General features: G+C 39.2%; 4 protein-coding genes and 1 long non-coding RNA gene across 8 annotated transcripts; 1 reads left to right on the top strand and 4 right to left on the bottom strand.

Moving 5' to 3' along the window:
• Positions 1-212: 212 nt before the first annotated feature.
• On the bottom strand, positions 213-5,571 carry LOC124269634 (NFX1-type zinc finger-containing protein 1-like). Of its 2 annotated transcripts, XM_046704670.1 has the most exons (4): positions 3,872-4,878; positions 2,195-3,712; positions 884-1,468; positions 213-382 (listed from the first exon to the last, which is right to left on the bottom strand). In XM_046704670.1, exons 1-2 carry the CDS (start codon positions 4,737-4,739, stop codon positions 2,568-2,570), a joined length of 2,013 nt encoding a protein of 670 aa, XP_046560626.1. In that variant the 5' UTR covers positions 4,740-4,878; the 3' UTR covers positions 213-382; positions 884-1,468; positions 2,195-2,567. The 2 variants fall into 2 exon arrangements, with proteins under 2 accessions (XP_046560626.1, XP_046560627.1); XM_046704671.1 differs by having other exon boundaries at positions 2,195-5,571.
• On the bottom strand, positions 5,035-12,647 carry LOC124269633 (NFX1-type zinc finger-containing protein 1-like). The gene is made up of 3 exons (XM_046704669.1): positions 12,554-12,647; positions 8,956-9,021; positions 5,035-8,490 (listed from the first exon to the last, which is right to left on the bottom strand). The coding sequence occupies exon 3, from the start codon at positions 7,972-7,974 to the stop codon at positions 5,614-5,616; it is 2,361 nt and encodes a 786-aa protein (XP_046560625.1). The 5' UTR covers positions 7,975-8,490; positions 8,956-9,021; positions 12,554-12,647; the 3' UTR covers positions 5,035-5,613.
• A 4,168-nt stretch (positions 12,648-16,815) lies between these two features.
• On the bottom strand, positions 16,816-25,848 carry LOC124269632. The gene is made up of 3 exons (XR_006896556.1): positions 25,836-25,848; positions 25,049-25,050; positions 16,816-17,364 (listed from the first exon to the last, which is right to left on the bottom strand). It is a non-coding gene; the product is annotated as an uncharacterized LOC124269632 (long non-coding RNA).
• On the bottom strand, positions 16,816-28,376 carry LOC124269631 (NFX1-type zinc finger-containing protein 1-like). Of its 2 annotated transcripts, none has more exons than XM_046704667.1 (4): positions 28,172-28,376; positions 23,325-23,390; positions 17,570-23,067; positions 16,816-17,313 (listed from the first exon to the last, which is right to left on the bottom strand). In XM_046704667.1, the coding sequence occupies exons 2-3, from the start codon at positions 23,366-23,368 to the stop codon at positions 19,158-19,160; spliced, it is 3,954 nt and encodes a 1,317-aa protein (XP_046560623.1). In that variant the 5' UTR covers positions 23,369-23,390; positions 28,172-28,376; the 3' UTR covers positions 16,816-17,313; positions 17,570-19,157. The 2 variants fall into 2 exon arrangements, with proteins under 2 accessions (XP_046560623.1, XP_046560622.1); XM_046704666.1 differs by having other exon boundaries at positions 28,215-28,376.
• A 6,391-nt stretch (positions 28,377-34,767) lies between these two features.
• Positions 34,768-99,601, top strand: LOC124269629 (LHFPL tetraspan subfamily member 6 protein-like). Of its 2 annotated transcripts, none has more exons than XM_046704664.1 (3): positions 34,768-35,793; positions 96,785-96,883; positions 98,231-99,601. In XM_046704664.1, the coding sequence occupies exons 1-3, from the start codon at positions 35,403-35,405 to the stop codon at positions 98,356-98,358; spliced, it is 618 nt and encodes a 205-aa protein (XP_046560620.1). In that variant the 5' UTR covers positions 34,768-35,402; the 3' UTR covers positions 98,359-99,601. The 2 variants fall into 2 exon arrangements, with proteins under 2 accessions (XP_046560620.1, XP_046560621.1); XM_046704665.1 differs by lacking the exon at positions 96,785-96,883 and adding an exon at positions 92,926-93,024.
• Positions 99,602-121,896: the final 22,295 nt, after the last annotated feature.

Below are 121,896 nucleotides of genomic sequence, written 5' to 3'. Positions count from 1 at the left end.
AATGTGGAATGATTTGTACAAATATAATGAATTTGAATTACAGATTTGTATGACATCAAATACCCAATTTAAAATACTGGACATAAACTAAGATACTCTGACATGTATGTCTACGAAAAACAACGAAAGTATGTTGTATGAAGAATCAGTGTCCTAATCAAACATGACTTTCCCCAAATATTTACAAGGTTAGAGATTCCAATTACATTCCCTCATACACGGGCTTTATACCGCTCATGTTCCCTAGAGAGGTTGCTCAGGAACATCAAGGTTTCACAATCCTTGCTGTAAACCGTCCTTATGTGCTTATAAAGATACCAGTGGGTGAACTGTATGTTAAAAAACATACAGATTATGTAAGTTCGGATCACATTCCCATGGACTTCCTCCGAGCTTACATAATATGTATGTTTGAGCCGAACTTCTTAAAGCGTCATCTTCGTCATACTCCAACATGGCTGATGGTGGCCTAATTTGTTTGAGTATGACGTAGATATATATTAACATTTATCTTACCTTCATGTAAAAGACTTTAGTTTCATTGGTCAATGACGCTTTAACAAGTTTCCGTGCCACCCTTCCCAGGAGGATGACATATTATGCACCCCTCCCAGGAGGGTGACAACTGGAAAAAAATATTACCCGCTGCCACGGTAACCGCCAGATTTCCTCCGAGAAGCTGTGTTATTCTAATACATCTGGCAATCGTATGACGTCATAATATGACGCATGCAGTGTCCCGAGTTCGAAAACCGTTCGATTAGATGTTTGTGAGTTCACTATGTACAGATTATTTGACCGACTTTCACTGCTTTATTTAAACTATTATATACATTGAATCGCTTGCACACTCAACTTAAACATAATTAACCATTTTTTATACAGTCAGATTCAGGTCGTAGACATTTACCACATTTACCGCAAATTTCGGCACATCTAGAGGACTAAACTCTGCTCAGTGATTTGGCCACCATTGCCATGTTGGATTATGACGTAGATATATATTTACATGTATATACAATTACACATACAAATACACAGAGGACAATAGATTCGTGACTGGATATTCAGATGAAAGTATAACTGGGTGAACAATATTGATAAATCTCGCCCTCTGAGCAAACTAACTACATGCACATTTAAGAAAAGGAGCTTATATGAACAATAAGGTTTGCACCTACAGCTTGGGTACCTTTCCATCTCTAATCTCCCGTCAATACTCGCAACATCACAAAGAAACTGACATATGCAAGTGAAGTAGAAAACTGTTCCATATTCACAACACGTGTCGTTGATATGAACTTTACACAACCCTCTTCATTTCAAGTCACATTATGTCGAAACAGTCACTTTGTCTTCAGAATCTTTTGTGGTGTCTTCTGACCCACTCTGCTGAGACATCGGGGGCAGTCACGAATATGACGAATATTGGAGCCATACCGACATTCTCCTCTTGAATAGACATGCCCTGTAAATGCAAGAGTAGTCACTCAATAATTAAATGTGAGTCCAATCATACGATTGCATGAAAACATCTCCCTTTGTAGAACAGCGGCAACACAGTGGCATTTAAGAAACAATATATCCAATAGAAAGCCTTTCGTCCTGAGAAGCTATGTGACCTAGTTGATGTTTCCCGAACAACTTCATGATATCAGACATGAATGTTCAATTTTCATCGGCCTTACATCATTAGCTTGAATACTATTGTTTGTGGTTTTCCAAACGAAGAAACAAGAACTTATTTAAACTATGATTGGTGGACACCAAAGACTGACTGACTGAGTTTGGTTTTACGCCGCTTTTAGCAATATTCCAGCAACATCACGGCGGGGGACACCAGAAATAGGCTTCACACATAGTACCCATGTGGGGATTCGAATGGGTCGGCGTCATACCTTTAACATCTTTCGCCCCGGACAGGCTCAGGGTGACCCATCTTTGTAGATCTATACAATAAAGACCAAACATCATCCATGTTCTTAAACTCATCTGTTCAAAATGCAGATGTTCAGGCACATAATAAAAGCTGGGTATGCAACCTAATCTCGTATGTAATAACGCAAATTAAATTAAATGTACGGATAAGTGTTTACAGAAGTATCAGGGTTTAATTAACAGAAAATCAGCCGTTATTAATTAAACCAAGTAATGTTAATCATCTCGTTTTTAAAGTCTCAAACAACATATTTACCATGGCGACAGGACAACCAGTGACCAGATGCAATTCCAGTTGTTGGTGTAATCATCACCTTTGCATTGTCAATCTCCTCTGAGAACTTGATGTTGAGAGTACCCCAAAGTCTGTCAAATATTCTTTCAACCCTGATTTGTTTTTCAGCTGAGTAAGATTTGCCAGAAACAAGGATGTCTTTCAGAACCAGCATGTAACCCTGTATGTCACTTTCTTTAGATTTGGCGCCAGAAGAAATTCTAAGTCCAGCATGTGAATAATCATTTTGTGTCTAAGCAGTTCATTCTGAGCGTCTGATTCGTCTTGTCTGCTGAAGGCTTGTCTTCGTATCATCAGCCATGTGCGGAATAGTTTTGTTTCTTTAGTGGCCAAATCAATATGTCGAGCGATGCCTTCTATACCAACAAAACGGGTCATATTCATCGGTAATCTTTGAAAGCTCATCCAGGAGGGTAAACTGGTTCTGTAGTGCTGTGAGACCTGCCACAGTGTTGGTAAATCCTTGGCGCAGCATCATTTCTTTTGTATTTCCCTCGCATTCATCATCCTCCATCACTTCAATCATCATCCTTTCTTCTGTGTCCAGAACCGTCTCTGCCTGTTCATTGCACTGCTTCCTTACAACTTCCAGTTTTCTGAGAATGGATTTGATCACATTTCCATACCTCATGTTGTATCTGATTATTGTTTTACAGTGTGGACATTTCTTCAGTTGGATTTCGTCTGATTTGGATGCCATGTGCCTATCGAGGCTTGTAACCTCCACAATATGCCCACAGTCTTCCAGGAAAACGAATCTTGCATTCGGCTTTCCACTCACATTACTTACTAGAGCAGCGTTGCAAAACCTGCACTGCATTGGGCATGGTTCGCCACACAAGCCAATACATTGATGTTCACAGGGCAGTTTCTTCTTGCATGGTTCATTGCAGGGTGGTCTGTCACAAGGCTCATCGCAGAGCAAAGTGCATTTAAAATGTTCACATTTCCATTCACAAGGTGCTATGCATGGGTCACAAATTTCACCACAAAATTTAGTGCACCTTTCGTGGGGACAGCGGTTTTCACATGCCATCCTACAGGGAGGACAATGTGAACACTTGGCGCCACACTCATGGCCACAGATCAGTATTTCCTTGCACATCTTCTGGCATGGTACATGAAGCCTTCCTTCGTGACACCTGTTGCAGTTACCATCACAAATGTGTCCACAGTCAAGCTTCTCGCCGCATCTGACCCAACACTCTACCGTGTCTTTGTTAATGCACAAGACCTCTTCCACATGTCCACATCTGAATGTCTTCTTAATTGTTGCTCTGCATTGATGTGCTTTCCCACATGCTTCTCCACATCTGTGCCCACAGTCAAGATCCGTTTCGCAATTGCCCCGACATGAGAAGTCGTGTGGATCCTGGAAACATGGAACGATCTGTTCATGGCCACAAGACGGAATAATCTTTTGAACAGGCACGACACATGGTCCACACTTTTCGTGACACGGTTGTGGACATGGATGACCTTTGTTGCAAAGTTTCTCACAATCATTCTTACACGAGAATGTCTCCGGATCCTGGAAACATGGGACGATCTGTTCATGGCCACAAGACGGAATGATCTTTTCAACAGGCACGACACATGGTCCACACTTCTCGTGACACGGTTGTTGACATGGATGACCATTTCTACATGTTTTCTCACAATTATTCTTACACGAGAACGTGATCGGATCCTGGGAACATGGGACCATCTGCTCATGGCCACAAGACGGGATGATCTTTAGAACAGGCTCGGCACAAGGTTCACAATTTTCGTGGCACGGTCGAGGACATGTATGACCTTTGCTGCAAAGTTTCTCACAATCATTCATACAGGAGAATGTCTTCGGATTCTGGAAACATGGGACGATCTGCTCATGGCCACAAGACGGGATGATCTTTTGAACAGGCACGACACATGGTCCACATTTCTCGTGACACAGTCGTGGACATGGATGACCTTTACTGCAAAGTATCTGAGTGCAAGACCTCATACAAAGGTATTCCTTGTGTTCAGGGTCATAGGGATGGCAATATTTGGAACAAACATGGCCACATTTGAGTTTGAATGCACACGGTTTTAGACAACCTCCATCAGGAGCCTTTTCAAAATCATTTGGACTTTCAATGTTGATTCCGGTTCCACTCTGATGGTTTTGACAATACAAATGCAAGGTGGGTCCTACCTGCTTCTTTTTCTTCAAATCTTCCAGGATATCTCTCCAGAGTAAGCTCTGCATAGCGAGAAGCTCAAAGTTACCTATAACAAAGAGCCCAATTTTTGCGCGTGACAAAGCTACACATATGCGGTTTTCGATTTTCAAAAATCCCACACTTCCTTCAGGATTGCTTCTGACAAGAGACAACAGGACTATATCATTTTCTTCACCTTGGTAGTTGTCAACAACTGTGAGTTTCACATCTGGGAAATTACCCTGCCTCATTAACTTCCTTATTTTGTGCTGTTGTCCTGCATATGTTGTGAGCACAGTGATTTTTTGAATGGTCATATCCTTGCTTTAACAGGTAACTACACAAAGCAACAATGTAGACTGCTTCATACTCATTGGAATGGCTAACCATCTGTTCATCAGTTTCCTCTTGATTTCTGTGTTGTATGAAGAACATGTTGGTAGAAATCCCCTTCACGTTTTCGTAATCAAACACAGATGGGTGATCCTCAAGGTTAGGATAAATATGGCGCAACAAAGACGATATCTCTGGCCTCATTCTATGCTGAAGAGTCAGAGTGTCACAGTGAATCCCATTTGTCACCATCCTCTCGAACAAGGACAAATCAAGGTGGTACCGTTTTGCCAAGTTGTAAACGGTTGGGTTTGGCTTCAGTTGTTTGTGGTCCCCGATGAGTATCAGGTGTTCGCACTTCTTGGTTAAAGTACTGATGATGTGTCCTTCAAGAACCTCAGCGGCTTCCTCTATCATGATGATGCTAGGCCCAATCTCGGCTAGCATTTGTCGATGCCGAGCTGCTGCTGTCGTTGTCATGCCAATCACTGTAGCATTTCCCAATAATATCCTGTCCTCGGTCTCTTGTAATCTCTTTAAGTCTGTCGAAACTTCGTTGTACAATTCTTCGTAGAGCCTTATTTTTCTTTCCAGCTGTTCGCGATGTTTGAAAATCCAGTATCTGTACAGCCGCCATCTGTCATGCATAGACAGACTCCATGGCTCACAAATTTGTTCTGCTTCATCTTCTGTCATTCGATCAGATGACCTAAGTTGTTCCAGCATGCGTCGTTTCACACTTTTTCTTTGCCATTTGGGAAACTGGAAGCCATAGAAATTCTCATTCTGGGCAGACGTATTTTGAGGTGTTGACATACCCAAAGTAACATTGTTGTCTTCTTCTTTTCTTCCCCAAACTCATATGTCTGAAAATACGCCTTGAGGCAAATATCCAGTGGCTTCAAGTTTTCCCACTCCAAGCCATTCTTGGCTGACACATCGAGGAAATTCCACCTCATGGCCAAGATGAAGCTCAAGCTCTGCAAGTTTGGTCTTCATCCCTTTCAGCAACTTGTCATAAGACATATGCATGTATGGACAAAGAGTGTCTTCATGTAATATTGTCTCTCTTGCATTCTCCAGTGTCACATGTGCGTCCTCCAGCATTTCTTGAAACCATTCAATGGCTTCTCTGTGTTCCCATCTGATATGCTTCATGAGTTTGCTTCGATTTCTCCACCTTAGAACGTTTAGTGAGTAGCCTTCAAGGCATTCTTTTGAAATCCTACTGCCAACTCTGATGACACCTTTGCTGTGAAAGCTAATGATTCCCTCAAGAAATTGATCCAAAGCATGATTTGTGTAACACACAATCAACATAGGCTTCTTCCATTGATGACTATTATGGAGCAGAGCTTTAGCAATCTTCAGACCGATAAACGTTTTGCCTGTTCCTGGTGGACCTTGTATGATTGAAAACTCTTTTGTCAAGGCGTTCCTCAAAGATTCGTACTGTGACGGATTCAAACCGAGAGTAGCTGCTGTAGGCCAATCTTCATCTTCCAAAATATTCACTGCTACAGTAGATTCATAAGCAAGGTCGTCCATATGTTCAGGCAAAGCTTTTTCTGTCAGTGATTGCAAGTCATAAACTGATGATCCGGAATATCTTGTTAGGTATCTTGGAGAGTCCTGACTGGTTTCACAGTGAATGATGTACTTTTCAAAAGGAAGTTCCCCTTCGTGAATCTCTTGCAAAGCTCTGAGCACATGGCGATAGGCTTCGAAGAAAGCTGTTGTTTCAATCATGGTATATTTCATGTCAGATCCTATTTCAAACTGACCAAATTCAATCGATACATCTACGATGCCTGATCTGAGACGTTTGGGGTCTCTGTCAGTGATCGTGGCCAGGATAAATGTGTCAAAGCCATCTGGCAGCAGGCACACTAACGAACCATAGATGAGACTCTTGGACTCCTCCCACACCATCTCCTGCAGACCACTTACATCAAAGTGCAGTCTGTGCAATATTCCACTGGTTGAACAAACTTTCCTACCGATTTGTACACCATGATATGCTCGGACGTAATTTATCCTCTGTCCTTGTTTCAACTTGGTGTTTTCAGCAACAGCTCCAATACCATCCCTCAATGGACCAACAAAATCTTCTTTGAGGAGTCGAAACTGGACATCTAGATAATGGTCAAGATTCTTGTAACCACCGATGGTTTTATTCTTTCTCAGGAATATGATCTCTTTACCATAGATATCACTGGCATTTGGCAGTATGGATAAAGCTCTAAAGTCATCAGGAGGTTCACCTTCTCTGTCCTCCTCTTTAACTGTCACTGATTTCTGAAGAACTGAATATTTCAGTTTTTGGAGTTCACTCAAATTAGAAACAATTTCGTCATCAACGATATTGGATTTTCTTTGCAGCTTTTGGGTTACCAATGTCAACTGTTCCTCCAAGCCAAGTACCTTTACTTTCATAAAGGCATGTGGCAGTCGAATGTACAATTCACAAAGAATGGTTATCAGATCCTTTAGGAAACATCGAGTCTTGTCTTCTTCTGTCAGATTTGTATCAAGTAACACCAAAATATGTGAAACATGTTCATAGAAGTTAGACTCTTGTACAGCTAGTAGCATTTTGCTGACATTGCTGGACTCAGTTTTGCATTGGATGCCCTGTGCTATGAGACTTACAAATGTATACACAGCATTGGGTGGAAGAGTATGTTGATCCATCAAACTATGTATTCTTGAATTCAGTGTGAACAGAATAGTAGAAGGATCCTTATTTTTCAGTTCTTCGAGCTGGGACAAAACCAGGCCACGGGAGTTTTCATATCTTTGTGTACCTGTTCCTTTCACAATTCTTCCATGCTGTCCTGTTTCTCTATCTGTGTGAACTTCCCGTTTGATATCTGCTCCCTCAGAACATCGATCTCTCCAGTTGCCTGTTCTTGTAGAATCAGTTGTGTATTGTCTTGCTTGTCCACCTGAGTGTACTTCTCGTGTTTTGAATCCTACATGCTGCTTGATATTTGGTCCCTCAGGACACCGATCACGCCAATTACTTGTTCTCGACGAATCAACTGAGCATTGTTGGCTGGTTCCATCTGAATTTACTTCTCGCGCTTTCAAGCATATATGCTGCTTGTTATTTGGTCCCTCAGAACCCCGATCTCTCCAGTTGCCTGTTCTTGTAGAATCAACTTGGCATTGTTGGCTGTTTCCATCTGAGTTTTTTCCGGGCTTTAAAGCCAACATGCTGCTTGATATCTGTTCCCTCAGGACACCGATCCCTCCAGTTGCCTGTTTTTGTAGAATCAGCTGGGCCTTGGTTTCGATCTGTGAGCCTGTCAAACTTTTTGAAACCTACATCTTGTTTAATATGGGAGGCCTGGGCGCCCGAACTCTCCAATTGTCTGTCCTGAAGGAATCGACTCCCTCTTGGCCTGTGTTTCTGTCTGAAGGAGCTTCCTTGAAACCTTCATTCTGATTGCTGTCTATACTACGAGAATCTCTGTCTCTCCAATTGCTCAGCCTCTTGTATACTATTCTCTCCACGCCTGTGTATTCATCTCCGTGCAATTTCAAGTCTTTGAAATCAGCATGACGTTGGATATCTGCTTCACCAGAACGCCGATCTTTCCAAATGTCTGTTCTGTCAAACTCTCTGATTCTTCCGTTCAAATCGCCTGCTTCTCTTCTGACACTTTGATCACGATCGTTTTTCTTTTCAATTGTTTCGCCGCCTTCTGTATCTGGTTGTGCGCGACACATCTAATTGTTAAAAAATAGAAAAATTGTGTAATGTATTTCAGCTATATTAGGACGGACTTAATTTTGACCAACAATCGACGGGTGTGAAGCGAAGTCACAGAGCTCAGAGCCCAAGGAATTTTTACGCTGCTTTTAGCAATATCCCAGCAATACCATGACGTGGGACACCAGAAAAGGGCTTCACACATCGTGCCCAAGTGGGGAATCGAACCTGGGCCTTCAGCATGACGCACGAACGTTTAAACCATTCCACAACTGGGTGTTTGATGCATGTTATAACACATTTTTCATGTGTTTTCGCACATTCAGCACAGGTATTCATTGCATGAAATCCAAACGCCCCAGTTGAGCTAAAATACCTATTTATACGTAAATACACGCATGACAACAGGTTTTACTTTTCAAATTGATGTCTGCAATACACAAATTCAGAACTGCTTTACAGGAGGCATTTTTTTATATTACCTTCCACAAAATGTAATATCCTCAGCCGTCCTTCCGTCTCCATCACCTCCCGTTCCTCCTGTGAACCTACAATACAAAATGATGTATAGTTGTATCACATAGTAATAAAACATGTATGTCATATTATACAAAGACAAATCGAGAAAACAAAGAATGACAACTATAAAACGAAACCACCTATTTTCCACATTTCAAACTATTAACTATACAACAAATCATAAACCTATCTTATCAATCAAGTTTTTAGCATCGACATCAGTTGAGCAGGACTCGACGACCTGTCCTTGCTTGCCCATTAATGCCGAGCGCCAGGATAAATAACATAAAGAAGATAACACTGCGATACACAGCGTCACACATTGACACGTGCTTGTCTAAATAGCATACATGTTGCATTGCTGTAAGTTTAGTATCGGGGTGACAACTTTACAAATACAAGTATGACATACTGGTATATGGTTATAATTTGAAATACAGTCCTGGTTACGAAATTGTTTCCTTTCTATTTCATACATTTTTAAACGAAACGAAATTTTTACAATTCGAAACAGAGGACAACAACAGCTTTGGCCGCCAAATCTGAAATACAGCTGATGATTTTAGAGCTTTATCCATAATGCCAAATACCAATGACATATATGCTAAAGGGCATATTCCTGAGAAAGAATAAAACCATCGGTGGTTACCAGAATCTTGACCATTATCTTGATGTCCAGTTTCGACCCCTCAAAGAAGAGGACAACAACAGCTTCGACCACCATCATTTACTTAAGTAAGCAAGTGTTTAGAAGTTCCTTTGCCCTGTACCCGTGAAGATCCGGGTTAGGATTGATCTTCAGCAACCCATGCATGTCGTTAAATGCGACTATCAGAATCGGGTGGTCAGGCTCGCTGACTTGGTAGACACATATCATAGCATCCCATTTGCGTAGATCGATACTCGTGATGTTAATCCCTGGATTATTTGCAAACCACCGACATATAGGTAGAATATTGTTGAGTGTGGCGTTAAACGACAAACAAACAAAACGCGTTTCCTGCTAACAGGATCCTGTCAGTTGATCAGTTAGTGATAAGGAAACCTGACAAAATCTGACATAAGTCAAAGTTCAGAAAATGGAAACTCAAACCACGCAAAACTTATGTCCAACTCTCTGTGGGAGACATTATTTTATATCAAATCAAGTTATTAGATTTAGTCGAGATATCTGACTAAATCAAACAGATATTACATCGCTGTAATAATGACTTTTGGTCTCTGAAACTGGTCTATACGGAGGAAATCACTTGAGTGTCACAGAAAGAAACACGATGAAATTATATTTATTTTACATCATTCACAAAGATCTATTATTCACCAACTAGCCTACATACATATGATTCATATACTAGCCACATAAAGAAACTGTGCATTGTCAAAATATTATCCCAGTTGATTGGTACGATAACCATGTCAAAGTTACATATAAACTTTAATGGAGGGATCATGAGACTATAACAAGTCGGGAGATTTTCAATTGAAAAGTCAATCACAAAGACGTCACGAGTCCACAAGCGGGACAGGGGTCAAACGACAATGTCACAAGCTCAATAACGGGTATGTCTACTATCGGCATTGAGAACAGCAGTGCATCGACGACGCATAGAGCCTATCAAACGTGCAAGGAAGGCTTGTGGGATGTAACGCCAGATTCTCTCAGGTTCTGTTGCAAGGTCAAGGACGTTATCTGGCGGATTAGGAAGACGGCGTAGACGCTGATCCATCTCGTCCCAAACATGCTCTGTCGGGGAGAGATCCGGTGAATTTGCAGGCCAAGGCAGTAAGTCAACGTTGTGGTGTTGCAAGAAATCCATAGCAACCCTTGCCGTATGAGGGCGGGCATTGTCCTGTTGGAATGTTAACCCAGGGCCATGACGTTGCAGAAAAGGAATTGCCACAGGTCGAAGAATCTGATCCCTGTAGCCCACACCAGTTAAGATGCCCTGAACAATCACCAAAGGAGTTCTTTGGCGTGCTGTTATTCCACCCCTAATCATCACGGAACCACCACTAAAGCGATTCCTCTCCAAGACACAGGCCTGTGCATAACGTTCTCCTACGCGTATATAGGCACTTTGACGTCCATCACTATGGGAAATGTTCAACCTGGACTCATCTGTAAAAACAACATTTCTCCACCAAAACAAGGGTCTGCGGACATGATTTCGGCACCACATTCGGCGAGCTTGTCGATGACGTTGTGTCAGGATAGGCTGTATGGCGGGACGTCGTGGTCTGATCCCATGATGACGTAAACGTTGTCGAACTGTGTTGGGGTGGATACGGCGAAGTCCTGGGATGGTTCGGGCAGTCATCACTGCAATCTGAAACCTGTGGCGCCGATGGGTCACTCTTATCCATCTGTCCTGTCTTGGCGTTGTTACACGTGGACGTCCAGAACGTGGCCGATCGATGACGTCATTTGTGTTCTGCGTCTCACCAGTGCAGAAATGGTGTTCCGGTGGCAGTGGAAATGTGCAGCCACTTGTCGTTGAGACATTCCCCCACGGACCATCCCAATGGCCTCATGACGTTGTGCAGACGTGAGCCTTGGCATGCTATGCGTTTCAATAGCCGTTTAAGTTGTTGAACGATCGCAAGGGCAGGGGTTGAGCTTTCCAAAGTGACAGTATTGTGTGGCATTCATTTGCTCTGTTTCTCTTTCCCGGAATGCACGTGCAACAACGTATTGCACGTCTCCAGGACGAACCCACTGACGTCACGGAACGTTGCACGTGCCTGCATGTTGGATACATGTCACTAATCTCTGAGTTTAAATCCTTATGTGTCTACACAGGTTTGATAAATTTAGATTTTAATTTTTTGTATGCACAGTTTCTTTATGTGCCTAGTACATTTTGATCAATACAATGCACCGTTCACGCAACCCATACATAATTTACAATGCTCTCACTATGGCGACGTTATCAAAGGACATACCCTATTCATGGCAAAGTAATCGACACCATGACACTGTGGGTTGTTTTTCAGTTAAATACCGTTGTGTCGAGCTTCGATATGCCGAACTGAATTGCGAACGATTTGTTCCCTTCCTATGCATTCTATATTCATAGTTTAGGTTATGTCGAACCGTGGATAAATCGACGTAGTTACGTTGTTCGTGGCGGGGGCTGACTGTAGTAGCAACTGCACTATTCCAAAGATTCAAAATAATGTAGTTACTCGACGTATTTGCGTAGCTCCTTATGATGTTTGGCTGTAGTAGTGAGTGAGTATGGTTTTACGCCGCTTTTAGCAATATTCCAGCAATATCACGGCGGGGGACACCAGAAATGGGCGTCACATATTGTACCTATCTGGGGAATCGAACCCGGGTCTTCAGCGTGACGAGCGGACGCTTTAACCACTAGGCTACCCACCTACGATTTGGCTGTAGTAGCAAATACACTAGTTCATAGATTCAAAATCAGACATGCTCGTACTGATTAACTGTTTATATTAAATGTCACTTGCAGTGACACAAGCCTTGTTATTTAGAAACTAGCACTTGCAAATACAAGTGACATACATAGTTTAGCGTGCAACCAGTCTACATACCTGCAGCACGAAATGTTCCAGTCTGTTGCTCATATCAACTCACATCTGGTCATATGTAAGGTTTGGTGAGTCTTTGTTATCGGGAGTAAATTTCCCGGAATTCGTCTGACGTCATCCCACTATCCAGGAATTACAGCTACTTTCTGTTTCAGTTCAGCAATCTGTCTATCTTTCATAATGCATGGTGCTTCCAAAAATAGGAACAGAAACTGCAGCCTGTTTCATAGTACTTCATGTGAGTGTCGCGCGAGACAAAAGTGGATCAAAATAGCCGATTATATCCATCATCTTTCTGCCTATAATTATGTGTGAAATGGTGTGAAGGGAACAGGTTACTTGCTTATACTAATACTGAGTGAGTGAGTGAGTGAGTGAGTGAGTGAGTGAGTGAGTGAGTGAGTGAGTGAGTGAGTGAGTGAGTGAGTGAGTGAGTGAGTGAGTGAGTGAGTGAGTGAGTGAGTGAGTGAGTGAGTGAGTGAGTGAGTGAGTGAGTGAGTGAGTGAGTGAAGTTTCCACCGTGTTGGCCATATAGCGATTCACGGACATAGCGAGAGTAACGGTGCCATTGAAAGATAAATGATAAGCATCATCCAAAGTAATTCATTTAAATTTTCAGCAACATCCAATGTCTTTGTCGAAAGTGAGTGAGTTTAGTTTTACGCCGCTTTTTATCTATATTCCAGCAATATCACGGAGGGGGGAATCAGAAATGGGTTTCGTACATTGTACCCATGTGGGGAATCGAACCCGCGTCTTCAGCGTGACGAGCGAGTGATTTAACCAATAGGTGATCCTGCCGTCTCCTTTGTAATAAAAGATACAGCTCAAACAGTGAGTGGATTTTGGTTTTACGCTGTTTTAGCAATATTCACGCAACATCACGGCGGGGGACACCAAAAATGGGCTTTACGCATTGTACCCATGTGGAGGATAGAACTCGTGGCTATTGCCTGACGAGCGAGCGCTTTACCCACTAGGATACCCCACCGCCTCTACAGCTAAACAGCTTCAAAGGAGAAGATGATAGTGGTGCCAACTGATTCTGAAGTCATGGCACCCGACAACGGTACAATGTGAATGGATTCACTGTAAGCCGAACAGTTACCTGTGATCATGAGCCATATAAGCAAAGACAGCCTGCTTTCATGCCCTATGTGATTCAATCGTAGCCAGGTAATACAATAAATACGTATTGAAGATATCTAAGAGTGGGACTGAAATCGAATCGAATGTGAATCAAGATCAAGTCTGACTTTATTTCGGTATTTTCATTTGGGTAATTATACTAGGTTAGTGAGTGGTTTCATTTTACGGATCTTCGAAAAAAATTTCTGTATAAGAATCTTCAATTACAACGACAAATATTTACATAATAAAAAAATGGGAATGAACAGTTATTTCGATTGACACGTGTGTAACATACAACTGTCACTTCAAATTGTTTCTTCAGTTACAATAAAACAAATAAAATAAAACGCTTTGAGGAAGTAGGCCCCAGAACATATAAAACTCGGAATTATCCCATACCGAATATAGTTTAGTTTGCTTTTTACTGACCAGTAAAACCGCCTCTAACCCGTTATATAATTATTCGATAAACAACCACCAGTCCTTTTAGACACTATGGTTAAATATCAACATTCTGTTTGTCTCGAAATACGGATAAATCGACACATTCCGACGATTTCTATTATTAATAGTGTGACTGTACACAGAAGTTAAGTTTTTGCACATGTACATGTATGCTACTAATCGGATGTGTTTTATAAGTTTTTTAATCGGAATAAACGTTTAACTTCGGGGTTAAAAAAGTTGTACCTAATATACCTATGAAATCATTTGTTTAAAAACATAAGTAAATTTCCATATCTTTTACAAGAAGTGAAAGGGTTGTATCAAATGAATTGTCGCCACAAGTATTTATAGTTATGTAATATTTTCTGTCTTTCACTCGCTCGCCTCTCTCTCTGTCGTACTCTCTCTGTCTCTCTCTCTCCTCTCTCTCTCTCTCTCTCTCTCTACTCTACTATACAAGCAGACACGTCTAGCATACAATATGTCAGTTAAATTCAAATGTATATTTACAAGACAGTAACAGGCAAATATTTCCTAAGAGGAAGGATTATAACCTTATCGTCATTCCCTATTATATACCGCTTCCACTGTGTTGACGCGGCAGATAGGTGTTTATGTTGTCCTCAAGTCCCCTTGTAGAAACAATCGCCTACATAGGCATACAAGTGGCTTACTGGTGGTTAAAGGCGTTAGCATAGCAGTTGTACATAGTCATATCATTTGAAATTCTGACAACAGTACATAATTACATGACCACAAAATCTCCCCCTCCCCCCCTCTCTCTCTCTCTCTCTCTCTCTCTCTCTCTCTCTCTCTCTCTCTCTCTCTCTCTCTCTCTCTCTCTCTCTCTCTCTCTCTCTCTCTCTCTCTCTCTCTCTCTCTCTCTCCTCTCTCTCTCCCTCTCCCTCTCCCTCTACTCTGCTCTATACAAGTAGACACGTCTTCTATACAAGAAGACACGTCTAGCATAACAGACAATATGTCAGTGAAGTTCAAATTATTAACATGTTCATTGTCAAGTACACATTTTATGGTGAACCTAAATTTTAAAAATGCTTAAGACCACACCATTCAATGCATGTTTATCATCACCGGGGTTTTAATCGTAGAAATCGTGTTGTTTTAAGTTTGGCTAAATTTGCTGATAAGGGATGATGTAAATCCACCTAGGGTCCATGCAGGTAGCAAAGGTACTGTCAGTCCCCATGATCCCTAGTATGGCGATCTATAGCCTGGTTCTATTTGCACTGTTACATATGATGATATATTTTATGGTTACATAATACTTTTAAAACAACATCTGTGATACTCTAGTTATTTGACAGTCCTTTGATGACTGGATGTTATAATAGCATTATGTATTTACTGCATATGCAAAACGTTTGAAGTTACGATATTGCTGAAATACTGCCGCTGTGACTCTCACTCAAATTTGATACAAAGATATGTATGGAAGCGTATTAGTACCATAGATTATTCTTTCATCTACACAGCAGAAACGTTCAATACAAAACCCGTACACACCAATTTGGATTAAACAATTTGAACCGTTCGTAAAGGTGTGTCATCTCTATGAAAGTGATCTGGTTTGGTATAACCAACCACTAAAAAGGACATCAGCAGGACACATATGCAGCACAAGGTAATGGCACGAGTCTTCACAAAAATAGGTGACCATGATGGTAAGTTCACTTGATTTATTTGCAACTAATCTGATGATTACAGATTGATAAAAGCACATAAATATTTCAAACTAACAATTGACGAACTGTCGACCATTCACAAAGTACAGTTTCTCACAAACTCGTAACTACGTCTGTAAACAGAATGAATCAGAAAGGGTTAAACAGGAGACATCTTGGGACAGGAAGAAAAAAACTCGTTAAATTTGTTTCTCTTGACAAAAGTATTCTAAAAGTCAAAACATGTTTATCATCTTGGTTTTGATGTGTGTAAAATTGACTTGATTACTACCATTACACAGAGCTGTATTAAACAACACTGCTGTCCATACATGGGTTTTTCCTGTGAGTAGGTTTTCATTTGTGTAGGTTTCCCAAGTCGTAGAAAAAACAAACATCGTTACTATGCCTATCAATGTAATGGTTAAATGCTACTTTAGGCAAAACTAACACGACAGTCTTTCTTCAACCTGTTTTCTAAGTCATTACAACAATACTGAGGATCTTTTAAACACAGCCAAGTATATCAGTACACTGCATGATAAATTGCTTATGAGAGCACTAGCTAAATTATACAATGGTGCCGTTGTATAATGTCAATGGTCGACAATAAAACAATATTCATAAAATGAGATCATATTAATGATTTGTTTCATACATTCCTATAACTACTCATTGAATGCACTAACACACATCAGATTTACAGGGACATTGGAACACTTTTGTAAGTGTAAGCAGCACATAAAAATACCATACATATTAAAGCACAAACAAGGACATATATATTTGCGTTTGTTCGAGAGCAATATAAAAGTCACATCATTTTAACTATTTGTTTTATAAATTCTAATAACATACTCATTGAATGCATTGACACACTTCAAACATACAGGCATGTGGGTAAACATATTTGAAAGTGTACATAGAACATCTTACATAAAACATACATATTAAGGCATAAAACAAACACTGCACACATTTTCAAAAGATCACAATCAAAGACACTGCCAATTTCTTCCTACGATCCAATAATTTAGATGATAGTTTTGTATTGTATATACACGAAAATTCAGTAACAGTGAATCATATTCTCAGAGGAGGAATATTCATTGTTGCTTTTCTTCATTTTGTTTTCATGTAGTCCACTCGTCCGACAATAACATTCATCACTCTGAAGCACAATGTTCATCACAGTATTAACGAAGCACAGGTTCACACATTGTTCATAACGTTATTCACAACATAGTTAATAGTGTAGTAAGATCTTTTGTAATAAGATCCATTCGTTATGTCTGGTTAGCATTCTTGAATTATTGTCACTATCCAATGCATGCATTAGAGCGCACAATCAGCATAGGCATGCAATGCATAACGAACAGCCTCGTTATGTTGACGCTTATTGCTTTCTCATTTGAGTCATCATAAGCATTCGCCGTTCTTTCCTGTCACCAATGGCCTTGCAGTCTGGACATACAAGCTGTTCTCCAGTCGAATACACATGACCTAAAAGAGACATGAAATTAGCTAACATAAATCACGAAATTTCACATATGTCTTAAATGCAGTTATGTGAATGTGGGTACCAGTATATACATGTCAACATAGTCTTCTATACAGTTCTGAAATTCTTAAAATCCAAAGATGTACCAATATTGTAATGTTGATACCTTACAAAATTTTTTACAAAGTAACTTATAAAGTGAGTATAAGTTCATTATGCCCCAGTGTGTGAATAAAGGTCGATAAAGGTAGTACGCACCTCTCCTGCAGGAGAACCACTTTCCAGAAGCTGGTCCTATATTGCCAACCAGCTTCACCTTCTGTTGTACCTTATCAGTGGGCACGGTATCCCCCAGTATGTTAAATAGAGTTCTAACTCTGGTCTGCTTCTCCTCTGTGTATGGCTTTCCTGACAACAGAACGTCTTTCAGCATTGGCAAATAGATTCGCATCAGTGTAGTCTGTCTTTCATGGCCACATCTAAGATATACCAAAACTGCTCTGTGTCTGAGGAGTTCATTCTTGGCATCGTATTGCTCTTGCTCACTGAAGACTTGTCTTGGAGTTTTCAGCCATTTGTAGAGCAAATCTACCTCCTCTGAGCTTGAGGGATCGTCATTCACAAATGTGGTCACTGTATATTTTTTGTATTCAGCAGATACCTTTTTCAATGCATCTAGGAGGTGAAACTGGTTTTCCAGCGCAGAGAGTCCGGCCACTGTGTTGGTGTAACCTCGGTGGAACATGGTTGTCTTCATGCCATTCTCTTCCTGTTCTTCCTCATACCTCACTTCCATCATAAGTCTTTGTTTCGTTGTGTGGAACCTTGTCTTTTTCTCATTGCAGAGCTTTTTAACGACTTCAATATTCTTCACATTCTTCTTGACCACAGACCCATATCTCACATTGTGCCTGATCACTGTCTTACAATGTGGGCAGACTTTCAGTTTGATCTCCTCTGAGTTTTGGTTCATATAGTGGTCAAGTACTGACACTTCTACAATGTGACCACAGTCCTCAAGGAATACAAATCGTGCACCAGGCGTTGGATTTACTTTCATGATTTCATCTTTGTGGCAAATGCCGCATTGTTTTGGGCATGGTTCTCCACACAGACCTATGCATGGGTGTTTACAAGGTAGCTTCCTCTTGCATGGTTCATTGCAGGGTGGTCTGTCACAAGGCTCGCAGCAGGGAAGTGTACATCTGTGATGTTCACATTCCCATACGCATGGCTGACTGCACGGATCACAGGGCTCCCCACAATATTTCGTGCATTTTCTGTGCTGACAGCGATTTTGACATGCTTTTCTGCATGGATTACATTCAGAACATCCAGATACACAGACATGTCCACAGATCAGAGTATCTTTACACATCTTGCGACATGGTATGTGCAGCCTTCCTTCATGACATCGTGTACAGTCACCTTCACATTTATGCCCACATTTCAGAAGTTCAGAACATTTGGCTTCGCATTGTGCTGATGCTTTCCTCGTACAAAGGACGTCGCCTGTGTGCCCGCATCTAAATGTTTTTCACGACTGCTGTACACCCATGTTTCATGGAACAGGTGTTTCCACATGTGTGTCCACACTCAAGGGCTGTGTTACATTCGGCCTGGCAAGAAAATGTGCTGGGCTCTTTGAAGCATGGAACCATCTGTTTGTGTTGACATTTTGGAATAATCTTTTCAACACGTATCATGCATTTTCCACATTCTTCATGGCAACGCTGGGGACACTGGTGACCATTGCTGCAGTGTTTTGGTGCATTGCTTCCTGCAAATATAATCTTTGTGCTCAGGGTCATAAGGATGACACAGCAATGTGCACACGTGTCCACATTCAAGTCTGAAGACACATGGCTTCAGACAGCCCCCCTTCAGGGGCTTTCTTGAAATCATCTGGGCTTTGAACACTGATTCCTGTTTCTGTGGGGTGGTTTTGGCAATAAAGGTTCAATGTTGGACCCGTTTTACCGTTCTTCTTCAGATCTGTCAAGATATCCTTCCATAATAAACTCTGCTGGGAAAGAAGATTAAAGTTGCCAATGACAAAGAGTCCAATTTTAGCTCTTGACAGAGCTACACATATGCGGTTCTCTATTTTCAAAAACCCAACGCTTCCTTCAGCATTGCTTCTGACAAGAGATAACAGGATAACGTCGTTCTCTTCTCCTTGGTAATTGTCAACAACTGTCAGTCTCATTCCTTGGAAGTCCTGTTTTGGCATCATCTTCTTCAGTTTAAGCAGCTGACCTGAATAGGTTGTGAGGACAGTGATTCGTGATTTGTCATATCCCTGCTTCAGGAGATAACTGCAGAGGGCAACTATATATGTTGCCTCATATGTGTTAGAATGACTCATCATATCTGTATCATGCTCCTCTTGGTTGTTGTGATCTATGAAGAACATGTTGGCAGATATTCCCTTCACTTTCTCGTAGCGAAGTACAGATGGGTGATCCTGAAGTTTTGGATATATGTGACGCATCACAGTGGATATTTCTGGCCTCATCCTGTGCTGAAGGGCGAGAGTATCACAATGGATTCCATTATCAATCATTCTTTCGAACAATGACAAATCTAGGTTAAACTTTTTGGCCAGATTATACACTGTTGGGTTAGGTTTCAGTTGCTTGTGATCTCCAATGAGTATCAGTTGTTCACACTTCTTGCTTAAAGTGCTGATGATGTGTCCTTCAAGAACCTCAGCTGCTTCTTCTACTACAATGATACGTGGACCAATTTCTGCAAGGGCTTGTTGATAACGTGCTGCTGCAGTAGTTGTCATGCCAATAACTGTAGCTTCTCGTAGTATCTGCATGTCTTCATTCATTTGCAGCTCTTTGTATTCTGCCACAACCTCCCGGTAGCTCTGCTCTTTTGCGTGTATATCCTTCTGTAACTTTTCACAAAATTTGTACACCCAGTGTCTGTAAAGCCTCCATCTGTCCTCCATGGTCAGCATCCATGGGTCTCTAACACGAAGTGCTTCCATTTCCCACATTCTCTGTGTGGATTTTAGCTGCTTCAACATTCGACGCTTAATGTTTTTTCTTTCCTTTCTTGTGTATTGAAATCCTGTTGCTGTTCCTACCGGCATTTGGTTTTTGTCAAACGAGGCAACATCTAAAGCCACATATTTATCTCTTTGATTCTGGAGACCTCTGATCTTCTTTTGTTTAATTTCAAACTCATTGGTGGGGAAGTCATCTGTATCCATGTCATGAACCCGGCGCTGTGCTTGGACAATCCCTGCCTCTTCTTGAACGTCAATCTCCTCAACTTCTTCATCATATTCCTGTTCAAATGCGTCTTGCCTCTGATCTCCAAAAGTTGCAATTGTAGCCTCCATGCTGCCAACTCCAAGCCATTCTACTATGAAGGACATTGGAAATGGCAACTTGTGATGGTATTCAGTTTCTTGTTGTCTGTGCATTCTTCTCATCGTTGCTAATATTGTGTCATAATGACTTTTCATATATGGCCTCAATACATCTTCATGCAAAACTGTCTTTTCGGCATCCTCTAATTTCATTCCAACTTCTTCAATCTGATACTGAAGTTCAAGCATTCTGTTTTTTGTCTCCCATCGCCTTTTACCAACATTCTTCATATCTCGATCCTTGTCCCTGTCGTTTCTCATCTTTTGTCTATTAGCCCTCAACGAGTAACGTTCAAGTTGCTCATTTGAAATTCTGCTGCCTACTCTGATGACACTGCCCTTGTAGAAACTAATTATTCCCTCTAGAAACTGATCTAAGGCATGGTTTGTGTAACACACGACCAACATAGGTGTGAGTTGCTGCCTTTTCCACATCTGGTCATTATGAAGAAGAGCTTTGACAATTTTCAACCCAACATAAGTCTTTCCAGTGCCAGGTGGACCTTGTATGATTGAAAACTCCTTTGTCAAAGCTGTTTTCAGGGCCTGGAACTGTGAATTATCAACATGGAGTGTCTCTGGAGAGGGCCAGTCCCTATTTTCCAAGACATGAACACTTTTGCCACATCTCGAATCATGACTGAAGAAATAGCTTACTTCACGCCCTTGAGAAAGTAGGTGTTTGTCTTCCCGCAAATCAATTTTGTCATCAATCAGTGGGCGCAGATCAAACTTTGGTGATTTTCCTTCAATTGACACTGCCTCCTTGAGATACTTTGGAGGACTGACAGTGTTTTTGCATGCAACAATGTACTTTTCAAATGGTAGGTCTCCCTCCTTTATCTTTTGTAAACCTCGTAGCACATGACGATAAGCTTCAAAGAAAGCTGTTGTCTCCACCATGACAAACTTTGTGTCAAAGTGCCTCTTGTCAAGATCTTCAGACTCTTCAAAAAGTACATCTACACACCCTTCTCTCAGTAGCTTAGGATCTCGCTCAGTGATGGTTGCAAACAAGAGAGTCTTAAAATTATCCTTTGATAGACAAAGTAAGGATCCATAAATGAGTCTCTTCGAATTTTCCCACCTAACACGTTGAAGATTGCTCACATCAAAAGATATTCTGTGAAGTAGACCATTGTTGGAGCACAAAGTCCTAACAATGTGCACATCATGATACACTCTGATATCCTTCAAACGCTGTCCTCGCTTACCAGGAGCTTCTGCAACAAGGTAGGCTTCTATGCCTTCTCTCAGGGGACAAATAAAATCCTCCCTCAGAAGTCGGAATTGTACATCGAGATAATGGTCCAGATCCCTGTAGCCGCCAACTGATTTGTTTTTTCTGAGGAATGGTTTTTCACTTGGATGAATATCATCAGCATTTGGAAAAATAGATACATGTCTGAAATCATCAGGTGGGCCACCCTCTTTGAGCTCATCCCTCTCTGCCTGCTTGCTCCTTGATTGGTCAAGCACAGTAGCCTTTAGTTCCTGGAGTGCGGAAATGTTTGACAGAATGTCCCGCGGAATGTTGTCAGATGTCCTTTGCATTTTGTGAATTTCATTTGTCAAGAGATGCTCCAAACCGAGAACCTTCATTTCCATGGCAGAGTGAGGTAGCCGAATATAAAGTTCCTTCATAAATATTGCCAGGTCTCCAAGAAAGTTTCTTCTTTCTTCTTCAGTTAATGACAACCCGCGAATACTACTTCCCAAGACACCCGATACATGTTCATAAAATTGAGACTGTCGAATAGTAAGTAGAATTCTGTTGAAACTTTCAGGAGCAGTTGTGCAACGACATGCTTTGGCTATAACACTCACAAAGGTGTACACCTCACGTTGATTAAGAGATTTTTGATTCAAGAAAAGGCCAATTCCTGACTCCAATCCCAGCGTCATTACAATGGTGGAAGGGTCTTTTTCCCTGAGTTCTTCAAGTTGGGTTAAATTCAGTCCCTCTCTTCTGCCTCCTCGTCCTCTTCCTCTATAACCTCTGCTATGATGTCCTCTCGCTCCATCTCCACAGATTCCTCTTCCTCTGTATCCCCCTCTGTGATGCCCTCGCTCTCCTTCTACATTTGTTCCTCTTCCTCTAAAACCTCCACTACTGTGACCTGTGCCTCTGTCATCATAGTATCTACCTCTTCCTCGACCTCTGGATCCACCTCTTCCTTCTCCCCATCTTAGTTCACCGCTGATTGATCTGTCTGTCGACCATGCTCTGACTCCCCTTTCTTCTCCAGATCTTTCGTGGTCGCCACCATCATCATCCCACCTCCGCCCTGACCCTCCTGTACGATCGTACCGACGTGTCTGTTCTGTGTTGTCTTCATGTTCGTAGTGATGACTTCTGGCAGATATTCTGAAAGATCATATTTGTATCTGAATTTTGTCCATTTCACATTCGTTACAGATAAACATTCTTAATATGTAATGGCAGCATATTACATGTTTATGGAAATATTTTAACCCATTTGAAATCAAGATTGTATTACGGCAATAAGCATCAAGATTTCATTGAATGTCATTCAATGTCTTGAATGTTTGTGGTTACAAAGTTACGAATGAAAATGAAATCTTTCTACAAATAAATATCTTGAATCGTGAATTAAATCTTACTCTGAGTTGAACAGAAACCCCGGTGTTGAGGAACGTCTGGACATAGCTTTGGGTTATACCATCTCCCTAGAAAATAAAGAGCAATCTACACTATAGGTATTCCTTGAATGCGTAAAAATAAATATATCAGGAGGGTTAACATACACAATCATGTTTAATAATCTTCTTCAATATTCTAATAATCACCAGAAAAACAATATATTAGTATAGACTAACGGCAACACAAACTTTACCCATTTGCAATAGCAAAAAAAAATCAAAACCAATGAGTTCGAACTTCAAACTGAAAAACTGTAAAACATATCATCCTACGGTGTCCTCTCACTTAGCCAGATTCTGTCAAAACAGGTCTCTCACATAGCCGGAGTTCTATATTCTTCACGCTACTCCACATTTCCTTTTGTCAGGAGAGAGTTGGGGTTGAGGGGGTGGCCGGTAGGGGTTGCGGCTCGTTCAGACGGGGTACATAAATGATATGGTGGCATGTGAGGCACTCACACAGACAGAAAGGACGTCACTGGTATGCCATGTTACCTGTGCAAAGGGGCGGGTGCTGGGTGTGATACGGACGGGAGCCACCTGTGCTTGGCAGACTTCTATTGTGAAAATACACCACGCACAGAAAATCGGCATGCATGTATTATACATACACACGTCCTGACTATTCAAAGAAATATCTGCTTTCGTGAAAACAGTGAGTGAGTGAGTAAGGGTTTACGTCGCTTTTAGCAATATTCCAGCAATATAGCCGCGGAGGACAGAAACTGACTTCACACACAGTACCCATGCGGGGAATCGAACCGGGTCTTCAGCGTGACGAGCGGACGCTTTAACCATTAGGTTACCCCACCGCCCCTCCGTGAATACAACACACCACAGCCAGATCAATGCCAAAAGAATACTGTTTCCCCACTATAACATGCTATTTTTATAGTCACCATCATCAGAAAATAAACAGACTAGAAGGACCTATCCAAGGGTATGCCTTTGAACGTATGAGAAAAAAGGTCATGGACCAATTTCCTAGAAAATATAAAACGTCAGTGCAAAAGAAAAGCCATCTTATCAGCGGCGTTCATTGCGCGCAAAACGCAGAACAGCAATAAAGTTCATATTGTCCAAGCTTATATGTATATGTCGACCGTGGAACTAGCACGGAATTAAGACAAAAATATGTCCAAACGCCTGTAGTTGGATATACAATACACAAATTACAATTACAGAGACGTAAGTCGAACTGTGATTCCAACCTAACTATGAAGAGACAAGTCCAGCAAGAGGGTGTATCCTACTTGTGGCTGTAAATACTGGTGCAGTAGGAATACCACCTTGCCTGACAGTATAGATGTAAAGATATATACTGTATAGAGAGGGTTGACAGACAAAGAGACGCTAATTCAGATAAAGAAGTAGAGGGTAATGTCCTAGTAACTCTCCATTCCTTAAAAATAATGGAGCCGAGGCCCCGGAGGGGCCGAGGCACATTATTTTTAAGGAATGGAGAGTTACGAGGATATTACCCTACTTAAAGGTCACATGCAACGTAAAACACAACTTTGCAGATTCTGATACCTTTCGGTATGGACTTACCGAAACAAAGCGTCAAAAATGCAAATTCAACTTATAAAGTTGAAAAATAACGCGATGAAAAAAAACGCACGAAATCGGAGTTCAAACGTTTCACTAATTTTCCCCAGACTTTTCTGGGGAAAACGGGTTTCAACAGCTGGGCTGCGCTCATAGCACGTGCGCAGTGAAATAGGTTCGCGCAACTTGGAAGCGGGTTGTCCGGTGAATACTCGGTGAAGGCTTTGGTGTGAGCTATTTTTCTAATGTCTTGTTGATATCTCGCAGGCGCGAGCTTTTTATATGTTATGACAGTAAATTAACTGTTTATATAATTTCACCACATGTTCTTCTTACCGAGTCACTTTCTCAGTTCGATACTTAAAAGCAACGTCATTATTTAGCGTTGACAGAATTTCTAACTGTGATATAGATATGTCGTTGTCACAGACAAAATTCAATGTCTTGTTTTATTGACATCTGTGTGTCTGCCTGCCTGTCTGCTAATGACAATATTCAATACACATCTGCTATCACTGACCACATGCAATTTGAACTTAACACCAATCAGGCTATACACCATAAACAAAATGCATTGATTTATGGCCCGAGTTCGGCCTCTGTCACATTATGTAATTACACAGACAGGCAGGTGTGATAGTTGAACACATGACATGTTATGATGTCTGTTGATTGCAAAATGTTATACACAAAAAATGAGCATGTATTTACAAAAACCCAACATCTCTACATATACACACACAATAAGCCGTGAGGGCATATGCAAATGAACCAGCCGTTACACTTGAGTGCACACCCACCCGCTCTGACTGGGTTCGGTATCCCGGCTGCTTCGTTTCTTGGGAAGTAAACCGAAGTACACAATATTGCACTTTTGATTTGCGATTGTACGCTTATAATTTTGTTTATATGTTTTTTTATAACCAGCAATGTATATTATATGTCACGAATAAGTGATAATTGTGTTTTAATTATGTTTGATTTTTTGGTTGCATGTGACCTTTAAATTACATTCGAAGTATTGGGAATATTTCTGTTGTCAAAATGACAAAATGAAGGTTTTATTTTGAAACTGGTACACATCGCTCCATTCCTGAAAAGTAATGGAGCGAACAGACAATAGAATGACGTCACAAATGTAATTTAAGCAATGGCCTTGCCTCGGACTTACTGGTATGACGACAAACAACTCCCAGTGAATAGCCATTAAAGTTATAAATGCCATTATTACCCTAAAGATAAATTTGTCGAATTCTGATTGGTCAATAGCCAAAGCATACGAAACCATGTATGCCACTCTCCTACCCAGAGTTCCATGCGGCAAGCCAGCATAGTACCTCTGCCACAGGCCAGAAAAATGTGACGATTCGTCACATCTTGCACCGTCCATTCAATATAATGTACAGATTTCTTTTACTCTTTTATTTTTGACGAGTCTACACATCTAACTAAACATCTTTAATAGAATGAATTAGTTTCACTGAGAAAATATCCAAAAACATGTAACACTATTTCGATTTGCGTAGCGATCCTTTCTTTACATAGGTTGTACGGCTCCGTGCTGTCATCGAAGCCGACGGAGAGCAAACGATGCAGCCAGTTTGATATCTAAATATGTACTGTCATAGACCTTACTGTCGCAGTTGTGGAAGAATATATATGTAACAATGTAAAACATTATGAAAAGAGCGCCGAAAAGCTTTCGTGAGTCCAGTCAATTCTTATTATGAATATGCGCGTTTGATTACAAACAAGAGAAAAGTCCGGTCACGTGATATGCAAATTAGCCTGTGGCAGTGATGTTATATTAAGTCATCGCTGTGCCGGAGTGTGCATGTATGCGGATTTTGCAGAGTGCACGGAAGTACATCCCATCAAATCTATCAAGTGACACACTACGCGAGTTGTACAAATGACCTTGACCTTAGATAAGATAAGATAAGATAAGATATTTATTGCATAGCATTCCATGAAGAAACAGTGGCAATATTCTATAAGCTACAAATATTTACACAGTAGGTACAAGAAATATAGATACATTTCACACCTAAATGATGTACATTATAACAATTTTTTTAGAAATCATGTGGTATAATGACATGGAAATAATATATAAGGAGACTATGGTAAGATATAACATTCATTTAAAGTTGTAAAGATATGGTGACATATTTTGGAAATTAATTCAGGACTTCTGTTCGTGAAAATTATTAAGAATTGTTCTTTTTTTTTTTGAGAGTGTAGTAAATTCTTGGTCATAATATAGCATTGTGTGTATAAGTGATTCCCTTTCTTCGTTATACTTGGTACATGATATTATATGGTGTTGCTCATCGTCTAAGACACTGCACATTTCACAGAGACGTTGTTCTAGATTGAATGTAACTGGCTAACTGCTGATCGCTTCGAAATGTTAGGGTTGACGTATACAATTATTAGTATAAACAGAGTAATAAACTGGTTGCCATAATTTCCAATTTGTTTGTGCCAATAAAAAATATATATAATATAATGTTTCTGTATTTCATTTGTCGTTTAACAAAATACAAACTCAAATTCGATCATTTGATGATAAACTAAGCCATCACGAGTGATGTCCCTTTATACCGTTGTTGACTGTCCGATCAAACATACAAGTTTATTGTCCTTTTTTGTTATTTTCTACTGAATGTAATATTTTTAAAGATAAGCTAAATAAATAGATCTTAGGAGTAATAAATTCGTTACATGGTGTTTTGAAAGGGTGTACGGGACTGTAAGACCCAAGTAAATACGGATTTACAAGGGTCTTGCAATCCTGTACACCCTTTCAAATCACTGTGTAACTAACATATGTACACTGCTGATCCACCGTTCACGGCTGCTACACATGGATTACAGCATGTGATGTAGTCCAGCTTACCCTCAAGAGATGTACGAATTATGCATTTCTAAAAACATCGGAGAAGAATAGCATTATATTTGTCATTGCAAAGCACTAGATACTGTGAGGAAACAATATTTACCCACCGATCTAACCTCTTTTCCCAATGAAACAAAGTTTACGAAAATATTATCTGCAAAAACATCTTGAATTTGAATTTGTATTTTTATATATGTTTAGAATATATGCGCTAGTACCACCAAAGTGGTTTATGAGAATAAAGAAATAATTTGAAAATCCGCCATGAAACCAGGCACAAGACTAGCCTGAGCTTATGTGAAATGAACCATGAAATTCTATGTTCAGGTTGATAGTGTACATATATTTTGTAGACTACCTGCAATGTGTCCGATTAGTCTTGTCCGCGGAGAGTAGACTACCTGCAATGTGTCCGATTAGTCTTGTCCACGGAGAGTGGCCCCGTCAACCACCCCGCTCTCCTTATAGTTGGAATATTGCTGAATGAGACGTTAAACGACTAAGAAGTCCCCTATCGCAACTGCACTTCCTGTTTCCGAGAACTGGCGACGTTACTGGGAAATACAGCTGATGTAATGTTACTAGTAAAATGTGCACGGGTGCCTACTTTCGGTTTGGTTTTGCTTTTGTACAGCTTTAATAGTCAGGGTTTCGTTGTGTTCTTTGACATGTGTCAGTGAAGTATGCGTGCGGAGAATTTTATGATGCGTAGGACTGGTTAGGGTAGACCCTGTAGGAGGCGATACAATCGATCTCAAGACTCGTCCAGGTATGAGAACAACGTTTCGAGTTACAGGGGTACATCTGACGCCATGCTATTACAACACCTTCGCTCAATCGTTTTACACAGCCGTGTGCGATTTTTAAGTGGGAGTTCATTACTGAAGGACACAGTACAACACACATTAAACATCGCTATACCACTCAGCACACACTCCACCTCACTATACCACACAACACTCAATATACCACAAAAAACACAACACCTCAATATACCACACAAAAACACTTCATATACCCACAATATACTACAACAAACACACAACACACCCAACACCACACAATATACCACACAACACTCACTATGTAACACAACAAACACTTCACCTCAATATACCTAACAGCACACACTACACCTCACTATACCAAACAACACACTACACTTCACTATACCACACAACACTCACTATATTACACAACAAACACTTCACCTCAATATACAACACAACACACGCTACACCTCACTATACCACACAACACTCACTATATAACATAACAAACACTTCACCTCAATATACCGAGCAACACACACTACACCTCAATATACCACACAACACACACTACACCTCACTATACCACACAACACTCACTATATAACACAATAAACATTTCACCTCAATATACCACACAACACACACTACACCTCATTATACCATACAACACTCACTATATCACACAACAAACACTACACCTCACTATACCACACAGCACTAACTATACCACACAACGCACACTTCACTTCACTATACCACACAACACACAATAGACCTCACTATACCACACAACACTCACTATATACCACAACAAACACTTCACCTCACTATACCACACAACAAACACTTCACCTCAATATACCACACAACACACACTACACCTAACTATACCACACAACACTCACTATATACCACAACAAACACTTCACCTCAATATACCACACAACAAACACTTCACCTCAATATACCACACAACACACACTACACCTAACTATACCACACAACACTCACTATATACCACAACAAACACTTCACCTCAATATACCACACAACACACACCACACCTCACTATACCACACAACACACACTACACCTCACTATACCACACAACACTCACGATATAACACAACAAACACTTCACCTCCAAATACCACACAACAAACACTTCACCTCACTATACCACAGAACACTCACTATACCACACAACAAACACTTCACCTCACTATACCACACACTACACCTCACTATACCACACAGCACACACTACACCTCAATATACCACACAACACACACTACACCTCACTATACCACACAACAAACACTACACCTCACTGTACCACACAACACACACTACACCTCACTATACCACACAACCACTATACCACACAACACACACCACACAACAAACACATCACCTCTAATATACCATACAACACACAATAGACCTCACTATACCACACAACACTCACTATATACCACAACAAACACTTCACCCTCACTATACCACATAACACAACACTTCACCTCAATATACCACACAACACACACTACACCTAACTATACCACACAACACTAACTATATACCACAACAAACACTTCACCTCAATATACACACACAACAATCACTTCCACCTCAATATACCACACACACACACACTACACCTAACTATACCACACAACACTCATGATATAACACAACAAACACTTCACCTCAATATACCACACAACACACACCACACCTCACTATACCACACAACACACACTACACCTCACTATACCACACAACACTCACGATATAACACAACAAACACTTCACCTCCAAATACACACAACACACACTACACCTCAATATACCACACAACACACACTACACCTCACTATACCACACAACACTCACTATATAACACAACAAACACTTCACCTCTAAAATACCACACTACTCACACTACACCTCGACTATACCACACAACACACACACTACACCTCACCATACCCTACAACACTTACTATATAACACAACAAACACTTCACCTCACTATACCACAGAACACTCACTATACCACACAACAAACACTTCACCTCACTATACCACACACTACACCTCACTATACCACACAGCACACACTACACCTCAATATACCACACAACACACACTACACCTCACTATACCACACAACAAACACTACACCTCACTGTACCACACAACACACACTACACCTCACTATACCACACAACACACACTACACTCAATATACCACACAACACTCACGATATAACACAACAAACACCTCACCTCAATATACCACACAACACACACAACACCTCAATATACCACACAACAAACACTACACCTCACTATACCACACAACACTCACTATATACCACAACGAACACTTCACCTCAATAATCCACACAACACACACTACACCTCAATATACCACACAACACACACTACACCTCACTATACCACACAACACACTATACTTCACTATACCACACAACACTCACTATATAACACAACAAACACTTCACCTCAATATACCACACAACACACACAACACCTCAATATACCACACAATACACACTACACCTTACTATACCACACAACACACACTACACTTCACTATACCACACAAAGCACGAAGCCGCTACACACGTAGCGTTGCTCCAAGACTGTATACTGAATGCTAAGCCCATGGATGTAAACTATCCATTATTGCCTTCGAGACTTGTGCAATTCTACAACACAAGCTACACCTTACTAACACAAGACTACGCTATACAGCACAATACAATGTACACAACACAACATCTCTAGCCATACAACAGTCACAACACCCACAAGACTCCACTACCTCGCAGCACACAAGCATGTATCACATGCACGTTGTATCAGTCTTTATGTAACACTGAAAGGCCACAGGCCTGCGGTACAATAAATATTCATGTAGGGGTATTAGTACATTCTTTCTGAGAATAAAAGCTTTGTAAATATATAGACAAACTTTCTGAATGTGTTTCACTGGAATTATTCATCAATAATAAATCATAAAATTACGAGTTTCAGGATGTACATATGATATATCTTAATGTATCTATTTCTTAACGATAATCGTAAACGCATAACAGATATACGCGGCAACCAATGTGATGGAATACGTGCAGTCTGTGACCGGAGCCCACACAATGACACTCCAGGCCTATACAAACCTGTCATCTATTTCCGACTCTCTATGTCAAGTCGTGTCAAAATGACCTGGTATACGTTGTGGTTAGGCGTGTGTTTCAGCTTGGGTCTCTGCCAGGCAACGCTTACTAATTGGTGTTTGTTTGTCCACACATCATCGAAATTTAATTTATTTAAATATTCATAGTATTCGTTTATTCATCCATCTGTTTAAGCTTCAGTAAAAAGCCTGAGATTTGTTGCAAAATGTCGGATTTTTGCATTATTTCGTAATGATCAATTCAAGGATGAACGAGTATCTCATTTATTCAGTCCCATTCATTCGTTCCTTCATTCATTCATGTAAAAGCTATAGCTACATGTATATGGGGTCCCATTCATTCATTCGTTCGTTCATTCATTTAATGACTATAGCTATATGGTGTAGCCTAGCCTTGATCCAAGGCTGTACTGAAAGGTTAAGCTCGTGGATATATTGTTATTCTATCTTTTAGAGAGAGAATTCTAGTTAAGCCGACAGTACAATCTAAGGACCTTATAGTGCGTTTGGCTCAAAAGCGGACCGATGAATTGCAATCTAACTCGAAAACTAATAAACATATAATACTCAATGAAACACTGATCCTAATCAAAACATCAGACCAACTCTGTCATTTGTTTGCAGAATTTATGTCCTAAAATTTAAAATGTTGTTTAACAAACAATCATTAAAATATTGACACAGTTCACTATATCTTACGAGGGAGGAGTGCAGAGAAAGGGACAACCAGGTGTTAGAGAAGCACGTGCACAAGTGCCGACAAAGTTATTGATTCATTAACCTGTGCTGTGCCGTCTCCATCCTTTCTCGCACACCTGGCTGTCCCTTTCTCTACACTCCTCCCTCGTAAGAAATAGTGAACTGTGTCAATATTTTAATGATAGTTTGTTAAACAACTTTTTTATTTTTAGGACATAAATTCTGCAAAAACCTCACAGAGTTGGTCTGACGTTTTGATTATGATCAGTGTTTCATTGAGTATTTTATGTTTATTAGTTTTCGAGTTAGATTGCAATTCATCGGTCCGCTTTTGAGCCAAACGGACTATAGTCTCGTAGAGGGACAGTGTGTTAATTTTAATCTATGGCCTTAGAGACTTAGTCTTGTGAAAGTCTGGGGGTGGCCCAGCCTGTCCTATCATGTATATATGTGTGAATGACTGAGTATGGTTTTACGCCGCTTTTAGCAATATTCCAGCAATATCACAGCGGGGAACACCAGAAATGGGCTTCACACATTGTACCGATCATAGCTGTAACCCCTCACGTCAGAACACAATGTTAACCTATTTCATTGCAACATCGTGGTATAAGTGTGTAATCTCTGCTGAGATAGGCTGACCTTACATAAGTAAGAGAAACACATCTTTCCACGGGAGCCTGAAGACCAAACTAAGCCGCGGTGAAGGGGAGATAATTCAGCAATTACGTGTTCTGAACTCGTCAGCAACGAGGTCCGTGAGGCACTTTCTTTGAGTTGGTGGTATCAAATATGAGCGGCTTCGTCGCAGGGGCGGATACAGCTTTTTGAGAAAGGGGGGGTGCACACTATTGAGAAAAGGGAGGGTGCACACTTCATTTTCACCAGAGTTTCAATGGTCATTAAATAAACTGTCAGGACAAAAGGGGGTGGGTGGGTGCGCACCCCTGCAACCCCCCCACCCCCCTGGATCCGCCTATGCGTCGATATAGGCAAAGAGTCATAAAATGACAATGAGTACATGGGCGAGCTGAAGTAAATAATCAGCATGATGTACACTTAATAAATGTTCATGTACTGAAAATGATCACTATAATATATCCCCACTCGCGAGATGTCGTCACTGAAATATCACTGTAATATCTGCACACTCGAGCGATGTTGTCTCTTAAAGAATCAATAAACATGTACGAATGCTCCAGCTCCTAACTCTGGTCTGAAAGACGTGCTCAAAACTTGAAAAAGAAATACGAGATTCAAGTACAGTGGTAATGCCATGCAAGAAGCTATCAATGTCCGCTGTGCAGACAGAATGTATAATTAATGAACCAGACCGTTAACTAACGGCATGGTTATGGGCAATTACTTATGCAAATGCGACCCTTTTATGACACCCCCAGCCTGGTGATATCCACAGCCCCCCTCCCCCACCCCCTCCCCATCCCACGCTTCCTTCAACTGTCAGGTCAATATACACCATGGGATATTGTCATATGTCATGTTATCCGGTCGGAGGAGAATGTGTTTCAGTAGTTTTCGTGACAAAATCTATTTCCTGCCAAAGCATATTAAATACAATTCTTCCTGTGCAGAACTGCTCTGTGCCTCTCGATCGCTGACTTGGTTGACACATGTCATCGTATCCCATCTGGGTAGATCGAATCTCATGATGTCAGTCACTGGTTTGTCTGGACCAGACTCGATTATTTCCAGACCGCCTTCATGTTGCTGGAAAATGCTGAGTGCGACGTTGAAAAAAACCAAACACAGCTTCCGGATTTATGCCGAATTATTTATTTCGATCATTAACTTACTACAAATAGTTCTTTAAAAACATCCAGACCCGCACCCTTCAAACACATACCCTCATCTGCAAATCTGTATAATCGATACAGTTATATAAAGGAATGAACTATCTATACACTCTTGTAATAAACTGAAGATTATTTTACGTTTGATATTTTCTTAAGGTACGATTCAATATTTGGTTGATCAAAATATTTTTATGGGAAATTATTGTCTGCAAATATCACACACGTCGTTGATGTGTGATCGCTCTTTTTCATAAAAGCCTGAGTATAAAGTTGCGTTTCTTACGCATGCCACTATATATTAGCTGCAAAAATACGTTTTAGACAAGCATGGCAAGGCTCATGCTCCACGTGTGTCTGTTTACAAACTGATTTATTAATAGATCCAGGGTTGTGATTGGTCAATAGCTTAACCTCCTTCCTGGATGCGGTAGTTCTATGCTCGATTGGGGCCAGCGAAGTGAATGAGAAGCAGTATTACGCCGGTGGTTGTGTTTGCATGTAGAGCTACACAACGACCTACAGCAGTCACACTTCTATCTGCTGTGAGAGTTGACAGTTATCCTGAAAGACACGAGGATTTTGGACATATTTATCATCACGTTATTTACATTTTGCTTGGGAATCACAATGTGCATGCGCAAAGGACCCTTCGCACGTTTTGACCACTGCAGCCCGTGAGACATCGGACGACTCTAGTATAACGGTAATATATAGTCTTTGGTTATTCCGTTGTCGCCGACAAAAGACGCTCGTGTGTGTCGTCAAGAAATCTATTTGTGGTTGAAATTCTTTAAATTGGAACCTGGAAAATCGTCTCTATCAACATTTTTGCCATTCCGGAAAATTGCCAAGGAATTTTGCGAAGACGCTGTGACAGGCAATACAACTGAGTGTGAAATGTTCCCTTTTTTCTGACCGAATTTCAAATATTCGCACTCTGTTCGTGATGTGAGAAAAGTCACATCCTTGAGTGCTTAGAATTCCAATCAGCTTACTGAAACCGGAGGCTTGGCAGTTAGACAGCGGAGGAAAACATCTAAGAAACGAAGTTTACGAATTAAACCCTCAGAAGAAGCATGTCCAAATTATCAGGTTTGTCGTGTGTGGGTATATTCTGGGCAGTTCTGTCACTTCTGGCCACAGTGGCTGCAAGTGTTGGATTCTACATGCCATACTGGCTGCATGGAGCTTTCAGTGATTCCACGCCCATTTATTTTGGAGTATTTCGAAGATGCAACTATCCCAAACTGGACGATGGTGGTCACCTTGTGATCGTCCGCGAGTGTGGCAGATACACAACTTTCTGGGATATACCGAGTGTGTTTTGGCAGATCGCCACCGTGTCGGTAGGCGTGGGGTGCGGTCTGGGGCTCCTGGTCTCCATGACCGGGGTGATGTCGGTGTGTGTCAGGGACGTCATCACCCCCGTGGTCGGCAAGGTGGCGTCGGCGATGCAGCTTTGTGCAGGTGAGAGATGTTGCCTGTTAACGTGATTACTCATATCTTATTCATTGAATGATAATGGTATGTCTAAAAGCCTTTCCGTGATTGGAGCGTTGCTGATAGTGTCACTATATCCGAAGGAATACATTGATGATGATGAGATGATGATGATGATGAGACATGTTGCCTGTTAACGTGATTACTCATATCTTATTCATTGAATGATAATGGTATGTCTAAAAGCCCTTCGGTGATCGGAGCGTTGCTGATAGTGTCACTATATGCGAAGGAATACATTGATGATGATGATATGATGATGACGACGATGATGATGATGATATCATCTCATAATTATTCAGTATTTCATGTTTACTTTTATTGATGAATCCAAAACCAGCTTATTACCATCAAGGGCAGATCCAGGATTTTGGAGAAGGGGGTGCACATAAACCATAAGTCCAAAGGTTAGGGGGAAAATGCTCCTCAGGGAAAATTAGTTGGGGGTGGGGGGTTGCAGACCCGCACCCCCTCCCCCCTCTGGATCCGCCCCTGACCAGTTTAATTAAATCAGGGAGAATAGAAGACACTGTAGATTATCCCTGATTAAATTAATCATTGTTATCATCAAGATAAATATGGTTGTTTTCAGGTTTGTGCTTTTCTTTCAGTGTCATAATAATGTTCAATTTTATAATACTATAGCACTAAGGGACCGTTCATAATTTATGGCTAGGGGGGGGGGTGATGATGATTTTTATGGAGAAGCATGTACAATGTGAATGACCCCCCCTAAAATTTATGTACAAAATAAGTGACCCCCCTGCATGTCATGTACAAAATCAATGACCCCCCTCCCCTACCCATAATTTCTAAGCATAATTTTAAACATTTTTATGAACAAAATTGATGACCCCCCAAGTACGTGTGTACAAAATTGATGACCCCCTAGCTCGCAGAACAAAATGGGTGACACCCCCTTAAAAATCATCATCATCACACACCCCACACCCCAGCCATGAATTATGAACGGTCCCTAAACATACAGTTTAGTTCATGCCTGTGGGTTCACATGCTTTGTTAAATGACACAATTTCAACATCTGTTCAACTATGTTTCAATGAATGTATAGAGATATATCCTCATGGTGTAATAATCCAGTGCAACATTGTGTTTGTTGATCCACCCTTCCCCATGGAATATAAGCATATCTCAACACAATCCATTACCAGCCTTACAGAATATAACAGATAACTGTAATTTAGGATAAACTGTTAAATAGTTAATCCCTCACACTGATAAGCCCTGTAGCCACAAGCCATTCTCCCAACAGATAATTAAGCTTATTTCACAACACAACCTTACCCTTCAGCTTAATGCAGTCTTTGTAGTCTGGGGTAACTAGCATAGTAGACACATCAAACAGTTTAATTAAGCTGAGGTGTAATTAAAGAGTCTGTCAGCCCCTAGCCACCCCACCCCCTCGTGGACAGTACCTTACCTAACACAGCAGAGATGCTGCACAAAACAATTATGGTTGCAGAGACTGATGTCTCTTCATTAGGCTGCCTTGTATCCACAGAGTGCCGATTGTAAACAAAGCTAAGACATTGTCAATTTGCATGGAGCCGTGACTCACAAAGACAGAGGCTGACATATGGCCTTGTCTTGAAATAGGCGATCAAGGACCCTGTACATGTGTTGTAGTAATACTGTCAATTTCAGGCTTCATTCAGTTGTGAAATTAACAACACTGAAATTGATTTGTTATGAATATATTTTGATGTTGATGTATATATGTAAGGCTGTAATTAATTACATTTGTGTAATTATATATATGTTTAAAATATTTATTTTATTTTATTAACAATAAATTTTATTGTGTAGAAGGTTGTTAATTTAAGAGAGTACAAATTTACTTTGTAGTAAATATATGATGAATATGAACACTTTCAAATTTTCTATCAATGTTTGTAAATTAATTCAAGTCAAACACTACTTGTCTTAAATTTTCCAATTAAGATCCAGTTTGTTAAATCAAGAAGCTGATCTGCCATGACTCATTTCATTTTGATTGAAATTGATGTTATTAGAATTGACCACTAAACAAATTTCTTATTGATTTCGTAACCTAGCAACCAAATAAATTATCCATGGAGTGCAAGGCTTTGTTTTTTGCACTAGTCTTGAATTTCAATTTCTTCTAGCACCATTTCCAGGAAGACGACTAAAATAGAAAAAAGGTCATTGAGTCAGAGGGAAAGGAATAAGCTTTTTGAGAACATTGAATCATGAATTATGAATTAGATTCTGAAAACTGGTTCAGCTCGCTCCTAGAAATTGGGAAGGTAACATGGTTAGTATGTATTGTAGGTAGCATGGTTATGATTTAACATGCAGCTACTGCTTATTCACCCTTCTCATACACTTCTCCATCTTTTTCTAAAATTAAATACAAATAATAGATAGGAAAAATATAATGTTTAAAAAAGTTCAGATTTTGTAGTGACTGTTGTGATAACGAATATCTTATCATAATTACGCAAATATTAATCGTGACAAATATGACAATGCTAATATGTTAGGTGAATATTTTTGTCACAAATGTTTATATTGTTGATAAAAAATGTTTGTCAATGACTTTGTAGTTCACTGTTTTCATATCTTTTTCTGGATATGTTTCATAATTGTGGATCATGTCAATCATGAATTGCTACAGATTTTGAAATATTTCAATGAAATATTTTTAAATATAAGATATTATAAATTATGATAAATTATGTACCAGCAGCAATTATATATTGGAGTAAACATAGGCATGGTCCATGGCCAGCTGTTAGGCTAACTATTATCCGGTAATCTGTCCTTGATTTTGACAGCTGTCACACACTGATCTTTCAATCAACTGATTATGTACATAACATAATGTATTCCTGAATACAGTCACTCACCTGCAGGTGCTTGTTATGTAATAGATGTCAATGACTGGTTGTTATATGCTGCCACTCACTGATGACCCAGTCATGAAATGTACATGGTATGAGGTGAAAGTTACATAAATATAGGATATGCTCAGCCCAAAACATGAAAAAATAATACAAAACAAAACATAAAAACAAACAAAAATGTAAACACCAAACCATCCAATAGTTCACCCACCTACAACTTCTGGCAAATTTCCAAATTCAAAATTCATACAAATTTAATTATGCAACACTAAGTCTGTCTTCAGGTTGCCATATCTTTAGATCAAACACTAAATGGCCTGGCGGGCCGTGTGCGAAATAGACATTATGTGAGAAAGCACATGTTAATCTCAAAATCGCCATCATCATCAGCATCAGCACAAAACATGTTAATTTACATATTAAAATTTAATGATTATAAGATTATGAAATATGAATGTCTAATACTTAATAAATAGTGTCGAATACATTATACCAGGTATGCATCGCATGTATATATTTTAAGTAATAATTGACTTTTATAAAAAAGGGTAACATCTCAAATAGACATGGGTCTTTACACATATATCAGGTGTGAAATCTTTATAACAAACAGTCCCTAATTTCAGGTGAAGAAATAAAGTTAATTTCTAAAAATATATGTTGTCTCCAATAATGTCCAGACGAGTACACATTGTTGAGGAAATTGTGTATATATCACGTCTATATATCCTGTCAAATGTCACTAAATATGACTAGGTCGTGCTATCGACATGATCTATACACCAGGAGTTGTACACTGGATCTTGTATCACCAGCAATTGACAATGTCCTGGTCTTATCACCGGTCTATCTTGTCAGGTCGGGGTGGATGGGTGTCATCAATGAACCAGTTCATGCAGTGACACTGAAATATAGCCGAAATTGATTCGAAATATACGACACAGGAACTCAATGTTTCACAAGCTAAGCTTCTACCTGCATATATTATCATGTCATTAATATCCCTGGTCTATTGATTGCTATGTCGATATTAACATTGCAATGGCAACACAGCCTTGAAGATACGTGGGTGTGGCTGATAGATGTCAAAGTGTCACAACTGATATTGACATGAAATAGACATGATATTTACCAAATACATCCCAGACAATGTGCAATAAGGACTTATCATAAGCTTCTTATTATCAATATCCCTTCCTCTGGGGATTAGTGTGAGATCTTTGTAGATGAAAGTTTCCTTTAGTGATTCCAAGAATTTGAAACATGCAACTGAAATCCATGTGAGACAGAATTCTGACAATCCGTGACATGTTGAGATAGATAACCTTGTGAGGCTTAGAGGCCAGTTCAGGGCCAGTAAGCAGGGCTGTCCTTCTCTATATAGACTGACTCAAGTGGAAATAGATCACACCAGCTGATCTGAAGCAAAGCATCACTAGGACACATGTCAATGTGCTGGGTTGTCAATTTTCTAGCTGATGTGATGTTTGCAATGTGAAATATGTACACTGTCTGTCACCCTTCACCTGTCATACACTGAAATACACACACCACAAATACACAATGTATATGCCACAGGCTAGAGCTTTTGTTGCAGTAAATGAAATTGATATGATGGTTTTCAAAATATGCTCATTATTTCTATCTGTGATGCTTGTTCTAACTAAACATTGTCTGCAGTTATATAATTTCGAATGACTCAAAGCTGCTAAAGCGAAGCCCAAGTTCTAGTAAAACATCTTTTTGTAAGACCATCAAAACACTGTTGTGGCAATCATTGTTTAAGTAAAATCTTGGTCCTTGCATAATGCTGATTTAGTCCCAACTGTTGGTAGGGTCAAAGTGTGGATAAGTGGTCTCTTCGACTGTTTGATTGTCTCACAGCCTCTGAACCACATCATTTTTGGTACTGCCAAGTAGGGGTGGGTACTGCAGAGAATTGTCATATTGCGATATATTGCGATGCGGAAGCATGTATTGCGATATGCATTGCAATATATGGCAAAGATTATTTTTTTAACAAAAACTACTTATAATTGAGTTAATGCTTCATTATAAAGCAAAAACACAACAAAATCACTATGATTGATTAACCTTTTATAAAAACTTTTAATCATGACAAAATAAAAATGTAAGTAACATTTTGCACTAATGAAACAGGGAAAAGAACAATTAAAAAAACGGAAATATCCCAAGATTTCCGAGTGTTACGAAGTTTTCCGAATGCATGTCAAAATAGCGGTTTTCGATCAGCGTATCGCAATACGTATCGTTTTCATGTCTGAACCGGTAAATACCGGTAAACCGGTTATATTGTGCAGCCCTACTGCCAAGCCCTCCCTGCAATGCTAAAGCCCTAAATGAAGCAAGTCTAGATTTCCTCAGGTTCTGAATTTCCCATATGACTGGGGTTCCTTTTCAATTTAAGTGGGTTTATTTGTTACTATCAAAATTATATATTTATCCCGAGACTTAACTGTATTATAATAAACAAAGTCCATAAACTGGCACATAATTCATGTGATGTAAACTGACAGGTCAACTGTTATTTATGCTCATAGTATTTACGTTGAAGGGCGTGTGACGTGTCTTGTCAGTGGTATCTGATACTCCTGCTTGCTTCCTTCTGTGTAACGTGTCACAACCCAACTTTTGAAAACTGACTGACAAGGTGTGAAACTGCATTGTAAGTTATTTAGTCTCTGGTACATTTTCTGTCCTTTGTAGCTAATTGGGAAGAGGTCCTTAGCCATTGTGTTTTTATCTGTCCCATGCAGAGTCCTTTAATCTCAGTGTCCTTTAAAAATGAAGCTGGTCCTTGCCCTTGTGTTTATATGATGCATGTATGGTCCTTTAATGAAAATGTCCTTTAAGCTTGAAAATGTCCCTGGCCCTTCTGTTTACATGACACATGTAGAGTCCTTAGTTTAATGTAACTATCCTTGAAATGTGAAGCTGTCTCTAGCCCTTGTACTAACAGAACATACAATGTGTGAAGCCCATTTCTGGTGTTGCCAGCCTTGATATTGCTTGAATATTGCTAAAAGCGGCGTAAAACTAAACTCACTCACTCACTCACTAACAGAACACATGTACAGCCCTTTGTAACTGTCCGTGAAATGTGAAGCTCTTCCGGAATCTATGTATTCACATGAAACATAACAACTGCTACATCCTACTTTTGTTTCAACCCTGAAAAACATCATTGAAAACTTACTTTTCCCCAAAATTATTCTGCCATCTTTCTTGCTTTCATGGAACAGTGTGAAATAAAACGTTCACCAAATCGACTTGCATGGATTCTACATTTTTTGCAATTCAGACCACAGCATTAAGCTTTTCATCCCAATAAATCAATCCTCGGTCACATTATTGTGGTTCAACAAGTGTCAAGAAGTCACCTGATTAGCACGGAACCGTTAAAGAACATTTTACCACCTTTGTGCTTCTGTGGAATTAAATTTGCGACATTTTACACAGGAACATTATCCTTCATTTTTAAGTCAAGTTTCATCTTCGTTTGCATTAAGCCAGTCAAACCGTTCCTTTGATCTTCTACTAAAGCACGGACATTCTCTTCACTTTCAAGGAATTAAACTTCTCAACTGTCAACAAGAAGAAATGTTAGGCCATTTATTTTCAGCCTTTTTGTATAAAATACAAAACCAAGCCCAGTCCTGCCAGTCATGATGTGGGCGTGGGAAAACCTTGTCTGAAAAATGTTGAAATAAATGTTTCAGCCAAAATGTTTTATGATTAAAGATATGCATGTGTATTTTGTATTTTGTTATTTTTTGGGGGGGTTGTTTCAAAATCTCAAATTTCACTGCGGACAAGCAGTGTGACAATATCTGGTAATGTCTTTTTGATAAGTCCTGTGGGATTTAGTCAGGCTACTTGTATACAATTCAAACATTCAATATGCCTAGCCAGGAGAATATAATTTTGAGAGGGAAAAGCAACATAGAGAGTATCATTAAGAGATGGGAGATGCAGAACCTGGGGAAAATCTAGACTTGCTTTAATTCAGGATAAAGCATTATATCTTGGGTGTTTGTTTGTTTGTTGTTTAACACTGCACTCAGCAATATTCCAGCTATATGGTGGCGGTCTGTAAATAATCGAGTCTGGACCAGACCATCTAGTGATCAACAGCATGAGCATTGATCTACACAACTGGGATACGATGACATATGTCAACCAAGTCAACCGACCACATGATCCCTTTAGTCGCCTCTTACGACAAACATGGGTGTCTTAAGACTATTGAAAAAGAACCCCTGTGAGATGAGAGATTCTGAACCTGAAGAAAATGTTGATATGTTTGGGGTTTCTACATTAGTAGGGCTGGGAGTAATGTCAAAAGTATGGTTCAGAGACACTGAGACAGAGACCCGTGAAGATCCGGGGTAGAATAGGTCTTCAGCAACCCATGCTTGCCACAAAAGGCAACTATGCTTGTCATAAGAGGCGACTAATGGGATCGGGTGGTCAGGCTCGCTGACTTGGTTGACACATGTCATCGGTTCCCAATTGCGCAGATTGATGCTCATGCTGTTGATCACTGGGTTGTCTGGTCCAGACTCGATTATTTACAGACTGCCATATATAGCTGGAATATTGTTGAGTGCAGCGTAAAACTAAACTCACTTACTCACTCACTGAGAGACAGAATAGGTAAAACTGACTGATCATCCTGTGTTTCAAATCTCCATGGACCTTCTTATCGGAGGAGATATGGTCATCTCATTCACTCCGGTCTCTTTCCACATAGTTTATCGTGCTCATGAGAGTAATGATATGGAGATTTCCTCTCATTAGTGAGAGTAATAGCATGGAGATAAATGCACTGAATAATGGAAGATGCAGTATATTGGTGGCTGGTGATAAACCAGAATATGGAAGGTGTGTTGTGCCACCTCACTGAGTGTGTGTCAACGTGCATGACCATGTAGAATCTGTTAGAGTCTGGCACACATTCTATCATATATAATGAAACAAATTGGTATCAGCGATGATAGTATGCATATATCTGAGATATGATACAGATTGATATTTATGATAATGGTTACGCATACATGTAAGATAGGTTCAACTTATTTCATGGCAGTGAGTTAATATTTAGCATCACATCAGCAATATTTAAGCCATACCATGGCAAGAACGATTTTACATTAAAATTGAAAATTAAGAACATAAATACCTGTGATCTGTGACAGTATAACTACTAGGGTGTCACAGATTTTATCAGAAATCATTTTATATGTTGTTATAAAGATATCACTCTAGAGAACAAGACAATATAAAAACTGGCTGTAGATCACCAGCAACTGAAGATAGATCACCATACTATCGACCATGGGGACTTATATAACGGTACTTTTGCTACCTGGTCATGGACCCAAGCTGAATTTAGATAATTCCTTCAGGTGTTGGCGATTTTTGTGCAAATCAGCTATACATTAAAAGAATATATATATGCTATGATTAAAATCATAGAGAATGAATAATACTTGAAATGAAATGAGACTTGTGTAGTACTTGTCTTTGCGAAAAATATTTATTGATCAAATTAACACATTTAAATGGCTACTGGGTGGCATTGTACCCAGTCTCAGTGGCCATCAATCTGACATTGAAGCTGAACTGGGCCAATAACTTGCCATGTATTGAAGGAAGGATTTGCCGGATCGTTGGTGTTGTGCTTCAAAGCGATCTCAAAGTCCTCGAGGTCATTGTGTGGGGAAGCTCTCTTGAAGCCTGATAATTAAATGATACGTCTCTGTTTCAACTCTTATTTCAAACGCCCATACATCAGCTATTTGAGCCTTAGTGTGAGGTAAATAAACTGACTATTTCGTCATCATGATGTTTTTTTGAAGAGATAGGCGGCTATTTCTCTGAGGCTGAATGTTTTAGGTCAAACCAATTTAATGTGTCTTTTTATATTTACTTTTTCTTGACTTTAAGCTAAGACGTAGAAATGAAAATAGATATTGAATGTCACATACAGGCATACCAATTTCAGCCTTCAGTTGATGTAAATTTCCATTGTTCTGTCCAAAATTACGAATAACGTTAGGATGATGATGACATTGCGAAAAAAACGGCTTTCAGTCAAACATCATTTTATGTTTTTGTCAGTGTAATGTCACTGTGACAAAGTGACAAAGATTTGGCAATCCACTGAAAAGAGAAACTATACCAATATAACAATCATTAGATTGACTAATGCTTGAGAAGGCAATGTTGAATGATGGACTTTGTACCTATGAAAAGACTATTAGCCATTTTGTTTTTTCTCTGAGGTATTACTGTTGCAAAGAAGATGGTAATGTGATTTCCCAACCAAATATTAAATACAATAGTAGCTATGATACAGGCATTTCTGACACATACAATTTGTCTGGCGACCATGATGATACAACCTGCCTGTTTCGAAAATTTGAATCATTGAAATTTTGGGTGAATCTGTAAAGTTTAAGGTGAATTGTTTAAGTTTGAGGTGTATTATTGATGTTTGAGGTGAATTATAGAAAGTTGAGGTGAATTAGAGAAGGTCAAGTTGAGTCACTGAAGTGTTTCACAGTGAGTGAGTACAGTTTTACACCGATTTTAGCAATATTCCAGCTATATTCCAGCAATAACATGGCAGAGGACACCGAAATGGGCTTCACATATTGTACCCATGTGGGGAATCGAGCAGTTCCTTCGGCATGAAGAGTGAAAGCTTTAACCACTAGGCTACCCCACCGCCCCGAAGTGTTTTAACATAAGCATTATGTGACTGAAAGTGATGCAGTGTACCAATACATGGAGATCATGGTCTAGTGACCTCATGATAACATCCATTAACATCACATATTTCTGCTACATCTGGCTCCTCCACACTCTGTCATTATCTCTGTTCATACTGTACCTTTCATATTATTCAATTCTCCAAACCGGGCCCGCCCTATGCTACATAATGCTACAGATTCCTCGTTCATGTATCATTATTCTACAATGTCTTTGTGAAGTCAACATTATTCTGCAGTGGAGATCCAGGATGGCAGAAAATCTTCACTTGATATTCCTGATTGATTTTATGTTTTAATTTAAACAACTGAACAGAATCCGTTTAAGCATATGTATATGATGATTTAACAGAACATTGATTACAAAAGTGAGTGAGTGAGTTTAGTTTTACGCCGCACTCAGCAATATCCCAGCTATATGGTGGCGGTCTGTAAGTAATTGAGTCTGGATCAAACAACCCTGTGATCAACAGCATGAGCATAACTTCTACGCAAGTGGGATACGATGACATGTGTCAGCAAGCCTGACCGGCTTCGATCCCAATAGTGCCTCTTACAACAAGCATGGGTTACTGAAGACCAATTCTAACCAGGATCTTCACGGGTAGCACGAACGTATTGACCAGAAAATTAGATTGGAATGTCTACATGCATATACATGTGTGTATGGGCAGCATTTTTAATTTTTCTGTTTCTCATCGCCCGACCGACCCTTCTATTTTTATTGCCGACCCCCCAAAAAAACTGTTGTGGTTTTTTATTCCAACACCACTGACTCAAACCTAAAACGTACCGCCTCGTCATATAAAATGTTTATCTTATAATCAGTTGCTGCCACAAGTCCAAAGAATGCGAGAAATTGTAATAAGAATTACAATAAATGAGAATCAAGAACATTATTCAGATAATTTTGTCTTTCTTAAGTTTTTTTTTTGTATGTTTTTTTGTCCGACCGACCAACCCAACCGACCAACCCATGTTCAGAATTTGGTGGCTACTTGAAACACATGAAAAAAAAATGATGCCTATTCAAAGACACATTTACCATATATTCATTATTTGTTAATCCGGACACTTGTAATACTGGACAGTTTAATTGGTGTGTTCAGATTAACCAGGTTTGCTTGTATACTTATTTCTTTCTGTGAGAATGTGGGGAGGTGGTGTAACCTAGTTAAAGCATCCACTTGTCATGATGAAGACCCTGATATGATTCATCACATGGGTACTATGTGTGAAGCCCCATTTCTGGCGTAAACCCCGAGGCGGTAATCAGTTGTGATTTTGCTGGAATATTGCTAAAAGCGGCGCAAAATCATACTCACTCACTGTCAGATTGTATTTATCAGAAAACTAAGTATGGGGTTAGGTAGTGTAGTGGATGAGGCTAGTATCAGGATCCTCTTCATCATTTAGTGATAAATACATACAACCTTCATATTGCTGTATATACTGTGGATACCTACAGGTAAGAAGGTTACACATATATGCTGCCAGGTGTAATGTTTTGTTGTTGATTTCTATAGTTGGTCACAGGTGACCACCTGTCAAAGCAGTCACCATGTTAATGGCTTATAATACTAGTATATACCTGAACATCATTCATAAATATATAAGTAGTGAACAGAAGCTGTATTGTGAGCAGAGATTGAGCTTGTAGATGGGTTTGACCGAGGTAGGTATGAGGTTAGCAGGTACAACTGATTAAATAGGAACATTTGTAATAACTAACAAATGTTGATATCTTGTTGCCATGGCTACACAGTTTTGAATGTTTATTTATATGAAAATATAATGCTTAACACTGCAGGATTTAGCAGGTATTCCAAACTGAATGCCATTGTAAATGCCCTTGGCACTGACATTGAGTTTGTGAAAATTATTTTTTCAAATTGAGATTTTGATTTCATAGCTTTTATTTTCCTTATTTCAGATTTTCAGATTGTATTGTAACTTTGCATTTAATGCAGTAATGTAATTTTAAGTATTTACTGGTTTTGTTCTTATATTCCATTGTCAGTAACAGCTAAGACAATCTAGCGGTTGATAATGTTATGGCATCTAGGGATGTAACGATACAGAAGTTTCATGAATCGATACCTATTACGATACGCATGTCACGATTCGATACGTTTCACGATACCCAATTTCTCGGCATTATTGCATAAATTTAGTTACATTTTGAACATTAATATTCCAATTGTCCATGAAAAGGTCAACATTTTTTATCCTCAGAGATTAAAAAGATCTAAGTTCCCGCTTTTGTGCATGAAACATAATCATCTATACTTCTCATAATAAACATCAAAACCATCATACAATTGCAAAATGTAAACGATACATATTTAAACCGATACTTTCAAAATAAATATCGCTACAGTTTTGCATGTATCGATAATTGTATTCTCTTAGAAAAAGTATCGAAGTATCGATGTATCGATGTATCGCGGCATCCCTACTAACATCGACACTGATCGACACAATGAACTGAGTGACCAATACTGACCACCCAAAATCACATCTTACAACCAGCAATTGGTTGGAAACCAATGCTAACCTAGAATCTCAAAGGGGTACGATACTAAGACTGTGTAGAACCCAATTCTGGTAAATCCTACTTTGTTTCTCTTGAATATAGCTCCGAGCAGCATTAAGTCTTAAGCTCACGCTTTCATTAGTAGATCTTTACTCTGAATCCGTCCAAATAGACTTGCACAAGTCTCTAAGGTAATAAGTAATAGTTTAAATGATAATTTCTAAAAAATATAAATGTCCCTCCATCAGACTGGTGTCTTTAGAGTACTGTCCACTTATCTAGACTTGCCTCTTTAAAGGGTAGAATTACTACAATACACCCATGGGCGTTTAGCCTTCAGTACAGCCTTGGAACAAGGCTACCGTCCAAAGTGCCCTTTCCTTGCTGTTCAACGTTGAGCATTGGGTCGTTTCATCAGGCTTCGTTCAACTATTTTATCTATCCATTATTGATTCCTTTGTCATAAAATTGAACAAACAGATAGGCACTTCTTAAATGACAATCAATTCAATTACAGAAACCATATCCTCCTATTTTGAAACTGATATAAAAATTGCCTGTTTAATGTGAGAAACGAAATAGCTTGTCATGTGTTTAACTCCCTTGTGTGCCTCAGCATGGATTCCGGGCTAGCTGTGTGTTGATTGACATGATATTGACGCAACAAAATTCACAAACACAGCAGGAGGGCAACCATCATTAATGATGCAGAAAACAGAGCTCTTGTCAATAACTAAATGCATCCTATTCATTTTATTGATAGCTTACTGTAGCCAGCAGTCTGAGATGGGATGTGCCCATGAAACTTTAATGTCGTCCATTTCCGTATTGAAATTGACATGCAATGTACAACAGGGACTGTCATATGCTCTGATCATAGCTTCCACAGTGTGTACAAACTTGCTGATGAGGAACATTCAAGTCTGGACATGGCGTGTAGGCCAAACATATCATTAATGATATATCAGCTTGATAACATGATATCATTAATATTTACTTTGATGTGCAATCGTTAGTGATTACATTGATGCACTGATATGAACAAGGATTGATTAGATTGATATTGCCGTCACTGGTGGGATAGCAGGAATTTATGTATTGACTGACTTTCTCTGTATAAATATGAACCATAATCCTCTAAATACTTGCCTGTGGCTCTGTGCAGGATAAACCCTTCCTCCATGTGTACATGATTAGTACGATTAGACTGATTGCTGTATCTCTAGGCTGTAAATAATGCAGAGGTTTGATAAGAGCGAACAAAAGAATGAGTCTTTTTGTTCTGTTTCATATCCTATTCTTCAAATAAGGTATTCTTTTTCACTTTGTCTTCATATGAGTGCAAGTAGACGAGGTCCTGAGGTGAGGTGAGGTGAAATTGGGTTTTACGTTGTGCTTGAGAATATTTCGCTCATATGACAACATGCATGCATGTGTATGTGCGGCTGCTTGTACTAGCCCAGACTGAAGCTGGTTTTATAGTGCTAGCCCATTGAGATACCATGCCGCAGTGAAGCATGAATACCCCACTCAGACACATTATACTGACTCCGAGCCGACCAGTCCTTTTGTACCCATTAATGCCGAGCGCCAGACAGGGACCAACAAGTACCAAATTGTAACGTCTCTTGGTATGACGCGGTCGGGGATCGAACCCGCGACCTTACACTCTCTGGGCGGACGCTCTAACCACTACACCACAGAGGCGGTAGATGAGGTCCTGAACGGCATGTCCAAGCTTACAACTATACCTGTATGAGCATCATGAGGTACTAGTCACACTTTGCTAAGGATCAAATCATTGATTCAACAGAAAACTATGATGTGGGGTCTAATTTGGTTTAAATGTCTAAGCTTATTGTAAGCATGGATCCCAGGTTTCAGTATGTCACTGCATCTTGTGGATCCCATACCTGCTATTGACAGGTGTTGTGTACTTGTCAATGACTCGTTCCATGATTTTGAAAATGGTTGATTGGTGCCATGAAAACCATTTTTATGGTTACTCATGTATCAAGTAAATAAAGTTAGATTAAAGTGGCTGTTTGCCTAATGAGGGTTTACAATATTATTATTTATCCAGTTTAAATGGATACAATTTCAAATTTTAAATCTATGTTGGGAATTTTTGTGATCCTCAGCAAAGTGTGAGTAGTATATTTGGGGGATATTTGTTATGAAACTGAGTTTTGCCTTCACTACAAAAGCATATCCTCTAAAAGATGTTTATTCACTTCCTATTGATTACCGTCATAATTATTTTATATAATTCCTTACTAGTATTGCACCTAACTAGATATCCTCTGATTATGTTCTTTATTGGCATTATAAAGTGATTAACATAAAGGTGAAACTTAATGGATTTGAACCTCTGCAATATGAGGAACACAACATTTTGGAGTATATTGTTACTCACTCACTCACTCAATACTAGTATACTGACGAAGAGAATCTACTGATGAAGGAGTGAGAATATATTCTGAAACGTCATGTTACAGAAGTTGGCATCTATAACTTTTCACCTTTTAAAACATGACTCACTCACTCACTCACTCACTCACTCACTCACTCACTACAGCTTGTGGTTCATTTTACAGTACATTTGCTTGAGAGACTGTTGTCTCATAGTATATCTAATTCTTACTGATTAGTAATCAGGCTGGACTGGTCAATGAACAGTGACCCTAGTTTAACGATGATTACAAGAGGATTTAACCCATTCAAACTGATTTCACTTAAAGCACACATGCTGTAGCCCTGTGCTATAATGCCCATTAACCACCGCTATTGCCCAGTAGCATGCATTCTCCACAGACATGTGGTAAACACAGTAATCGCTGCTGGTGAAACACACGACCTCTTGACCACTGGTCAGTCCCTGGACAAAAGGTTAGCAGGAAACAAGAGGGGGACCAGGGAGCCTGAGGTCAATGGTGGGGAGGATTAGCTGTGTTACTGGACAGGAATTCAGTCTGTGATGGTTTCCAAGTTTCTGTAGGGATTGGTTCCTGGAAACAGACTTGACAACAGTCCCTGAAATAAAGTTATGTACAAGGTTAAGTAGCAAACATGGGAAACACAGATACATGAGAAATCTCAAGTCTCTTAGTCAACTAAAGCTGAAGAGGGATAGGAATGAAGTGGGTGTGAATGGTTAATTAAATATTTACTCTGGGATCTGTAAGAGAGATTAAGTTGGAAGAAACAGTGTGTAACATTGATGGTGCTGGGAAGGTGTTCTGTTATTTGAGGGGTGGTAAAAACAGTGTGTAACATTGATGGTGCTGGGAAGGTGTTCTGTTAGTTGAGGGGTGGTGGAGTAGCTTAGTGGTTAAAGCGTTGGCTCATCATGCCGAAGATCGGGTTCGACCCCCAACATATGTAAGTGGATGAAGCCCATTTCTGGTGTCCCCTGCCATGATATTGCTGGAATATTGCTAAAAGAGACATAAAACTAAACTCACTCATATTCACTGTAAGTTGAACGTTAAGTCTCTGAATTGAAAAAAAATGCATAAATGTTTATTTTTGTCATGGTTTCTTTCAATATATCATAGACAAAATCAAAGAAAATATTTCATTTTCTGAAGTCACATTTTATCTCACAGATTCTTGTGAACTTTTACCAGCATTTAAGCATTACTACAGGAGGATTTAACCCACTGAGATTGAGTTCACTGAAAGCAGAGCATTGATTGAATTCCAGTTGGTATAAGTGACCATGACTATTTTTCACATACCCTTTCTACCTGCTGATTATGTCAAGCTTAAGATAGGACTATTCTTTACATACAATCTAAAACAGTGTTACAATACTCAGTGACTAACCCTAAAATACAATACTGTTATGGATGTTCATTAGTCCCCTTCTGTGTAGAAAGAGTGAGTGAGTGTGTTCAGTATTATGCCACTTTTAGCAATATTCCAGCAATATCACGGTGGGGAACACCAGAAATGGGCTTCACATTGTACAAATGTATGGAACCGAACCCGGGTCTTCGGCGTGACAAGCGAATGCTTTTACCACTAGGCTACCCCACCACCCCTCTATGAAGAGTGAGTGAGTTTAGTTTTACGCTGCACTCAGCAATATGGAAGCGTTCTGTAAATAATCAAGTCTGGACCAGACAATCCATCGATCTGCGCAATTGGGAACCGGTGACATGTGTCAACCAAGCCAGCGAGCCTGACCTACCGATCCGGTTAGTCGCCTCTTACGACAAGCATGGGTCACTGAAGGCTCATTCTAACCCGGACCTTGACGAGAAGAGAGAAATAACAGCATCAGTGAATAGATACCATGAATCATGACAAACAATGTTATTTTGGCTGAGGGGCTTGTTGTTGGCATGGGTACTACAGATGTGTATTTCAGGTATGTTTCTGCATACAGTAATGTACCCCAAGCCAAAATCAGAATACAGAAACATACCCTCTGATGAAACCATTCTGCATTGTGCCGTTTTCTTGATGGGAACTGACATACTGTTGTATTAGATGCGTTTTATTATGTTACAAAAGATTTGAGCAAACAGAGCATCAAATATTTTGCGATGCACAATGCCAATTGCAATCAGCTGAATGTGAGCAACTCTCTACGTCTTGGTTTTGTGTTGTGTCATATGGACTTATCGCCCGTTTAAGGAACCAGGCATGTTTCTGTATGTTGACTCTGTTTTGGGTGCATTTCTGTGTACCTGGGGTACATATCTATAGTACCAGCGACGACAATGACTCCTTTCAGCCTCATTTGGAGGTGTACTCAAAGCCCTACCATGACACAATCTCCGAGCCCCATGGGTCTGATATAGACATCTCAGCTGTGACAGTTCTATCAGTAAGAGATAGGGTCTTTGCTGGAGACTCAGTTTGAGTGACAGCTATGAACAAGCATCCTGATTACCACACAACCACAGTCTGACTCAGTAGCCCTTGGTCATCTCAGAGATAGCAAGCATCCCTACCCATGAAAACCTTATTAAGTGTGTCTCACAGTTCCTGAACCATATCATTTTGAGCCTTTTCTGCAATGCTAAAACCCTAAATGAATGAAGTCCCGAGGTTCAAGGTCCCATCACCCTGGGGCTGCTTTTCAATTTAAAAGGAATTGTTTGTCTCTATGGAAATTAAGTGAGTTTTGTTTTATGCTGCTTTTAGCAATATTCCAGCAATATCACGGCGGGGGGACACCAGAAATGCGCCTCACACATTGTACCCATGTGGGGAATCGGGTCTTCGGCGTGACAAGCAAACACTTTAACCACTAGGCTACCCCACTGCCACTCAGAGACTAAGCGTTAGTCTATGAATACCATGTACATCCTTCAAAAGGCACATGTGACTGGTCTACCTGAGTTACTGCTTCCTCATACATCCATCTGTAAATGATTGAAATTAACATGCTAAATACCTGTTCCCATTATAGCTACACAGGCTATACCGGTGATGCTTGTGTGCAGGTTATTGAAAGTGACATGCTAAGTACACAACATTACAACCTCACTTTCATCTGATCCAGAGTCATGGCTGCAGACTTGTCAAACATCTCTTATTGCAATAGACATGCTAAGTGCACCACTTGTCAATTTCCCAGTCCATCTCAGTGGGTCATCTCAGTTTCCTAATAGTTGATATTGACATGCTAAGTACATTGTACAGCAATCATGGAACCAGCTACCACTGGCCCTCCTTGAGATCCCTCTGGCATTGGTTGATATGAACATGCTAAGTACATCACACGTCACTGTCGACACTCAACCACCAGGGAGCTACTAGATGTAGTTACTATGTTCATTACAGTCGGAGAAAAGACATCAAAGAGATCAGTGCTGATGTGTTTGACATCAACACTCTGATCGGAATAAACTAGTATGTGTTGGACAAGTGTCTGGTACAGACTGTCCTTTTGTACCACTAATATAATTATGTTGTTTAGAAATATATATCTACGAAAAGAATTTGAATATATTCAAATAGCCCAGAACAATCCTTTATTTGAAGAGACTTGATGTAATCTAAACTTGCTCAATCATTCCAAACATGAACATGACTCTGTTATATATTTATTCTGCCTGGTACAGTTAGACTGGCATTTAATCCCTACAATAAAACTATCTTATTTAAAAACACATATCTGAATAAAAGACAAAATACAATCCAAAAAGCCTGCCACCACCCCTCATTTCACGTTAAAACAATGTAGACTTGCTCAATCATTCCAAACATGAACATGACTCTGTTGTATATTTCATATGGTCCCTGCAATATTTTTTTAAATATATTTCATATATATATAGTCCCTGCAATAAAATTATCTTATTTGAAAACATATATCTTGAAAAAAGACAAAATGCAATCCAAAGGAACAGATCTTAAGTTCTGGAAAGTTGATGCAATCAGTTTATCAATCAAATATTCTACATATGATCTGGACTTGTTTTTATGTGTTCCCTGGGTCATTCAGACAGGCCATGGTACAGTCTGTCTCTTGTGGCTTCCCTGGGTCATTCAGACAGGCCATGGTACAGTCAGTCTCTTGTGGCTTCCCTGGGTCATTCAGACAGGCCATGGTACAGTCAGTCTCTTGTGGCTGTTATCGTGTATAGACATAATCAGCAGCATATCTTGTGTCACAGTTGGCGTACATGCTGTCTCATGCTGATGATGATGATGAAGCTGAAATAATGTCATTATGATAATCAGTGATGACCTTTTGACATCTTGCACATGTTTCAATATAATTTTGAAAAAAGAGCAATTATTTGGTGCCAAAAAAGATGACAAGCATGTTATATTAGACTTGTTATATGTTGAGATGAAACTTGAGATACGTTTAATGTTAAAACCAACAATGTCATGACAATAGAGATTTCACTGCATTTTAGGGTGAAATTTGATTACTTCTAGATGGCTGGAATATTGCTGTGTGTGGCGTAAAACTAAACTCACTCTCTCTTCAATATTGGAACCTGATCACAACAGTTTTGAGGACACTAGTTATAAATGTAGCATTATCAGATATCGGAACCTGGTTCCACATATACTCAACAAAAAGTTAAACACCACCCCAGTTTTCAATATTAAAGTATTTAAAAGTTCATATTATGATCGATATCATACTTAAATATTTAATATTGAGGTGGTCTTTAACATTTTTGTTGAGTACATATATAGAGCAAATTAACATATGCAATGAAATTTAGCAGCACAGTTCAACCAACTCTACAATTCTACTACTAAAACAGGCACATCTTTGGGTGGTCCCTTATCAAGATTGTTATGCTTCCGTTACTCTGAGGGTAGTTAAATAACCCTCCCTGTACTGATGAAGAGGCAGGTAGTGTATTCCATTTCAGTGCTGACTGATAAAGACATTGCATGTCGATTTCATCCCTTCTAATTGGACATAGCTCCAGGTTGCCTGCAGTGATATGTGCAACACTTCTTGCTCGTACATTTCACAGGGTAATCTTTAACCTCTGGGTTTCAGACTACAGACCTTTCACAGATTGCATTATCAGGGAGGTTCCAATTGTGTTTACTGATCAACACAGAAGTGATTGTCAGGGTGTTCGTTTCAAAACTGCATAGCTGCGGAGGAAGATATTTAAGGATGTGTGTGTGGGAACGAAAGTTTTTTTGAACACAGGAACAGAGGGCATGTTGTGTGTGAGACACTTGAACTATACCAGAAAGCTATTTATTAGTTTTATCAAGAATGAAACGTGTGAGGTCAACGTTTTGCAATCGACACCATAACAAAACTGTAACAATGTCGTTGATATCAAGGAAAATGAACACACATGTCAAGGGAAGAATGTAAATGTTTTTGATCTGAGTTTGCAGTTATACAAAGGCAGTGTAAATCTTTCTTGTGTGTGAGCATCATTTCAATTCTTCTTCAGATTCAGATCACGAGATATGACATGCTCCTGCCTCCTGTATCAGCAGTCAGCATCCCAGTGTCTATTTTGTCCTTTGATGTATCATTAGTGTGATTATCTTGTGAATTAATGAGACTGCTGAAACAACAATCAATTTTTTAAGATCTAAAATACCCAACTGTTTGAATTCCCAAATTGGGTGTTGTTGGATGTAAGGTTTGATCCTGTGTAAGTGTCAGTTTCAGTTTGACATGACAGAAATGTTCACATGTACATGACAAATAGTTATAATAAGAATAACTGACTGAGTGGTAATGAAATCAGCTTTCAAGTTCATGTTCACCCAAACAAACACCATAGCTCACTGAGATTTCTTGGAGACTTCATTGTCAATACTGAAACGAACAATATATGAAACAAATATATACCTTAACAATATAATAAACAAATATATACCTTAACAACTAATAAACACCGATAGCTCACTGAGATATTGGAGACTTCAGTGTCAATAGTAGACTTCAATGTCAAACGAACAATACAATTATAAATGTCAATAGTGAAATGAACAATACAATTATAAACAAGAACACATATACACATTAACAAGCATGACAGGTTACAGAGATCTATTACCGACTTATATAAAGAAGTACATATACTCCTTATCATACATAAAACATTGTGAGTCATTGAGATATTATGCAGGCTTAATTGTCACAGTGAAATGAACAAGTTACACATGTAAACAAGTACATGTGCACCCAAACACATAAGACACGTCACACCTGACTGAGATCTGTGACCTAATAGGCGTTGTGAAATGAATGGTTACATTTGTAAACAGTACATGTACAAATATCACAGCTCACTGAGAGCTATTAGATACTTAACTGTCACGATGAAATTAACAAGGTTCACTTCAATGTACTGAGAAATGTACACCTCTTTTCTAACAGCTCATAGAGATAGATTGGAAACTTGTCTTGAAATTAACAAGTTTCACTTACAAGTACAGAGAAATACACACCTCTGTCTGGACATATATCACTTGGAGGTTTATTTTGAAACTGAAATGAGCAAGTTTCATTTACAAGTAACTGACCTATGCATAAGCAAGTATCACAGCTTCAATTGGCCCATTCATGGAGCTGCTAACAAGGGTTGAAAGGTCACCTGTGCTGTCAACATTGATAAAAGATTACCTATCCACATTCAGGGCCCTAGTTGAAATGAATGGGCTCTCGGTCAGCTGATCTAGAGCTGTCATTTCCTTTTGAGTGCTCTTGCAATGTTGTTGCTATCTACACACAGATTTCAAATGACGAATGTTTCAGTAAGTAAAAAATCAACAGGTTTAGCAACCACTTTGAAAGGAGTTGTAAGAAAAGATTCAACCTGTGGTGACTCACTACTGTTCGTAAGTCTGAGTGAATCATGCCTTTCAATGTGGGAAACATTGTTCGGAGACATAATCGGCTTGTAATGTCTCTAAATGGTACTTTTATTGAAGCAAGTTGTCCCTGAACACAATGTCATGTGTAATTGTGTCTATTATGGCATTGCATATATAGAGGATATTGATATGAGTGCCCATGTCATACTATGTTTACGACCCGAGTGCCTAAATATTGGTATTTTCCGAGCGAGAGCGAGGGGTATACCGATATTTAGGCATGAGTGTCGTAAACATAGTATGATATCGGCATGAATACAATATTGTGTTTATTACCGAAGTCGTCAAATTGGGAAAATACACCCAAATCTACTTTCAAACATAGGCTAGCTACCTGCCGTTGCCTATGTAGAACACAACGTCATAGAAGAAACGTGACGTCATAGCATTGTTCATGACGTCACGTCACCATGACAAAGTGATATTTTGCCCTAGGGCATCGTATGAAAAATATGAACCCCGGTATTTTTGCCCTTGTAGGTAATAAACATGGGTTGTAGTCAAAAGGGCCGAAGGACAAAAGGGGCGAAAAAAACAGTCAAAAGGGCCGAGGCTAAAAGTCAAATGGGCCGAAATGAAAAGTTAAAGAGGCCGGAAAAAGGGCCGAAAAATAAAAATGTAATAAAGTAAATTGTAAAATAGTGTAAATAGTGTTTAGTTTGTTGTTGTTATTTTAAATGGAATTTGAACATGAGACTCAAATGTTTTCATTGTGAAGTGTCTTGACTTAGTGTCATGACTAATCCGTATGGGATGTTTGTTTTTGTTGTAAGTTTTTAATCCAAATCTAATTAAAACATGGGAGTCTTAACATTTTTATTGTAAGGTATCTCGACTCAGTGTCTTAACTAATGAACTCACTTCAAATGACATGGACATCTCATCCAGTTCACACAAAAAGCTTATGAACCAAACTACAGAGCAAAACAAAATCAATATCCCAGTTAAAGTTGTAACACCTAACTGGACTCAACAAATAAAAGGGGTTATACAACTAGACCCTAAAATAACACAACAACAACTAGATTCTCTCGTCCAAACAGCTAGTAACAAAACACAAACTAAAATTATTTCTGCCAACAGAATATTGTCAACAGAAAAAACAACCAACTATGTAGTTCTTACCTTCTTACCTTTCATTAATGTTATGATGATATTATGTTTCAATGCTATATGTGTCAATAAATAATGTTAAACCTTTCTAAACTTGTTTTCTGTTCGGCCCATATGACTAGGAATAAGGCCCTTTTGACTTTTTGTCACGGCCCATTTGACTTTCATCTCGGCCCTTTTGACTTTTTCCATCGGCCCTTTTGACTTGGCACTTCTCGGCCCTTTTGTCCTTCGGCCCATTTGACTAGTTCCCATAAACATAGATACATATATGCTTCATTCGCTAAGCAAGGTATGTAATATCCTTGACCTCAGAAGCAAGTTTAGGGACCTGTTTAGAAAGGTACGGATAGTATTGTAGTTGTGCAACTAGACTAACGCTTAGTCCCTGAATATATATAATTTTGATGGTAGCAAATAAACCCATTTAAGTTGAAAAGGAGCCCCAGTGAGTTGGGAGATTCGGCCTCAACCTGGGGAAATCTAGACTTGGTTCATATAGGGCTTTAGGATTGCAGGGAGGGCTAGGCATTACGGAAAATAATGTGGTTCGGTGACTGTGAGGCAGACTATTGTGCAACTAGTGTGCGAGCCCTAACGTGATGCAACACATGTATCTAGGCGAGTGATTGAGTGGGTGGATGGGTTGTTGAGTGAGTGAGTGAGTGGGTGGGTTAACGTCAGGTGAGGTGGGTGAGTGAGTGAGTGAGGTCAGCTGGGTGAGTTAAGTGAATGAGTGAGGTGAGGCGAGATGAGGTGAATATGAGTGAATAGGCGAGTGAACCAGTCATGAATGAAGTCAGTTAGTTGGGTTTTAAGATGCTTTTAGCAATATTCCAACTATAACATGATGGGGAACACCAGAAACAGGCCTACCAAAGAAAACTTTCCCACTGTGCAGAAAAACGCAGAAAAGCCCACATTAATCGTGGAAATAGCAACATAAACATAATACCTCACTACTGAAACAGTAAAAACGGCAACTTTAAATCACTAAAACTGCATAAAAAAACGGCGAGCCTGCAACTTCGATTTTGAGCATGCGCACATGGAAGAGGAAGTCTCGACCCCATGTTGACATTTTCCAGCTTGGACAAAAGTTACATTCCTTTTTAAGTATTTCTGTTGTGTTATTTGGCATTTATCATCATGATACTTGTGTGCACACTTGTTTAGTTTACTTTCCATTCATATGAAATGATTGACAGCAATTATTTTTACACATTTGATACTGTTTCCACGCAAGGCGATTCACGGCTGCTCGAAAAATGGAAAGGAGGGGGGATCCTAATGCGCATGTGCAGTAGGGGTCAAAGTTCGCTGACATAATAATGTTGCAGTTTCATAGTTTTTCGTTGCCGTTTTTACTGTTTCAGTTACGAGGTATTATGTTTATGTTGCTATTTCCACGATTAGTGTTGGCTTTTCTGCACAGTGGGAAAGTTTTCTTTGGTAGGCCTGAGAAATGGGCTTCACATACTGTAAACGTATTATATTTCGCGCAGGTTTTATTTTCGCGCTTTTCGCGCAAAACATTTTAGCGCGAAAATTTATACACCGCGAATAAACCTGTCATTCATTCAGTCTAGCCACGCCCGCCCCTGAGTTGTTACCATAACACATCACGTTTGAAGACAGAAATCAACGGGAATCTTAAAATGACGACTGATCATACTTAACTGTCGCTGTAATGGATTTCCCAAAACATAATTAAATAATGGGCCAAATCCCATTGCCGAATTAGCGAAAACAGCAATGTGTGTTGTGGCGCCATCGAAATTGGTCACATGACAGATGGTTTGATACAAAACAGATTACCGTGAAACGACTTCGGAAAGAAATAATACAGCAGTATTTTATTTATTCATTAAGATTTTATTCACCAGTACATCATGAAGCGAATAGTCACTAACACTAAATCATCTCATTCACAACAACCCGGCTTGTTTGAAATCACAAAGAGCTTCATATACAGAATAAGTTAATTCGTCAAATCGTCAGAATTCGGAACATAAGACTGATGTGTTTTTCATCTCTTCCGGGAGTAAACGGATTACTGTGTACTAGTATATCGCACAGATAGGGATTTCCTGTGAGTAAGCAATAAACGCCGCCTGACAGGTTAAGTCACTCTGTTTGTTTTCACTGCTATTAGTGGCGGCCAAAGAGACAGCTGGCAGTTCCGGCAATTACTGATTGAGCGAATAATTGACCGCGCGATGTAGTCTAAACTGTCAATTCCGCGAAAATTGCACCACGCGAAAATAAGTACGTTTACAGTATCGTACCCATGTGTCACCAGGAATCAAACCCAGGTTTTTTGCGTGATGACCACTAACGCTTTAACCACTAACCTAAGCAACCACTCCCATGAATTAAGAGTGACTGGGAGTCTGAGGTGAGGTGAGGTGAAATTGGGTTTAACGTCGTGCTTGAGAATATTTCGCTCATATGACGACGTGCATGCATGTGTATGTGTATGTGCGGCTGCTTGTACTAGCCCAGACTGAAGCTGGTTTAATAGTGCTAGCCCACTGAGATTATGCCGCAGTGAAGCATGAATACCCCACTCAGACACATTATACTGACTCCGAGCCGACCAGTCCTTGTTGTACCCATTAATGCCGAGCGCCAGACAGGGACCAACAAGTACCATATTTTAACGTCTTTTGGTATGACGTGGTCGGGGATCGAACCCGTGACCTTCCGCTCTCCGGGCGGACGCTCTAACCACTACACCACGGAGAAGCGGTCAACTGGGAGTCTGATACTTAGGATAATCAGAAACATTTTCCAAACCATCTCTCACTCTTTCTGTAAAGGCAGACACAGTTAGACACAGTTCAGACACAGCAAGATACACAGCTAGACACAGACACAGTTAGACACACTGTACCAGCTCCTGCTTGATAAAAAAAAGATGTGGTGCATTTCTTTAGTTTATGAGTATATGTAATCTCTCTCAGGTCATTCTTCTGGTGATCACCTCAGTAACATGATTCACCTTCTTTCTGATGCACCCATCACATGTCAGATAATTTGCCCCCTGCTTCACAACAGGATGCGTTCCAGGATCAGCACCTACTGAAATGCAGAACACAGCTCCATACTTAAAAAGAATCAAGATCTCCATATGCCCCTGTAATCTCATATACTGCTTGATAAGGAAAGTGGAAGTCATTTGCCATTTCCCAAATGTCACTTTTTCCAAGGATGGCGCTGATATGCGGTAATTCAAGTGCTGCAATTTCGAACAAATTGATATCATTACAGGCATTTTTTCAAGATCACCAGCAGACCACACTAGTTCAAATGCTGTTTGTTTTATGAAATTTCTCACTAGATATGTCATGATCTAGTAGCAAAATGTAGAAAATATGTTGTCAGTTAATTTCCATTGCAAGAAACTCATTGACAAATGCACATTCTTAATGAAATTAATATACTTTTGTTAATGTATTTCTTGGCACGTTCATTTGTAAATAGGAGTTGTAGGCCAATGGCTAAAGCATTTAATTGTTTTCATGAAAGTTGCAGGCGGTCATGAATACAATTCTGAATACGTTGTCAGATTTCATCAAAGATTATTCAGATTGCATGCCTTTTAAAAATCTGTTGGGACCATTATCCCATAAAGTATCAAAGTATTATTTTTGAAGAGGCAATGCTGTAATAGTATGTTTAGATTACAATTTATTTTAAAATCATTCAAATTTTGAAATTTATTATTTTAAATTCTACTTTGCCGAAGATATGTGGTCTCGGTGTATTTTAACTTCAGTCTAAATTATCCTTACAACATCACACTTGCCCCTCATTAAGGGTAATCAAGGGTAATCTTCAACATAAAATAAGAAACATGTCTACGTGATTATCCACTGAACTTTGTCGTCATAACATCTGTCTCTCTTTCTCTTTCTCTCTCTCACTCTCTTCCCCCCTTTCTCTCTCTCTCCCTCTATCTATGTCATTATAACCAGGTTCATTCTATTTTGTGAAAGAATTTCTTTCCGAATTGTTAAAAGATATCTTCAGATGCTTTGATTATCAGATTCTCAGCACACTTGTAGATAATCTGATATTTCTGCAATGACGTTATATAAAACCAGTATTAATTATGCAGTGGATGTCTAGTAAAACAGCTGGAATATCGATTCACTTCCAGCATTTATGGGCGTTCTCTCTCGGTGGAAACTTTTATAAGTTTACAGATATACAATAGTTGGAAAAAACATTTCTCCCCCAAAATACATTTCTGCTAAAGCAAAAATGGCCCTGATATGAAATACATGTTCATGTATACATATATTGAGTTTGTTGTAGACAAAATGACACATTGCTTGATACATCCTATCATATTTTGATGCTCCATGCCTGTGTCAGGTTGCACTGCACTGATTGCCATGTTCCATATGTACACTGGACTGTCAAAATAAACCCAGCTAAATTTAAGATAGGCTAATATCAATATGGAAATGAATAAACAATTGTTTATTTGTTTTTTAAGCGTCCTTCCATATGTACTGTAACCATGGTAGAAATTCCATTAAAAAAGCATGCAGTCTTCTCACATGAAAAATCATTCCTAAATGAAACTGAAAAAATGAAATTTGTTTTAAAACTGTGATGTAGAGCTTTTAAAATGTCATCCATGCCTGCAATATGTTTTCTTTGAATACTTTTTTTGAGAAGCTTGTCTAATTCATGTAAAGAGCTCTTATTTTACATGGTTGCAATAAAAAATTTAGGGACTACTGTCAGTACATGAAACTCTTGAGTGAGTGAGTGAATATTGTATTTTTATGCTACCGTCAGCACTATTTCAGTCTATGGTCAAAGCAACCTGTCAATATTCATCACTTGCCAGCCAATCAAAGGATTGACCGTACAAGTAATTCTCAGAGTTTGATGTTTTATCAGAACTGGCCAATCTTCTGACGGCTCCTAAAGAGCATCCCAAGATCAGAAAGTTCAGATGTGTCTTAAGAGCATTGAATTCTTGGGTCCTATTCTGACCCAGAATCACCACTGGGTACATATGCACTTGAATAGAAGTATTTCCATCAAGTCGTCAAATCGTAACTGGAATTACTGGTTTGAGGTTTGTATGAAGCGCAAGATCACTGCATAGTGTCAAACCTTCAATTTAGATGACAAAACTGTAATCATTTAATCCTTTGAATACATTAACTGTTATTTATTGCTTGAACTTATTCCAGTTTGGATGATAAATATTCAAAACACGACAGAAAACATTACAGCATGGAAAACAGTTGAATTTTATCAAATCAAATGCTTTGATAAAAACAACAGTTTGGATTAGAATCCAAAAAATCTTTGACAAATGGTTAAAAATTTCTTTTTATCTAGATCCATAATTTTGAATGATAAGGAAAAAATGTTTGAATTAGAAATGCAATGATTTTATTGGTATTATCTGGAGAGCGGCGCTGGTAAGGCCACCCTTATTCCCAGATGTCCGACTCTGCTGATGGAAAAAACCCCTTCTATTTAGAAGTTATCGATTTAAGGTCTACTTGCCATGATTTTGAAATGGACATGACGTGAATTGTGTCTTTGAAGGGTAAGATCACCTCCAGCTACACATGAAGTAATTAATGGCATTACTAGCCCACAAAGACGACGCCAACTCAAGGCCATGGGTTTGTTCTTCAAATTGGCAGAATCAAGTTGCAGGATTCTATAAGTTGAAAAATGCTTTTTGGCACTTTTGATGTGCAATTTCTTTGAGGATCATTCTGGAAAAAATGGGACAATTGAGGTGAAGAGAGGCTGAGCTTATGGGATGTCTTTTTGCAAGGCCGCGAGGGTTTGATTGATTTTTAAAAAAAGTTGAAATTCATTTGATGAGATTTGTGCAATTATCGGCATCAGTGGTTTATTCATATCTGTCATCTAGCATTCACGTGAATCGTCTTTGTTGCTCCATCTGTGAAGTGGAAGTGGGTACGGAATTGGGTGCAGTCTGTCCAAGGTTACGTCTGGTCAACCCCAGCATCCTCGAGAAATGGAGAGCTGTTGGAGATATTGTTTGATAGACATTCCTTAGAGGTTGATGGGTGACACAATTTATTGATGCCAACTAGAATTAAATTAAAGAAGTCATTATCGATAAAATTTGGGTACTTCATTGGAGATGTTTTTAAAATATTTTCTAAGGGGCAAAATATATAGAAAAACACATTAAAACTTAAAACTCACTAGCTCACTCACTCACAAACTCTAGCTCAACCAAGGAGTTGTCCAATACATGGAGATGTACAAAGCTGTACCATAGAGAAGAAAACATTCCTTCCCAGCACATCTCAGTCTGCTTCCTGGAACCGTTCCTTGTTAATATCCACATGTACTTCTATAGTGGTGTACGTCCATTATCGCATTGCTGGAGGCTCAGGTGGCCTTCAGTCCAGTAATTGTGTAAATTTCACACCTCACAAACTGCAATATGCATCTCTCTCCTTTAGGACATCAAGTAGTGTCTTTTTTACTTTTGTGCACTCTGGAAATTAGAGTTGGCAAATTTCCATGGATTTGCTTACTAATGACATTGACTGAGCTGAGGTTATTTTCATTATGTTCTATTTTTTTATTATCAAGAGACACATTTTTATTCCAGTATTAAAAAATGTTGACAATTATCATAAAATACTCTGTTATCATTGTCATGTCCGAAATATACATGATATGTTGCATGTACATTTCATGAATGACGGAGGTATACTATTGTGCATAATTTAATAAAGATTTCAAGATGTACATCTACATCATTCTATATCCCTGTGAGATTCATTATGAGAAATTTCTAATAGATAAATCTATTATACGAGACAATGAACGACCACCATATTTCACATTTCATATTTTTTCCTATCAATTTGCACACTTGCCCCATAACATCTGACATGTTGCAGAGGGCCGTGTTTCATAAGCATCCTTCATCCGATTTAATAACCATCAATATTTAATCAGCTGTTCACTTTATTCAATATTTCATGCACGCAATTGTGGAACAGAGGACAAATTAATCTCGAATATCAGGAAATTAAACCATTTAGCATTGGCAAGATGGTATTCAATGGCAGTTAATTATCCAAGCTATATAGATGGACATATTTATGTGATATTCTTGCATAGTTTTTGGGAGCACCTGATACATTATACCGGTTATGTCATGCCTGTTAGCCTGCCTTGCAGTTCGGCCAAAGCAAATTGAAGCAAACACTATTAGTCATAGGAAAATCAATAGTTTTATCCCCAGAGTAACACAGAGTAACTGGTTCCAGGCAGGGCTGAGATGAAGCTGCTGTAGTCTCTCTAATAAATGTTACACTGTTTAGAAAAAAATATGTGTAATATTTTGAAAGCATGAAACAAATGCAGTCAAGAGGAATACTTTTTATGGATAGACAACTTCTTTATTTCAATAGTTGTGATATTTAAATGTAGATCCTCACAACTATCGGAATAGATATTTGCTTGATAACGGTGTTGGGATCTACACAGAAATATCATATCTATTGCAATAAATAGGTTGTCTATCCATATTCTACTCAAAGATGTTACAGGGGAAGTGTACACGAATAAATTACATTTATTCTTATGTGAATCTAAGTGAACTGTTTTAATTAGGTAATACCAATGTTTAAAAATATACACTCATTTTTCTTACAATGTAAGTTAATAACCCTCAAAATAAATGCTGAAATGTTATGCCAATATGAGGCATTTGTTTGACAAGCTAAACAGGCCAGAGTTACCGCCCTTTGATTATGACGTAATTGGTGCCTCTTGATTTTAAACTGGCCTCCTGTCTAGTCCCAAATTAATCACGTGAAAAAGGTTTGTGAAAATACGAAAGAAGCATAAGAATATAGAAATTGTAAGCAGCAGGACAGATTGATCGTGTGTATTTTCATTCATAACCTCACCTCAATGAAAATACCAAATATGTATAACAAAGTTGGCGTCCATATGACATCACTATCGGGAAGCAACTTTTTCAAAATGGCGTGTTCACTGACACGAGTACGCCGGAGTTTTCGAAGAAAATTTTCGTTGTTTCAAGTAACGTATATGCATAAATGTGACATGTAAGTAGTCCGAAAATTCTGTCAATCTGCTGGTTGTTATTTTCTTTTTGTTTTCATTGTGACCAAGGGAAACAGTCAGAAATTAAGAAAAGTACCGTCATCGTTGTGCATGAGTTTGTGTCAGTCATGGCGTCATGCTTTCAGAAACTGTAATATGTTGTGTTGAATCTAGAAAATCATTGGAATACACCTATTTTACATAACTATGGCTTGCTACGATACCTTTCCCATGCATGTTCTAAAACTAATGAGCAAGTGTATGCAAAAAGTAGGCGAATTGATACACTGTTTAAAATCTGAGATTGGCTTTGTTTACATTTCAAACAAGTGGTCCTTTCCCAGTGCGGCATCAGTTATATTTTCGTTCGATTTCACTGAAACACTTCGAATTGGTGACAAAGTCCATTTGTCAGTTTATTTTGATCTGTATGATGAATTCAGTGATTCATGTAATGAAGGTGGTGTTGAATTATACAATTGATTTTATGGGTGATACATAACCGACAAACATGTGACGGATTTTATAAACGCTCTGTACTATGGCTGAATCTTCACTTTGACGTTAATTGTGCTTACGTATTTTTAATAACATTCTCAGTGATTCTCGGTTCATCGATAATGTTTCAGAACGAGCATTGGTGATTCGATCATACAACAACAAAACTACCGCTGATCACAATTATACGTCTTTTTCTTCTAAATTCAAATTTCCAAGTAAAATTTGACATTTGCATTAAGGCATACTATAAATTGAATGGTGATTTAGTAATGTGTCAAAACTGGCGAGATTTACGATGCATGTTATTTTCAGTATATTTGATCTACAATGAGCAGATGATATCATAGAAAAACAAATTTCAAACAGAGTTAAAAACTGCAAATGGCATTTATCTTCATGATGTACTTGGATATGGTATCGATATCAAAGTGAAGGTGGAAGAGGAGGGACATATCGTAAGATTTATGTAGGAATTTTAGTAACAAACATAGAATGCTGGCACATTCACCGATGGAAAGCTAGATGTGGTGCATATACGATTTAGTTTTTGTGAAAAAAGATACTGTTGGAAAGGCGACCCACTCAGGTTGAATGTTATACAAGTTGGTTATGTGGTAACACTTTTAAAACAATGTATACAGTATTTTTTCAAACTGCAACATCATTACAGTGTAGAACTGACCACATAGTCAGCTGACAGCCAAGCAACAGGTGCATTAAAACAGTAGCCTGCGCATCGAGACACAAGAACCACACCTATACCTGCACCACGTGAAATTGGTCTAATAAGGTCTAACACGTCATTCGTTTATCAGTCGGGGGACCAATGACGTCATTTCCAAGGGACATAAGCCATGGTGTGTTTATTGTGGACATAGAACTCTCGGTAAATGTTGAATTGAATTGAGATATGAATTGAGATCACGTAAAAAAATAAATTAGTTACTTCTGATATATGTGGTGGGCATGGTGGGCGAGCTGGCTAAGACGCCAGGCTAGTGATCCAGCGAGGTTGAGATGTTGGGATCAAGCCCACCTGTGACCGGGTGTAAAAACCTTGGAGTCATCTGTGTGTGCAGACTCTCTCAGTGTTGTCACAACCCCTAGTGTCCAGTACACAACCATGTGCACTTAAAAGAACCCACGAATCCATTCATATGACCAGATAGTGGCTGCATGAATACGTGCAAACACCTAGTTGCGGGTACAGCAACTTGCAGTGAACTTGGACAAAGTACTGTGACTATGTGTCCCAGTCCACCCAGCTGTGAATGGGTACCTCGTTGGATGAGAAAGCCACAATAACTCGGTGCGCCTAGTGGCTGCAAGAGTTGTATACTCCCCAGGGAGTTGAGATTGATAATATGATGTGTCGTCGAGATTGACATCCAGTGATCGAGGGGAAAAAAATGCCAGCGCCTTGAGCATGCACTAGTTGCCTGGATATGTGCGCTATATAAATATCATATGATGATGATGATGATGATGATGATGATGATGATGCCGGGTTTGGTTTTAAAGCTACTTGATAAAAACTTTTTATGATGAAAAAGTGCAAGACAAAAAGGTTAATTTATCGTGTACACTTGCCCTTTAAAATGCAGTCAATTTTATTACTATATAAAACTATTATTAGATGTCAGGGGTAGTTTCAAAATTAATTAATTATGCCAAAGTTTACTTATAATAAATATTTATTTTATTACTCCTCATAAGATATGAATATGCATGAATTCAATGACTGGACATAAAATATTGTATCCTATTTGCATACAAATTTCAAACAAATGCAAACAGCCACCTATGGAATTCAAAAAGGTATTACCGATTCCTGTGACTAGCATTTCTTCTCTGCTAAGGATAATAACTGAACTCTATTGATTTTCTTAAAACCTTGTGTGTAAGAGGCTTAAGGCTAAAGGCTAAAGGCTGATGAGCATGTGCAGTGACATCAGTAATATGTTCCATTCCACAAGTTCTGATCCCCCCAACCCCACCCCCATCCCAGCCTCAGAACCAATATTATGTCTTAATTGGAACAAGCCCTTTCCCTCCCCCAATCTGTTCTTGAGAATTTACAGGAAACTGATTCCCTGTGAATGTGTTTGTTTCTTTTTTAAGTTGAATGAAATTCCAGCAAGATCACAACAGCATAAACAGAATCAAATCAGAACCAAACCAGAGATTGATAGTATGAGCACCGACCCAAACCATCACTGTTTTAATACCACCATCAAATCACCATGTATATAGGTTCTGCTGCAGGAGCAGATATTACAGGTTGTATGGTAGGAACTCCACCAATGAGGACCCAGTTATCAGATACAGACAATACTCTTCTATAATACCCCTACTCCACATTGACAGATCTGTGGCCTCAGAACCTTATGTAATAACAGTAAGTTAACTCTGTTCGTGCTGTAAATAGCCAAATAGACGACGGCGCCACTATCGATCTCCTTGCACTCAAGTTTGATTATTGACTTAGCCAGAGCTTCTGTGAGTGTGCAATGTCTAAGACACCATTAGAAGATTATTAATTTTCAACTCTTTTCAGCTGCTTAATAATAGATGTTTGTGGTTAGAATTGTGGAAATTTCTGATATTTCTTATTCCTTTTTGCTTGCATCTCGCTTTTTTGCGCTGTTCCTTTAGTTGCTAATGCACCCTTGTAACAAATTGGGAAAACGCACAAATAAATGATGTCAGTTTCTTAAACAACTTTTTTATTTTTGTGACACAAATTATGCAATTTTTTTCTAGAGTTGGTCTGTTGTTTTTATTGCAGTCCGCGTTGGTTTGATTCTTTTTTGTCTATTTGTTTTAGTGTTAGATTGCAAGTCATCGGTATGTATCATTTTGTCTCAAACGAACTGTAACTCTATTCAAAATTAGTTGTTAGTTAATAATATGACAAAAATCTTTTGTCATTATTAAATTTTGCCAGCCTGACCACATTTCTTTACAGATTGTATTTTTATCAACACTCAATGCAATTTTTCATTACATAAACATAGAAGGGGATCTTGAGAGGCATATAGAAGTTAGTGTTTAAGTATAAGACAAATTATTATGTATGTCAACTTCTTCTTTATTGTATACACAACGTTTCTGGGCTTTTCCTTGCCCCTTCGTCAGGTGAATTATAAATAAATATAAGTGTTCTATATTTGTATGGAAAGTGTTGAGGGTCAATTCCTTTACATGTATATTATTTTATCTGAAGAGTTCTGTCTGTCTAACAAGGAACAAAACTCATCCAATAAATCCATTATCAAGGCACCGAACATTGTGATATTTCAATGTTTGGAATGGAATTACTCTTGCGTATTGATTCGTTTCATCCTCAGCCTTGACTCGAGTGCAGTCAGCATAAAAATAGTTATTCTTCCCATTGTCAATTGACCCCATGCCGTGAGTAAATATTAGTGAAGGTCATTGTTAGCCCTGAATCCTTAGAGGATAATTGACCACTGGTCAATGCAGTCATGGGGCTCATTTAGCCCTTCTTCAAAGGCATTGCTGGACATGTGCTTGGTCAAGTGGTCAGCAGGAGTGGAAGCACTGGCCATGTGGCTCTTGAGACTAAATAAACATTCAGTGTGTCCTGAGCTGCACTAGGTCCTGGGGCAGAGAGAGATTGTATGTTTTTGTAAATTACAGGGGCAGATTTAGAGGTATGTGTGTGTACCCCCTTCCCCCCAAATGTCTGCGTAGGTACTTTATTCCTCTATATATGGAGGACAGTCATAGAAATTGTGCACCCCTACCCCTCTGCCGCTCATCAAACTCCTGTGTTATAACTAGGGTCAAATTTGAATTTGACCATGTCAAAAAGTTTTGGCAGTGTGGATGGTTTCAGTTCCATAAAACAAACCATATATACAACTCAACAATATAACATGTAGTCAGTGGAAAGATATCGTTGAATCATAAATAACTGTATCATAACCAAATATACAATAGAACATTTCATCTTATTTTTATGGTGTCAAGGAAACTAGATTCCTTTTTAGATTGATTTCAAGTTGCTTAGTCAGTTTGTAAAAATAGTTACAAAAGTATTATTTCCACAGTCACTGAGCAGGAGAAACAATACATTGGTTTTGTGAAGATAATCATCCTCGATTATCTCCAGGGCGGTGGGGTAGCCTTGTGGTTAAAGCGTTCGCTCGTCACGCCGAAGACCCAGGTTCGATTCCCCACATGGGCACAATGTGTGAAGTCCATTTCTGGTGTCCCCCGCCGTGATATTGCTGGAATATTGCTAAAAGCGGCGTTAAACCATACTCACTCACTCACTCGATTATCTCCAGGGTATACGTTCCGATAAATCTCCACTATACCCTGGATGTATCTACGGCTCGAGCCGATGATTTTATTACCTCCTTTGGTTTGCTTTTTATCTAATCAGGTGTAACACTGGGAAGTTGAGCGTACCACAACTCACTTTCGCTTTTTAAATTATCTAACCGATTAAACTTGGCAACATAATAATATATTGTTGCAGAGGTTCTCTGAAAGAGGTAGAAGGAGTTCTTGCATTTATTTGTTAAGATTTCAGACCTGTAAAATTGTCTGTATGTTTTCCCCTCAAATCTGAGTCGCGCTTTGAACAAACTTTCGCTGCTGCGACCGCTATCTTTGTTGACACTGGCAAGCTCGGTTGTAACGGTGGCTTATCTGACTGGCTACTGTGAGAATGCGAAGCCAGCAAAAGGGAGGTAATAAAATCATTGGCTCGAGCCATAGATGCATCCAGGGTATAGTGGAGATTTATCGGAACGTATACCCTGGAGATTATCGAGGATGGAGGATAATATGAGTGTCCAGATAGGGACTGAATGGTCCGATTGCTGGGACAAGTTGTCTGACAGATAGCATTCAATATTGCCTTGGAACTCAGTATCATTTTAGCATCATCAAAATATGAAAATATACAAGTTAGCTGTGTTTTTTGCTGCAGTTTTGAAAGGGTGTCTAACTTCTCAGTATCCTTTGCAAAAGTTGAGAAGAAAGCTTCATAGTATTATGAGAATACAGATTTATTTACTGTTTTACTTTTGTGCCATACCAAAATATTTAAATGTATAATTTTCATGGGATTGGATGATTTGTCTGTGTAATTTGGTAATTGTTAGATTTGTGGTTGGTACATGGTTAGAAGACACATGGAATATGGGAACCGGTGGATGTGGACTGCACAAGATTGATCTTCCTCCATATCTTCGGAATCGGCCATCAGTTAGACCTTGATGAAGCTGTTGCCAGTCAGTTTGTTCCTCTCTGTTCAAGATGGACACATTCCAGATTAAAGTTCCCTGCATCTGATTGCTAGGCAGAACAGATCTGGTAGTGATCTGATGTTGAAGTCCCTGACTGCTTGATAGTTGAGTCAACCATTGCTGTGGCCATGACAACCATAGGGGGTGGGAGGGCAGGAAAGTTGTAGTGAGCTTCATCATGGCGGTTTGGCATATCTGCATGGTATATTGCCTCTGATGGTGTCATGATTAGGATTTGATTTGTTTGTTTGTTGTTTAACATCGATGTCAGAAATATTCCAGATAGGTGGTGTATAGGTGGTCTGTAGATAATTGTGTCTTGTCCAGACAACTCAGTGATCGACATCATGAGCATCGATGTACGCAGTTGGGACACGATGATAATTAGGGAGCGTGACCACCTAATCCCATTAGTAGGCTCTTACAACAAGCATTGGTTCCTGAAACCAATTCTAACCCAGATCTTCATGGGTGATAAGGATTTGAGAAAATATGTAGGTTTCAGGTCACACAGAATTTAACATCTATATTTTATGAATAAGGTCAAAGAATGGAAAAGATTGTTTGACCTACTGAAGCACCACTCATATGGGTTGACCCACAAAAAACTTCAGTTCTCGTTTATAATATAAAAAGGCAAACATGACGTCAAGGCATCAGTTATGATCCCTTTGCAGCAAAAATGTTTAGTCGATGCATGAATACAGTCTATCCTGTTGGATTCCTTGACTGAATAAGATCTCTAACATTTTCATTATAAGGAACAGTAATGTTGACCCCATCATCAGACAAATTACATCCTGGTATTGAATTATTTCATCCTGGAGACAAGGTTATCAGAGTACAGGGTAAGCCTCATCTAAATTGTCTGCTAAGTATGTACTGGCTCCAATACTGGTCAGCAGGTGTGTGTGCAGCGAGAGGCAATTAAGACTGAAGCATCTTTATCCAAGCCTGACTGGCAGGTGTATACTAACAAATCTGAGACTGTAGCACTGGCTAAATGACCATTCACTGAAGGTACTTGTAGTTTTTAATAATAATAACAATAATAATTCTGAAAATTTATGTAGCGCTAAATCCAACCACTATATAAATAAATGGTCTGATGTGAGGATTTCAAACAGTAATTTTAGCTTTGTAATATGGAACCTCTGAAGGTCCAGGTTAGAATGAACCTTCAGTAACCCATGCTTGTCATAAGAAGCGACTAACGGGATCGGATGGTCAGGCTCACTGGCTTGGTTGACACATGTCATCGGTTGCCAATTATGCAGATTGATGCTCATGATGTTAATCACTGGATTGTCTGGACCACCGCCACCAGCACCAGCTGGAATATTGCTGGGTGCGGCGTAAAACTGAACTCACTCACTCACTATAATGTGGAAGTGAACCTCTTAACCCTCCAGTAGAATGAACAGTAGATTAAACAATCCAGTGATAAACAGCATTGATCTATGCAATTGGGATACAGTGACACATGTGTCAATTCAAGTCAGCAAGCCAGACCACCCGATCCTGTTAGTCACCTCTTACAAGCATGGATTACTGATAAATTCTAACCCGGATCTTCACAGGTCTCATAAGACATGAAAGCAGCCTGTTCATTGCCTATATTGCTCATGATAACAGTCAGCTGTTCACCTCTTACAAGCATGGGTTGCTGAACACCAATTCTAACCTGGATCTTCCCAGGTTTGCATGAAGTATTTATGTACCAGCAAAACAGTAGTGGAGCAAGCACTCATTAACTTATCAGTGTTACGATGTTAGTCAAGTACACCACTCATTAACTAATTAACATTGTTATCATGTATAGAACCCATTAGTGCTCCATCATCGGAACTGATAAGAAGGTCCATTCCTGCATGGTTTGTGATAAAGATTTCGGAAAATATATGTTACGCTTTGTCCTGATTACCAATCGGAATGCTGTGTGAATCAATAGCAGGGTTGTCGTGAGTTTAAATTGATCAGGACTTCCTCGGGATTCCTGACAGTTTCGTACACTGACGCCAGTTCATTGTAGGGCATCGTTGTCAGTGAAACAGAACTCTGGCTGCAGATTGTGAGATCATTAAATTTTATCCTGCAGCTATAAATACACGGTATCTTCCCTCTGATTGTAATCTTGGCTTCTAATATGTTTTTATGTGTGTTTTATTAAACATTAGTGTAAGATGTATTATACAATGTCCTTGATGCACAGGGGTTTTGTCATGGATCAACTGCTGTTCTGGACCTTTGGGTCCCTGGTCAGAATGGTCTGCTGAAGTTTATGCTTATATCTCTGTTCCAGTTTAAACCAGTTCTATAAACCGGATGCTCTTAATTCTACATGTGAATTCTGTTATACATGTATAGATCCTCAGAATGCCCCGCTTCTCTCAAAATGAATTCCCATGTAGAATACTCCTGAGGACCCCATGTATTCTTTTTCCTGGTGTGAATTTCAGAGAAGGATGGCCTTGAGAACCCAATGCTTTTTTTTCACTAAATTTTTGTGAAGAATGGTCCATAGAATCCAGTGCTTTCCTTGCCCAGTGTGAATGTCAGTGTACAAAATGGTCCAAACAAACACACGCTTTTCTTTGTCTGTCAATTCCAGAGTAGTATGCCCTTAAGAAGTCTGTGCTGTTTTCCCATTTCCATGGTAGAATGGTTATTAATTGACCCTGTGTGCTTTTTGTTTCACTGTAGAACTCAAGGGTAGAATGTCATCAACACTCTTTGTCTCACTGAAAGGTGCAATTCAGTTGCTGCATGATTTTGTTATGGTCTGATGATGCGAGCATATACCCATTATATCAACCACTGGTTTTTCTAAACCAAGCTTGCATGCAAAGAAAGTTATACTTTAATAATATTGCTGACTGCATCTGATGCTCGGTGTCGGCACATTGTACCATCTTTATGATGCTGTACATGCAGATCATCAGTTCTAGAGCATCTTCACTCAGGATGGGGTGGTGGCCCAGTAGTTAAAGCGTTAGCTTGGTGCACCAAAGACATGGGTTCGAATTCCCATATCACCTGCCATTGTATGTGTGCATGTCACTCAGTCATCACTGAATCACTCACTGAAGAATGAAGAAATGAACAAACAAAGAAAGTGCTTGGCTAGTGTGGGTGTGGTGGGAGAGCTGGCTAAGGCACCAGGCTAGTGTTCCAGCGAAGTTGAGGTGTTGGGATTGAGCCCACCTGTGACCGGGTGTAAAAACCTTGGAGTCAACTTTGTGTGCAGACTCTTTCAGTGTTGTCACAACCCCTAGTGTACAGTACACAACCCTGTGCACTTAAAAGAACCTATGAATCCGTTGGTATATGACCAGATGGTGGCCACATGAATACGTGGAAACACCTAGTTGCGGGTACAGCAACGTGCAGTGAATTCGGACAAAGTACTGTGACTATGTGTTCCAGTCCACCCAGCTGTGCATGGGTACCTTGTTAAGATGAGAAAGTCACAATAACTCGGTGCGCCGAGTGGCTGCAAGAGTTGTATACTCCCCAGGGAGCTGAGAATGATAATATGATGTGCCGTTGAGATTGACATCCAATGATCAAGGGAAGACAACACCAGTGCCTTGAGCATGCACTAGATGCCTGGATATGTGCGCTATATAAACATCATATAATAATAAATAATAATAAATAGTGTCATAGATATTTACCCATGATAAATAATATTTATTTAGAAATAAAGAACCTAATTCATCCACACAGCTCTTCATGAACATTGTGAAAGTTCAAGTAAATCCGCTAATCAAAACAAGGATTAAGAACTGCACAAAGATAATATTAGAACAGTTATTCTGGTTATCAGCTAATATTTACATTATTAGTTCATCCAGGTTTCTGTTATGCATTTATAAACATGGAAGATGGGAATGTACTGCAGTTGTAATCATATTGAACCATAAATCATATGGTAGGAATCAGAGAGCGGGTTTAGGAAACAACATTCTGCATGTGCATTAACAGTTAATGTAAAATAACCAACAAGTACAACGGCTTTCCTTCCCCAGATTTAGACATTAGGAGATAATGCCGTTAGTGCCTTGTGTTTGCTAAAAGCCTACTCATTTCTGTTGTTGCAGATCTACTGGTCATGTATCTTCATGAATGACAACCCTTTGTGTGGTCACATTCTTATCTTGTGAGAAATGATGACGTTTTGAAAGAGTTGGTAACATTCTGATAGGGTTGGTGACATTCTGGAAGGCTGTTTCTAATAAGAGTGCTCTCATTCAAATAACTGTGCTACCTTTCCTATAGGTGTGATTACATTCTTATAGGGTGATATCATTCTAAAAATTGGTAATATTTTGATAGGGTGGTGGTATCGTAACATTGAACTGTAGGTAACCGTTACTAATAGGGGTGGCAACATTCTAATAGGGATGGTTATTTTCTATTGGGGTTGCAATGTTGCAGGGATGGTTGCCTTGTGGTAGGGGTTGCAATGTTGCAGGGATGGTTGCCTTCTGGTAGGGTTGCAATGTTGCAGGGATGGTTGCCTTGTGGTAGGGGTTGCCTTGTTGCAGGGATGGTTGCCTTGTGGTAGGGTTGCAATGTTGCAGGGATGGTTGCCTTCTGGTAGGGTTGCAATGTTGCAGGGATGGTTGCCTTGTGGTAGGGGTTGCAATGTTGCAGGGATTGTTGCCTTGTGTTGGGGGTTGTGATTTTGCAGGGATGGTTGCCTTGTGTTGGGGGTTGTGATTTTGCAGGGATGGTTGCCTTGTGGTGGGGGTTGCAATGCTGCAGTGATGGTTGCCTTCTGGTAGAGGTTGCAACATCTTGACTGGCTTGGTAACATTCTAAAAAGAGTAACTCTTAGTCTCTGAAATGAACATATTTTGCAGATAAAACCCAGATCTTATTCATTTCAATGAAATAGAATAAAAAGAGACTTAGATACTTTCTTCATTTTCAGAAACTCTAGTAATCAAGACTTGTCACATTTTATAGACTTGCATGGTCTGTATTGAGTATATTAGTTTCAGGACAGGGTACATTCTGACTAGCGTGATAATGTTCTATGTTAGAAACAGATTTATTCACAAAGAAGGCGCATAATGAAATGGAAATGTGTGTGTAAAATCAATTACCCCAGAGCAGAGAAGCTCGCCTAAAGATTGAGCAGGAGATGAAGATGCAGCTAGACAATAATGGTTGTTCAGAGACCATATTAACAATGATTGTGAGCTTACATTCCAGGGCAGAGATGTTGATACTGGTCCCAGGGGCTTGTTGATAGATGCCTGTCCACTTCACGTGACAGCCATGACCGTGACTTGTCACTGTTAAATCATCAGTCACTGGGTCAAGGTGAAACTGTCATGGCGTGACATTTGTAGACTGACATGATTGTTTGTCTCATTCCATGTGTAACGCCACAATATACTGATGATATATATTACATAGGTAAAAACATTTTGGGGAATTCCCTACACTCATTGGTATAGTCAGTTGGGTAAGTCTGGTGGTTCAATCACCAGCTGGGTCGGACAAAACAATTTTTAACGATTGTTCTTAGCCTCAATTGTGAGGCATTATGGCACTGAAACAAGGACCGGTCAGCTGGGAGTCAGTGTAATGTGTTAGAATTGGTGTAACTCAGAGAGGGTGTCCGTATGGTATAATCTATAGAGAAAGATTGTAGGTTCGATCCCTAGTGTCAGACAAAACAATGTTTAAAGACTTTGTTTTACCCAGACTTGTGAGGCATTGAGGCACTGAAATGAGGATCGGTCAGTTTGAGTCGGTGTATGTGTTGGAATTAGGGTGTCCATTTTAATCTGCAGCGTTATAAGATATTGATATTTTTACAAATTTGAAGCTACCTGGCAGATCATGACCTATTTGTGAGGTTGGTCATAGTCTCTCTGCACTTTCTACTAAAGTATTGATTTCGTGTTTGATTGATCTAGAATTGATCACAAAGCTTGACTTAGCAAACAGACAAAGTTTTGTGTCTACAATGTGATTCAGGCTTGTTTGGTGTCAAACTGGCTAATCCTGGTGAGGGAAGTCCTGGTCCCTTACTTTGGAATAGATGTATGTTTGTAAAACAAATTCATTCAAAATTACATGAAAGCAAGTATAGTCAGCTCTACTCCATAAATTGCATTAGTAAACATGTAGTGGAGAAAAATGAATTGTATAACAAAGATTGCACTTTAAGTAAGTCTAGAGACAGATGTTGGGACGGTGACGTAGCTTAGAGGTTAAATGTTCACTCTTCACCCCGAAAGCCCTCTTCCGAATCCCACAATGTGACAAGCACATTTCTGGTGTAACTCACTGTGATATTGTTGGAATGTTATTAGAAGCATTAAACCTCTCTAACCCACTCACTGAGTCACTGACTCACCCAAGATCCACCCATCCACTCACTCGCTCACTCACTACCTTGCTCAAACTCACTTGCTCAAACTCACTCACTCACTCACTCTCTCAAACACACTCGCTCAAACTTGCTCAAACTCACTCACTCACTCAGTCACTTGCTCAAACTCACTCAGTCACTTGCTCACTCAGTCACTCAGTCACTCACTCACTCACTCACTCACTCACTCACTCACTCACTCACTCACTCACTCACTCACTCACTCACTCACTCACTCACTCACTCACTCACTCACTCACTCACTCACTCACTCACTCACAAATGTGTATCTCTCTGCACTAACACTGACCCACCAGGACAGTGATAGTATGTGGAACACTGAGTGGTCAAACACAGGCTGACCATCCAACTGGCTGACCTCACACAACCATTGTTGTGAGGTTGGGGCAGATGACCACCCTGAACTAACAGGGGGAACTGTCCAGTGCCAGGCCCTTGTCCACCTGAGGCCACACTTGAGGAGGGTTAATGGTTGACAGACCTGTTGTAGTTGTCACTGACCACTTGACCCTTGTATGTATTGCTCAGATAGTAATCACTGGTTTAGAAACTAACACTTGCCAGATAAGCTGTGTCAGTCTGTCTATTGTATCCTCTGTAGGACATGTAGAGTTTCGGGTTTCAGTGAGGTGCTTCCACACTCTTTGAAGAAGAGGGTTGGTTGGTTTTATTGCTTTCAGCAATATTCCAGCTCTATGGTGGCTGTCTGTAAATAATCGAGTCTGGAACAGTCAATCCAGTGATCAACAGCATGAGAATCGATCTTCGCTATTGGAATATGATGACATGTGTCAACCAAGTCAGCAAGCCTGACCACCCGATCCCGTTAGTTGCCTCTTACAACAAGCATGGGTTACTGAAGGCACAAACCCAGATCTTAACAGGTTGAAGAAGAGGGTTTTCCTGGTGTATAATTCTTTGACTTGCCTCTGAGTGAGTGAGTGAGTGAGTGAGTGAGTGAGTACTGGTCTTTCACCTTTTACTCCCCTGTTGGGAATCAAACAAGAGCAATAAGTGCTATGAGCAGATACATTTACTCAGCCACCCAATCACAGGCTTTGTGGTGGAAGAACTGTGCATGGAAGATGAGCGATTTAAAGTCAAGGGTAACTGGTTTGAGATTGTTAACAGTAAAAGATAACAGTTATAACTATTTTGCATATTTTGTACACAGACATTGACTATTGAAACAAAAGGTGATCATATGTATTCAATAACTGAGGTTGTTTTTGCTTTGGTTGATATAACAGGATCATGAGTCACTGGTTAAACCAAAATAAAAATTGATAAGATATTATATGTTTTTGTTTTGAAACAAGAAACACATGACAAATTGAACACAAAATACTTAAGTAATACTGCCACCGGCTTAGGGATATACATTCATAAAAAATTAATGTTTGTAAGGTGAACAGTATCTACTGTTAGTTCTAATGTTCAGGAGTAGCACACAGGTGTTGGGTGAATTAAGGTTGTAAGTATCATGTGACAAGCTATGTCTATTGATCCTGATCAAGACTATTGTACACAGCAGGATATAACCTTACACGGAATATTGTGTTGTCAGACTATTACAGCAACAGTGTAGTTAAGATAGCTGAATGTCGACACTAGGGACATTGTTTGGTGGATTGACAGTAGTGACTCATTGATTCAAGTTGTTGAAATATCATTTGGCTTGTCTTATAATGATAGTAATAATCATAATAATAACAGCAACACTAAGAATGATCTGTAAAGTAGTGAAAAAGGATATTATGTTCCAAGCTGCTGTTTATGATGTATGTTAACCTAACAGTAAATGTTCTTAGTACAACAAATATGTCAAATGTGGGACAGTAGGCTGTGGGGCCATGGATTGTGGGCAGTGGATTGTGGAAGTGGACTGTTGGACAATGGATTGTGGGGCAATGGATTGTTGGACAATGGATTGTGGGCAGTAGATTGTGGCAGTGGACTGTTGGACAATGGATTGTGGGGTATCTCTTTTTTAAATTATGGGGCAGTGGACTGTTGGACAATGGATTGTGGGGTAATGGATTGTGGGCAGTGGACTGTTGGACAATGGATTGTGGGGCAGTGGACTGTTGGACAATGGATTGTGGGGTAATGGATTGTGGGCAGTGGACTGTTGGACAATGGATTGTGGGCAGTGGACTGTTGGACAATGGGTTGTGGGGTAATGGATTGTGGGCAGTGGACTGTTGGACAATGGATTGTGGGGTAATGGATTGTGGGCAGTGGACTGTTGGACAATGGATTGTGTCCAGTGGACTGTTGGACAATGGATTGTGGGCAGTGGACTGTTGGACAATGGATTGTGGGCAGTGGACTGTTGGACAATGGATTGTGGGGTAATGGATTGTGGGCAGTGGACTGTTGGACAATGGATTGTGGGATAATGGATTGTGGGCAGTGGACTGTTGGACAATGGATTGTGGGGTAATGGATTGTGGGTAGTGGACTGTTGGACAATGGATTGTGTCCAGTGGACTGTTGGACAATGGATTGTGGGGCAATGGATTGTGGCAGTGGACTGTTGGACAATGGATTGTGGGTAATGGATTGTGGGCAGTGGACTGTTAGACAATGGATTGTGGGTAGTGGATTATGGGCCAGTGGACTGTTAGACAATGGATTGGGCAGTGGACTGTGGGGCAGTGGCCTGTGGGATAATGGACTGTGGGCAGTGGACTGTTGGGCAGTGGCCTGTGGGGTAAGTGGCCTGTGGGCTGTGGACTGTTGGGCAGTAGACTGTGGGGCAGTAGCCTGTGGGGCAGTAGCCTGTGGGGCAGTAGCCTGTGGGGCTGTGGACTGTGTGGGCAGTAGCCTGTGGGGCAGTAGCCTGTGGGGCAGTAGCCTGTGGGGCTGTGGACTGTGGGACAATAGATTATGGGGCAATGGATGTGGGGGCATTGGACTGTGGGGCAATAAGCTGTGGGGAAATAGACGGTGGGGCAATTGATTGTGGTGTGGGGCAACATACTATGGCACTATGAACTGTGGGCAATGGACTGTGGGGCATTGTTTGAACTGAATTTGAACCAACTCCATTTCAAGGTTGAAAAAATGATGGATAATTCAATTAGTATTCTTCACAAAAAGTCTATTTGATTAAAATTCCTAAAAAACAAATCTAATAGATCACATTGTATCTGAGATTGATGAGAAAAGTAAGCAAGCTGATCAAATGTCTGCTTTTTTGCAGGTTGCAGCTTTGCACTGGAGGTTAAGTGAATAAACAAGTTAACATTATCAGTTTAATTCATTTGGCCTGGGGAATTGGCTCTGTTGCCAGAACCCCTGTCAATGAAGCAGAACATCATTGAATCTGACTCACTTGAAATAAGATAAGTGGACTTGCAAGTCCTTCTACTTGATTAGAGCTGACTAGAAAATCTAACAGTTAAAAACCCAAATAGTTTCCCAAATAATGAAGTAAATCTAACAGAACAAATTAGTGAGACTTTTATGAAGACTTTCTTTTAAAAAACTTCACGTGCACAGCATGATCCGTTTTCGTTTTGTTTTAGTAGATAAAAAATGAATTTGAAAATATTGTGCAGTTGCACACATGCAGGTGATGGGTTTCATTTTGTGGCAATATTTAATACAAAAAACAACTAATTCACTTTTCATTTTTGTGTTCAACCACTTTTCACTGGATGTCTAAGGTAAAAAATAATAGTTTAGATGATGACTTCTGAAAAATAATGAATAACAGACTGTCCACTTATCTAGTCTTGCCTCTTCGAGGGATAGAATTACTATACATCCATGGCTCAGCATTCAGTACAGTCTTGAAGCAAGGCTGACTTTTCACATCCTCTGTCTTAAGTTAAAACCCTAAAAAAATATAAAAAATCATTATGAACCAAACTTAAGTTTAGAATTATTTAAATTGTTCTTGTCTCCATTTGGATTTTGTTGATATTTTTTTTAGATATGTGATTTTGAATAAAATTAAACCTGGACTAAAATCTTTGTTGATATCTGTCAAGCAAAGACTGGTGCATTACAACATTAGTGACATGGCTTGCAGTGTGCCATTAAAAGCAGATCTTTGTCATGATATAAATAAAAGGTGAACCTGGAACAGATTTGATTAAAAACTGATCTGATTGAAATATTGCTGTGATGTAAAACATGGAACATCAATACCAGGAAATAAGTAATCAATATTAACATAAGCAAGAGATTGACATTATTGATCAGAGAGCCTTTAGTTGTAAATTCCTCTTACGTATTTTACATGGACTGGAGAAAATACAAACCAAACCCTGAATATGTCCTTAATTACTTTCTATAGGTGAATTGATAAGTTTATCTGGAAACCTACCCCCAACTTGTGTGGCCTTCTGAAGTGTTTATAAAAACACAGCCTCTCTGGTGGTGGTCGCAGTGGGTCAGGGAGATTTGGTTTAAGTGGAAGAATCTATATAGCTCTCAAGGAGAGAAGCTGTATACAGAATAGATAGGTGAAAGTTTCCTTCTGGGTACACACAATTGATCTGGAAATATCACCTGAACAAGTTTTTCAAGCGTTGTTCTTATATACTTGTCCAGTGATGAAATAATAATAATATATGCTATATATGGACTATGGTCTGAAAAATGAAAAAATGTAGCCTAGAATGTGAATCAAAGAGTTACCTCTCTTCCATTTCTAATCGAAGATTTATTTCACTATAGTTTTGTATTGTAAGGTAAACATATTATAAATTGTTGATTTTAGTCAATATTTTAAAATTTTATGTCAGAACATTCACAGCTTCCATAACATAAATTTTCTTGAATCAATAAAGATGACAGCTTATGCTTGAATGGGTAGTGGGTTTGTCCATTCAGCACTCGCCGCCTCACAGTCTGATTTGTTTTCCACAAGCAGCTCACAAAGATGTTTGCATGATAGATGAACTGTTTCCTAATCAGAATATAAAAAACAACATAATTGGCCTCAGAAAAACATTAAGTCGAAGACAACTCTGTCAACTGGCATCTAAATGCAGCTGTATTGCAATATATCTTTGAGAAGTGTTTTTCCATATGACTTATATATCTGTTACTGATATATTCCCTGCTCTTGCTAAATTTCCTGGTGTGGTTTCAAAATGTTTACCAAGGCCTGCAGTATAAAATATATTTCCTCAAGGTGTTTTATTGTTTTTATTACAAAATTCTAAATGGTAACTTCCTGGTTTCAATGACAGCAAACACTGTTAAACAAATGTAAACAAATGAAACATTCATGTCTACCAGAGTAATTAGATGATTACATCATGACTGTAAGACAATAGCTTCAAGATTAAAATAATTGCAAAAATGTATTTCTTTCATTAAAACTTCTCATTTTCCTTTAAACCACCTTCGTGGTGTAGTGGTTAAAGCGTCCACCCTGAGATACCAAAAGATGTTAAAATATGGTATTTGTTTGGTCCCTGCCTGGCGTTCTGCATTAATGGATACAACAAGGACTGGTCGGCTCAGAGTCAGTATAATGTGTCTGAGTGGGGTATTCATGCTTCACTGCAGCATGGTATCTCAGTGGGCTAGCAGTATAAAACCAGCTTCAGTCTGGGCTAGTACAAGCAGCCACACGTACACATACACACGCATGCACGTTGTCATATGAGCGAAATATTCTCAAGCACGACGTTAAACCCCATTTCACCTCACCTCTTCAGTATTATACATTTCCACTTCAGCAAGTACACTGTGTCCTAACAACACTTTTTATAGGATAAATCAGGCTAATAAGTAATTTTTAAACACCTCCACACACACACATCCAAACACTGATTCTATCTTATTGACCTTTGCTAGAAAGTTGTGTTTACATAGTGATCTTGTTTACAAATGACCAATGCTTATTTCACACATGTGTTTCCCTGCCTCCTGTGATGAAGGTGCATGATTTCACTGATAAACATGTACATTTCATGCCCTGAACCTAATCTCCAACCCAGTCCCCAGGGCAGGCATATGTGGACCATGTGCTTCCAGTTGTGTACCATTGTTCAGTTCACCTCTGGGTCAGGTATGGCTGTAATATATGTCACATGAAATGTACAACGTCATGCTGGCAATGTGCAACAGTATGTGGGAAATGTACACCCGGTTTGATACTAGATTGTCAACATTGCTGGGGTGCATAGTGTAACCTTGCTGTGTGAAAATGGTCATTCCCTGCGCTTCAAAATTCATTTGTATGTTTTGTTTGTAAAATAATATTATAGAACGCATTAAGAACATTTGTGTTATGTACATTAAAAGGAAATGTTTGTTGAATTTGACACTATTCATCGTTGTTCTAAGTAAAGAGAATGAAATGTACATCATGTCGTGAATCTGTACATCACATGGAATGAAATGTACATGATAACTGATACCAAAGGAGTTACCTGAAATGCAATTGAGCACATTTGGAAGAATGTAAAGATATTGAATGACCAGCTTTATGACCTTTTTGAAATTGACATGAATATCACTGAACCAGTTTGGAAATTATCCTTGGTTAATGTAAATGCAACATGATATTTGATATCAGCCTTTAGATTTAAGATAAGTGCAGGACCTTTTTCCAGTTGGCATTGTTGTGGTCTTTGATTGGCATTTACTCTTTGACCTTTGCAGCTTCCCTTTGATTTTGTTTGGGACACTAAGTGAGTGTCAGATGGACTTTGTATAAAAGGTCATTTTGATAGATACAGTGGTTTAAATTACAGAAAAAAATGTTAACATACTATAATATTGAAATTGGCCCAAATCATAACAGTTGATTGACAGATGTAAGTTATCATGTGATGGATATCGTCATGGTGAAAGTAGAATGAGTGGCAGTTGACGGTTAACTACTGTCATGTAGATTTCAACACTTTTTGAATGTGTGTGTTCAGGTTATTATTGTAGTCAAGTCATTAAGTGTACCGGTAATATGGTAATTTAGTAGTGATATTTACATTTGTGGATATGATGCCCAGTCTCATAACTGTACATACCAGCTGCTCATGGATTCAGTTTCTTTTTTCTTTCCGGTTTAATGATCTTTGGTGAAGGTTTGTCACCATCATCACTTGTGTGCTGACATGGGCTTCATTGTCGATACCTGCTTATGGGCTTCATTGTCGATACCTGCTCATGGGCTTCATTGTCGATACCTGCTTATGGGCTTCATTGCTGATACCTGCTTATGGGCTTCATTGCCGATACCTACTCATGGGTTTCATTGCTGATACCTGCTCATGGGTTTCATTGCTGATACCTGCTCATGGGTTTCATTGCTGATACCTGCTCATGGGTTTCATTGCTGATACCTGCTCATGGGTTTCATTGCTGATACCTGCTCATGGGCTTCATTGCTGATACCTTCGCTCATGGGTTTCATTGCTGATACCTGCTTATGGGTTTCATTGCCGATACCTGCTCATGGGTTTCATTGCTGATACCTGCTTATGGGTTTCATTGCCGATACCTGCTTATGGGCTTCATTGTCGATACCTGCTCATGGGCTTCATTGTCGATACCTACTCATGGGTTTCATTGCTGATACCTGCTCATGGGTTTCATTGTCGATACCTGCTCATGGGTTTCATTGCCAATACCTACTCATGGGTTTCATTGCTGATACCTGCTTATGGGCTTCATTGCCGATACCTGCTTATGGGCTTCATTGCCGATACCTACTCATGGGTTTCATTGCTGATACCTGCTTATGGGCTTCATTGTCGATACCTGCTCATGGGCTTCATTGCTGATACCTGCTCATGGGTTTCATTGCTGATACCTGCTCATGGGTTTCATTGGTGATACCTGCTCATGGGCTTCATTGCTGATACCTGTCCGGGAGCATTTAGTTGTGTAGGTATATGTAACATAAACTGTATGAGGACATTGTTTCTATAGATGTCATTGTGTGAGAGTGATGTGCTAATGATGTATATGTTTGCATTTGAGCATTTTACATTGCCAGTAAAATTGTTGGTTTTCTGATTTACGTTATGCACTGAATTGTGTTTGAATGAAATATTTGCCATGAAGTACTATAACATAGAGTGAGAAAACACATAATTTAAGTCAAAGTCACTCACTTGAACTAAATTTAAAAAATGGGCTGAGTATGGGTGAAATGAAAAAAAACCCCACTCACTCGAACTAAATTTAAAAAATGTGCTGAGTATAGGTGAAATGAAAAAAACAACAGAAAATGGGATTTGGTATGTAGTTGTATTCTTGATGAGGTCACATTCAGGTCACAAAAGGTTAGTGGTAGATAAACCAAAGATTCAAAGGATTCCTGTAAATGTTTGTCTTTGTTGCAAGGAAAAGAAATGGAAGCTTGTAGATAGCATTTGGCCCAGAGTCAAAACAAAGCCAAATAGCACCAGTACTGCAATGTATCAGTGTCCTGTGGGCATCAATCAAGTCAGGCTGACATAAACAACATGTTCATATCAGTCAGCTGTCTCTCCAGGCTATGTACATGAATTCACACATTCCACACAAGGTGATGCTGATCTCAAGGATGAAAAAATACAATTTAGTAGAAACAGAAAAAATATGAGTTTTTGTGTCTTTGAGTTACTGTTCACAACAGATTGCATGTGGTATGTCACATGGCCTTTGTACAAGGACATACCGGTATGCTGTGTCAAACACAGCTATAGCAGTTAAGATTATAGTCATTAAATCATTTATTTCTGTTGTAAGTTTAGGCTTTAAGACTTTGGAAATTATGTGCTGAAACTGTCAATCGTAGCACTGAGGCTGTTGAAGCACCAATGATATAGTCACTATTGTACAATTGACTCTGCCTTTAATCGCGATTTCTTATGAAATGTGGAAAGAGTTTTGTCACTTCTATTAAGTGACTGACTGACTGAGTTTGGTTTGACGCCGCTTTTAGCAATATTCCAGCAACATCACGGCGGGGGACACCAGAAATGGGCTTCTCTATTAAGTGAGTGAGTTTAGTTTTATGCTGCTTTTAGCAATATTCCAGCAATATCATGGTGGGGGACACCAGAAATGGTCTTCACACATCGTATCCTCATCTGCCATACAGACCCTGAGGCAAATATATCCCCAGAAAGCTCACTCAAGTCTAGAAAATGTGGCAAGTCTAGAGTCTCAGAGCTACTTTTAATTATATATATATTTTTTTACTATAAACTTTTTTTCTGTAAAATATGTTCATTTTAGAGACTAGTTGTTAGCCTAATTGAATCCATGTGGGGAATCAAACCCGGGTCTTCGGTGTAATGGCGAACACTTTAACCAATTGGCTACTCCACCGCCCCAGCTTCTGTTAAGATGAAGTTATAACACTCATCACTCTTACATCTATCAGTGAAGGCCACACCCACCAATATCTTGTTTACTTTACAATGCGCAAGCACCTAGCCTGTGTCACAGTCCTTATCTGCAGTATTTGCTCTTGTTCCAAGCCCCTTTGGCAATGCTAAAGCCCTAAATGAAGAAAGTCTAGATTTTCACGAGTTCTGGTTCTGAATCTCCTGTCTCAATTGGGCTCCTTTTCAGTTTTAAAAGGAACTGTTTCCTTCTATCAAAAATATACGTATTCAGGGACTGAGCGTTAGTCAACCAGTCACCGGACCTCATTCGGGACACTTCTTATGACAAGTGGCAACATGGATTGTTCTGTAAATATATCAAGAATAAAAAGTTAAGCGCCAGCCTATTTCAAAACTAAGATGTGAAGCTGTGGAAATTGTAGGCTAAAATAACTTGGAAGATCAATCCATATTTATAAAAAATTAAAAATCTGGTAACTGATTTAGGGATATCATAAACATTTGTATTTACAATAAAAGGAAATTTTGTTAAAGGTATGATGGCACTGCTTTTTAAAGCAATATAACTATTCCTTTTCTGCTCATACAACACTATTAAACGTAGGTTTCACTTGTCAAACATGACAATCATGTGACCATATAACAGTCATTTCTGATTTTCACTTTTCGAAAGAAGGTAACCTTTTTGAGGAAAACAAAATGCATGCTTTCCAAAAGAGCACACATCCTGTTTAAAGGAAAATATAATTTCCATAATGGTTTTGTTTTAAACTAAAAGTACAAAACCAAATTATGATAGTTGTTGATTTTTTCTGAAAGATTTCCTATGAGACAACCGATATTGGCAAAATATACTGGGTGGCGCTTAACTTTTTATTCACAGTATATACAAACTAAAAGTTCTGTACTAACGGAGTCCAGACTCAGCTTCAGAAGAAACTGTGTCTTTAATCTGTGACAAGCCACAGACTCTACTAATTCAATTACTGAAGCCAGTCACAGGTACTTTGTGTTTGATGAATGTGACCTGTCACTTGTGGCTGTCATGTTAATCACAGACAGCCTTTGATGTCAGGTTGAGTGACAGCTATGTGCATGTGATGGACATGGTCAGTATCAGTGTAGAGGGTTATGGGAGAGAGAATGTTGATAGCTCACCAACACATGTGGTCTGGCTACTTCTATCTTCTATGGTATTCTCCCCTGTCAATAACCTGTGTCAACTATGTCATGCCTCACATGGTCATACAGTGTATGACAGGTGATGTATGACTGTTTGGTGAATGATGGAAAAGCTGGTTGGTTGGCTGGTTGTTTAACACTACACTCAGCAATATTCCAGCTATATGGAGGCAGTCCAGTGATCAACAGCATGAGCATCGGTCTACGCATTTGGGAACCGATGACATGTGTCAACCAAGTCAGCGAGCCTGACCACCCCGATCCTGTTAGTTGCCTCTTACATGGGTTACTGAAGATCAGTTCTAACCAAGATCTTCACAGACATGATGGAAAGGAGATGCATTGCTTACAGTTACTGTTACTAGATGGTGATCTGCAGATTCTCGTAATCTTCATATATAATCTGACAGCTGATTTTGTAGTTTTCTTTAAACACATTACAGTAAATGTTTATAACAAACTGATGGATATGGTAAACTGATTTTATGTCCCAGCCACATGATATATAGTTTAATCAAAATGCAAACACCAAACTAAGTTTACCATTAATGTAAAGAATGTTAAGAAAATTAGGTGTTAATATATTCAAAAGATGTGTCCAATTTGTGAAGGGTTCCTTGAGTTTGTTGTTTTAATGCTGAACTCAGCAATATTCCAGCAACATGGCGGCAGTCTGTAAACAATCAAGTCTGGACCAGACAATCCAGCGATGAAGGATTTAGTGTTTGTTGAACTCAGCAATATTCCAGCAACATGGCGGCAGTTTGTAAATAATCAAGACTGGACCAGACAATCCGGTGATGAAGGATTTAGTGCAAAGAAACCTTGTTTGACCAATGTACCCTCAGATAAGGTACAGGGCCTAGATTTTCGAAGCTCTCTGAGTGCTAAGATAATCATAAGTGCCATACATTAACATTAACTTACGACTATCTTAGCGCTAAGAGAGCTTCGAAAACCTAGGCCCTGGTTGACAAATTATATTATGTTGGTGCAAGACATTTGACCTTTTACCTGTTTCTAAAAATGTCTTCATTCGTAAAACAGGTGAACCATTTTATGGACCACTTGATAGCCAGAACAGGATGGAGACACGTCCAGAGTTATCAGTTAATGAGATATGCTTGATTTAGTTGGTTAAGCTGCATTTGATTACTATTACATTTTGTATTAGAATTTAGATACAGGCTAGATTAATACAGTGGATTGAGGGATCCCGCAAGACACGGCTCAATATAGAACACTTTGTCCACTCGCCTGAGTTTGTGTCTGGTGATGAGGTTAAATCGACTAGATTCAGGGATCACACTATTCTGTCTCACAGTCCCTGAAGCATATTATTTTCCCTACAGCCTAGCCCTCCCTGCAGTGCTAAAGCCCTAAATGAAGCAAGTCTAGATTTCCTCAGGTCCTGAATCTCTGGTCTCACTTGGGCTCCTTTTCAATTTAAATGAGTTTATTTGCTACTATCACAATTATATATTCAGGGACTAAACGTTAGTCTAGGATCACACAGACACAGGTCACTATAGAACACTGTCCTCTAGCCGACGTTTGTCTGTGTATCTGGTGATGACATTAATTCCACTGGATTCAAGGATGACATTGATACAGGTCTCTACAGGGAAAGCACTCTCAGGGATGTCTAGACTTAATGATGGAATCCTGCATAAGAAACGTAATGCCATGTCATTGACTAAGTGGGCAGGACACAGAAACTGAATAATGCCCTATTGCCCTATACCACTCTCCTGTAACAGCAGGAACTGACATGAAGGTCAAGATACCATTAAGCAGTTCTTTTGGGGACTTGATTTAAGGGTTAAATATCTTAAATCAATGACAAGTTGAATATATTTTTAAGATGAGAAAGCATTTTTACATGAGACAAGCAACTGCAAACTTAAACATTTACAAAAGAAAGATTTGCATGTGAAATGTTGAGAGGGTTGTGTTTTTCGAATGTAGGAATAAAAGTAACAGGAAAAAACAAAACAGGATAAAAAGTAACGGAAAAAAGTAACACTTTTTATATAAATACTTGCATAAACACTTAAATAGGATTAGGATGAGCTTAAACTTTGGTTAAACTTTGTTAATAAATAAAAAACAAACAACTGAAAAAAGTGTTTCTTTTTTTTCTGTTACTTGTTTTCCCAGCAAAATCTGTTACTTTTTTCCGTTTCTTGTTTTCCTGTTACTTTTTTTCCCAGCAAAATCTGTTACTTTTTTCCGTTTCTTGTTTTCCTGTTACTTTTTTTCCGATCACCGTGTTTTTCGACATTTAATGGGTTATCCAGACTCATTCAAGTAGCTTTATGACAACACTGCATATAATGTATCACAAGATTACTTTTCAACAAAATTACACAATTACTGAATGTATATTTACAAATTGCAGCAATGCTTTTCCATGAAACAGCTGTACCAACACTTCAAATGATGCAGAAGCCCATTTCTGGTGTCCCCCGCCGTGATGTTGCTGGAATATTGCTAAAAGCGGCGTAAAACCAAACTCAGTCAGTCAGTCAGTCAAATGATGCTGATTCTCAAATCCTTGTGACTTGAAATCCAGGAAATTTTCAGTGCCACCTAAAATGGATTTCTTCCTAAATATATTAAATCAGCATATCACATAGGATTGGAAGGTTTTATCAGAAGCAAGAAAATAGATTATTAAAAGGTTTATGTGTTGAGGCCCTTGTTGAAAGCAACTGGAGTGTTCTGACAATGTGCATATCTGTTCTTTGCTAATGTTTAATACTTCTCATAAATCAGTGTTAGGTGAAATATATATTCCAGATGTTCCTGCATTTAATGGTTATCTGCTCTGATAACACCATCAGCTGTTTTGTATTTATAGCTGTATTATCTAAAAGGCTGGAAGTTTGTTTAGAAACAGACAACTGACACAAGTATTTTAAAAAATATTATTCCTTTTCACAGGTGCACTGTGTAAACTCAACTCAAATTACATGTATTTATAGGTAGTATTGTTATCATCATCATCATCATCATTGAATCCTGGTGAATGTATGTAATAAATGGATGAAGCTTTACAAATGAAAGAGCTTCCCAGACCATGTTCAGCAATATGCATTTTAGTCATTGCTTTGGGTCTTTTTCTGTCATCTTTTTCCAGGTCTCTTTATTCCAAAAACAAAATATGAATTGTGGAGCGAAGTTTCTCCAGAATTATTGTCAGTTTTCTCTCTTTGTACAGCAGAACCTATGGAGTGCGAGTCCCAACATAAATGTCGTTTTCTGATTGGCTGAACGCTCTACTATTATTTTCAATGTACCCCGCTTACAAGCGAGTAACATTTTCTATCTACCCCCGCTGGGAATGCCGAACTCATTTGGTACTTCGTAGTAGTAATCTTTATCTCGAATAACATTGAATCACGTATGATATACGGAAATTACCGATATTTTGTGAATGCATATCGATGGAAGGGAGATAACTCTAAATTTGGGAACATAAACAAACATCGAGGGTACATCAGCCCATGTCCACCTCGAGACCAGTGAACAACTTATAATGTTTCATGTTGATAATTCAGAAAAAGAATGCCTTAAGTCCATGTTTTATCACCATGACAACATCCTGCTTCCTGTTACAGGTCTTTTGATTGGAGGAGGGCTAGCTATCTATCCATATGGCTGGGACAATGTGGAAGTCCACCAGGCCTGTGAAGGCCTGTCTGGTCACTACAATCTAGGTGAGTCTTCAACTGCTTCCTCTTACAGTGGGGGCGGTTGGGTAGCCTATAGTTTGGCATGAAATGCATGTGGACCCGTTTTTTTGTAAATATCTCTTCATCCAATGACCCAATCGATCTCAAACTGTGCAAGTGGATGTTTTGTCAGACAACCTAATCACATTGGAAATCACCGATTTTATGCATTTGTATTAAAGAATCTGTCTATGTAACTGTCAACAAAATAAACAGCAGAACGCAGACCTGTAACAGCGGCAGTGTTGGGTCATAAAGGTCAATGTTCGTCAATGTAGGTCAGCCATGCACGTGTCAGGTATGAAGAGGTGTCACAGGTCGTGAATAGGGTAAGGTGGGTACCAACTGTTAACCATCATATGGAGTTTGTTACTCTGAGTTGTTCAACATTAACCACAAAACCCTATAGGGGAGAATTATTCTGTAGGTTAAAATCTTTAAATTTGTAATGTTAATGTCATATTTTGTTTATGCAGTACCCAAGTGGAAATGCATTTAAAGAACACAGAAAGTATATTTACACTAAATCATTAATCGGACCACCTATGGTTAGAACTCAACAATATTCCATGGCAACTTATGGCGTAGCAGTCTGTAAACAATCAAGTCTGGACCAGACAATCCAGCGATGAAGGATTTAGTGTTTGTTGAACTCAGCAATATTCCAGCAACATGGCGGCAGTTTGTAAATAATCAAGACTGGACCAGACAATCCGTGATGAAGGATTTTAGTGCAAAAGAAACCTTGTTTGACCAATGTACCCTCCGTGGAGTATAGGGGCCCTAGATTACCGAGAAGCTCTCTGAGTGCTAAGATAGTTGTAAAGTGCCATACATTAACATTAACTTACGACTATCTTAGCTTAAGCCAGAGCTATCTCAAAATCTAGAGTCCTGGTTTGACAAATTATATTATGTTGGTGCAAGACATTTGACCTTTTACCTGTTTCTAAAAATGTCTTCATTAAATCAGAAAACAGGTGAACCATTTTATGGACCACTTGATAGCCAGAACAGGATGGAGACATCGCCCAGAGTAACTCCTGCATTAATGAGATATGCTTTGATTTAGTTGGTTAAGCTGCATTTGATTGCTATTACAGCCTTTGACATTAGAATATAGATACAGGCTGATTAAATACAGTGGATTGAGGGATCGACGCATATACCGCGGCTCAATATATAGAACACTTTGTCCACTCGCCTGAGTTTGTGTCTGGTGATGAGGTTAAATCGACTAGATTCAGGGATCACACTATTCTGTGTCTCACAGTCCCTGAAGCATATTATTTTCCCTACAGCCTAGCCCTCCCTGCAATGCTAAAGCCCTAAATGAAGCAAGTCTAGATTTCCTCAGGTCCAGGAATTTCTGGTCTCACTTTGGGCTCCTTTTCAATTTAAATGGGTTTCATTTGCTACTATCACATATATATGTATTCAGGGATTAAACCTTAGTCTAGGATCACACAGACACAGGTCACTATAGAACACTGTCCTCTAGCCGACGTTTGTCTGTGTATCTGGTGATGACATTAATTCCACTGGATTCAAGGATGACATTGATACAGGTCTCTACAGGGAAAGCACTCTCATGGATGTCTAGACTTAATGATGGAATCCTGCATAAGAAACGTAATGCCATGTCATTGACTAAGTGGGCAGGACACAGATACTGAATAATGCCCTATTGCCCTATACCACTCTCCTGTATTAGCAGGAACCGACATGACGGTCAGTTCTTTTGGGGACTTGATTTAAAGGTTAAATATCTGAAAGCAATGACAAGTTGAATATATTTTTAAGATGAGAAACATTTTTACATGAGACAAGCAACTGTAGAACTTTAAACATTTATTAATAAAGAAAGTGTTTTGTATGTGAAATGTTAAGAGGGTTGTGGTTTTTGAATGTAGAATAAAAGTAACAGGAAAAAAGCGAAACAGGAAAAAAAGTAACGGATAAAAGTAACAGGAAAAAAAGTAACAGTTTTTATATAAATAGTTACATAAACACTTAATTAGGATTACGATGAGCTTTGATTAAGTTGGTTAATGGCTCTAAAAAGACCAAAGTCTCACAAAAACTAAGAACAACAAGCTTGCCTTGGGGTTATGCCCAAATCATGGAGCAAGAAGAATATGGAGTTACTCCAGCGCAGTCACTCCAGTCATCTCCGAATTCCTGACCACCTCATCTTCATTAGTTAGAACTAAGAACTGAGAACATTGCTTATGGATGCAAAAAATGCGCCTGTAATTGTTTTGTTATACTTTGTTAATAGATAAAAAACAAACAACTGAAAAAGTGTTTCTTTTCCCTGTTACTTTTATTCCTGGCAAAATCTTGCTTCTTTTCCGCTTTTTCCTGTTACTTTGACTCGATCCACCGTGTTTTCGTACATTTAATGGGTTATCCAGACTCATTCAAGTAGCTTTATGACAACACTGCAAATAATGTATCTCAAGATTACTTTTCAACAAAATTACACAATTACTGGATGCATATTACAAATTGCAGCAATGCTTTTCCATGAAACAGCTGTACCAACACTTAAAATGATGCTGATTCTAAAATCCTTGTGACTTGAAAACAGGAAATTTTCAGTGCCACCTAAAATGGATTTCTTCCTAAATATATTAAATCAGCATATCACATAGGATTGAAAGGTTTTATCAGAAGCAAGAAAATAGATTATTAAAAGGTTTATGTGTTGAGGTCCTTGTTGAAAGCAACTGGAGTGTTCTGACAATGTGCATATCTGTTCTTTGCTAATGTTTAATACTTCTCATACATCAGTGTTAGGTGAAATATATATTCCAGATGTTCCAACATTTAGTGGTTATCTCCCCTGATAACACCATCGGCTGTTTTGTATTTATAGCTGTATTATCTAAAAGGCTGGAAGTTTGTTTAGAAACAGACAACTGACACAAGTATTTTAAAACATATTATTCCTTTTCACAGGTGCACTGAGTAAACTCAACTCAAATTACATGTATTTATAGGTAGTATTGTTATCATCATCATCATCATCATTGAATCCTGGTGAATGTATGTAATAAATGGATGGAGCTTTCCAAATGAAAGAGATCCGAGAGCATGTTCAGCAATATGCATTTTTAGTCATTGCTTTGGGTCTTTTTCTGTCATCTTTTTCCAGGTCTCTTTATTCCAAAAACAAAATATGAAGTTTCTCCAGAATTATTGTCAGTTTTCTCTTTTTGTACAGCAAATCCTATGGAGTGTGAGTCCCAACATCTCTTATCTTGCCTCACACATAAATGTCATTTTCTGATTGGCTGAGCGCTCTTCTGTTATTTTCAATGTTCCCCGCTTACAAGCGAGTAACATTTTCTATGTACCCCGCTGGGAATGCCGAACTCATTTGGTACTTCGTAGTAGTATTTCTTTATCTCGTACGGATGTTACCGATGTACGGAAATTACCGATATTTTGTGAATGCAAATCGATGGAAGGGAGATAACTCTAATTTTGTTTTTCTGGTCGTCTGGTCCTCCATACTAAATTACCACCGAGGTGTTCGGTAAGATAAATACGTTGTTCACTGGTCCCCACGGGCCCATGGGTTGATGGCTCAGGGAACATAAACAAACATCGAGGGTACATCAGCCCATGTCCCCCTCGAGACCAGTGAACAACTTATAATGTTTCATGTTGATAATTCAGAAAAGAATTCCTAAGTCCATGTTTTATCACCATGACAACATCCTGCTTCCTGTTACAGGTCTTTTGATTGGAGGAGGGCTAGCTATCTATCCATACGGCTGGGACAATGTGGAAGTCCACCAGGCCTGTCAAGGCCTGTCTGGTCACTACAATCTAGGTGAGTCTTCAACTGTTTCCTCTTACAGTGGGGGCGATGGGATAGCCTAGTGGTTAAAGCGTTCGCTCGTCACGCCAAAGACTCGGGTTCGATTCCCCACATGGGTACAATGTGTGAAGCCCATTTCTGGTGTCCCCAGCCGTGATATTGCTGGAATATTGCTAAAAGTGGCGTAAAACCATACTCACTCACTCACTCGCTCCTCTTACAGTGAGTGAGCGAGTTTTTATTTACGCCACTTTTAGCAATGTTCCAGTATGGAACAGTATGGGGACACCAGAAATGTGGGGAATCAAACACGGGTCGGCGCGACAAGCGAATGCGGTAAATCACTAGGCTACCCTACCGATCCTCCTGTTACAGTGGGGAAACTGCGATTTTGAGTTAGTGAGTGTGGTTTTATGCCACTTTTAGCTCAACATTATCACAGTAGGGAACGTCAGAAATGGGCTTGACACATTGTACCCATTTGGGGTGTTGGCCTTCGCGATGGAGAGGTGATGTTTCAACCACAAAGATACTACACACCTCGTGGTAGGGTTGCCAAGTGGTTAAAGCGTTGGCTCGTCATGCCAACGTGATGCTATAAGGCCTGGGTTTGATGCCCCACTTGGGTAAATTGTGGGAGGCCATTTCTGGTGTTCCCGCCATCATATTGCTGGGATACTGATAAAAGCAATGTAGAAAAATATACTCACTCACTCATCAGGATGTTGAAAACATTTAATGCACACTGTATAAAGGTATAAATTATGAATTACTTGAGGAAGTAAACAAGTGGACTGTAGGGGTGGAATAACTTTAAAATTGAGTGACAGTGGCACATGTAAAATCACTTGCCCTGATAATTTTTCCATTAGTACCGGCTGTTTTCTTGTTGATTTTTTAAATAAACTACATAATTAATATTGGAAAGTCAATGGAAACAACAGTGTGATATACAAATTGTTTTGCCCAACAGAAAAAACATTGTTGCGCCGGGCAATGGGTTATTTCTGGGACTACAAAAGAACATGAAACAAGGAATTGACCGTATCAATTGTTGCTTAGTCTGCCATACAGAGACTGAATAATTAAACCCAATACAGCACATTCAGGTCTAGTATATGTGTGCAGTCTCAGAAAGTGAAGAAAGTCTCTGTGCTCTCAATTATATTGTATGAAGATATTTCAGGAACCTTTTCTATCTGTAAACATTGTTCATTTCAGAGATTAGATATGTTGGTATATATGGGTATCTTTGGCTTTAGGAAAAAGGAAACAAATTCATAATGTTTTAATTTGAATGAAATTGACAGTGTATTGTAACGGTGTGGAGGTGTTCTTATGTTCTTTCTTGCGTTCCAGGGAGCTGTACATTATCGTGGGCGTTCTACCTGACGGGATGTGGAGCCGGCTTGACGATCATCTGCTGCATGATGGCGTGTCACGCTCATCGCAAGAAAGACACTCACGCGGTCACATACCATGTGTAACTTACAACAGAAGGTGTAACTGACGACAGAAGGTGTAACTGACATCTGTCACTGTCATTGACTGTAATCCATTTCACCACATCAGCGTGACAATCAGCTGTTACCACGAATCAAGCACCTGGCACCTGTTAACTGAGGTGTTGATGTGCCACCTGTCGGACTTCAGTGTTGTACATTTCATGCAATAGACATGACATTGACATCCAGTGATGATGAAACCAACTGCGGAATCTCAATATCTGAATGTTTTTGTGTTTGTAATCGACATCATCATGTAGCACAAGATCTGAAGACCAGTGTACATGACATGTGAAATATACCATCATTTTTCATTCTTACTGCAATTCATCCACATTAACTTGAAACAATTGGCACCATGCACAGCCTGCATGTCACCAAGCATGTTCAACAGCACCAGTAGCTGGATTGAATTGGCGTGATGACTGCACAAGAGTTGTTAAGAAATGAGTGACACTCATTGCAATATTAGACTGATGTTGTCAATCACTTGTGCATCATCCACGACAGCATCTGTGTGACATCTTCCAGCTCATGATGAAATATACAAAATAGTCAAAGGGAGACAACTCTCCAAACATTTACAGTTTGCCAGTGGATATGAGGGAAGACACATACCTTGATCGATTTCAGGAAACATGATGAATATTTAATTAAATTTGGTATGTATACCAGTACTTACATAGCAAATACCTTGATTCTCACAAATGTTTGACATTAATCCAGGATTGTTCATGAAATATATCAGTTTGAGTGGATTGTGATAAAATAATGAAAATGTTTTATACAAATAAATCAGTACCCCGGTATATGGATACATTCAAATCAACATTGTTTAGAATCTTTTCAGATGGTTGGTTCTATGTATCGTGAATGGAAGATAACACTCATTTCTTGTTAATGCTAAAGTATGTCTATTTCATAAGTTAAGTCATAGTATCAGTGATACCAAAATTAGCATACGAATGTATGGAAATAACTTTATGCTTTTTAATAATATGATTTTATGAACCATTGTGATCTTTGTTGTAAACAACAATATAAAAATAAGAATGCTTTTCAGCTCCAAAGATGAATAGGATAGTGCTCTAAGGGAGGTAATTCAAAAGTAATGAAAGCATTCCAAGCCTAATTTTTTTAATCAGTTTTGTCTACATTTTTACTGACCAAACCTGTTTCTTCAAAGCATGACCATTTATACACAGTATGGCTTGTTTAGCACAACAACCTAACACATGAATAAATGTTCACATGTGAATTTTATGTTTGAAAAGTGGACTTTTGTATATAGACACTGAAAGTGTGAGTCTAGTCAATGCATATTGTGCTCCATCGCTTGGTGTTTATAGAAAGTGGTTGTGTATTTCAATGGCAGAGTTTGGTGTGATTCATATGAAGAACTTATTTTCTTCAGATTACACAGTAATGGGGTTTCTTCCACAGATTGTAATCACTGTGGTGAATACCATTGCATTGTTGCAAATATCATAGCATTGTTGTGAATATCATAGCATTGTTGTGAATATTATTGCATTGTTGTGAATATCATACAATTGTTGTGAATATCATACAATTGTTGTGAATATCATACAATTGTTGTGAATATCATATAGCATTGTTGTGAATATCATACAATTGTTGTGAATATCATACAATTGTTGTGAATATCATACAATTGTTGTGAATATTGTTGTGAATACCATTGTTGTGAATATCATAGCATTGTTGTGAATATCATAGCATTGTTGTGAATATCATAGCAATTGTTGTGAATATCATACAATTGTTGTGAATATCATAGCATTGTTGTGAATATCATAGCATTGTTGTGAATATCATACAATTGTTGTGAATATCATGTTGTGAATATCATAGCATTGTTGTGAATATCATATCACAATTGTGAATATCATACAATTGTTGTGAATATCATACATTGTTGTGAATATCATACAATTGTTGTGAATATCATAGCATTGTTGTGAATATCATACAATTGTTGTGAATATCATAGCATTGTTGTGAATATCATAGCATTGTTGTGAATATCATACAATTGTTGTGAATATCATACAAATGTTGTGAATATCATAGCATTGTTGTGAATATCATAGCATTGTTGTGAATATCATACAATTGTTGTGAATATCATAGCATTGTTGTGAATATCATACAATTGTTGTGAATATCATACAATTGTTGTGAATATCATACCATTGTTGTGAATATCATACAGAATTGTTGTGAATATCATACAATTGTTGTGAATATCATACCATTGTTGTGAATATCATACAATTGTTGTGAATATCATAGCATTGTTGTGAATATCATAGCATTGTTGTGAATATCATAGCATTGTTGTGAATATCATAGCATTGTTGTGAATATCATACCATTGTTGTGAATATCATAGCATTGTTGTGAACATCATAGCATTGTTGTGAATATCATAGCATTGTTGTGAATATCATACCATTGTTGTGAATATCATACCATTGTTGTGAATATCATAGCATTGTTGTGAACATCATAGCATTGTTGTGAACATCATAGCATTGTGAACATCATAGCATTTTGAACATCATAGCATTCTTGTGAATGTCATGCCATTGTTGTAAACATCATAGCATTGTTGTGAACATCATAGCATTGTGAACATCATAGCATTCTTGTGAATATCATACCATTGTTGTCAACATCATACCATTGTTGTGAACATCATAGCATTGTTGTGAATATCATAACATTGTTGTGAACGTCATGATAAGTATTGTTGTGAACATCATACCATTGTTGTTAATATCATAGCATTGTTGTGAACACCATTGCATTGTTGTGAACACCATACCATTGAAACAGTTGTGAATATCATACCAGTCTGTAGCTTTGTGGAAATCCATAAAAACAATTCAAGATGGAATCCTCTCCTTGTCTGTATCGTTAGGTGTATAATGTGGATTGGATGATTACAATGGAGACCAGATGCTGCAACTTGTTGTTTCCATGGAGAAACCACTTACTCTGTAAGTCACAGGTTTGCTGATATGGACCTGTGTAAATTGTGCATGATGCTGTCAGATAGCAGTTGCTTCCCTTGGGTTGCAGAATCCTATTTTCATGGTTTGATGCCCAGATAGGCCCTCATTGTTTCCTGGGCTGCCTGCACCAGTCCTGATGGGTTTCAACAGACAGGCATACTTGTCAGATCCACAGCTGATTTCCTGTAGTAACAACAACAGACATATTGTAGACACCCCTACCCTCTATGGTTCAATGTGAATTACACCAGAAATCAAAATCAGGTTCATCATATACGGTTTAATAACATCCTTTATGGATGTGTAGTCATTAAGTATTTCTGGTAAGCAGGTCCAATTACTTTTGTCCATTAACAAACATAACAGGAAAATTTGATTAATGATGCTAACCAATTATTTTCGATGACTGATCGGTTGTAATGAATCAATCATCAATTATGAGATTTTAACCAATTCCCAACACCAGTACTGTCCACAGATGTCCTGTTACCCTAGAGACACATTTTACCATCTTGATGATGGCTGTGATATGTAGCTGGAATATTGCTGCCTGAAGAGTAGTAAAGTCACTCACTCATTCTTTGCTAAACAACTGTTATTCACTCCTCACTCAGTTACTATCATTCACTCAATGTTCACTCTAATACTTCTGGGTTAGAACTGATCTTCACTAACTCATGCTTGTCGTAAGAGGCGACTAACGGGAACAGGTGGTCAGGCACATGTCATTGTATCCCAGTTATGTAGATCGATGCACATTCTGTTGATCACTGGATTGGCTGGTCCAGACTTGATTATTTACTGATATAGCTTGAATATTGCTGAGTGCAGCATAAAACTAGACTCACTTACTCAATCAATTACAATCATTCACTCATTCCTAACTGGAGCCCCCTCACTCACTCATTCCAAACTCTAGTACATCATTCACTCCTCACTCTAGTACTGTCACTCACTCACTTCTCACAGAGTACTATCACTATCAATGAAACACATTTCAGTTCAGTATTGACTGTTGCAGTATCGAGCTATTCCCCATAGTCCATGTATATAAATTGATGCTCTGTTTGATGTCAGTGTTTATTTGATGTTAATGTCTCCATTACAACCTGTTGTTGTATAACATCACACTTGTGAATTTGTGTCCTCATCAATAAACTGATGATAAAGCATGACAGTCGTCAGAGTTATTTCCCTTGGATCACCCATTGCAAGGCCTGGCAAAGAAGGATGAGGCATCCACCTTAATCTACATTTCAGAATATCACATACTATCACGTTACAAAAATCTAATTTGTGATAACATAGCAAAATTGGTGATATCATTCAATTTATAATGGTATCAGTCGCATCATGATATGATAAATAAGTATCCATAAAGTATCTTACCTTTGCTATGATTCGTTAATTTCTAAAATGCCAATCAAAAAGAATGATTGTCAGATTATAATTGAAATAGAATCTATATAGGTAAAAGGAATTCCTGAGATTAATAAATAAAACACACACACACACACTCTCTCTCTCACACACACACACACATATATATATATATATATATATACTGATCAGCATTAGAAACGCTGCACACTAAAATACACCCACGATGCTCAGATATCATGGGTACATTTCAGTCTGACTGGGATGTTTCGTATCAAAGGAGTGGTGCTTTTTCAATGTTTCTAATATATATAAAGTACCCGATAAATGAATGTATACATCCATATTATTTTGATGGTGACAAAACATTCAACAAGTAAATGGTGATGCGTCATAATTGTGTGTTCATATTTATGTTTGCAGTGTTTCCCGTATTGGCATCAGTTTTTTATCTGTTTCACGTAGCCACCAAATTCTGAACATTGGGTCGGTCGGCCGGGGGAAAATAACAAACAACTTAATGAAGAATATATTTCTTGATTCTCATTTATTGTAATTTTTATTACAATTTCTCGCGTTCTTTGGACTTGTGGCAGCGACTGATTAAAATATTTTAGATAGATAAACCTTTTATATGACGAGGCGGTACATGAGAAACACAAACAATAAAAATGCTGCCCTGTTGCTTGAACATGGCATCCAGCTGGGTTTCACTAGCAGTTCATAGCTGAGGGTGCAGATGACCCCCAAATGCAATTCGAGGGTCTTGTATGGTGATTAAATATTGTAGTGAACTGTAAGATGATTTAAATTAAGTTTACAACAGGAATTTGGTACAATGGATAAAGCTGTTGTATTTTTACTATATCCATTCATGGCAGATTAACTATAGAACTATTTTAGAAGATATTGGTTCTTAATGAATTTTAAAAAAATGACATATTAAGAGAAAATTTCAGCTCAGCTTAAAGAAAAGACCAATAGAAAAACAGAAACATATGCTATCCGAGGCAGAACTACGCACAGATTATGTCCAGGGAAGTATCCTCTAACGGTAGAAATGGGCGGGTGTTTTTTGTATATGTATTAAATCAACATCAGGAGAACGTGTACTTTGGTAAGGTGATACAACTCAATAATAATGAATCAATTATAAGACTTGTCTATCAACGGATATGGGCATGAATAGTGTTTAAAGCAGCATCTATAATATTTCAGGCACACACACGCGCGAGCTCGCGCGTAGTTTAGACAAATCAATTGACAGTCATCTGATCGTTGGCTTACAGAAGCACAATAAACGGGCGACTATCAAGATGGCGGCACTTTGCGTGTAGACAGAAAGACAGGTTACATCTCTGTTCTAGAATTGGTGATAATGTGGCTTAGCGGTTAAAAAGTTCCACAGTAGTTAAGGTTCGACTTCTCGCATGGGTACAACGTGTGAGCCCAATCTAGAAGTGAAATATTTTGAGGATGATTTACACTGAAAACACTTATGGACAAATTACCAATCGTTCATTCCTTTAAACACACATAACTAAGTTAATGTCATTATTTAGCTTACATACATAATGATGTATCTCGTGAGCTGTGTACCTGTGAAGGTCCGGGTTAGAATATTGATCTTCAGTAACCCATGCTTTTCGTAAGAGGCGACTAACGGGATCGGGTGGTCAGGCTCGCTGACTTGGTTGACACATGTCATCGGTTCCCAATTGCGCAGATTGATGCTCATGCTGCTGATCACTGAATTGTCTGGCCCAGACTCGATTATTTACAGACCGCCGCCATATAGCTGGAATATTTGCTGAGTGCGGCGATAAATAACCAACCAACCACAGAGGTAATGCAAGCGATCATAAAATAATATATGGTAGACAGGAGTTGCCTCCCTTCCCCTACTGCTCAAAAGGAACTCTACACAACACATCACTTTGGGATCACTTCATCAGGATAGGTCCAACACAAATATGTGTGTCGTTAGAGGCGACTACAAGGATCGGGTATCCATTACCCTTTGACCGTTATTGAATCACAAGTTTGTCTGGTCCACCGTCACTCGGCTGGAATATTGGTGAGGTCGACAAGCGAACGTGTAAAAAGTCAGGTTCTCGTTTTCTTCACAGACATGTTCTTTGGAATCAGAGGGGGCCGACGTACGGGTAACACCTTTATCATTTTGATAAATCTGTATATTTGATCGCCGAAAACCCAGAAAACATCAAAACAGACGAAAAACAAAACGAAACGTATATACCCCATGTACTTGGCGCCTTAGGAGCACGTGAACATGCGACCATAGCTTTTGAAATGTTGCATGAAGCACGTGCTAGGAATTATATATGTACATTTCAGTATGCAAAAAAAACAGAAAAACCCGTGATCCTACGACCTTGATTACAAATAGTGCTTAAACAATGCTCATGTTTGTACATATTCTGTTGCTACATCTTAAGATGCGTTCTCGTGTGCGACGTGTAGTGACATCTGTAGGATGCAACACAGTGGCAACCTCAGAACACCCTAATCGTAACAACTTTAAATCACATACCACTTGTTGCACCCGAGTTGTAACACACGGCGCTTGTCTAAATTCCTTCTACTAGTCGTACATGATCAGATCTCTGTTCACGACAGAGTAACGTCCCTTTACTTGTGTTGGCGTCATGTCGGAGCAACGACGGAATAAATCTAAACGCACCTGAGAAGATTACCGAAAGGTTGAGGCGCAGTCAATGATCAGTCTTTCCTTTCAATATAAAGACACTGTGCGGGAGGACTTTGAAGATAACAGTATTGTGTGTTATCTGTTGAATTGCTATATTCAGGCGCAGCATTTACCCTTTTCAGAACTTAACCGTGCGACATTTCTGACACACATGCGTCAGTCAATTCCCCTTGCAAACATCAAACCGGTTTCAGTAGTCTCCCTTAGGACTTCCCATCACGCATTTGCCACAGAGTTTGCGGTATTCTCCACAAGATTCCTTGACACAGATTTGACAGACAGTGGTTTTTGACATGACAAATTGTAGCATATACAAAAAAAAAATCCGAAGTGACATAGTGACACGGTGAATACGTTTCGGTCCCCTTGAGAAACGAAATTATCAACTGAATGGCGAGTTTGGTCCATGTAATCTGACACTGACGATGACAAGCCCAGGGTGCATCCCTGCAAGGCACGAGTAAATGTAGAGTACCTGCTGCAGCTGTAGCTGCTGCTGTTTGTAGGTCAAGTCATTTGTTAGTTGTTGGGTGACTTACTTATCCTCAACTCTCTGAATCTGAGCAGTCTCTTAAAGTTCCACTACACTAAATCAGAATCACATGCTCCCTGAGCGAGTAGCGCTTGTAAACATCTGAGTAGAGATAGAGACATGTGACAGCTGTGATTGAATAAATAGTGTAAGATTTTTATGTTTTTTAAAAGCACATCCATCCAGTGATTAAAACCGACCACAATTTTAAGTATTTTGTGCTGTCATTTTATCACCATGACTTATGCTCATTGTGTGTACAGATATTTTCCAGTAGGTGACATTTGGTGCGGAACTGGGGTTGATGTGTTCAGCTTCCTCCGCTCGGTAAATTAGCAGGATAAGTTAGCCGGAATTTGTGTTTTTATTGTAGTTTAAAGGCCCGACTGTACCCATGTGTACATGGAATGGCTGTTGGCAGCCAGGATGATTTAAAAAAAATATAACGTTACTATAGAAGTCTATGGGGAAACATTTGCTGTTGTGTAACCTTAAGGTCAACATGGAAAACATCTTCGGTTATCCCCCTTTACTGACTGTTTCTTAGGCTCGTCCACTCACTCCCTTTGGAATGATGGACATGCCTTGCACGGAGACCAGTGGTTCGTGGTAGGAGACTCTTAAAGGGGGTTTAGCTGGACATTAAGATAATCGACAGGTAGGACCCGCTGCAGCTTGTGTGTGTTCCTAAGGAGGCATTAGAGCGTACTTACTTATCTGTCTGTTTTACATCTTTAATGTACATGTAGTTCCAGGGGGTGAAAAACTAATTGCAAAAGATTCCATTTTAACAGAATGCCTATTGTTTGCTCGGTTGTTGTATAACGCCGCGCTCAGCAATATTCCAGCTACAGTCGCAGGAGTCGTGGTAAACTGTTCCCTGTGGATGTTGATTCTGGCTGGTTGGTGGCTTGCCAGTCGCTTTGATGGTGTTGAGGATGGTGATACTTCTTTTGAAAACCACATCTATATTGGCCTGTTTTTTAGGAGTCTCTGGACTTTGTGGCTGACAATTCCGTAGTAGGGGAGGCTGATGACAAAGGGTGCAGATTGTTGACGGGTGGGTTTCTCTGTTTTATTGTTGAAGTTCTGTATGGTTTGTTGCACAAGCTGTTCAGGGTAGTTGTTGTATTGTGTGAAGACTTGTTTTAGGTGCGGTGTTGCTTGGTGGAGCAGATGTTGTGGGCTTGACGTACTAGGGTGGAGATGATTCCTTTCTTGACTTGGGGTGGATGGTTGGAAGCGTAGTGAAGGTACTGGTCTGTGTGGGTTGGTTTTCGGTTTACTGTAGTACGAGTACTAAGTTTATTGTTGGTGTCCTTGAGAGTCACAACGTTTTTAATGCATATATTTTTCCAAGCTTCATACCAGCGCGTGCCACCTTCGCCCAGAACCCCGAGTGCGAGCAAGAATGAAATACCGCTATAAGGAGCTTATATTTGAACATGTTAACATCATCTAGATTGGTTGGATTTAATGATCTAACACACGGCCTTACGTACGGCTTTCTTTTATGATCCACCTCTTCCCATACAGAAAATATATAAACGTGTGTTTTTGTGCCTCCTCCCGCACACCCGCACACACACACACACACACTATCTCACACACACACTATCACACACACACACACACACACACACACACACACACACACACACACACACACACACACACACACACACACACACACACACACACACACACACACACACACTACCCTAAAATAAAAGACCGGTCCCTTATCACCACGACGACGGGCAAAGTCAAGGTGTGCTGTCAGAGGTGATACTAAATAGGCACTCACTGCACCACCTTAAATTACATCGTTGCATTGATTTTTCTGGAACAAAGACGAGAAAGGAGGCCTTAGTTAACGAACCCATGCAGCCACGAGGCGAATACGTAGGCGCTGTAATTCTTTTACAAGTTTAACTACACAAGGACCTGAGATTGTTTCTTCAGTCATTTAAACCTCGTGTACTGTGATGAACGTTGTGTTTCCGACATCGAACCATCGTTTTTAGCTCCCATAGCTTTTGGCAATTACGTTGGCACCATTGGTAATTATAGTGTTTGTGCAATGTCTTTGCTTAAGCAACGCACGATCGTTTGAATTTGACTTGCAAGCGTTAAATCTACAGGGTAATTGTACCTTACTTTTTAGGAACTTATATACTGGCTGTTTCAAAAGCATGGCTGTGCGTGCTTTGTTCAATTCAACAGCGACAATTGTGAGTAAGTGATATGCATTACGCTCAATTTGTGTGAGGGCGGTAAAATCATCCAAACTGGAACATTTACACAGTAGACGTATATTCTGGTTTCAGAGGCTCATAAAAAAGGCTGTCAAAATAGAGTTTGACTAAGATTGGTTAGAAAGTTGAAATCTGGTAAATTTCACGGTTATCGTTCAAACATCTACCGTTGTGTTGATAGGTTAATGTCTCTGTATGACATCTTGATATTGTGTTACGAGTGGCCCAATGGTCTACTGCAGTCATTGAAGTGTTCGAGTTTAATCTTTATAGTTCAAATTGCCAGCGCTACATCGGTTGGCCTCATCACCCTCGATTGATCTGATAGCGTCATACAAAACGTTTGCGACAGGGGTGGCCAGGTGTTTTCAAAGTCGGTAACTCTCAGTGCAAAGCTGTGTCTGTTTGTGCTCCATTCGTGTTGTTGATTGTGACAATTCTTTATCAAGAACATGCTGTCCTCGTGGTGTCACTTTGTCCTCCAACATCACACAGTGATATACAATAAACATTGCTCAAAGAAGCACGGAACCCATCTTACCCATTCACTCATTCATTGTGGTTATCACTTTTACCTAGCCTGAATACTACTAAAGTATTGGCACCCTGTTGGATGATGGATTGGAGGAGGTCCCATTTGACATATGCTTGCATGAGAGGTGGCTCAATGATGAAATAGTCCAGAGTTGGTTGATTGTGAGCAATGGTATTTCTATACCTTGCGGCGTTCCTCCAAATATGTTTGGTTTGTTTGTTGCAAATTCGCCACCGTCCATAGACCGTCGTCCTGTAGTTAACCAACAATCAACGGCGAAAAATATCAACAATGGTGCGTTCTCATTCACTATAATGTCAACCGCATATTATGGCATACTGGACAGTGGAGGGGGTCCACTCGACATATGCTTCCATGAGAGGTGGCTCACTGATGAAATATCGAAGTCAAAATATTGTTCGAAACAGCACTTAACCCATCTAACTCACTTACACATTCATTGAAGTCATCATCTGTCGTCGTCTGAATACTGCTAATAGAGATGCACCATGCTGGATCATGGATTGAGGGGGAGTGGTCCCATTCGACAAATGCTTACATGAGAGGTGGCTCACTGATGAAATATCTAAGTCAGAGTTGGTTGATTGCGCGCCATCGTATCACTACGCCGTGTGACTTTGCTCTAAATATCAATCACCGGTTTTTTGTTGCCTATTGGCCACTGTCAATATGCTGTCTACCTGTAGATGGAGTGGTGCTGAATGGGAAGTTAACCAACACACAAGAACGGAAAATATCAACTCGGCTACGTTCTGATTCATTGAAGTCAGTCGCCAGTGATGTTACGATATTGACGTTTCAGGTTCAGCTGTCTGATGAGATTTATACATTTCAAGCTGTCTGATGAGAATATACATTTCAACCCAAAACCCAGATACACGAAAAGTTGAATTTTTATATTGTACCTTGAACGGTGAAGGACCTAGGAGAAAAGCCTACTAGTTGACTCCAGGCTAACAAAGATTAAGTTGTTGTCGTACAGGTCACGTCCGATAAAGTCATCCTATGACACCCTCGACATAAAGATGCCATCTACTCATAAACGTCTGAGTCCAAACTGAGACTTCATTCACGTCCCTGCTAATCCTTTACCGTCGGTGTTATGATACGTCCGCACCTTTAATTAGGGGTGGGTTTTGCAGAACATTTTCATATTGCGATGCGAAAGCATAGTTTGCGATATGTATTGTAATATATTGCAAGAAGTATTTTTAAACAAAAGAGCTGCTTATAATCGAGTTAAAGCTTGATTTATAGAGCAGAAACACAACAAAATAACTATGCTTGATTAAGCTTTAAGAACAACCTTTAATCAGGACAAAATAGAAATGTAAATAATATTTGGCACAAATGAAACAAGGATATATCCGAAGATTTCCGAGTGTTACAAAGTTTCCCGAATGCAAGTCAAAATACCGGTTTTTGATCAGCGTATCGCAATACGTATCGTTTTCATGTCTGAACCGGTAAATACCGGTAAACCGGTTATATTGCGCAGCCGTACATTTAATACAGACATTTTCGCTGGATCTGTCTCCTTGAATTTAGAAAGTTGATATGCAACCCTTTCAATGACGATAAATCGATATTGAGGAACTCGGTGTCCAAATCCAAGCTTCAGAAAGCAAGCTTAGACCATCAACATCCCATGTCTGGTCTGGTGATCTGAGGCGAGTTAACGTAGGTTTTATTTGTAAAATCAAAATAAAGTAAAATCGATTCGAGTACAAAGCTATGTTTGCAATGAATTTGTCACCTCGAGTATCTAAATAACAACAGAACATCGATATGCTGTACATGGTTTTCAAATATTGGAATACATATCCCACTGTTTTGGGAGACTCTCGAGATTCAATTTGTTTAGATTTATCTGAGCTGGCAGATTTAAACCACTGTGTTTCAAACTACAACATAATTAAATTGCCACTCTCTTCGATTTATCGGAAAGGTAGAATTGATATCAAAATAGAAGAAATAAAATGCATGGACTGTTAACATTGATTTCTCATTTGATGTATAAACGCCTCTCTAGTTTCACCGCTCGTTGAAGTGGGTATCCCTTTTCTAATGTGTATGAAGTATGAGTTAATTTGTTCAATATTTGCTCAGATCAAGTCAAAACAAACGGTAATTTTGGTACCCTAAAAACGTAGACCTAAATAACGAACCATTTTTTGCAGAAATACTCATAACTATTTATTGCCACACCCCACTTTAAAGGAATCGGTTGACAAGCTCACTGGAGACAGAATGCAGCTTGTCGTACATATTTACAAATTGGCATCCGTTTGCACGTGAAACAGTACACCAGGATTTATTCCAAATATTTCATACTTTTATTTGGAGATGACAAACACCGTTTATCAATGCAGCGGGCGTTGAATGATTTGTTTTATGATCAACTTCTTACGCAAAAAATCCCCCAACAACTGAATTTCAGCATGGTGTTTAGCATCGAACATTTCCAAAATAGAACCAAATTACAAGAATAATTCCAACCTTTAAACGTTGTTTACTTAATTGCGTGAAGATGTCGTAAGGTTTTTGTATGATGTGTTTCACTGGCTCACTAGATAATGGTTTGCTTATTATCAACCACTGACCCCACTGATTTATGTCATTCATGCTTCAATTCTTTTCCGGCACTCCGTTTTTAATAGTGAGATCAATCTTAATTTGAATTGTGATCTGCCTGTCCCTTCCCTGCAGTTTTAACATTAGGAAAGCATTGGAGGAATTGCTTAGTTTCTTTTTGACAGTGATAGTACACGTTAAGCTACCAACCTGAAAAAAAAAAATAAAAAAATAAAAAATCGAACCGGACTTGGGTAAAATGTGACTATGCTTTCAACCACTTGCCTTTCCTACCATTTCGAAATATTCTGAAGACCAAATCAACCCTTGTGTAGTTCACACATCCCAACAGTTATGTTTAAGGGGACTCACTTCTAGTTATCAAGCTGTTTCATGTTCCCTTAACCATCCCAATTGCGAATCTCTACCATCCCAATTGCGCTACATCCGAATATAAGCAACATAATTCTCCCAATGTCCTATCGCTAGGTCAAAAAAGACGGCAGACCCATTTTGCAATAGCCAGAGGTTACACTCTACTGAAGAAATATACTCGATTGATGAGCTTCATGTATAAATACTCTTATTTAATGATTTACCGAGGCATCCAAAGCAAACGGATCAAACTCCTGCATCTCTAAGATAAAGCCTGCATTTCACCGAACTAAATTTGCTACTTATTATGAAACTGCTGAGACTATGGACACAGGCAAGGACAAATAGATTCAAAATCCTGTAAAGATGCTTCATGTGCATCAAGAAGTCTTCAAGTTAGTCTTCGACTAACGTTACCTCCTGGATGGTAAATACCTTCATGACGAAAGTGCTATTGGGCCATCTTTTGTCTTTCAAAAACTATTCTAATCGCCTAATGAAATAGCCCGGCCACCAGCTATGTTCAGAGTTAGGACCAGATATTTGATAGAACTCATCAGCCAAAACCATCTCCTTGTTCCAATTAATTGGTCCGTTAGATCTAAGAAATCATTAATGGAAAACATTCGATTCTATAATTCACGAGGTTGAGACACGAGCTTTGAGTTCAAGTACCATAGTATTCCATTACACGTATTGTTAAATCTCAGTCGTTGGATGTTTCCTTCATCTTAAACGCAGTTACAGTCCGTTTGAGTCAGAAACGGACCGATGAATTGCAAATTTTATCATTGTACAAAATTGCCACATAAATATAAATAGTACACATGTTTATCATATACTAATACCCAACAGCTTTCTGATATTTGAAAATTGTCCGGACGCCACCAAAAAAGTTCTTTAAGAAACTATCATGAAAATTTTGACACAGTTCACTATTTGTTACGAGGGAGGAGTGCAGAGAAAGGGACAGCCAGGTGTGCGAAAAGGATGGAGACGGCACAGCACAGGCTAATGAATCAATAACTTGGTGGGCACTTGTGCACGTGCTTCTCTAACAATTAAAAATAATTATGAAAGTATCATTTCAGTATTTGAACATTCGTTTTATTTACTAAGTTATGTGCAGGCAATTGGCTTTTTTGTGTGTGTGTGTGTGTGTGTGTGTGTGTGTGTGTGTGTGTGTGTTGTAAAATCTCAACTAAAACAAGGTCCGATCAGGTCATACAATACTTTACTCCAAAGTAGTACTTAACTTAACGTAAGAGGCGACTAACGGGATCGGGTGGTCAGGCTCGCTGACTTGGTTGACACATGTCATCGGTTCCCCATTGCGCAGATCGGTGTTCATGCTGTTGATCACTGGAATGTCTGGTCCAGACTCGATTATTTACAGACCGCCGCCATAAAGCTGTAATATTGTTGGGTGCGGCGTAAAACTAAACTCACTCACTCACTCACTCACTCACTTAACTTCAACCGTCTGGAAGTTGAAGTTTGTGAACTTTACTTTATGGCTAATACTGTGAGCAGTGTCAGGAGACGTAGAGGTACGGTAACACCTAATCCAATTAGCTTATCAAAACACGCAGTAAATGGGGCCTTTCAACTCGGGTCGTTTATAGGAGGATTAATTTGATTAAAGACAGATAACGAAACCGTTATAATTACAAGGAAGTCCACTTCCTACGCACATAGTTGCATATATCCTTTAGTGCATCCTTAGATTTACCTACGATTGTTGGTTAATTTGAATAGACAATGTTCCCAGTTTCTCAGCACACACACGTGCATGTGAGCGTTAACTAAAAGAGCAAATGTCAAAGATGTACAATATTTCAGTTTCTGATCAAAACATCAAGAACAAAAGATGAATATGGCTGAAAGAGGTATGTGACCAGTAATTCAATCAACGTTATCCTTCCATCGTCATCAACAGCCACGATCATATTTACTATGGGTTTAAATACGTAGCTCCCAGAGCTGATCATGTCAACGTATACTAAATCCTTTTCTCGTACACATTCTGTTTTTCTTGTGTTGCATGTTGTCTATAAGAAAACCTTCAAGAATTGAGACACATGTTTTTCTGTCAGGACACGATGTAACTTCTGTTTTGTTAGACATCTGACGATAGCACGTTTAACCTCAATCAGTTACGCCTGTGCCACTTTCATTCTTGCTCACCCGTTCTTGTTAATTCATATTTTCTACCATGCTCCATTCCAAGTTATTAATATTTGAAGATGACAAGGGCGAGTAACCAGCTTGCCAATGACGTGGTCACATTATCTGATGGAGAACATTGATCCTGATGATATTACGTTCCCATTAATGATACTGTAAGGTTGAAAACAGTTTCGCTGCCTCCGGCATGAGACTTTGTGACTCTCTCTGACAAATGTAAAATACGTTACAGAATCAGACATCTTCATAAAATACAGAATGGGTATTCTTGTTTTTTTAGACATGGATACACTATTTCTCCTAAAGCTGTATCAATGCATCGAATTGCAGTTGTTGAGTCTCCGATAGCAATTAATCGATGGTAGAAACGAAAAACTGTCTTAGCATGGGTAGTATGTGTGACTATGGATAGTTTAGTGATTGAGTTCCGTTGATAAATGCGCAGCGCAAAATACGCAAAGTACCAGATTCGTTCACTTTGATTTAGAGTTAGCCCCTGTTAGCTATTAAATAAACATGGCGGCAAACACAGGCTTGCGGCATGGAGTTTGAAATTGTGAATAACAATTAAGTTTATGTTTTAGCTGTTTACGTGATATGGGTTTCAAGTGTCTTGTAAGTTACTAAAGGAGACTGAAACTACTTCAACTTGTTTTTATTTTATAGAAACTATATATATTCATTTGGGAAATGACTTCAAATGAGACAATTCAAGGAGAACAAAAAATGCTATAGTAATGCAATAGTTGGTCCCAATAGACTATTACTATCGCAATAGTATGTTGCAATTGACTATCGCTATCACAATAGTTGTTTCCTCCTCAATAGTCACCCTTAATGTCTCCTACCCCTGTGGAGCAGGTAGTGCATGATTGTTTGGCGCAAGTGTACTCTTGTTGGGGTCAAGTATTATAGCAGTGTGTGTATGTAACACCTATGCTCCAAACTCTTCACTGGCTTCCTGTATCAAGCAGAATTCAATACAAACTTCTTCTTCTTACACACAGCTGCATCTATGAAAACATGTTTTCTAAATATCTTAAAAGCCTCATTCATCTCCATGTTCCAAACCGATTGCTCCGCTCGTCAAACTCCATACTGCTTAGTAGTGCTTACACAGCCTCACGTCAAAACAGCCATGGGATCAAGAGCGTTCTCTGCTGCAGACCCGTATCTCTTGAACATTCTACCACTCGCCCTAAAAGAAATAGAATCTGCTGACGCTTCCAAAACTGCCCTCAAAACTCATCTGTTCAAACTCTCTTTTCCATAGACATTGTCTACAATCTTTTCTCTTTATAGCGCCATTGAGCAATATCTTTTGGAAATAGGCGCTCTATAAATCAATTATTAACATTTTTATTACCCCTTCTTTAGTCCCCTTTTCCCTTGAACTGTCTAGTGTTATGTTTCTGATAGTCCCTCCCATATCTCTTCTGATAAGTTATCTTCTCACTGCACCCTACCCTATCCATACATATGACCGTGGACTATCCATACATATGACCAGTCTGTTCTCACCACATCGACTGTTTTACCACATCAACCAGCAATGCCAGGTTACAGGTTCGGTTGTGACAGGTGACACTTGTTTAAACGTTACGTTGCTGACATCAGTTGTTCTGTAACAAAAGGCAGATAAGTAAACCTTTCGGAGGTTAACGAACCCAGGTACGTAGGATATTTAATTTCACTAAGACCTGAATTTGTTTTTCTTATCCATTATTACCTCATGTACTGTGGTGTGTTTCGAACATCGGGCCATCAGGGTTTTGCGCCCATAATTTTCGGCATTTATGTTGGCACCATTCGATATGATAGTGCGTGGTACAATTTCTTTTCTTTGTTTCGTTTGAATCTCCAATATCAACATGGCCGTGCATGCCGTGCTCACTTCATCACAACTGTGAAGAAGTGATGTGCATTAACCTCAATTTTGTGAAGGCTGTATAGCAGTATTGTGAATTCATCACAAATGGATTTTCATTAGTTTGTAAAGAGACATCTCCGTTAATCCTTTGTCATTAGTTTGTGAAGAGTTATCCCCCTTTGTATATTTGCTAGCAGACGACATTTTCAGAGATCCTCAGTATGGATGATTTAGAGAAGAGGAAGTTGATTTTAGAGTATTATAACAAGGACATCAGATCAGCTAAAGTGATTTCAAGTAGAACATGCATCCCTTTGTCCACTGTTTATCGTGTTTTGAAAAATATTGCAAATGGATATGGCATTGAGCACCAGGGAGGCGCAGGTAGGCCCAGAAAATTGACTGTCGGTGACAGGAGGCGGCTTGGTATTTTTGTTTCTAAAAAGAAACGAAGGAGTTTAGAAAACCTAAGGCTAGATATGATTGATAGAGGAACTGTGGCTGTCTGTAAGGAGACAATTAGAACTGAACTGCATGCAATGGGTTGGCAGAAAAGTCGAGGAATTCCATCACCGATCATAAAACCTGAACAAATGGAGCGAGGTTGAACTGGTGCTTACAGCATAGAAATATTAATTGGGACAATGTGATTTTCTCAGATGAAAGTTCTGTGTGGCTGTTTCCTAGTACACTGAAATTCTGGACCAAACAAACTGAAAAACCTTTGTATCAGCGCCCAAAGTACAGTCCGAAATTTAACGTGTGGGATGGCTTATCTGTGTTATGGGCATTTGTTCTGTGTATTTGAAGGGAATATGAACAGTTAACGGTACACATATATTCTCGAGGGACATTTACTTCCATCTGCTCACGTGTTCCATGGAAATGTTTTGATTTTCCAGCAGGACAACGACCCAAAACATCGTTCAAAGCATTCACAGGCCTGGTTTCAGACCAAAATATGACCTTATTAGATTGGCCAAGCTATAGCCCTAACCTAAATCCAATAGAAAATGATTGGGGACTTATGAAGGAAAGTGTCAATAAGACAAATCTGACAAAATTGCTGAAATGAAAGAAGAGGTGGTCCGATATTTGGACAGCATCGACCACGACTTTCTAACTTCTTTGATCAGTAGTATGCCCCGCCGCATTGAAGCCTGCATTGCTGCCCATGGTGACAAAATACTAACTGTTCACCTGTCGTTGAATCTGGAGTTATGTTCTGCTAATATTCACATTTAATACGTGAGTAATGAGTGAATAAAATGTAAACAAATTACAATCTTTAAATTCTCAATAATTTCTGGTTGTACTGTAAAATCTTGGAAATGGGAACGTGTAAACTGTAGACGGATTGTCTTGTTTCAGAGGCTCATAAAAACAGAGACGCTCTGTTTCATAGTTTGAGTAATGCTTGTTGGAAAGTAGGAATCTGTTAAATTATATGGTTATAGTTTCATCTTTCGAACAACCTAAATGGCAATAGAATATCGATTGGAAGTAGTTGTGTTTCAAATATTGTGTTTACAGAAACATTCACTCTTCTACATGTTTAGATTTGTTTGGGGTGTCAGATTAGAAAGAGTTTGGTTCCAACGACAACAGAATTTATGAGCAGCTCCCTGCGATGTCATCAGAAGGATAGAATTGATATATAAATACAAGAAATAAAATAAGTGAACTGATAATGTTCGCTCGTTAAAGGTGCGTATTCCTTTTCGATTGTGTTTGAAATGCCACTGTGCAAAGTATCCACACCAAGATAATTTGATCAATATTTGCCTGGATCGAGTCTAATTATACGGGCATTTGTGCATCCTCAAGAGTAAGCATTACTACCCAATTCCCAGATACAATTCTCGTAACAGTTTATTGTCACGCGAATAGGTCGACAAGCTCACTGAACACTGAGTGCTGATTGTCGTATACATTTACAAATTGGCATCCGTTTACACTTGAAACAGTACGCCAAAATATATTCCAAATCACTTCACCTTCCCACATATTTCCGCCAAGAGACAATTGAGTTTGGAGTTCAATGCATTTGGAAATGCGTTTTATCTATGGCAAATGACCTACGCCTGGAGATTGAAGTATAAACTGATAACCACGCTTCACTTTATTCCCCAGTAAGGAATTAAGTACTTGTATTTAGTGGAGCATGTTGTCGGGGCTCCTGTCCCATTATGGTGATCAGTTCAATTGCTCCAATCAATATGGGAGGCGACAGCGGGATTTGGCTATATTACCTATAATCTTTCACGCACGCATTTCACACGTAACGATCGCAACGATCTCTGAGAACAAAGTCATGCCAAACAAACACAGGATCATATTTATGGATCGTTGAGGGTAGTTTGAATATTTCCATGACTTGAATGCTGACAAACATCATGGCCCTTTGTTGGAATCATTAAACAACATGTGGTATGTTAATTATCATTCCTATTTTCGAGGGTCAAACGTTGAGGTGAATATATCTTGAAAGATCTCCAGTGACATAACTGAATGTTTTTCGAATGTATTCATTTTCGTATTGGGTAGTGATGGGTGTTGTTTTACGATGCACTACTCACGCCATCACCTCAATGTAAGCCCCCGTTCCTCGGTGTGACCACCCGATCAAGATACTGTTTGTAACCATCCTTTCTGAACCTCTATAGCCAACAGAGCTGTGACGATATATCGTAGTATCGATAATCGTGATACTTTACTTTTTTTTCGTGATATGTATCGCTGACCTTAAAATTGTAAATTAGAAATTGACGATTATGTCAAAATATACATTTTTTAAAAGAAAGTAACTAAAGATAGCACATCGTGATATGCATCGAATCAAGTGGTACCGTTCCAAGATATCGCGATACGTATTGTATCGTGAAATTTCTGTATCGTCACACCTCAATAGCCAATCAATCGTTAGTGTCACCTGCCAGTGCACAGCCACGTTGTAACCACACTATATGTACCCCCATTTTAGCCACCTGATCCTCCTTTTAACCACCGCATCCTGAACATAACAGTTCGTTGGGACCACTGGACGACCGGACATTTGATTATGAAAGCATCATAAAGGTTTGTCTCTTTGGCATGACAAATGGTTATATTCATACAAACATCCACAGAACGTCAAACATGAAAGAGTTTTAAGCTATCATAAGCTAACGATCTAAATAAAATGTTTAACAATTTTTCATGTGTCTGGTCGACAGGTTAGAGCAATCTCAGTCCAAAGCGAAATGTACCGGCGCTGTGGGAAAGACTATCATGATCAGGTAACACAGACACTACAAACTCGTAAAGTGATCAAGAGAAATTCTTAAGAGTGACCTATATCAAGTCATAAAGGCTGCATCAGTGTGGGTTAGAATCAGATCCTGAATCGCTTAAACGTATTTTAATAACAAATATCCTCTCGCGTGAAGAATAGGGTAAAACTGAACCAGGACTAGCTATTTATCAAACATGTGTTTTGTTGATTTAGAAGGAGAGATGATCTCCTGATTCAGGCGATTTTGGATCCTTTCCTGAGTGAAGACGATTTCATATTTTGAAAGCCGACATATAATTACAATATTTACAAAATGGTTTCTGATAAAATCGCTTGCATTGCATTGTAATTAGACAGTAAGTAGAAGGCGTAGACGTGCCTTCAGAATACATATCTGACATTTCCGTATGTATGATGTATGAAATGACAAACAATACTAACAGTTACCACCAGAATCTGATGTAGTTAGTGTTACCAACTTGGCTCGTTTTAAGTGAACAAGGTATATATGGCGACGTAGGAACGTTTTGAGCAGGCCAGCTCGGTTGGAGGCTGACGCGATCCCGGGGTTCATGGTTACTTTTTGTTGCTGAGATAACCACCGCAGGTTTTTGTCAGGAGGCCTTTAGAAGTAGCTGGTATGTCTGCACCGACCATGAATTTCACAAATAACAGAGAAACCGCATGTGTGGTTGCCACGTTTTCAAACCATGTTGATTGATTGATTGATCGATTGATCGATTAATTGATTAATTGATTTTAATGCATTATATTATGTTCATTGTATTGATATATTTATTGTTTGTAGACACATAAAACAGGTTTGTTTAGAGGTTTGCCCCTCCAACGTTTCGATGCATTCTACTTTGATGTCAACGCTTTTGTTTCGCAACGAGCGATGTAACGTGTCATGGTTGTGAGACTAAAGGTAGAAACCACTGACAATAAGACATGAGCTAGACTTGATAGCTCATGATCTATCTACAAGCCCAGTTATCTTTGAATGGGTGATTGATGTATGGCAATAAACAATGCTCCAAACCAAACTTTGTCAGCGCTACAGTGTTAGTGGGATTCCGCAAAGCAGCAAACTCTTTGGAATTCTATCCACCGTGAAGCTGGCACCCTATAATGTAACTGCAATATAACTGAAGGAGGCATTTAACCTATCTCACTCAGCCAATCACTCAACGTTATCCTCCCATCGGCATCAACGAACACGACCACATTTATTGTGGGTTTAAATACCAGCACCAAGTGTTGAAGATGTCAACCCCAGTTACAATAAATCCTCTTTTCGTACACTAATTTTTGTTGTGTAACATGCTGTCAAAACCAGCTGTCCAGGAAATGGGAAACCTTGTTTACGTATCACACAGGAGTAATTTTTGTTTTGTAAGACACCTGTCGTTAACACGTTAAAAACTGAAGAAGGCACGTCGGTGCCAATTTCATTCTTGCGAGTCAGCTCTTTTGTAATCTATATATTCCACAAAGCTCCATTCCAGCACGTGCCACCGAAGCTCAGAACCAGGAGTGCAAGAAATACGAAATACCGCTGCAAGGAGCTTATATTTGAAATGCCAACATTATTTCAGATTGGTTGGATTTGGTACTGTATCGTACCTGTGCCTTACGGCATTCTCTTTTGATCCCCTCTTCCCATAAAAATATAGGAACGCACAACGTTCTATAATTTTATCCGGCCTTTCTCATTCCTCCACCCCTAAAATAAAGGACCGGTCCCTTATCACCATGGTGACGAGCCAAGCCAAGGTTACAGCGTTTGCTGTCACAGGTGAAACTAAACAGGTACTAAAAACAAGATAAGTTCCTCTGAAACGTTCAAAGATATAACAACTCTGCTTGGACTGTATTGCATAATTCTTTGCAACCCTCTCCCTCATTCCGCCATCCCCTGAAATGTATGATCTGTAATCAGCATGTTGAGGAGCATAGCCAAGGTTACAGAATTTGCTGTCACAGGTGAAACTAAATAGGCACTCACTGCACCACCTAAAATTACATCGTTGCATTGATTTTCCTGGAACAAAGACGAGAAAGGAGTCCTTGGTTAACGAACCCATGTAGCCACGAGGCGAATACGTAGGCGCTGTAATTCCTTTACAAGTTTGACTACACAAGGACCTGAGATTGTTTCTTCAGTCATTTATACCTCGTGTACTGTGATGAACGTTGTGTTTCTAACATCGAGCCATCGTTTTCAGCTCCCATAGCTTTTGGCAATTACGTTGGACCATTGGTAATGATAGTGTCTTGTACAGTTTCGTTGCTAAAAAGCAACGCACGATCGTTTGATTTTGACTTGCAAGCGTTAAATGTACATAGCAATTGTACCTTTAATTAATAGGAACCTATATACTAACTGTTTTAAAATCCTGTCTATGCGTGCTTTGTTCAATTCAACATCGACCATTGTGATTAAGTGACATGCATTACGCTCAGTTTGTGTGAGGGCGGTAAAATCATCCAAACTGGAACATATAAACAGTAGACGTATATTCTGATTTCAGAGGCTCTTTGAATAGAGACTGTCTGTTAGAGTTTATGTAGTAAAGTTGAAATCTGTTAAATTACACGGTTATCGTTCAAACATCTATCGTGGTGTTGTTAAGGTAACCTGTCTGTTAGGCATCCTGGTATTGTGTTACGAGTGGCCCAATGGTTTAATCTTTATAGTTCAAATTGCCAATGCTACATCGGTTGGTCTGATCAACCTCG

This window comes from Haliotis rubra, unplaced genomic scaffold (assembly GCF_003918875.1).
Source record: "Haliotis rubra isolate DU_JTF1 unplaced genomic scaffold, ASM391887v1 Scf146, whole genome shotgun sequence".
Taxonomy (NCBI): domain Eukaryota; kingdom Metazoa; phylum Mollusca; class Gastropoda; order Lepetellida; family Haliotidae; genus Haliotis; species Haliotis rubra.
The sequence above is the reverse complement of the archived record's forward strand: the minus strand, read 5'-3'. Positions and strand labels throughout refer to the sequence as shown.

Coding starts and splice junctions, on each gene's coding strand:
- LOC124269633 (XM_046704669.1), bottom strand. CDS start 7,974: ATGTTGGCTTTAAAGCCCGGAAAAAACTCAGATGGAAACAGCCAACAA.
- LOC124269634 (XM_046704670.1), bottom strand. CDS start 4,739: ATGACCATTCAAAAAATCACTGTGCTCACAACATATGCAGGACAACAG. Junction 3,713..3,871: donor TGAGAAAACATGTAGAAATG/GTCATCCATGTC, acceptor TTTGCAACAAAG/GTCATCCATGTCCACAACCG.
- LOC124269631 (XM_046704667.1), bottom strand. CDS start 23,368: ATGTCCAGACGTTCCTCAACACCGGGGTTTCTGTTCAACTCAGA. Junction 23,068..23,324: donor GGGTTTCTGTTCAACTCAGA/GTAAGATTTAAT, acceptor ATGATCTTTCAG/AATATCTGCCAGAAGTCATC.
- LOC124269629 (XM_046704664.1), top strand. CDS start 35,403: ATGTCCAAATTATCAGGTTTGTCGTGTGTGGGTATATTCTGGGCAGTT. Junction 35,794..96,784: donor GGCGATGCAGCTTTGTGCAG/GTGAGAGATGTT, acceptor TTCCTGTTACAG/GTCTTTTGATTGGAGGAGGG. Junction 96,884..98,230: donor GTCTGGTCACTACAATCTAG/GTGAGTCTTCAA, acceptor CTTGCGTTCCAG/GGAGCTGTACATTATCGTGG.